Genomic DNA, 144,179 nt, shown 5'->3' with positions numbered 1-144,179 from the left:
CTAGATGCCCCAAATTTATCACAGTGGCTCACGCTGTATGATAAATCTTCAGACACTTTGGGATAACTTAATGGTTCTTGGTTGGCATATTTTTAGAAAATTTTAGCACAATATGGTAAATTTTAAGACACATTTATTTCCTCTCAAGCCACGCCCCGTTCCAAAAAGTCACACCCCTTTGCACAGTCACACCCCTTTGAATAAAGTCACACCACTTTGCACAAAGTCACACCCCTTCCCACTAAGCTACACCTCATTGTCCAGCGAGAAGCAAAAATTGTCTAAAATACAAAATAACTAAGGTCCAAGACATGTACGTGGTGCAAACTGTAGAATAGTGTACATGCACCAATGTTGATATTTTTCCGTATAAAATTGCTATTGGGATTTTTTTTATTAGTTAAAGCGGACCTGTCACCAGGTTTGAAAAGCCCAATGACATACATTACACTGAGATTGTTTGTGTAATATTTATCCAAATCCATTCAGCTATTCCAAAGATATAGGCCCTTTTAGTGTTGATACAGGTAAGGATATACTAACCAAGTGCAGGTGTAACCAAGTAACCAGGGGCGTAACTACCATAGAGGCAGCAGAGGCAGCTGCCACAGGGCCCGGGCCATTAGGGGGCCCGGTGACAGCCGTTACCACTGCGTTTTTTTTGTTTTTTTTTAATAGGCCATTACGGGCCCTATTCACTTGCCGATCCTGGCTGGGCCGGGATCGGTAAGTGACACCGCGGGCCACACCAATACTATCATTATACTCGGGGGTCTTTGCAGACCCCTGAGTATAATGATCGGCGGACCGGGAGAGGTAAGGGAACATAAAAAATACTGTTATCTCTCCACGATCCTGCCAGGCCTCCTTCCTGACGTCCTTTCTGACATCTCTGACGTCACATGAACCTGGCCTGCGTCCCGGGTCATGTGACGTCTGACGTCATCTCAGAAGGAAGGCAGCGGAGAAGACAGCGTAGGAGCCGGGGACAGAAAAGAAACAGTAATTTTTTATGTTTTTATTCCCCCGGGTCTCCGATTATTATACTCTGGGGTCTGAAAAGACCCCAGAGTATAATAATTGTTTATGGGTGTCCACTATGGGCTATAATACTGTATGCAGGGGACACTATTGGGGATGATACTGTGTGCAGGGGCCAGTAAGGGACAAAATACTGTGTGCAGGGGCCATTAAGGGACATAATACTGTGTGCAGGGGCCAGTAAGGGACATAATATTGTGTGCAGGGGCCACTATGGAGCATAATACTGTGTGCAGGGGCCAGTAAGGGACATAACACTGTGTGCAGGGGCCAGTAAGGGACATAATACTGTGTGCAGGGGCCACTATGGGGCATAATACTGTGTGCAGGGGCCAGTAAGGGACATAACACTGTGTGCAGGGGCCACTATAGGGGATAATACTGTGTGCAGGGGCCACTAAGGGACATAATAGAGAAACCACAGTATTATCCCCCAACCTAATTGCATTAACACTTAAAAGGCTTATATTTTTGGAACGGCTGAACAGATTTGGGTAAACAAAACACTGAAATACCCAGGGTAGTAGAACATATCAGAAGATCTATGTTATTGGACTTTTCAGACCTGCTAACATATCCTCAATAAAGAGCCTGCTTTTAGGCTACCGCTTTCCTGTGCTCAGTTTGGGCCTCTTGAAATAATAAAAGGGTTGCCGGACCAGCAATCTTTCTCTAGTAGATAGAAACAAGAGCTGTATCTGGTGCTGCTCTGGGTCCTGGCAGATTACAGGGCTCTCAACAGAGATAATGAATATTACAGTTCTTCTGCCATAAAGAGTTTACAGGTCTGCAAGTGTCTTAGGCTTCACCTAGTTACAGCCCCTGGCAATAAGTCTCTTAGGACTCATGCACACTACTAGAATATGGCATCATATGAATTTATACAAAAGCTTTTATGAAAAAAACAAAAAAAGTGCCCAGATGAATCTTCTCCCCTGGAGGTATTGCTTTAGGAAAATATCCCTGTATTATATGGCGGCATAAGAGTGCTTTTAACTCTATAGTTGGAAGACACAAGGTCTCTATGCGCTTCTGTACAACCTCTGTGCAAACACCTATTTCATATTCATCGGTCTGACATATGAGGAATCAAACTAATGTGCAAATCACCAATTTAGAGACTTTTACTAATTCATACATGTGTAGAAGCATTGTTGGATGTTGACAGGGTAGGGGAGTAATTTGCTATAACCGAAATGCCACTTTAATTTATTAAACATGATCACACCCAATATATAGAAGTGTCCACCCTTGAATTTCATGGAGGCAGGGGCATAACTATACTGGTTACATTGGTAGCCCTGGGCCCTCTGCCACATAAAATATACCACTGTTCTAAATGACACAAGGTACATAGATGCCCTGTTACAAATTTGCACTGGGACCCAGAAGCCTCAAGTTACGTCTCCAATTTCTATATAAAACAAATTCAATATAACATGATCTCATGTTATCAGACTGCAAATCACAACACAACCACTAGGTGGCCACACACATGCTGGATATACATTAGGTAATAGAATATGACACAATCATGTTTTTCTAAAAGCTGATCATCCTCCTCCATTTATATTGAGCTAAGTGGAAAGGTCAGGAAGGACACAGCTACAGTCTGAGGATCTTCCAAGGACAACCATTTTTGCAACGGTGGTGTCTTTTGCTGCAACGTGTACCCCCATATTAAACAAACATTTCCTTTGTGACAAAATGAACAGTTTTTCCTTTTAATCAGCCCAAAACACCATGAAATAAAGCATTACGGAGGGAAAGCTAAGTGCGAACATGCTCATTTTTCTCTCAGCAGTTAGCACAATTCAGTAGCTGCAGATGTAAAAGCCACACAAGTTTACTAAATATCACCTGAGGATATTTTAGCACTACCCATAACCCACCAACAAAGAAAAGACAAACGGCACGCCAACTGCTCCTTCTCCTCATTACACAGCTTGCTCACATTTCCCCCACTGGTTTGCGACGTCATCTGATTGGTAAAATAGACCAGAGCACGGGAGACCCGCAATTTCATTTTTTTCAGCCTCATAAATTCTCATGGCGTGTCCTGTTCTCCGCTGGATATTCCAGTCCAGGTTTTCCTTCTGTCGCTGGCAGCGTGATTAATTTATTTATTTTGTTTTATACACAATTCAGTAGCGAGCGATTAAAATAGAAAAGATTAAAAGATTAAAGAGAGCTGGAGAGAGTGGCCCTCTCTAATGTAGGAGCCGTCTGCTACCCTAGCCCTCCATGCACTTAGCATTTCCATTTCTGTTCTGTTCCTCCCACCTCATGTTACTCCATTTTAAACTATTTAATAATTTGTAATAGATTTTTTTTAGCATTTTTATATGTATATATGTATATGTGTTCCCCCTTTTTTACATATTTCCTTATAGTCCTGAATTGCAAGTTATCCAATTTATTTTTACACCCCATCTGATTTCTTGCAGGCTTCTCTTATTCCTTTATGTCTTGTGTCCTCCCTATCACCCTCCTCACATCTGGTCTGCTCCACTCCAGATAACCTATTCTCATTTGTGCAAGTGGGTCACAGCTCTGCCTGAACATTGCAGCCGTGATAACCCTTTCAATGTCCGGCAAGTGAATGCTACACCTCGAATGTATATTACTCGCTGCAAAACATAGATGTTCATAGTAATGCTTGGAGCGCAGTAGTGTCAAAATCTCTTAAAAATTGCAGCAGTAAGGTGAACTGCTAGCCATTGCTTGGAAATGCTGCAAAAGTCAAGGTTTAGTCATAAATATCTGAAAGATGCCGCTCACAGCACTGAAACCTGCATCTATATGGAACATGGGAGTCCCCTAACCTCCATCCCACCTGGTGAGTCACCATTGGTTGTTCCATGAAGATGGTGACTCACCAATTAGAGGGAGAATACCCTGCACCTTTGGTTAACTGTCCTTTCAATATGTGCCGCACCAGGTAGTACAGAAGACAGGAGACCCCCATTATGTAAAAGGTTGTGGGTTCCAAAGCTGGAAATAACCATAAATAGGATTGTCATTGAAAGACCTTGGGGGGCAAATTACCCTCACACTCAGTAGAATGACCCTCACATGTAGTATATTGGCCCTCTAATTTAGTAGAACAACCCTCACAGTGCCCAAAGATTTATTATGTTCCCCATTGTGCCCTGAAATGTAAAAAAAAAATGACCTGATAGTGCACTCACATATAATATATTGGTCCCTACAAATAATATAATGGCCACTGATGTGCGAGGAACAAGTGGAATCTGTTGTGATGTCAACACTTGGCGCCCAGAGCAAAGAGGAAGTGGAGAGCAGATCTCACCCCTCACTCTCTTGGGTGCATATAACTGCAATGGACATCTCTATCAGCAACATGGGACTCTCTGCCCTGGGAACTGGTGATGGTGGATTCATTAAACAAGCTCAAAGAGGGCATGGATGCCTTGCTTAAAGAGAACAATATTACGTGTTATGGACTCTAGATTTTAAGGACATGTTGATCCAGGGTTTTCATACTGACTGCCATATTGGAGTCGGGAAGGAATTTTTTCCCCAGAAATGGGGCAATTGGCATGAGCCACATGGTTTTTTTTTGCCTTCCCCTGGATCAACACTGTAGGGATTGTAGGGTTATAGGTTGGACTTGATGGACTGATGTCTTCATCCAACCTCATCTACTATGTAACTATATTGATGGATCTGCTCATTGTGTTTCTAAAGGAAGGATGACACCTGCAGCTGTTTTGGGGGTGTCCATCATGGGTGGGGAGGGATAGTGGCTCTTAGCTGTGGAGTATACCCTTGGGTTGTGAACCACTGATCTAGGACACATATCTTTATCTTGTAGAGTTGTATAAAGAAACTGATTTCCAGTCAGAACCTACACCAACAAAGTCACATAAATCTCACAGGCAATGGTGCTACCTTGTGTCATTTGGAATAATTCATTTCTATGGGTACACGATCATTCTCAAAAACATAATGCAGGATAGAATAAAAAATGACAAATATATATATATATATATATATATATATATATATATATATATATGATGTGCATTGCGGTATTCCTATCCTAATATCTGGTCACAAGAGATATTAGTCCAGAGACTAGACAAGTGAAAACTGTACAAAAAACTCCACCAATAACATAGTTAGGCTACGGCTTGTTAGCCATTGTGGAAACACAGCAGATAAAAATGCAAAGTAAAAACGATTTTATGTAATATTTGCTCTTCCGTATTGTTTATTAGTGAATCTAATTTTTTTTAACATCTTAAGTCTTTTTAATATCAGGGGGGGGTGTCCTGTGCTCCTATAATTACTATATCATACTGATGTCTTGTACCCCTCAGCTAGCTTTCATGCCACATAACCTTCTTGTTCTTGTACCTATGTACATTTTCCATTCCTCTGTGCAATGCTCCTGTATAACATGACTATCATATACTGTTCTAAGTCAGAATCTCGATTAGTAATTCCAGTAATTCATTGCCCTACTCTTGGCCAGTCTTCATATAACATGACTTAAGCAGCTATATGTTCCTCTAGGTGGCTGTAACATTGCTAATTATTATACTCTTGTGGCTCCGATTCTCTACAATATGGTTGTGTCCTAAAATCGCCACTGCTTAGTACACAGCATTAAAAAATTACTTTGTATCTGTGCATTGTACTATATAGTATATGGGATTAATTTTACTGTATAAAGCATTGTACTATACAGCATATGGGATTTATTTCACTGTATAGTAGATAGCATTGTACTATATAGTATATGGGATACATTTTACCATATAGTATATACAGTAGAATTGTACTATACAGTATATGGGATACATTTTACCGTATAGTGTATAGTATTGAACTATATAGCATATGGGATTCATTTTACCATACAATAACAAGCATTGTACTATACAATATATGGGATTTATTTTACCATATAGTGTGTAACATTGTACTATACAATATATGGGATTTATTTTCATATCTGTACCTCATGATTTCATATTGAAATATTAGTTATACTACCTAAAACATTACAAGTGTTGACAGATTAGAAACATGGTAAATACAGTAGTTACGATTTTTTCCAAAAACAGCACCACTCATAAGTTTACTCTGGTATTGTAACTGCTGAAAAATTGTGAAAAACCTGCTTCTTTTTTATTGCAGATTTTGCTGTGGTTTTCTGAGCCCATGCCAGGAGTATATTGAGAAAAAGGGAGAAGTATTAGCTTTCCCAATTTCTTTTTTAACTTTTTTTTTTTTTAAAGTAGCAAAATCTGCAACCCCCCCCCCCCCCACACACACAACTTTTTCACAACATGGAGCCTTAGCCTAAGCACGGTTTCTTAGAAATGCCTCTACAGTTTTTTTATGCAGATTTTTGAACCAAAGCTAAAAATGGAACCAGGAGGAAGAAGAAGAAGAAACTAAATCCTCCTTAACAAACACAATGACAATGATGAAGGAAACATTCTCCTCCATTCTGACAATTTGTTAGTCCATTGATCTGATCCTAGGTCAGTTCAGAAGAATGGACCAACAACGACAATGTTATTATGGTCTTAGAATGGAGGGAGAGAGAACCGTGACATCCTGCAGCAGTGTTATGTGGATCTATGATACTGTAGAAGCCGCAACATATCCTGCTATGTCAAGGATTTCAAACTCAACCAATTTGAAAAGGTAAGAAATGTTTAGGACCATTACATGATTTAGGGGTTTTGAAGCAATTCAAAAATAAAAAAAATCCATTTTAAAATAACCTACTAGACAGTCCTCAAATGATAAAGAGGGATATCCTGTTCAGGTCTATTAGTAAGAGTGGAGAATGACTTGCTATGAAGGATCCTGCCAAACATAGTTCTGGGCGCACAAATCTGTCTCAAAGATGCTAATACAGATCCTCACTGCCTGGTGTATAGTAGTAGTGCCATGTGTTCTCTAGTCTGCGGTATGTCAGTAGTTGTTAGCTACATCCACCCACACCGGGACAGCGGTGTGGGCTCAGATTCCATTACACAATCTTTTATTTCGCTGCACAGTTACACGCCATTGCTCAGTCTCTCTGGATCTGGTGAACCTTGTTACACATTTTGGCCTTGTATGGATCCGAGGCTTCTTTAAATAAGAGCTACCACCCACAACCACTCATGGTCTCTAGTCTATTCTCTTACTCAGGCCTACTGTTGAAGCATCTCATTGTAGGGAACCTGAAGATTGGGATTGTCACAATGGCTAAATAGTTCAAGCAAATCCTCCCAGCTCTCCTCCTGTACTGTGCAGAGCTGAGGGGGCCTGCTGTGTACCTGGTGGTGGTATTTTTCCTCTGGGTTACATTCTAATGGTTTCCATCCCTCAGGAATTTGATGGAGACTGGAGTGCCCATGATGGTGATGCTGTAATGAGACTCAGAAGAATTGAGGTTGCAGAAAAACACATCACCAGTAATGCAACCAACAGCTTCCAGTAATGGAGGTACAGTTCTTGTAGAATAGGACAATTGTGAGTATGGGGTGAGCTGGGAGATGACTTCTGTTTCCTCCTAAATATTTCCTTCTCTCTCACAGAATCTCTCACCTAATACCCAAGTGGGATTTACCAGGATGCCACATATGTCCTGTGTTCTGGGACCCCGGGACAACATTTTTGATTACAGGAAAGGCACTCTTTTCCACTCTCAATTTCTAGGTCTCTCTCTGTATTTGTTCTGACTCTTGCAGTGTGGCAATATTCTGATTTTCCAAATTATTCTGCACACTTCTTTCATTTAGAAAGCTATGTGACAAATCTTGGTCTCCTCCCACACTCCCGAGATATCTGGCAGGAACATACCAAAACTCTATATACCAGTCACCAGTCCAGTCCATTTAAGGAAGTAAGAGAGTAAACCCATATTGCTTGAAAACTATGTACAAAACAGTATAAGGAACAACATATATGCACTACAAGTATAGTTGTAACATTTTGCCGTGTCCGGTGGTGTATGTTCAATTGTGGCTTTCACTACTGATTCTGCATCACCTACAAGTTCAACTTACTATGGCATATGTACACACCCACCATGCTTTGGTGCCAAATATCCCTTATTGTATGTCATATCTGCAGCTACTCGCCTATAACTTTATGGTGCAACAACTATACATCCATGCTTTACAGTATATGTGTCAACATTTGGAAGGAGGTATTCAAGAGCTCTTCACTCACTGCACCATATACTCATTTATGAAACCACACCCTCTTTAGGGTCAGCTCACACCCCTTATTTATGTCGTGGGCATGCCTATATGTTGGCAACTTCCCTTGGGCAGTTTTGTGCTAGTCACAATCAAATAACAGTAAACCTGACAGATGTGAGGGCACAGTTACTGGCTGTGACATACATGAATCACATCTACCTTATTATGTTCTGCCCTAAAAAATAAATAAATATAGTGCATAAAATAATACTTAAAGGGGTTGTCCTATATCAAGGATCTTATCTATACTGGTAGCTTATGTAAATTGAAGACTTTTCCTAAATATATTGCTTTGGAAATGCTGCTTTGTTTGCCTGCTATGTGAACTTATTCCTCCCATTATTTACACAGCGTTACCATAACCACGGACCTAAGATAAGATAAGATAATCCTTTAATAGTCCCACATTGGGGAAATTTCAGCGTGTTACAGCAGCATAGTAATACAGATACAGGATAATACAGAGTAATATGTTACAGACGTAGACACACATAAGCTGAGGAGAGAAGATATACTAGGAGGCCATAGCAGCTAAGGAAAAACAGAAGAGAAAGAGGAAAAACCTCATGGTCATTGTTATAATTAGAGATGAGCGAACACTAAAATGTTCGAGGTTCGAAATTCGATTCGAACAGCCGCTCACTGTTCGAGTGTTCGAATGGGTTTCGAACCCCATTATAGTCTATGGGGAACATAAACTCGTTAAGGGGGAAACCCAAATTCGTGTCTGGAGGGTCACCAAGTCCACTATGACACCCCAGGAAATGATACCAACACCCTGGAATGACACTGGGACAGCAGCGGAAGCATGTCTGGGGGCATAAAAGTCACTTTATTTCATGGAAATCCCTGTCAGTTTGCGATTTTCGCAAGCTAACTTTTCCCCATAGAAATGCATTGGCCAGTGCTGATTGGCCAGAGTACGGAACTCGACCAATCAGCGCTGGCTCTGCTGGAGGAGGCGGAGTCTAAGATAGCTCCACACCAGTCTCCATTCAGGTCCGACCTTAGACTCCGCCTCCTCCGGCAGAGCCAGCGCTGATTGGCCGAAGGCTGGCCAATGCATTCCTATGCGAATGCAGACTTAGCAGTGCTGAGTCAGTTTTGCTCAACTACACATCTGATGCACACTCGGCACTGCTACATCAGATGTAGCAATCTGATGTAGCAGAGCCGAGGGTGCACTAGAACCCCTGTGCAAACTCAGTTCACGCTAATAGAATGCATTGGCCAGCGCTGATTGGCCAATGCATTCTATTAGCCCGATGAAGTAGAGCTGAATGTGTGTGCTAAGCACACACATTCAGCACTGCTTCATCAAGCCAATACAATGCATTAGCCAGTGCTGATTGGCCAGAGTACGGAATTCGGCCAATCAGCGCTGGCTCTGCTGGAGGAGGCGGAGTCTAAGATCGCTCCACACCAGTCTCCATTCAGGTCCGACCTTAGACTCCGCCTCCTCCGGCAGAGCCAGCGCTGATTGGCCGAAGGCTGGCCAATGCATTCCTATGCGAATGCAGACTTAGCAGTGCTGAGTCAGTTTTGCTCAACTACACATCTGATGCACACTCGGCACTGCTACATCAGATGTAGCAATCTGATGTAGCAGAGCCGAGGGTGCACTAGAACCCCTGTGCAAACTCAGTTCACGCTAATAGAATGCATTGGCCAGCGCTGATTGGCCAATGCATTCTATTAGCCCGATGAAGTAGAGCTGAATGTGTGTGCTAAGCACACACATTCAGCACTGCTTCATCAAGCCAATACAATGCATTAGCCAGTGCTGATTGGCCAGAGTACGGAATTCGGCCAATCAGCGCTGGCCAATGCATTCTATTAGCCCGATGAAGTAGAGCTGAATGTGTGTGCTAAGCACACACATTCAGCACTGCTTCATCAAGCCAATACAATGCATTAGCCAGTGCTGATTGGCCAGAGTACGGAATTCGGCCAATCAGCGCTGGCCAATGCATTCTATTAGCCCGATGAAGTAGAGCTGAATGTGTGTGCTAAGCACACACATTCAGCACTGCTTCATCAAGCCAATACAATGCATTAGCCAGTGCTGATTGGCCAGAGTACGGAATTCGGCCAATCAGCGCTGGCTCTGCCGGAGGAGGCGGAGTCTAAGGTCGGACCTGAATGGAGACTGGTGTGGAGCGATCTTAGACTCCGCCTCCTCCAGCAGAGCCAGCGCTGATTGGTCGAGTTCCGTACTCTGGCCAATCAGCGCTGGCCAATGCATTCTATTAGCCCGATGAAGTAGAGCTGAATGTGTGTGCTTAGCACACACATTCAGCTCTACTTCATCAGGCTAATAGAATACATTGGCCAATCAGCGCTGGCCAATGCATTCTATTAGCTTGATGAAGCAGAGTGTGCACAAGGGTTCAAGCGCACCCTCGGCTCTGATGTAGCAGAGCTGAGGGTGCACAAGGGTTCAAGTGCACCCTCGGCTCTCCTACATCAGAGCCGAGGGTGCGCTTGAACCCTTGTGCAGCCTCGGCTCTGCTACATCAGAGCCGAGGGTGCGCTTGAACCCTTGTGCACACTCTGCTTCATCAAGCTAATAGAATGCATTGGCCAGCACTGATTGGCCAGAGTACGGAATTCGGCCAATCAGCGCTGGCCAATGCATCCCTATGGGAAAAAGTTTATCTCACAAAAATCACAATTACACACCCGATAGAGCCCCAAAAAGTTATTTTTAATAACATTCCCCCCTAAATAAAGGTTATCCCTAGCTATCCCTGCCTGTACAGCTATCCCTGTCTCATAGTCACAAAGTTCACATTCTCATATGACCCGGATTTGAAATCCACTATTCGTCTAAAATGGAGGTCACCTGATTTCGGCAGCCAATGACTTTTTCCAATTTTTTTCAATGCCCCCAGTGTCGTAGTTCCTGTCCCACCTCCCCTGCGCTGTTATTGGTGCAAAAAAGGCGCCAGGGAAGGTGGGAGGGGAATCGAATTTTGGCGCACTTTACCACGTGGTGTTCGATTCGATTCGAACATGGCGAACACCCTGATATCCGATCGAACATGTGTTCGATAGAACACTGTTCGCTCATCTCTAGTTATAATCATTAGTTCTCTGTGCGGAGTGATCTTTGTTTGGTCTGATGTAGATTATACAGCCTGGTCGTGGTTGGAAGGAAGGACTTGCGATAGCTCCTTCTCACACTTGGGGTGAAGCAGACGGTCACTTACAGTGCTGCCAAGTCCCATCAGGGTCCCATACATGGGGTGGGATTTGTTCTCCCGCATGGAGGTCACCACGGACAGTATCCTTCTGTCACCCACCACCTGTACTGGGTCCAGGGGGCTCCCCAGGACAGACCTGGCCCTTCTGATCAGCCTGTCAAGTCTATTTCTGTCCCTGGTTGATATACTGCTTCCCCAGCAGGCCACACCGAAAAAGATGGCTGAGGCAACCACAGAGTTGAAGAAGGCCCTAAGAAGTGTCCCCCGGACTCCGAAGGCCCTCAGCCTCCTGAGCAGGTAGAGTCTGCTGTGGCCCTTTCTGTGCAGCGCCTCCAGGTGATCAGCCCAGTGTAGTTTATTGTTGAGGAGAACGCCCAGGTACTTATAGGTAAGATATGTGTGAGATATACCTGTGAGATATGATAAGTGATATGATAAGTGATGTCATTCACTGCTATGCTGGCAGGACAATTAGTTCAGCTAATTGCAGTTTTCTGATAACGCTGAGTCTGTTATCTCAACAGTATCAATGGATTCTTATTAAATAGGGAGTCAAAAACGGACAACCCCTTTAAAGACTGTAACTGGTATGTACATGCAATTTTACATGGTGGAGAAAAGTTGCACACTTTTATGATATAAATCCATTCTCTTGCTGTCATGGAAGTACGGTCACTGATTCTTCCAGGCTTCTTGTAAGTATTTTAATACTTATTGATATTAATACTTACTGATACTCAACAAAGGGCCTTGTGGGGATTTTAATACTTCCCAGCTGCTATCATCTTTTCTGGTCCCGTCATCATGATCTACTGGTATAGCTGTGCTGACAATGAATGCTGCTTGCTGTCATAAGCTTATGTGCTGCTCTGTTATTATACTGAAGCTTTAGTGCATTAGCATAGTAGAACATCAGTCTGTAGCGACAGGGCCTGAGCAGACAGTTGTTGGCTATAAATGTAGCATTACTGACAGCTCATACGTCTGACTTTATAGTCAAGTGCAGAATATTTATTTTGCATTATTGACCTAAAATTCTTGATTTTGAAGACCAAAGGTGTAAGTAGTTGCAGGGTTACTAAGAATGATACGTATTTACTAATGTTTCTTGTATAGTGGTAGATGTTTACGTAAAAGTGGGTACATATGGGCAGGGAGTCTTGCGAGTAGTTAGCTGGATCTAGATGAAAGTCAGTGAGATATGCTATAATTGCATAACCCACTTACATTACATAATAAAAAAAATACATAATCCTAAAAAGAATTAATTGGACAGAGATGTAAAACTGGCCCTTTATGCCCCTTTACTGTGTCCAATTAGTCATCCAGAATGGCTGCCGGATAGTGCAGATAAATCTTTTTTATGCGTCGTATATCTTACAGCAGTGGCAGCTAATAAGCCTGAAACAGCGATATGTATGTTAGAATTAATGGCTGTGTACTTATAGGCAATATTTGTGTTGTACACTAACACTTCTGGATCCATAGTTGGATACAGGGTTGTAGAGATACTTTATGATTTAATGATCATCTTTCCATATAATCGAACATGTGATTCTGGACTAAAATGTAATGCACTTTATTTAAAAATATTGCTGCTTTCTGCCTGAAAAACCTCTCTCAAGTTCCTGCCGCTACGAGTCTTCCTTCTCACTAATTTGCTGTTCACTCCCTGTTACTAAGGAGTTCCTTCTTGAAACCAGTATGGTCAAGACGATAACACAGTAGTGTGTAAGAGGGCCAGGGTCAGGTCTCTCTTCACAGTCTCTACATGTTTATTCACAGATTTCCCTGCCTTTACACTGCACAGAGATGAGTCTGCATCTTCTCTAGTAGGAAACTAATAGTAGAATGTACAGGAAAGATCAGAGCAGGACTGGAGAGTAAAATGACAAATAGAGAGTCTGACACTCTTGCCTCTGACATTTGCCTCTTAAAGGGGTTGTCCCATCACAAGGATCCTATCTATACTGCTTGTTAATGTGGATTTAAGACTTTTCCTAAATACAATGCTTCAGCAAAACTGCTTTGTTTGTCCACTATCTTACTTTATTCAATTCTTTGTGGCCACAGCCCTGACTTAGCTGCTCATGAGTGAAGTGATGTATCTGCTGCTCTCAGGGGGGAGGGAGGAGGGGCTAAGTGCACGGGAGCGAGCCTGTGTATCTAGCTATTCCTGTGTCTACACCACACATGTGACCTAGCTTCCTGCTATCAGATAGAGGAGAGGAGCTGCTTTCATTTCTTCTGTTCTCCCAGTTATCAGCCTAGCTAATTCAGTTGTGTTCATTATGGCAGAGACAGGCAGTCTCTGTATGTAACACAGAATGGAGTTGCTGCTGCCTGTACTTCATAGTCCGATATGGGTGGGCGGAGCTACACACTAATTTGGGGGGGCGGAGCTAAACGGCAGGTTGCATGTGAAACCCCGCCCACCAAATGATGCAAGAAACCAGGAAGAAAGAAGATTTTACAGCAGTAAAGACTTGTGAGTATGCGACGTGGGAATACCCCTTTAAGGCTAAGTCCCCATGCAGGAAATAGTAGTATTTTTCACAGAAAATTTCTACCTTTCTACCCCTATTATACCTATAAGAAAAATACCAGCATTTCTGTATTTATAATTGACATGTTGCGATTTTCAAACACACAAGCGTTGTTGAAAACACAGCTTTTCCACTGAGGAAATTTTTTCTGCGATGTGTGGATGAGATTAACCAGAATCCCATCTGCTTTTCATGTACTATAAGGCTCCGTTCCCACGGAGTAACACGCTGCTCATTCTGACACGTAAACACATGTCAGAGTGAGCGCTTCAAAACAGAATCCCATTGACTTCAATGGGTTCCATTTAACGCGTGTAACACATTGAAATCAATGGGTTAAAAAGCCTCCATTGATTTCAATATGTAGCGCGCGTAAGACGGAACCCATTGGTTTGAAGCGCACACTCTGACACGTGTTTACGTGTCAGAATGAGCAGCGTGTTACTCCGTGGGAATGGAGCCTAAGACACAGCCTTTTTTGCATTTCCGCTGCAGCCAATATGCTGCGTTTTCGCAACTTGGGACCCCAGGCTAACAGTATCCTGCTTACAGGCTGTGTACTAGAAAACATAGCAGCTGCTAAAGCCAATATGTGATAAAATAAAAAGGCTCCTAATATTGTACATCATCCTGTAATCATAAATCCTCCATGTTTTTCCTGAAATGGGATGGGAAGAAAATTGATATTCTGCAGATATAGAAATCTGCACTGCAAGTTAATGTTCACATGGAAGAAAATGAAGAGGAATTCCCTCTTCATTTTCTGAAGCCATAAATTCATATCTAATTCCGGTTTTGCTTTTTGCTGCTGATCAGTCCCAGATAAAATCTCAACCTCATGTACAAATGTGCTTAGAAAATCAAGCAATTTTGCAAGGTGTGCAGTTACCCCCAAACCAGATTTCAAACAGATTCCATGCACCTCATTTTAGTGCCAGCAATACAACTGCTGTGCTTGTGATCCTACAGAATCCATCATTGTAGAGCCTTATGGTGATGAAAACCTCTTCAATAGAATCACTTTAGCCACCTAAAACCAACCTTTGGTCTCAGCTCCTTATGAGGGAGTATTAAGGTAGATTCACACTTATGCTCAGTTTCTGTTCGGAGATTCTGTCGACCATTCTGTTTGAAAAAATGCGGCGAGAAAAGTACTGCAAGCAGGACTTTTTTCTCTGCAATTTCAGGTGGAAATCGGGCAGAAACCTGGCAGGTAACCACTTTTTAAGAGGATTATGCTTCCGTTTTTTGAGTCCCCAAGCAGACCCGAAGAACAGAAACGCAAGCGCAAGTGTGAAGTGAAGATTATGATGTTAATCTGTTTTCCCTTAGTCCCAACAGCAGCACAAAACTGGTGGTATTTATGCACCGGCAGTTGGCAAGACAGAATGGAATTTTTAATTGGCAAACAAATAGTTAAATATTAGCCCCTCCTCAATATAAGGAAGGAAGTACCAACCCTCCAACGTGTAATTATAAAGACAAATACATAATATATACGGAGGGAGCCTTGTGCTGCTGTTGGGACAAAGGAAAAATAGATTAACATCATAATCTACACTTTTCTTCTGTCCCATCAGCATCACAATACTGGGGATCTAGCAACAAGAACCCTAGGGAGGTCCCTCTTGAAGTATAAAGCTTAAAATGGAGTGAGGAAGGGAAAGTTATCCATAAATCTTGTTAACCTCACCATAGGAAAGGAAAAACCTTCCATAAAACAAAACAAAAAAATGGGAATTCACAGCCCAATAATATAATAAATCATGTTAATGATATCTCCGTAAGGTGCACGGAAAAGACCTCTTGGTTACAAGTCAGACACTGTAGAAAAATGCAAATCCAGAACCAAAAATTTATTTAAAAGTGCATAAAAATGAACTTTTAATAGTTATATTAATTTTTAAAAAATAAAGGTAAATAAACATACCGAAAAAAAGATCTGAGACATGGTGAAAACCAGCACATCAGAAAAAACACAAGAGAAAAAACAAGAGACACAAACAAATAACCGTCAAAAATCTGGCTTATGCGTTTCGAGGCATGAGCCTGCTTTCAAGGCATTCTATGATCATGCCTCAAAATTCGTAAGCCAGATTTTTGTTTTTGTCTCGTTTTTTGTCATGTGTGTTTTCTTATGTGTTGGTTTTCACCATGTCTCAGATGTTTTTTTCGGTATGTTTATTTACCTTGGGTTTTTAAAAATTAATATAACTATTAAAAGTTAAACTTTATGTGATTTTAAATCAATTTTTGCTGCTGGATTTGCATTTTTTGTAAGGAATATCCTTCCCTTCAACTGTCCCACCAACACAGGGCAGAAAAAACACATTGGGGGGTTGGTAATTCCTTCTTTATACTGAGTAGGGGTTAATATTTAACAATTTGTTTGTTAATTTAAAATTCCATTTTGTCCTACCTGCACACAGGGGCAGAAATACTCCCAGTATTGTACTGCTGGTGGGACAGAAGGGAACCTAGTGTTAGCCACTCTTCGTGCTGCTCTGTTGTACTCTATAAGGTGATATTATGGGATTATTCTGTATTACTTCTAGTGCACAATCACTTCTAATGGTACATGCCTCGTATGTCTGATATGGCACATGGTAGCACATGGTGTTGGGAGCTGTAATATGGCCATGTACATGATTCCTAAAACTGAGTAGCTCAGAGTAACCAACCTGCTAAAATAATTTCTAGATCTTTATGCAGAAATCAAAATGAAGCAGACTCCTCTAACATTTCATAAAACCATGTGTACACTTTAATAATTCCACCGGAATTTATCGGACAACCCCGACTCCATTTTCTCTGAAGCAAAGCAAAAGCAGCACTTCTGCAATAAGGACATCATATCAACCATCAACCATGGTAGTATTGTAATGATGTGTGGATGCTTTGTTGCCCCAGGACCTGGACAGCTTGCCATTATTGAAGGAACCATGAATTCTGCACTGTACCAGAAAATTCTTAAGGAAAATATCTGGCCATCTGTCCATAAACTGGAGATAAAGTGTAAGTGGGTTATGCATGCAGACAGTCATTCAAAGCACAAATATACATGAATATACAGCATGTGTGAACATCTGAATGGTTAAGAAAAAAGAATGTAGACATGTCAATCTCCCGACTGAAACTGTCCCAGTCTGTAAGCACGGCCAGGACATGAAAGGCATTGAATCCATGAAGTAAACCCAAAAAGGCACATGAAAACAAGTGTGAATATTCTAAAATAAACCTCTCAAAGGAGTTCATGGCCCCAAATGGATTTTCATAACAATGCTCTATCTACTAAATAGGTCATGAGTATGGGATCTGTGGGTTTCTGACATCGGCACTCCGCATAGCTCAGCTGTTCTGGTAGCCTCAAGGCCCTGGAAGCTGCTGCAGTGGATGGGGATCATGATCTGTTCAAGTAATATAGCTCCATTCTCCAGGGGCGGATACAGGGCCAGGCAAGCCCGGACCCAGCGCCGCACTTCTAATGGGGGCGGCAGCCCGGGCGATTTTTTTTTTCTTTTTTCTTTGAACCAACGCAGGAGAGCTGCCGCTCTCTGTGCGCTGGTTCAGACGTCTACGTATCAGTGTAGGCGGCGTTATGACGTCGCCTACGCTGATACGTAGACGTCTGACGAGCGAAGAGATTCGTGGAGGCAGCGGGAGCAGCAGCAGCGTGATCGGTAAGTATAATAACATTTTTTTTGTTTTATAATAGGCCGCTATGGTAGCGGCCTATTTACCAACCTCCCCGGACCTGATCACTGTCACCCCCACTTCCCCTTGTACTATAGGCCACGGAGGCCGGCAGTGAATAGGCCCGGGCCAGGCCGCGATCCCACTGCTGCTATTATTATACTGGGGGTCTTTTCAGACCCCCGAGTATAATAATTGGAGCCCCAGGGGAGGTGTGGGAACATAATGAACACTGTTACTTACCTCTCCGGGATCTGATGTTAATCCTAGCTGGCTTCAGGCCCATATGGTAATGCCCAGACATCACTTGGTCTGGTATATTACCATATAGGCCCAAAGCCTGTGCTAGCAGTACCATATAGGCCCGAAGCCTGCTAGGATTAAAGAGGACTTTTCATGAGTTTGGGCAAAGGCAGTTCTATATACCTCTTTAACATCGGATCCCGGAGAGGTGAGTAACAGTGTTTATTACGTTCTCTCATTTCCCCTGGGGCTCTGATTATTATATTCGGGGGTCTGAAAAGACCCCTGAGTATAATAATAGAACTTGAAGGGTCAACTGTGGCCCCTGTAACCTCTATTACGCCCCACAGCAGCTCCCCTGCAACCTTTATTATGCCCCACAGTCTATTGCGCCACTGTGGGGCATAATATGGGCTGCTGTGGGATATATATATATATATATATATATATATATATATATATATATATATATAGGGGTTAAGTGCGTGGAGAAGTGAGGAGTCAAAGATGTCTGTGTTTCAAACTTTACAGAGTCAAATCACAGCTGAAAGAAGTGGTCATGGCGGTCCAAAGGGAAGAGACGGGAAATGTGGGAAGACGTCTCCTTGAGTAATTCTGCATTACCCCCAGACCCCCTGGTAAGTAGGGCCCCGCCAAATTCAAATGTCCAGGGCCCCGCAAAGCCTGGATCCGCCACTGCCATTATCTGCATAACAATGGTTCTGGAAAACTGCAACACCAATCCTATTACTTAAATAAGTTACAAGTTGAAAAGTAGTCACCTTTTAACCCTCAGTCAGTGACCGAGAGTAACCTCTAAACCAACCAGTAACAGTTTACAGCTGGTTTCGATCACGTGTAGTCCCAGTTCCACAAAGTCATTGACTGCGAGTAACCTGGACCACATTGCACCATCCAATGACAGCTGTAAGCTGCCAATGACTGGTTTAGATAACATGGCCAGGGTTACTTGCAGTCACTAACATATTTTAAAAAGTAGGTCAACGACTCAAGAAACCCTGACTACATTAAGCTCGCCACGGACAGCTGGAATAATTGCAGTGCATCTTGGGGGATCTGTGCACCCCAAAGTGATTTGGGCAGAGCTTCTCAGATTCTCAACTTTTAGCTGTCATTGGCTGCCCTTTCTTTATTTTCAAAGACCTACTCTAAGTTATTGAAAAGAAATCTTTTCAGGCAATTGGAGCACAATTTTGTTCTAGGTTCACACCTGCATTCAGGTTTCCGTTCTTTGGGTCCACTTGGGGACCTGAAAAATGGAAACCCAATCCGCATAAAAAGTGCTTTCCCCTGGAAACCAACGGACCCCATGGGCTATAATGGGATTTGCCAGTTTCCACCCCGAAAAAAGCAGAGAGAAAAGTTCTGCTTGGAAATAGAACATGGGGGGAGTAAGTGTTGGAACCTTCCAGGAGAACTCATCTCAGGATGGGGTTTATCTGTGCTAAATTGTCATCTACAGACAATGAAATCTAGCTGAGACATCATCATTATACTATATTGCATTGAAGCCATTCATGTTTTTTAGAGGATGGAAGGAATAACTCTCAGACATTCCACCAATAGTTATTGAATGCCCCTTTTTAGGAAGATTTGTAGGTGGTTTCTGACCTTTCAACCTTTGTCTTGGGATCTTGAGTTCGTTTAGCCATATCTCACCATATGGTTGCCTTGTAAAACAGCATCCAATGGAACATGCAAGATTTTTTTCATTTTTTTCTGTAGGATTTATATATACAAAATCTGTATGCCACCATATGAAATCAGAGGTACAGATCCCGTAGCTGAAATACAAAACTGCTGAAAGCCGGGGACCTGTCACAGGCAGATAGCAGCAATGCACTAGTGACCAGACAATCAATGCGCATATAAACTGAGTAATCATGTAGCCATGGAATGGATCTACTTGCTTCCAATGTGAAACACCAATTGGCTAATTATAGGCATTTTAATAATGAATGCACAAGTTTAGATACCATTACACGTTGGGTATATTCACATGCAGCAGATTTGTTGTAGAATTTCTGCAACCATACAATTCTCTTCAATGGGGCCATGTGTTTGCCATAGAAATGCTGATGAATGGAATTGGTTTTTAGTCGTAGAAATTTCTGCCACCAATCTAATACTAAAAGTTAGTTAGACTCAAGAAGAATAAAATTAAAGCATACCTATATTTTCTGGTGACTTTTCAGAATAAGCTGAAGTGTGTATACAGGAATATTACTATATTGAGCTATTATATAATTTGCATTCTTTACTAATCACCGATATTCCCCTTTGCATGCTCTATGTCTATTTGTTAGTGGTCTTTCAGGTCAACTTCCTAAGAGGTGGACAAGTGACCATGATGTCCCCCAGACACTGCACACGGATAGAAGAGGAGATCCTACTCTCTTATGTCTTTTTCCCATATCTTTGGAAGCAGCGGCAGCATGAAGAACAGTATACAGCAGTGAAGCGATTTGTTATAGAGGGAATGACACAGTAAACACTTACTCGATGTCTGTCTCTACTGTATGGGTCTCTGCCTCTTTCTCTTTTCATCAGAGGAATAGGACAGGACGGCGCTCACAGGTCCAATAGATTTTATTAATAAGAAGAATTGTTCTTTTCATAGATTTCATAGGGCAGCAACTATAACTGGATACCTTAGTAAAGCCGAAATTCTGTCTTGTCTCTAACTCTCTTAAGGAGCAGTTTTCTCCATATGTGAAAACCCCGACTGGTTCTCTAAATCTCTTAAAGAGAACTTTTCAACACCACTGAAAAAGTTCAGCTCTTTGCATCATTTAATAGGCGCTGCTCCATTGACTCAGGCACAGATGAAATGCTTTCACTAATTCCCACCATCCAAAGCATTAAGTGCAGTTAATTTTGGTGCTTCATATGCTATATAGACTCTGTACTATAAGGGGAGCAGTATCAGGCATGAGCAGACAGGGGGTGTGATTTTGAGCTCTGTCACTGGCTGCCTCGGATTGGTTCTCTGAATCACACCTCCTTTCCTGCTCCTGCCTGACACCACCCTCCTAACAGTCCAGAGCCTAAAGGGGTATTCCTATCCCAAAGATCCTATCTATGCTGCTAGCTTATGTAGTTCATTCAAGAGATTTTCTAAATACCAAGCACCCGGCCTGGTATATGACCAGGTCACATGACATGATTCACTGTTATTTGCTGCTCTGCATCTGATTAACCAGGTCAGCTAATTACAGTTTGCTGATAAAGGCTCAGACAGTGTTTTCATCTCTCTATATAAATATAGAAATAACTCTGAGTTTACTGTAAGCTTATTGTCAGTGCTGGGAGCATGTACCCTGTGTAATGTAAAATGCATATACTGTGCATATTATTTGATCTGCATTATTGTAGATGTCTAGTAATCATAATAAATAATCTCTCATGGTAAAGACAATGTCTATATCTACTGAGGTACTTCATCGTGTCCTGTTCATCAAACAGTCAAAGACCTCCCACCAGCTTGCTGAAGCATACAGAAAGTGAGAAGAAGATACGGCAGACAAACTGGTGAGAAAGGGAGATGGAAAACCCCTTTAAATATCATCTCATGAACCAAAACTAACTGCAGTGAAACTGAGGTTTATGCCACGTGGGGCCCCGGCCTTAAACAGATTTTACCAGTGAATTCAAAGTGTTAGTCCGGATTCATATTTTATGGCCTATCCTTAGGATAGGTCGTAAATATCTGACTGATGGGAGGGCAGATAGGTAGCCCCCACTTGGCTCAGCTGTATTGAGGCTGCTTTGGATGGTCATGCTCCTAATAACACAGAACCAGCTGGCTAGCGGCATGTACAGCTGTCAGCCACCTAATGATCAAATACTTACAGAATATTATAAGGATAGGTCATTATTAATCCTTGCCAACCCCTTTAAGGCTGAGACCCCATGTTGCAGAAACACAGCTTTTTTGTTGCAGATTTTGTTGCGGTATTTCAGCCAAAGCCAAGAATGTCTACAAATAGGAATGGAAATATTTAGGAAGCTCTTATATTTCTACTTTTTGTTCAATGCTCTCCTGACTTTGGCTAAAAAAACCGCAAAAAAATCTGCAACAAAAAAGCTGCGTTTCCGCAACGTAGGGCCTTAGCTCAAGAGTAATTAATTAGTCCAGAGGCAGGGGAGAGGATGAGGTTTCTGATAATGGACAAGGAGGTATTTTCTCTCATAGAGATATTACAAGTTTACTTAAGCTGATGGAAGCCATGGTGGCTACGAGATGAGGAAAAGGATACTTACCTGTTCGCAGTCTATTTACAGTAAATGTGGTTGCGATTCTTTTGATGAATTGCTAGTGTATAATGAGACAAATTTCCTTTCGTTCATATCTTATTACAGTCCATAATATAACTGTAGGATTCTTAAAAATATGTTGTATTGTAGGAATGTTTTTAATGTGCTAGTATGTTATAATACTAACAGCTATGTCGGGACATTTGGTTTTACAGTAGTGTTTTTTACCCTTTTATTTAATGGCTCACATGACAATGGATTACAACAGTACATTACTTTATCCTTAATATCTAAATAGTGAATGATTAAATTTCTTTTTAATGAGTGACTTTTGCTGCAGTGCCTGGATTCATTCTGATGAATTCCATTATATTCATTATATTTAAAATTATTATAATAGTGCTATGTTGTGTATTGTGCTGTGAACAATGGGGGATGGGTTATACTGAGTCACTGCCTGGGTACTGTCAGCTTACCAGTTTTTCGTATTTTTTTCGCACACAAAGATCTAAAGGTGTTAGGCCCCTGCACACAGTATTATGTCCCATATTGGCCCCATGCATACAGTATTATGCCCCATATTGGCCCCTGCACACAATATTATGCCCCATATTGGCCCCTGCACACAATATTATGCCCCATAGTGGCCCCTGCACACAGTATTATGCCCCATAGTGGCCCCTGCACACAATATTATGCCCCATAGTGGCCCCTGCACACAGTATAAATGTCCCATATTGGCCCCTGAACACAATATTATGCCCCATAGTGGCCCATGCACACAGTATTATGCCCCATAGTGGCCCCTGCACACAGTATTATGCCACATACTGGCCCCTGCACACAGTATTATACCCCATAGTGGCCCCTGCACACAGTATTATGTCCCTTAGTGGCCCCTGCACACAGTATTATGCCCTACTGTGGACACTCATGAACAATGGCTTCAACCCACAATCACAGGATTCAAGAAGGCCCTGAAGACTCATCTATTCAGGAAGGCCTACACCCTCCAATAACACTACTGTCACCATACCATCATCTGAACAGTCTGCACCCTCACCTTCTTTTTTAATGGGAGTCCATGGCAGACAAGCAGGCATTTGCACACTATAACTCTGGGGCAAATGTTCAGCACACTTTAAAGGGGATGTCCCATTATAGACACTTATCCCCTCTCCACAGGGCAGGGGATAATTGTCCAAATTCTGGAGGCCCAACTGCTGCCTCCTAAAGTAGTAAGGAGAATGGAGGACCAAATCTGCCACTAAAACCTTGTTGTGAATGGGTAGCCAGTTTGCTTGCATCACTGGCCCTCCATTCACCTCTGTGGACCAACAAACACTACTGGAAATGACAGACCCAGTAGACCCATAGAAGGGAATTGTGTGCTGGGCACAGAAGCGTAGCAGTGCTCCACTCACAAGGAGGCTTAAGATTTTTGGTCCTATGGATAGTTGATAAGTGTCCTTAATAGCACAACCCCTTTAACATAGTATGACTAAACATAATTGTTACAGGTTGTATTAGGCAATGTGAGAGGTAGCTTTCCTTACTGCTGGTGACATGACTATGATGAATTGCTTCCCCCTAGAAGTTTCTCTCATATGTCCTCTTTATGCTTTTAGTATAATAGTTCTATAGGTCACATTGCAAGCAATACTGTATTTCTGCTCTGCGCTGCCCACAGCATAGAGTACAGGAGGGTCATCTCATACATCTGCTGTATCTTGTACCAAGGTCATATCTGTAGCACTGAGATTAGATTTGGTAGGCCTGAAACATCCATATTATAACTTGCTACAGTTAATATATAGGTCAAAGATTTTATACACACGAAATGTTCTCCTTGAGCGCTGTTCATGGGAACCACGGTTGTTTAAGAACATCAATCCCACAGCTGAGGTCCCTCATATTATAGGAAGTGAGCACATTCATAAAGTCTGAATATTACCAAAGCACTCACCAGAAAACCCATATCTCCCATTATAGGTACACAATATGGACAATAGGATTGGGACACATTTTAATGAGAGATGAGTGAATTTGATGAAATTCATTTTGGGTCTGATTTTGTCAAATTGTCCGTCAGATTCAATTTGATCTGAGTGCATCTGAACTGAATCAAAAGGGCTGCGATTGACCTGAAAAATTGTGAAGCACTCTGAGGTCTCCTAGGATCGTATCCAACCCCTTTCATGCCAATACAGCATTAGTAATCGCAAGTGACAACAATATATCTGCCGATTGATAAACTAATGTTACCCTATTGAAAAACACACTGCACTCTCAGATTTTTTATTTTATGAACATTTTTTATTTGAATTTTTTTTTTTAAAGAACATGACAAAACAAGGGAATATACAGATGCATTGAAAATGCAAGCCACTTTTAGAAATAAGTAAATGTAGGCCAATGAGCAATGGTAACAGTCCAAGGGGAGTCCTGCTCCTAACAGATTGCCCACAATGAAATGTAAATGCCTTCAACTAATATGGGGAAAAATAAAGTATTAAATGATGTAACAACAAAAAGGTAGTTCAGCAACAAAATACAAAAATAAATACCTGCCCGGCTAGGCTCTAACTAAACATAGAATAGGTTACCTTACCTAGAATAACAGAAATCAAAAGCCAGTAGAATAATTCAGGACACAGCTCCAAAAATATGACCACTCTGTTGGCTCTCCAGCCAAGCTCTGTCTACAGTGTTGCTGCTGGAGCTGGCTTCTTAAGCCTCTCTTGATGAGCAGACTCTATGCAGTCGAGTCACTGCCAGAACATCCCCAAAGTGTAGACTGGAGGGGGGGTGGAATGACAGGTCCCACTACCAACCTACCTGCCATTCCTAAAAATTCAGCCCAGTAACCGGAACTCTGAAATAACCCTCAGCAGACAATAGTTATCTTCTGAGAATGTTCTTTCTGGAGTTTTCTCATCTCACCCACATTAGTAGTCTTGGTGAGATGTACACCCCCTCCATTACCTCACCAGCCATCGGCTTACAGTAGATACGGCCAGGCTGGGATAGGCCTTATATCATTATCATATTAGCCATAGATGAGGTCAAAACTTACTGTTACGGTTCTGTCTATATATATAAATTATAATTTGACAGAACCTCTTGACTGCAGTAGTGGCTGCAGTCGAGGTCCACAAGCCCTAGGAGGGCGGCCGTCTGCCTAAGCAGAGCAGCAGTCTGTGTGGCTCTAGTGTGAACAGGGAGAAACACATGTTCACCAGTTAACTTCCCTGGGTGAATGTGTCCGCGCAGCTCCCAATGTGAACAGACTGCAATGAGGCTTCCACCAGTTCATTTCACTGGGCAAGTGTGTTTGTGCAGCTTCCAATGTGAAGTGGCTGCAATGAGGCTTACACCAGTTGACTTCACTGGGTAAATGTATTTGTGCAGCTTTAATGTGAACAGGCGGCAACAACGGTTCACCAGAACTTACTGGGGAACTGCACCTGAGTATAGGCTACAGCAAAGGCTGCCAAGGGTTAAATGTCACCCCTGGTCAGTAACAGGGCTCCACAACAGCTTTGGAGCTACCATATTACTGGACAGTTCAAACAGGCTATTCAGTTTCCTACCAGCAGTACCTAGGAATCCTAACTAGAATCCCTGAACTGACAACCTGCCTTTCACAGGAACCTAACCCTGACCTCCTGTCTCAAAGTAATAGTCAAAGTGTGAGCACCCGGCGGGCGTCGGCTCACACCATATAAAGACTAGTCCCCACCCACAGGGGTGGTGGCCATAACCTCACCGGACATGTTCAGTATGGGCCGAATGGGACTTAGCCCATAAAAGGCTGCAGAATCTGCACTTCAGGGCAGACCCTTTGAGTGAGAGGAGGTGCCTGGGTCTGTCCTGCTATACTGTGAGTCTGGTGAGACTGTATTGTGCTGTTTTGTTTACTTGTGTGGTTGTTAGGAAGCCCCAGGTACAGTTACTACTCTATTGTTTAGTTAGAGCTTGGACGAGCAAGGTTTTTGTTTCTCATTCTTTTGCCTGAAGTTAAGGCTGTATTTGATTTTGCTCCTTTTGTGTCTGAAGTAAAGGTTTATTTAGTTTTACAATTTTTTTTTTCTAAATAAACCTGTTTTGTTACAGTTTTGTGTCCCTGTCTCTGACTGGTTGAGTCCACACCATTACTGCTACCAAGCTACCTTCGCCACACTGAGTACTGAGGTGCAAAGTGCATAGAAGTTGCCAACACTCTGCTGACTCTTCTGACCTTCTCTGGCATTAACACAGCATAAGACATGTGCAATGAAGAGCTTCATGACATGAGTTTCCAAGGCTGAGATGTTGCATGCTAGCCTTCCATCACTATACACAATGCCAATTGTTAGACAGAGTTAAATCAGGCTTTGCTATCTGGCAATATGATGGATGAGTCTGGATTTCGGCGACTGCCAGGAGAAGGTTACCTGTCTGACAGCATTGTGCCAGCTGTAAAGTTTGCTGGAGAAGGGATAATGCTTTAGGGCTGATTTTCAGGAGTTGACCTAGGCCCTTTAGTTCCAGTGAAGAGAAATATTAATGATTCAGCATAGCAAGACATTTTGGAGAATCGTGTGCATCCAACTTTGTGTGAACAGTTCAGGCAAGGCCTTTTTCTTTTTCAATATCAATGTGCTCCAGTGCACAAAGCAAGGTCCATAAAGGCATGGCTGTGGGAGTTTGGTATGGAAATATATGACGGGTTCGCACACAGTCCTGACCTCATCCTTTCCACTCTACTACTCTAGTGAACTGTATACTTACAATCTCTTCCTATAGAGTGTTGATGTAGTTCCTGAATGTGTGCCTTTACTAGTATCTTCTGGTTCCAGAGCAATTGCTTTCAGAACCAGCATCAACACAGAGAAGTAAACAGGGTTGCAGGGAGGAGACTAGAGGAGACACACTCTGGGTGCTGTATCAACACTGTATAGGAAGAGAAGGTAACTATACATTTCACACCACCTTAGCTAACCATGCCCCCCATACTGGAATTCTTACTGTGAATAATTCTCCAGTCTGTCTCTCCTCCTCCCTGCGGTCTCTTTCTATTACCATCTACAATTCACTAGTATGACCTGGATAGTATGTAAGAATGGGGTAAAGGGAAGAACAATTACCTGTGGGGGTCACTAATATCTGTGTTGAGGGGGTTACTATTACTTGGTGGGAGACAAACCAGGGGGAGACAATGGCGACTTTGACAGCAACTCCCATTGCATGACCAAAGATCCCTGCGACTAACTCCTTCCCTTCTAATCACAAAAATATCAAGCAATGACTAGAAGTTGAAGTTGCAACATCCCCTAGGTTGCAATGTGACTCCATTCACTTACATTAGTGAAGGAGTTACCGAGTGACACAGCGATCTTTGGTTACGCAACAGGAGTTGCGACCAAAGTCGCACTGTAGACTTAGCCTTTAGAAACAGGGAAAGTGCTGATATAGGAAGTTGTAGGGTTGGGGGGGGGGGGGCAAGCTAAACTTGCAGGCCCATGAACATTTTGCTGCACCCCTGTACATAATACAAGAACAAGTACAATAGGCTACTTTATTGATCAACTGGATTGAAAGCGGACCCTGCCCACAAGGGTTTAAAAATCAATAAGGAAATGGGGAAGGAGAAAGTAGGTAAGGGTACAAACTGTTCCAATAATTACATGGTGATAGCAGGGTTATGTCAGGTTGTGGGCTTTCCTGAAAAGATGAGTCTTCAGGATGCTCTTGGAGACTGAATTTGGGGCACAGTCGTGTGTTTCGTGGTAGCAGTTTCCTGAATATGGGGTGGTTGTGTGAAGAATGAGTAACAGAGGTTAAAGAAGGAATTCTTCAGAGGATCTGAGGTTATGAGTCAGGAGATTGTAGGAGCTTAGGTCAGAGAAGTACGGATGGGACAGGTTGGGGATGGCCTTATAAACAGTTCAATGGTCAATGGGAAGCCAATGAAGGGATTAGTAAAGGGAGGAGGCCATTAAAAAATGGGGAGAGAAATGGATTACTCATCTAACCAATGGCATTATACAATGTGACATTTTTAAAAGTTGACATTTCCAACTGGGGACATAATTTAGGTCAACGATCAGAATATTACTCAATTGATGTACAATATTCATTTGCTTAATCCCTTAGATAACAGAGTATTTTACTTTTTCTAGAGCTGGCTGTGGGTAATATGGCATATTGCTTTCTTAATTCTCTGGATGTGCCCGGTATAACGTTCATGTCTCGCCGCTCTGGACCTGGCTTACCATTGCAGGATAATTCCTGTATTACACAATTTCTTTCTCTCTTTTATTCGACTCTCATTTAATTTTGATTGATTGATCTGCAGGTCACAGAGACATGTTGAGGAGGCCATAATCTCCCTGACACTTCTCATTACGTAAGAAGTGATTCAGACTATGGGAAGGAGGTCCCACATACTGCAGGATATGGAGACTCATCGGTCACTTAAGTGACAACCCCAGAAAAAAGAAACACCATATATAATAGATATTTTTTATGGCTGGTTCCTACTGAGGATATTCTTGGCCGTACTTCAGATGGGATTCTGTGGTATCTTCTCCTGGGGATGCTGAGATAACAGCACTGTCAAAGACACACAGGGCAGCTTATTATATCTGGAGATGTTCTAGCCCATAAATGATGTTCAGGACAGTCATTGGAGTGTGTCATCCGATATACTACCATTTACAATTGGTTACCTCTATAGACTGGATGATGCGATGATGTATAGAGATGGAATAGATCAGCACTAGCATCTGAACTACAAATGATTGCCTGGCGTACTGACCCTCACTACACATCACTGTGCATTGTGCTTGCTTGTCCCATTTGTAGTGGTTTTTTTCGTTACATGGTGTGTGTATAGTTTATGTCCATTATCTTTTCACCCTCCTGTAATTCTGCGTACCCCACCTCTCCTACCATACAGTGCACTGTACACACAATCTGGGCTGCCTCCAATTCCTCCTTTCTATGTTTTTCCTTCCTCCTTTCCTCTTTTTCATCATTTCTTTTTTCTCTCTAGCCTCTCTCTCGCTGCTTTCTTTGCACTCTCTGATTTGCAGGGTCTCTCCCTTCATCCTTATTTCCTTCTCTCTGGCTTTTCAATCAGGTCTGACCCACAGTAATCTCCTCTGTCGCTCTGTCCACTGGATGAGCCTGTTCATGATTTGCAAGGCTTCAGTCCCCACCACTTGGATTTTATGCTCTCTCTCTCTCTCTCCCTCTCCCTCGCTCAGTGTGCGCCTATCATCCATCATGCTCCTGTCTTTTATTTGCTAGATGTCTCTCATCTCTTATGCAGTATCTAATGCCTCATTCACGCTGCTTTTCTTTTTTTTACCCTGCTCCTTATAGATCTTTGCTTTTCTGAATTTGTGCAATACACTATTTCTCTTTCCATCCGTTCCGCTGCTCCTTCCATCCATCCTCTTTGCTCCATCCCTGTATTCTGTTTGCTGTATTCTTTTGCCTTTCTATCCTCCTCCTATTTTCGCTCCCCTCCCTTCTTCTCTCTCTCTCTCGCTTGCTGTGTGGGTGCCTATCTGTTGGAGTAAGACAGCTGGGGAGATCTGGAAAGATTTCTGTCTGGGTGCCTGTCTCTGGCGCCGCGAGGGACACAGCTCTGCTGGTGACACCGTATAGGGGGGAGCGTCAGTGACAAGAAGAGCAAGAAAAGTGACAGGGACACCGGTTGCTAAGCGGATGAGCAGATCCCTAATGCCATAGAGATGAGAACCAAGGACCGATAATACAGAGACACTGGTAAACTGCGTGAGTGATCACATAGATATTATTTATTTGTATATATGTATGTATGTATGTGTGTGGATGTGAGGAACCATATGTTTGCATGTCTGATATACAGCGGATCCTGTTCTGCTCAGGATATTTGCTGCATTTTACATATGCATTTCATCTATTAGCTGTGAGCATTTTGCAATGTGTCATACAGCAATGGTGCCTGTGTTTATTACCCAATGTACAAGAATAAAACCCATGTGGTAGAGCTGCAAACCTTAATGTCATGTGAGACACGTGAAGGTGCTGGTTTATGTGATCACTTTGGGTGTGTTCTGGTTTGGACAGGGTTCATCTATCTGGGATATGGCATGTGCAACTCATTATATGTGTCTGCTTGTGTTAATCCGTGCAGCTGACGGGATATGCAGATCTACTGTATCTACGCCAGTTATATGCCAGTGTGTGCAGATCCCTGTCTATGTAGGCATGTGTGCTGTAGTATCCATTCTGCCATATACTCGCCCATGCTGCTTTGTTTTTTATGATATTTGCAAATGATCATGTTTTAGGGCATCTGCTACCCTGTCTCAGTATATGAGTTCCTGGTATTGGAGTTTATGGTGGTTTACAGTATGTCAGCTGTTTATTGCTGTTCATGGACCTTTATGTGTCTGATTTGTATCCATCCCAGTCTAGTGTATATGCCTGTATATGTTTTACTGTGTCTAATACATGTATGTGCATGCCTTAGTTAAAACAATTGCAAATGTGTATTGGATTTACTACATGTTCTCTACCAGAATCTAGTCAATAATGGTTGCAGGTGTCCCAGCTAGGATCTAGATAGTTCATCTGTTCATTGGTGTCTGAGGATAGCCACCTTCTTACGACTTGGCTCCTGACCAGAGACTGTGCATTCCTTTAGTCATTGTTTTGATCCGGATAGCATCATTTCCATAGTGTGATAATGATTAGAAATTTTCCAACTCCCATGCATGTCCAGTCATGATGTGTTATTATGTGGGTAGCGCCAGCATTTTCCAGAGGGCTTTCCCATATAAGTTGAATGTGAATTTTAATCTTTCTTCTTAAATTCCTGCTTTCTGATTTCCTACATTTTTGGCCTTGTCGATGATGTTTTGTATGGCTGGCTTTTACGTGCACCTACCTGAGATGTATATTTGCTTCTTCTTATAGTAGTAGATCCAAAGTCTCAAAGGGGTTCTCAAGTTTCCATAAAATAGTCTCAGCTCACCACTAAAACTGCACTTGTTACTCCCATTGACAATACAGGTCTTAAATCTGGGTTTTACAGATGAGATGCAATTGTTTATATACCGTATGCACAACCATATAACAGTCTCTATGGAAACACTGTGTAGACAGCTTGTCCGTATACTGTATATGGACGTGCGCCACCCCAACTCTGGACTCATAGATTACCAAGGGATTTTATAAAGTGGCTGCATTAGATACATGTGATGCATTGAATCCAAGAACTTGAGGGTAAATACTTGTGTCCCCTATGAAATATTACTTCTGAACATCTTATAACAGTTTGTTGGGACATTCCTCTTAGAAATTTACAATTAAATTGACATGTGGGTGTTACCAGTTGGAAGTGTGTCCCTGCACACTGACACTGGCCATTCAGGGCAGACTGTGTAGGGACACACCCCTTTGAGAAGGTGACACCCAGTTGTCAATTTACTTATATATTTCTAAGAGTAATAACAGAGGAACGGCACAATTCAGAGTTATAAGAAAAGAGGCTATACAATGATATTGCTTAGGGAATACATTAATGAATTACCTTCATTTATCCAGTGGATTATTGATAACAGACCCAGGGGTACCAGTCTGGTTCCAATCACATGATCAGAACCAGCCCTTGACCACCAGTTCACTTTGATCCCCTTCTCTCATGATCTCTCAGGTAAGTACTTGTGCTGTGGGGGCTGGTTGACTATAATAAAGCCAACCCCCTTAGCTCATGTATAATAAGGAGTGGAGGGATGGGGCAGAGCGACCCAATGGTCAAGGGCTGGATCTGATCATGTGACCTGGGGATTGGAACTAGACTGGAACGTCAAGAATCTGCCAGATGAATTTAGGTAATATTAACTCCATGGGCAACCCTTTAACAAAATCACTGACTTGTCAGATATGATGACAAATCCTCAATCAGGGAATAAATTTGTCTGATATATTACACCCTATCTGCTACTGTACAGTGTATATCAGCATCATTGCTATACAGTGTATATGAGCATCATAATTTGCATTGAGTTACCCATGACAATATTAAAGGGTTTTAGGAACTATGGTATTGATGACACATCCGTATGATACAGTAGGTCAAAGGGTACGACCTTGACCTATCTTGCTGAAGTTTTTGGACACCTCCTGCTGCCTCTTCACTGCTAACAAAGCACAATGCGCCCACTCTATAGTGGTAGAGCTTGGTATTGCAGTTCAGCCCCATTCATTTGAAAGAGACTTACCTGCGAACAGGCCATGTGATCAGTGAATGTGACATGACAGGTTTGTGCGAGTGCAGCTCCAAACAGCTGTTGTCAGATGAGCGTGAACCCTGTTGATCTAGTTTTGATGACCTATTGTAAGGGTAGGCCCACAATATTATAGTCCTAGAAAGCCCCTTTATCATCTTGCATTGTAACTATATTGCTTCTGCTATGAGACCCATTACAAAGTAGGATACTGGCAACCCTATTACTTGGCAAATAGCGAGGAAAAATTGATGTTTATGGAATACAGTGTGATGTGCCAGGTTGATATTAATCTAATCACCGCTTTCTACTTTTGGGGGATGTTTGTCATGGAGCAAATCTCGTGTTGGAGATGATTTGTAAATGTTGGTTGGGGGCCAGAACGTCCAATCATATTCTTTCATTTAGGTTGTCTAATATTGAACTATTTTGTGGGTCCCCTGAGCTCAATATGAAGGTCTTATTATAGGGAGCTACAAGGCCAACATTGTTCACAGTTTTTATAGGGCTGCAGGGAAAATAAAGCTTAGCTAAACCCATGGTCATCCAGAATGGCTTAGCTAAACCCATGGTCATCCAGAATGTCCATTTTCAATGACACCTTCCAAAGTCTTGCATAAGATATTGGCTTAAATGATATAGTTAAATCTACAGGAGAAGAAACCCCTTTATTAGACCGAGTGCCCCAATAGAGAATATCACATTGAGCTGACGAAATGCTACATGGTGGCCTACTACTGAATCCAGCTTATTCTTTTGAATATTTTCCATTGCATTGGATTGTCTTGCTCTTGACTATTGTGTGGGAACTACGATGCAGCAAAAACTGTTGTAAGTTCCTATATTGGTATTTGCCCTGGACGCCCTTTCCTAAAACTGGCTATACACATAAGATAGGTGTCAGCTGAACACTTGTCTGTCCGGTATCTCACCTGGCATCCTATACACACATGTATACTTCATGTATGTGTCCTGAATAGGGAGAGGGGAGAAATCTTATGAGGGAGTTGACAGCTGGTGAAGAGTCAGGAGGTCTCCATGGTTGGCAGGTTAATACCAGGGATACAAGACCCAAGATATGATAAAAGGATAAGGATGACAAATTTTAAGACGTACCTGTCATTTCACTATGGTATGCAATAAAACCAATGCATACACCCTTTTACCCTACAGAATGATCCAAACGTTTGCATTTGCGCTTCCAACCAACCAATTAATTTTTGGGGGTGTATATCCTGTACATGCAGACCCCTCCTTTCCCTTACTTGCAACCATTCTCCCCCTATCCCGTATCCCCATCCCCTTTCTTATGTCATCGCAGACAGATAATATACTGTATACAAGTAAACAGACACCAGGAGGTCTGGAGGAGTCAGCGCTGGATTCCTGGAGGACAGGTGAGTAATCGTTTTTTGGTTATTTTAGGCCATTTGCAGGAACCTGTTTTATATCAAAGCTGTGATAGGGAAATCTGCAATGCAGAATGGAACATTGTAGTTGACTGCTGTAAGGAAACTTGACAGAAGCCATATGTTGCCGACCATCGGGTCAGCATAGTTATATTGCACATAGGTCAGTAAAGATGAAGGGCAAAAAGCTATAAATCAGTGCAAGGATTTTTATGCACAGTGCACAAGTAGGAGCAGAAGACAATGAGACTTGCATGCCAAGATCTCTGAAGACAAGCAGTGGTTTGAAAAAAGGAAAAGGTATTTTATGTGCTGGAATGAACAGGAGTGCTCTCAGGCAGCCAACGACCCATCCACTTCCTGCAATCTGTCTTGGTGTCTGTACTGCTGAGACGTATCTCTCTTCACAACAGGCAGTGGACAGCAAGTTTGAGGGTTAGGACACACGTAGTGGTTAGTACCTTGGAGTGATTTTTAGGCAGAAAATGTGACATTTGGTAAATAATTAGCATTTTTTTTTGTCCAAAATGAGGTTTGTTGAGGCGACAGTGACCATTCCTTGCAGATGGTGCATTATCTCATTTCACCAGAGAAGCTTATAGCAGGTGCCATTACTAATTCTGTAGCAGCTATTTTTACAACGTGAAATGTAGCGTACACACAATGTGAGAAAAACAATGCAGTCTGTAAGTTAATTATGTATCATAGTCGGCCAATCAATAGCTATATATACATTAATTAGATGAGTCGGTTCTGAAGAGCCTAAATAAATCAGTGTGTGGTGTCAGTAAGACAGTGTAACATGGACACGCATGAGTGCTTAGAATGGGCGATCAGTCATGTAAACCCTGCAAACACAACGTAACGTGGAAAAAATTAATAATGAACAAACTAACACAATATTCAGAGTCCATACCGGCAAGTGAAATGTTCAGGGTTTACCTAGTAATCCTAAGGAAGTGAGTAAAATAAAGGGAAAGTATTGGCGGAGCATTCAGCTTCGCACATTGTACGTCGTTCAGTCAATCACCCATTCAGCCGGAGTATCTCTCCCTTTACTATGACAGGACTTGGGTCAGGAGTGGGCCCTTTGCAGGCGTATGGAGACTTACAAAGCCATTTTCATTCCACTAGGGGATTATAGGGAATATGCAACTCCTGGGAAACAGATTTACAGGACTTTTCAGGCTTTGATAGACATTGGCTTTATGGTCTCTTTTCAATTCGTAATTATTTTTAGTAGCCTTTTCTATAGGAATTTTGGAAAAACCTTTGGTTTGTATGTTTATTTAAGACGGGTTTGTCATGTTTATTTAGGTCATAGTCCATGATAAGATCACAATGTGCTAAAGTCTTTGGGCACTTTAAGCTGTGGGCCCAGCAGGGAGCCTCGGGCCCTGCACAGCTGCCCAGAGAGTCCATATTATATTCCATATTGTTGTACTGTTGTGAGTCAGCTTGTGGGTCTTAAAAGAGTTTTATGGAAGTTTAATATTAGTATTTTTAGGATAGGTTTTTGACACGTGGCTTCCCCCTGATCAGCTGTTCTATGCTACCTCTGGAACTATATAGTGTACGGAACCAGACGCCAATGGTTCCATATATTATGCAGTGGCGAGGCTGTATTACTGCTACTGCACAGTGTACAGAGCCTTCTGCTTCCAGTTTCTTATGCTTCGTTCACATCAGCGTCTGCTATCCGTTCGTCGCCAAACCGGTTTTTGAACAAAATGGATTCTTTAAAAACCCGCACATAAACAGTTACCAAAACGTATACCCAAATCCGTCTTTTTAGACGGATTGGTAACTGGATACCTCAATAAAACGTGTACGTTTGTGTCCAATTGTGTCCGTTTTGCCTATCCGTTTTTTAATCCCTTTTTTCAGAATTTTTTCTGCGCATGTGCAGAGAAGAAGCTTCAGAAATAAAACAGATTGTAAAACGGACACACACTGGATTGCAATCCAGTGTGTGTATTTTTCATAGACCTCAATGTTATAAAAAATGGATTTGTTGCTGTCCATCTGGAATCTTTTTTATAGTATGGACACAAAAGTCCTGCATGTCCGACTTTGGTCTCCATCTAAAAAATCGCTGAGGCTGGGTTCACATCTGCACCCCGGCCTCCGTTATGCAGGTTTCCGTTACCTTCCCGAAACTGGACAAGAAACGGAAACCTGGAGTCAATTTTCCAACCCATTCATTTGAATGGGTTTGGAAACTGTCCGGCCGTGAGCGCCCGTGAGCGTTTTGTGCTCTCTGTGGCGAAACCATTGTTTTTAACCAAACACAAAGTCGTACATGCAGGACTTTGTGTCCGGTTAAAAAAACCCGGTTTCACCGTGGAGAGCACAAAATGCTCCCCGGCACTCACAGTCGGACACTGTCGGGTGATAGACGGAGATCGGGTGCAGATGTGAACGAGCCCTCACCTGCGGACTGCTTTTAAAACCCATTGAAGTGAATGGGTTTTAAAATGAACCGTCTGTAAACCGTTTTACTGAAATTAAAGCGGATTCACAGGTCAGGTAAAAGCGGATAGCAATCTTTGATGTGAACGAGCTCATACACTGTATAGTTCAAGTAGTGGAGGTAGCCAAGAACAGCTGATCAGTGGAGGTGCTGAATGTGGGACCCCCACTGGGCTGAAATTGATGAAAAGGATAGGTCATCAATATTGAATTTCCTGAAAACCCCTTTAATGGTTCAGTTTCAATATAGGAACCTCTATAGTTGAAATATATATCCATTGCAAATATTACGTAGTTAGGTTCTTAGACTACTATTTGCTGATTTGCAGTTTATTTTTAAGACGACCTTTCGCCTCTCCTGTTACCATTCTCCTTGTTATAGGGGTGTCTATACGAAATGGAACAATTGCGTAGTGTGAGAGTGGCCACACCCCCGACTGTTTCATAAATACTCAGGAGGAACAATAGGAGGAACTGGAAAATACAAAGCTATAATAAAGATGTTCCAGAATGGGTATTTTACAGAGAATACAATTATTTAGATGTGACAGATCCTCTTCAAAGAATTCTAATCTTTTTATGAACAAAGAAATCATTTGTTGAAATAAACCAAAGTGTTTTTCAATTTCTATAAATGCTAAAAACAAAAATTTGGATATTTTAATTTTGCTTGCCATGGCGCTCTCTCTCTCTCTCTCTCTCTCTCTCTCTCTCTCTCTCTCTCTCTCTCTCTCTCTCTATATATATATATATATATATATATATATATCAGCAATTCAGTGAAAAAAAGAGGACTTTATTAGCCCAAATGTGCCCATTCTTCACATGAGCACACATTTAGGCTCTTTGTTTTTCACTTAATTTCTATGTATTGACCAGTTTTCAGCTTTTTTAAACTTTGATTTATTGCTAATGAACCAGTGGGAGTTGCACCATTTTTGCTTGCGGTCTTTGTGCTGCTCTGCTTCCAATTTGTTTATATTTAGTCAAGGCCGTAAGTGTTGGCACCCCTGCAATATTTCCAGAAAATGAAGTATTTCTCCCAGAAAATTATTGCAATTACTCATGTTTTGTTATACAAATGTTTATTTCCTTTGCATGTTTTGGAACAAGACACAAACACAGAGAAAAACAAATTAGCAAATTGAATGTAATTTCCCACAAAACTCCAAAAATGGGCCAGACAATAATGTTGCCAACTTTTCATAATTTGTGGGTAAATAACTTTGTTCCAAGCAGGTGATTCTTGCTCAAATTCACCTGTGGCAAGTAACAGGTGTGGGCAATATAAAAATCATACCTGAAATCAGATAAAAGGAGAGAAGTTAACTCAGTCTTTGCATTGTGTATCCGTGTGTGCCACATAAGTATGGAGAACAGAAAGAGGAGAAGAGAATTGTTTGAGGACTTGAGAACCAAAATTGTGGAAAATTAACAATCTCGAGTTTACAAGTTCATCTCCAGAGGTCTTGATGTTCCTTTGTGCACAACATAATGAAAAAATTTACAACCCATGGCACATGGACGTGGACGGAAGAGAAAAACTGAAGAAAGGTTGCAACACAGGATTGCGGACAAGCAGCCCCAATCAGGTTCCAAAGAAATTCAAGCTGTCCTGCAGGCTCAGGGGGCATCAGTGTCAGCGCAAACTATCTCTCCACGTTTGAATGAAATGAAACACTATGGCAGGAGACCCAGAATACCCCGCTGCTGACACAGAGACATAACAAAGCTAGACTGCAGATTGTCAAAATGTATATGACTAAGCCAAAATCCTTCTGGGAAAACGTCTTGTGGACAGAGGAGAGCAAGATAGAGCTTTTTGGTAAAGCACATCACATCACATCACGAAAGGAGCCCAGTACCATCAGTCACATATGGTGGATGTTCAAAGATGATTTGGTGTAGTTTTGCTGCCTCTGGCACTAGGTGCCTTGACTGTGTGCAAGGTATCATGAAATCTGAAGATTACCAAAGGATTTTGGGTCTTAATGTAGAGCCCAGTGTCAGAAAGCTGGGTTTGCGTCTTAGGTCATGGGTCTTCCAGCAGGACAATGATCCCAGATATACTTCAAAAAGTACCCAGAAATGAATGAAACAAAATGCTGGAGAGCTCTGAAGTGGCCAGCAATGAGTCTGGATCTAAATCTTATTGAACGTCTGTTTAGAGATCTTAAAATTGCTATAAAGAGAAGAAACTCTGCAAAGATGAGAGACCTGGAGCAGTTTGCAAAAGAAGAGTGGTCCAAAATTCCAACTGAGAGGTGTAAGAAGCTTGGTGATAGGTAGCGATTGATTTCAGTTATTTTTTTCTAAAGGTTGTCCAACCAAATGATAAGTTGAGGGCAGCATTAATATTGTCTGACCCATTATGAGGAGTTTTGCATGAAATTATAACATTTTTGGCTTTTTTTTCTCTGTTTATTCATGTTGTCACAATACACACAAAAGAAATAAACGTGTAATTGCAATAATTTTCCAGGAGAAAGACTTAGGGTTAGTTCACATGTAAATAACGTGTGGCTTATTTTGGCATTGGAAAAAATAGCTTCCTAATTAGGAAGCTTTTTTAGGACCTTGCCAAGCTTTTTTTGGAGCTTTTTTTTGTAAAAACAGCTTAAGAAAAAGCCAGGCTGTTTTCCCCTCCTGTAAAGTGAATGGGCTGAAAAAACAGTGTTGTGTTTTTTTCCGCGCGTTTTTTTGCAAAAAAAAGTTGCTTATTTTTGCAAAAAAATGCGTGGAAAAAACACGCGGTTTTTGCCTCCCATTCACTTCTATTGCTTTCTTCATGCGGAAAACGCCCGAAGAAAGGTCATGTCGCCTCCTTTTCTCTGCTAGCAGTCTACATAGACTAACATTGTATGGAGGAGGATTATGACGTGGATTCCGCTGTCAAAATCCTCCTCCATGTCCCCGTGTGAGCTAGCCCTTAATTTTCTGGAAACATTTCAGGGGTGCTAACTAGAGATGAGCGAACACTAAAATGTTCGAGGTTCGAAATTCGATTCGAACAGCCGCTCACTGTTCGAGTGTTCGAATGGGTTTCGAACCCCATTATAGTCTATGGGGAACATAAACTCGTTAAGGGGGAAACCCAAATTTGTGTCTGGAGGGTCACCAAGTCCACTATGACACCCCAGGAAATGATACCAACACCCTGGAATGACACTGGGACAGCAGGGGAAGCATGTCTGGGGGCATAAAAGTCACTTTATTTCATGGAAATCCCTGTCAGTTTGCGATTTTCGCAAGCTAACTTTTCCCCATAGAAATGCATTGGCCAGTGCTGATTGGCCAGAGTACGGAACTCGACCAATCAGCGCTGGCTCTGCTGGAGGAGGCGGAGTCTAAGATCGCTCCACACCAGTCTCCATTCAGGTCCGACCTTAGACTCCGCCTCCTCCGGCAGAGCCAGCGCTGATTGGCCGAAGGCTGGCCAATGCATTCCTATGCGAATGCAGAGACTTAGCAGTGCTGAGCCAGTTTTGCTCAACTACACATCTGATGCACACTCGGCACTGCTACATCAGATGTAGCAATCTGATGTAGCAGAGCCGAGGGTGCACTAGAACCCCTGTGCAAACTCAGTTCACGCTAATAGAATGCATTGGCCAGCGCTGATTGGCCAATGCATTCTATTAGCCCGATGAAGTAGAGCTGAATGTGTGTGCTAAGCACACACATTCAGCACTGCTTCATCACGCCAATACAATGCATTAGCCAGTGCTAATTGGCCAGAGTACGGAATTCGGCCAATCAGCGCTGGCTCTGCTAGAGGAGGCGGAGTCTAAGATCGCTCCACACCAGTCTCCATTCAGGTCCGACCTTAGACTCCGCCTCCTCCAGCAGAGCCAGCGCTGATTGGCCGAATTCCGTACTCTGGCCAATTAGTGCTGGCCAATGCATTCTATTGGCGTGATGAAGCAGTGCTGAATGTGTGTGTTTAGCTCAACTACACCGGTGGAGTAGTTGAGCTAAGCACACAGATTCAGCTCTGCTTCAATCAGCGCTGGCCAATGCATTCTATTAGCTTGATGAAGCAGAGTGTGCACAAGGGTTCAAGCGCACCCTCGGCTCTGATGTAGCAGAGCCGAGGGTGCACAAGGGTTCAAGCGCACCCTCAGCTCTGATGTAGCAGAGCCGAGGCTGCACAAGGGTTCAAGCGCACCCTTGGCTCTGATGTAGCAGAGCCGAGGGTGCACAAGGGTTCAAGTGCACCCTCGGCTCTGATGTAGCAGAGCTGAGGCTGCACAAGGGTTCAAGCGCACCCTCGGCTCTGATGTAGCAGAGCCGAGGGTGCACAAGGGTTCAAGTGCACCCTCGGCTCTGCTACATCAGAGCCGAGGGTGCGCTTGAACCCTTGTGCAGCCTCGGCTCTGCTACATCAGAGCCGAGGGTGCGCTTGAACCCTTGTGCACACTCTGCTTCATCAAGCTAATAGAATGCATTGGCCAGCGCTGATTGAAGCAGAGCTGAATCTGTGTGCTTAGCTCAACTACTCCACCGGTGTAGTTGAGCTAAACACACACATTCAGCACTGCTTCATCACGCCAACAGAATGCATTGGCCAGCACTGATTGGCCAGAGTACGGAATTCGGCCAATCAGCGCTGGCTCTGCTGGAGGAGGCGGAGTCTAAGGTCGGACCTGAATGGAGACTGGTGTGGAGCGATCTTAGACTCCGCCTCCTCCAGCAGAGCCAGCGCTGATTGGCCGAATTCCGTACTCTGGCCAATCAGCACTGGCTAATGCATTGTATTGGCGTGATGAAGCAGTGCTGAATGTGTGTGTTTAGCACACACATTCAGCTCTACTTCATCGGGCTAATAGAATGCATTGGCCAATCAGCGCTGGCCAATGCATTCTATTAGCTTGATGAAGCAGAGTGTGCACAAGGGTTCAAGCGCACCCTCGGCTCTGATGTAGCAGAGCCGAGGGTGCACAAGGGTTCAAGCGCACCCTCGGCTCTGATGTAGCAGAGCCGAGGGTGCACAAGGGTTCAAGTGCACCCTCGGCTCTGCTACATCAGAGCCGAGGGTGCGCTTGAACCCTTGTGCACCCTCGGCTCTGCTACATCAGAGCCGAGGGTGCGCTTGAACCCTTGTGCACACTCTGCTTCATCAAGCTAATAGAATGCATTGGCCAGCGCTGATTGAAGCAGAGCTGAATCTGTGTGCTTAGCTCAACTACTCCACCGGGGTAGTTGAGCTAAACACACACATTCAGCACTGCTTCATCACGCCAATAGAATGCATTGGCCAGCACTGATTGGCCAGAGTACGGAATTCGGCCAATCAGCGCTGGCCAATGCATCCCTATGGGAAAAAGTTTATCTCACAAAAATCACAATTACACACCCGATAGAGCCCCAAAAAGTTATTTTTAATAACATTCCCCCCTAAATAAAGGTTATCCCTAGCTATCCCTGCCTGTACAGCTATCCCTGTCTCATAGTCACAAAGTTCACATTCTCATATGACCCGGATTTGAAATCCACTAGTCGTCTAAAATGGAGGTCACCTGATTTCGGCAGCCAATGACTTTTTCCAATTTTTTTCAATGCCCCCGGTGTCGTAGTTCCTGTCCCACCTCCCCTGCGCTGTTATTGGTGCAAAAAAGGCGCCAGGGAAGGTGGGAGGGGAATCGAATTTTGGCGCACTTTACCACGCGGTGTTCGATTTGATTCGAACATGGCGAACACCCTGATATCCGATCGAACATGTGTTCGATAGAACACTGTTCGCTCATCTCTAGTGCTAACATTTATGGCCATGACTATATATATATATATATATATATATATATATATATATATATATTCTGTCTGGTGAATGTCCATATGTACGGATCATTTTTCCTAAACTGTCAGTAGAAGGAGTTGCACGTCCCTTTCAGTAATACAGATTCAATATAGCCATAAAGCTCACAAAAAATTCTACATGCTTTTCTACAGTTCCCATTTAACCATACGTTCGCACTACCCTTAATTCATGTCTGTTGCTTTCTTCCACCATAGGAAAAGAGCAACGGATGTTAATGGTAGAATGCAGCCTGAACACCCTCCATCTGGTGTCCATCTGCATTCACTCTCATGCTAAAAAGCATAATGGAAGTTTTCTTCGATTCTGTTTTTTACTTTTCTGATGGAAATAAAAGTCCTGCATGTAGGACATTTTCTTTTACGTTACAAAACATGATGGAAAAAAGCTTTCGTAATGTTGTTCTGTCAATGGGCCTGAACACAGAAGGAGGAGGCTTTGTCTGAATCCATCATATTACCAGTGTTAATGTTCATTACTTTCATGTTATGATGGAGGAGAGCAACGGACATATACAATGGTAGTGTGAACTTTCCCTTACTCTGTAAATGTACATGCATTAAGCTCCTATTCTCCTTCTAGTGGTTGTTGTAGGCAGTTAGTAATTTTAACATTTGGCTCTATGGTTGTGTGAAGGGCACGGAGGATTTGGCACAGTTAACTTATAGTTTCAAAGTCTACTAAGGATACACTGCGACAAAAAAAGCATTAAATAATTGGCTTTTCTCAAGTGGAATTGGAAATTCATGCCCAATGTAAGTTTAATGATCCTGCTGCATCTTCTTGGATGTTCTACCAGTCATCTCACACAAATAGAGATAAAATTCAACCTTGCCCTACCCAAACATTTGTGTGATTTATCTTCCACAAGATGGAGGTACAGCTTTAGCAAAAGCTTACAGATGGTTTACCCTTTGTCAGCTAGTCTTTTTATAGGTATGACACAAAAACTACCTATAATTCCCCAGTTGCAGGATGCAGGTTCCAAAATGGTTGTCAGACTTGGCCTGAAGTTCATAAGTCTGGTCCTAGCTATGAGGCCCATATGGCACGTCACACTTTATAAACATTAAAGAGGTTGTTCAAGGCCCAATTAATAATGGATACTAATGATTGATCCACAGGCTTGGTCATTAGTATCAGATTGATGGGTCAGACACCCAGGTGCCATCAGCTGACTTGGCTGCCGGAAGCTGTACATGCGCTACAGTCTTGCTCCTATTGAAGTGAATGAGAGTAGAGTTGCAGTTACCCAAGGCCCAAGACATAATGGACGCTGATGATTGATCCCCAGGATTGGTCATCAGTATCAGATTGATGGGTCAGACACCCAGATGCATTCAGCTGACTTGGCTCCCGGAGGCTGTATATGAGGTACAGCCCTGCTCCTATTGAAGTGAATGAGAGCAGAGTTGCGGTTACCCAATTCCACCACTAGAGTGTATGGAGCCAGAAACTGTATACAGTCTAACAGTGTAACCGTGAAGCCATGGAACTCCATTTCTGCTTCCATTCACTTCAATAGGAGCAGATGCAGGTGCATGTTCCGGGTGCCTTCTTACCCCCATCGATCTGATCCTGATGACCTATCCTGAGGATAACTCACCATTATCTATTATGCCTGACTCTTAGACAATCCCTTTAAATGGCCACTCCAATAATTACAAGTTATCCCTTATCAATAGGTAAGGGAATAACTGTCTGACTGGTGCGGTCCATAAGCATAGGGTCCTATGTGTCCCCTGAGAATAAAGACCTGCAATTTGCATGTTCAGTTATGTAGAACTGTCAAAGATCGCCAAGTATAGTGCTCAGCTATCTCCAGCAGTCCTATAGGCCTGAAAGCAGTGGCAGTGCCGCGTGCAACCTGTTGATCCATTCATACAGGGCATATTGAACCCCTGTTCTTGTGATTTTGGGTGAGTACAACAGTGATCTGCCTACCAATTAGATAGTTAGCCTCTGTCCTATGGAGTATATATTACTAGAATGCTCCTTTAGGCTCGGGCCCAATATTGCAAAATTGCAGCATTTTGCTGCGGCGGTAACGCGGTGGCAAAAAAAAAGTGCGTTTTACAGTACCTGCATAGTGGATGGGATTCTGACTATAAAAAATCTGCAGTGGAAAAGCTGTCATTTAAAAACGCTTGTGTTTGTAAAAATCACAGCATGTCAATTATACCTACATATAGGTATAACAGGGGCAAAAACGCTACAGAAAATATGCAATTCGTTTCCACCGCGGTCTTTTCCGTAGCTTTGTTGCTGGGACTCGCTAATGGGGCCTTAGCCTTGATGTTAGAAGCTTTCACTATAACTGGACTTGAGGAGCTGTCGATAACCACTAGAAGGAATCCAGGGGACAATTTGGCTAATAACACCAGACTGCTTATAATATGGGCAAAGATTGATGCTAGAATTCATGGCATTAGCAGTACACAAGAGTACCGTTGGAGTATTACTAGAGACGAGTACCATAATTCATACAGAAACAAGCACTCAGAAATCCATATATATAAAAACATTCTGTTCCCGTTTGCCAGATCTTACGGGGAGCAATGATTCTGAACTCTAGTACTCGGGAACAAGTTGTGTTTTGAGGATTTTTTTTTTTTTTTTTGCGTAGGTCAGTACATTATGAATCGTCTCTGTTGTTCTCTATGGGGAATATCCTTAAATCTTCACTTGTTGGTGGTAGTCGAGTACTAAAGTTTTGGTCAAGGGTGTGGTGCAGGGTAGACAGTCCAGTCATGAGAACATCAACAATACAATTCTACAAAGACAAAAATTCCATGATTTGAATGAAAAATCAGTGTATCCAAATTGATGCAAGGCTTAAGCCTAAGGGTTGGTTCACACTAGCGCTTGTATTCCGTCCACAAGGAGTCCGCATGGAGACCCCCCCGGACGGAATACCAACACTAATGCAAGCGCTGTGCAGTTAAGCACACGGAGCCCATAGACAATAATGGGCTCCGTGTGCTTGCCACGCACTGCCCGCACAATTCATTCATGCGGGCAGTGCGTGGCAAGCACACGGAGCCCATTATTGTCTATGGGCTCCATGTGCTTTGCAAGCACATCGCTTGCAATTGCGATTGCATTCCATCCGGGGGGGTCTCCATGCGGACTCCTTGCGGAGGGAATACAAGCACTAGTGTGAACCAACCCTTAACCTGAACCTACATTAATATGGTCAATGGCAATTTTGGGATATAATGTTACTATTGGAAGTAAATTGGCAGAAATTCAGGTTCCAATTTTTGTTTTGTGAGCCTCTCTGCAGACCAGTGACAGACTACAGGTGCCAGTTTTCTGCTAATAGCTTTACCATATACATTAGCTGAATGCTAGTAGTATCTGCCAATTCCAGGGATACTGACCAACTATCTAATGTGTATGTGGGTGTATTGGCTCTCCCCGGAGGGCAACGTTCGGTTTAAAAAGGTTCAGTTATGTTAGATTTCATTATTTTTCAATGGAGATAACAAGACACCAGTGTACAACACCCTGCAGCGCCGTCACAGGAGAAAATAGGCATTACGTGCTGCCTCTTGAAATTAAAGGGATTCTCCAGGCTTAGAAAAACATGTCTGCTTTCTTTCAAAAACAGCACTACGCCTGTCCACAGGTTGTGTCTAGTATTACAGCTCACTTCAAAGGATAGGAGCTGCAATGCCGGACCTAATACATGGAGGCACTATTTTTAGAAGTAGGCAGCTAAATTTTTCAAATCCTGGACAATCCCTTTAATGGACTTTATACGACTTTCTTTTGAAACCTTTCAACAACCTGAAACTGCATTAAAAATGGATTATGTAAACCATTATGTAAACCCCATTAACACTATTTATTTCACACAGATACATGTGCATCAATAAGATATCATAGCTACATCCTTACCAATTTTGTAGTCCATGGAATTGGGATCTTTAAGTTCCACCTTCAGAACTGAACCCTGGCATGGTCCTTTTTGGGTCTTAATTTCCTGGGAGTGCTACCAAAAATGTTGCATTTGGGACACTTGATAACTACTGTATGTATCTCACTACCGCTTTAAGAATAGGGCCAATGGTGCACTTGCAAATGCAGGACTGTCCTGCTGTCCAGAGCAGCGAGTCCGGGCTGCCCCACCTCATCAGCAAGTCGCAGACAGTGATGACTTAGGAAGCCATCTGGTCCCTACTTCACTACAGTTTCCTGAGTGCAGGAGGCGTGATGTAGTGATGTCACTTACATTGTGCCTGTTGCTCCTTGAGGAACCAGATATAGGAGTGAACAGGGGAATGGGGAAAGGTGAGTATTGTAGTTTGTTTTTTTCTTTGATTATATACAGTGGGGGCAACCTGAGTGGGGGCACGACATGAAGCTGTGGGGTCAACCTGGGGGGGCATGAAACTGTGGGGGCCACCATGGGGCAGAGAGGACATGAAACTGTATGGGCAACCCTGGGGGAAGGGGAGAGGACATGAAACTGTGGGGGCAACCCTGGGCGGGGGAGGACATGAAACTGTGGGTTTAACCCTAGGCAGGGGAGGACATGAAACTGTAGGGGCAACCTGGGGGAGGGCTTAACACCAAGGAGCTGAGAGATATGAATCTGTGTGGGGAACCTGGAAGGGGTCATTATGAGGGTCATTATACGGTGTGAAAGCCACTAAGGGACGTTATACTATGTGGGGGCCATCAAGGGGGCATTATAATTTGTGCAGGTCAGGTATTTCTAGGTGGTGGTGATGGGGGGGCACTTAGGAAACTTTTGTTCAGGGCCCACCAGTGTGTTAAAACAGTCCTGATGTAACTATATAATAGTCATGGCATATTTTGCGCTCTTTAGTGAAAATTTATACAAATATTGATCAAGGGAGTTATAAGGAGGCTGACCAGTCATTGGTACATAAAAATTGCAACTTTTTCCCCCTTTTTTCCTGAATAGAGGTATAGCGAGAGGGGTGACATGAGCGGGGCCACTGGCTCCATCACATTTGTGATACTTTATGCAAGTTATACAATGCCTGCTCATAACCGACATAAACGTCAGTGCAGACGCGTGGCCCAGCCACATTTAATGTCGTCGTAAATGAGGCGCATCCTCCAACACTGAAGGGATTATCAAGACTGACGTACTAAACGTCAGTCTCGATAAATTCTCCCAAAGTGTATAAAAAGTATATAAAAAAAAAACATTGTGAGTCTAGCACAGATTAATAGTCATCAGAGAATAGTTATGAATCTTCGGGTCAGAAATATGCAATAAAAAGATAAAAGCTGTAATGAAGATATACGGTACAGTATGCGCTTGCTAAGCGATGCCATGCACGTTACTTGCTAACAAGGCGCATCTCCTTTAATGCATATCCCCAAGCGGGTGGAATATTCAAATCGGTTATTAAGTATTTCTGGCACCGTTCTCACTTAGTACATTGCCCCTCGAGTAAGGACAGCGAAGGCAGATAGCAGGCACAGAGAAGATATAGGCAGAGCTATCTCACATGGAGATAGTGATGCCCTGATGCTACTAGTATGGTGCGAACAGGCTCCAGGTCCCATTTAATTATACACAGCGCATGAACAGAGTCCCATAGCACATCATCCTTCTGGAAATGTATTAAAGGCTTAACCAATCAATTTTCTCCTACCGCATCTTAAAATAAGATCATTGCTTTTCTTAACCTACTGCTACTGCATTAAGGTCACTGCACATTAACAAAGTGACACTGCTACGAATTAACCGCTTGATATTTTCATCAATGTCATAGGCAGCCATTTACCCAAGAAGGTTGCTTATATAGCACATTAACACCAGATCTGCACTGTCCACTGCAATGGTCGTAATATTGCAGTTATCTCTTCATTTCCATCAGCAGATGAGGATATTTACCCGGCTGGATCTGGGGATGGATTGCACTTAGGCCCCAGTTATCACCCATGCGTTTTATTGCCTGCACATTAACTCATTGTCACACATCTGTATCATTCCCAGGGATTTGTTCTGAATCTGCAGCTGTGATTCTGCTTTAAGAGACTGCACATTAACACGAAGGCATTACAAGTCATTTCCAGTATATTTAATGGCTTTGATCTACGGCTGTAGTGCGGGATTAAATTTGCACAGTTGTATTACACAGCAGGTGCTGCACTCCGGGTCCTAGGACTGCATTAAGGTCCCTGTACATTAACTTTGCAGCACCGCATTAAGAACACTGCATAAACTCCTTATCACTGCTTGCATTGACAATAAGGAAGGTCAATTGAACTGGTTTCCATGCAACAAGTGCCACGCTACTCATGGATAGGAGATTTGGGGGTGTTTGCAGGGGTAGTGAATTTTCCTAGTTGCTATAGAAACATGATTATATGTGTACGTATTCCTCAGGGGCCTTCCTGTGATTTAACGTAAAATGTGAAAGTCTAATGTATTCGGACAATAACGTATTAGTTCTCATAATTCTTGTAGGAATAGAGTTAGAACATTTAAAGGGAACTTGTTGCATTAAAATTCCAATATTCGGGCGGTAAGTTATAGACAGCAGGAGCTGAGCAGATCGCTACATGTAGTTTTGTGGGTAATATATTGTCCATTTCTTAAGTTACTGATTCTGAGCTTAGAGGCCCAGGTCCTGCGCAGTGAATGTTAGCTCCTATGTCTATACTTAGCAGTCTAGTGGGCGCTTCTTCTCAGAGGCTGTTTTGATTAATAAAATAGCCTTTGAAAAGGCTATTCAGGTGCCGCTAATTGTTTTAGAAAAGACCCCCCCCCCTACCGTTTTTATGATTTACCGGTAATGAGTCCCTCCATGCACCTTGGGCGTTCCGTGCACCCCCCAGCGTTATACCTTCCTCATGCCCACCTCTGTTGCTTGTGCTGTATAAGTCCTCCTCCTCCTCCCTGTGAGTAGCCGCCTCCAGCGTCTGTATTCTCAGCGGTAGGGAATTGAAATCTCGGCATGCGCAGTAAGCGCATTTTCTTGTGGAACTTGAAGAAAATACAGTGGCTTGCAAAAGTATTCATACCTCTTGAACTTTTTCACGTTTTGTCACCTCACAATCACAAACTTAAATATATTTGATTGAGATTTTAAGCGATAACCAACACAAAGTAGCAGATAATTGTGTAGTGGAAGGGAATGATTCATGGTTTTCACAATTTTAATTAAAAAAATCTGAAAACTTTGACATGCAAAATTATTCATCCCCCTGTACTCTGATTCTCCTAAATAACATCCAGCACACACAATGGCCTTCAGAAGTCACTTAATTAGTTAATAGAGTCCATCTCTGTGTAATTTAGTCTCAGGATAAATACACCTGCTCTGTGAAGGCCTCAGTGGTTTGTCAGAAGACACTAGTGAACAAACAGCATCATGAAGACCAAGGAACTCACCAGACTGGTCATAGATAAAGTTGTGAGGAAGTTTATAGCAGGGTTAGGTTATAAAAACAAATCTTACCTGCTACTTTGTTTTGGTCAATCACTTAAAATCTCAATAAAATACATTTAAATTTGTGGTTGTAAGGTGACAAAATGTGAAAAAGATCAAGGGGTATGAATACTTTTACAAGCCACTGTATATGCACCTTCCACTTTAAGGCTAAGGCGTTATAGTGACTTTGGCCACAAATACAATTGTGTGATTTCAGACTGCCATGTCACTTGGCAAATTCTTTGCCAACCTTAGTGAAAGCAGTCACACTACAAAGCCAAGGCTGCTGCAACTTCTAGCTGTAAAAATAATACAGTGTTCAGTCTAAGTCGCATTCACCGCACCCTCAGAGTAACAATGTGCAACCAATCACTGATACTGGTGAAGGAATTGCTGGGTGGCACAGTGATTTTTGGTCACGTAACGGGAGCCGCACCTTAGCAGGAAGGGGTATCCCCATTTGAGAGACTTATGGCATATCTCTGAGCTGGAAACCTATCTTGCGGACATGCCATACATGTCCCACCCCTTTAAGAGCAATGGCTTGGCTACTGAAGTATCAATGTATCTGAAATAAAAAAAATAGATACATTTTATTATTTCTCTAAAAATGAAAGGTTCTATAACTGAAGCCAGTACTTAGAAAAGATAGAATCTATAAAGTTAATATAGATTAGGAGTCTAATGCTGAGAGTGCACAGATGTCACAGATGGAGATGAGAGAATCAATAAGGAAAAATGAATTCAGGTTCCCCATGCTTGAACAGTTTGTCCAATTTAATACCTTGAATTCCCAATTGAAAAGCCATTGATATAAAGCAATATGGGTAATTTCATTCAACTGTATCATAAGCTCTTACAAAACACAGAAAAGTGCGGGCAAGTATTACAAATGGTAACTGTTGCATGCTGACAAGTGAAAAGAATGTGGCTCGCCAAATCTTTCCTTTTCAGGTCGCACAATAAAAAGCGCAGATACATAGAAAGATAAATGGAAATATTTGCCATGCCAACAAAAGTATGTGTGCAGGCAAGCAAATCCATATGATCTATCTGTACATCCCATAACAATGCAATGGGAATTGATATAGCGCCAGCCTTAAAAGTGCGACTGTCATTTCCGAAAACTTCTGACATGTTATAGTGACATATCAAAATTTTAATTGGCCAGGTCCGTGAGCTGAGACTGCCATTGATCATCGAAAAAAAGGGCAGGTGAGTGCTGCTCCCCTTCAGTTGTGACCAACTTTGATCATCCGTCCTCAGGTACAAAGAAATACGTTGAACAGCTCATAGAAAACTTAAGTCTGAACACCGCTAACCTCATCTTTTTAAGTGGAGCCATTCAGGCGCAGCTGAAGAGGCACAGTCCTTAGCTAAGTGCTTCTACTGTACATCTGGTTCAATGACCATGGGGAGCTAAGAAACTGGACCACCACTGATCAAAGCTTCGGACATGTCACTTTGACTTATTAGAAGTTCTCTGAAATACTGGTTACGGTTTAACAGGGTTTGCATTCATAAAGTCACTATGCCCTTTGTAACGTTGGGTACTTTTTTTTCGGTTGGAGCGTATGTGTCCTGGAGTGACCAATTTTTCAAGACTTGTAAGATGAGATGTCTATATTATGTGTCTGCATTGTGGTCACCCGCTGGTTGTGCTGCTAATTGCCGACTGTCACAAGTGTTGCCTCATTGCATTCAATCGACTTCACAAAGATTGGTGTCAGGTTAATAAAACCTTTAAGGATGAGGTTTAGTTATCTAATCCCAAGGTATCTAATCCTAGTACCTTGTAGAGGTGATGTCTCTGTTGCTCAGCTTTGGAGCTCCATTTTCATGTATATCAACATTTTATTGACATGTAAAAGGAAGGGAAATGCTTTGCCTGTGAATCGAGAACAATGCCCAGACAAGCTAAGGCAACCCCATCACCCCAATGCACTTTTCCCTAATTTGCATATGACTAAATTACACAGAAATGGGTCTCCAAAGCTGAATGACAGAGGCATATTCAGAACTGTAGAATCATCTCTACAAAGCACTGGGATTAGGTTTAGAACCAATTTTCTGCTGACAGACTCCCTTTAATTTAGCAATATTTCTGGTCTTCAAGACTTGCAGCAGGGTGTGTTTCTGGAGAGTCTTGCACAGATTGGACAGTGTCATAATGTGTCGGACACACTCGATTAACAAGGGAATGGTAACGCCCCATTGTAGTTTAATTCCTACTTTTTCGAGCATGAATAAGACATTGGAGGCTTCTAAGAAAACAATCAGAAGATCAGAAGAATAGTTTTTCCAAGTGTTTACTAAAACCTGAATGTCAGAAGCGTTTGTAGGACTTCTCATGATACATTAATAGTACCGTAATTTATGATACGAGACAATATCTATGCAGATATGACAGGCTAGAATTTGATTGGTAAAAGATGGTAGGTGACACAACAGGCAATAAATGACAGCGGGTAGGTTGGCACTTTGTTTATTTAATCACTAAATGAGCCCTGTGGCACAAGTCTTAAAGCTAGAACCATTCAGATGGATGATAAATGCAATGATTACTGGAACACTTGTATAGAGGTTGTAGACCTGTAGCTATGCTCATAACAGTTATACTGTAGATATATACGGTATTATTTAGAGTAAACTATTCATTTTGGGCACTGATATGACTTCCATTGTATCTGTCAATAAGCAGAAGATAAAGATTTAGTTCAGACGTAGAAGAGGTCCTTATGTAAGGACAGTATTATAGGGACAGATCTGCACTCCTATTAGCCCAAATATTGTGACTGACTAATCGAATGGATCAGAGAACAGAATGGACCCTTACAAGTCTGTCTCCCTCTGCCTGTCTCACTTGTGTGACGACCAAAGCGAGAAAAACTCGTAAGGGTCCATTCGCAGGTAAGGAATTTGGTACAGATTTTGAGGTGCATTCCACCCCAAGTTCACAGCCAAATTCTGTCCTAAGTGTTCTGATCGAAGTTGGTGCAGATTTCTGTGAATGACCCTGCAACACAATACACTTGACTGATTAGCCCCATTCATCTGGCTTTCTGCCACAGGGAGTCAAAGGGCCAGAAAATAGAAAAGAATCTGTGGCAGAAATCCGTCTCTTCACTTTCCAAAGTGTAAATGGCCCCTTAATACTACAGTCTGCTATAGCACAATATTATAGCCAATTGGGCTAATAGAAGAGGGGATCTAGGGCTGTAATATATTGCCTTTACACAGGGGAAGATATTCATGTGACAAATCTTGTTTCAAATGCCTTTTCCCACAAAGAGCCACCTGCACCCATTACTTAAAAACCGGTATGTATCTTCATTTCTTTCAGTAGACTGTACATGTGCCTTTCCACTGAACTTAGGAACCAAATCATGGAAGTTCACTTGCAATCTTCATGATACTTATTGATGCCATAAAACTCAACATAAGAAGTGAAGGTGTATGCCATGACTTCCACCAATTCTCAGAATAAGTTAAAGGAGTATGCTCATCTCAGACATGCGTGAAATATCCACAGAATCTTGTACTCACACTTGACCGTATTGAACTCCTGTACAATTGCATAGACAGTCATCCATGAGCAGCTACTAATCCAGGCAGATCAGAAGGTTTGGGGAGTAAGAGGTGGGATTCATGCTTGTCTGACCTTTATGTTATTTCCTGAATTGCTGAGTTGGTAAGTTGTGGAAATTATACATTATTATAAAAATGATTTGCCTCATCCGCAATATTAGTGAAAGTTGGTAGAGTGTCTTCTCTATGGATCACTATTGCTGCCTTGGCTTTGGCCGTTGATCACCATTTTTAATTGGACAGAATTTGATAAATGGAATATCCCTTATTTTTTTCCTTCCTAGATGTACATTGGGCACTATTGTGTTGGTATCTTTAATTCCTGTACAAATATAATCTGTAGTTATCTCTAGAGTTACACATAGCCAGAGGTGGCATTCTATAAAGACATTATAACAGAGTTCGGGCACCAGGGGTGTATCTGCTAAGCAGTGGTATACAGAAACAGTAGCATTCACTATTAGAGTTACTTGGGGAAACAAGGTTATGAATGTGAGAAATTATTTTCCACGTGGGATTTAGTAGGTTATACAGTACGTTCATGTGGAGTGGATGAACTAATATATAAATGCAGCTTGAAGCTCTATATCGTTCTAGTATTATACTGTGGTAAAAGTCTGAGACAAGTTCTTACTTATGTTTTACTTCATCTGCTAAAGAGGTTTTCCCCAAAAAAAACAGCATTGATGAAAAATATATGATTGCTTTGGGTCCCTTCATTGTGAACCCCACTGATCACTAGAACAGGGGTCCCAAGTGCCCTGTTTCTCTTCCCCGTATGACCATGAAGTTTCAATGGAGCTGCAGTTGTTCATGTGTGTTGCTCCATTCAAATTGGGACCGATACACATAAGTACAATGACATGATATTTTCTTCTCTATTCAGCATTAAAGGAAACCTATGAGGTCCATATGGGACACTAAGCTACTCACTGGTCCTTGTGGACTGGGAGTTTAGTGTACTATATAGACCTGTCACATTACCATATGTACCCGCCGTAAAAATAACAACTTTATACTTACCTAGAGATGAGTCCAATGGGTCTATCAGACTGACCTCTGGCACCTGTGCAGTCCTTCAGTGAAGCTGGGGATGTACATCCCGGGTTCACTGCGCATGCGCCTGAGATCTAGGGCATGCACACTGAAGCCAAAGTGTACTCCTTAGGCTACACTCAAGAACTGAACCAGGAGTGCAGGAGCCTGGTAAGTATAAGTATGAATGACATTAAAAGAGGGGTATTTGGGACTCTAAACTCTCAGTCCATAAGGAGTTGTTTAGTGATATAGTGTCTCAAATCACCATGACAGGTTCTCTTTATAGTTAAATTCAGAATTGCTTGGCATAAGCACACAGTGCATGGTTGCTGATCAGACGAAAAAGTTAGATCTAAGTTGTTAAGTCATTATCCTGATGGAATGGAGCAAAACAAACTGGGGGTTTACTAATACTAAAAGTAAATCAATGCAAGCTTAGCCCATACAGTCTAAAAGAGAACGTGCGACCAGAAAATAACCAATGTTTGAATCAACTTTTATGTCAATTAGATTTTTAAGAATTTTTTGGTGAGAATTAAAAAAAATCCTAAAAATGTTGCAGCTTTGATTCCAACCACCAAGCTAAATAATATGCTGAAACTTCCTGTTTTCAGTTGGGGATTTCTTTGCAGAAGCCACCTCATTTATTCTCAGCTATCATGTGCTATATATATATAGATAACACACATAAACCACAAGTCACCATAGGTGATGGTCACAACATATCTACTCCCCTCTCGGATTGTGCCTAGAAAACTATGGAATAGACCTCAATAGGGTCTGTTCCACACCACTGTGCCTATGAGCCATGGTCATCTCAAGAAAACAGGAAGCCACAGATTATTTTAGGTTTGGTGGCAAGAGTTGGAATTCCAAGATTTTTAAATATACATGATAACTTGGAAAATTGATAACAACATAACCAAAAATTCTTACAATATATGTTTAATATAAAAAGCTGATTTAAACTGCCCCAGATTTATCACAGTGACTGATCCTTAATGACAAATCGGCCCTTTATTTAGACTGTCTTTTGACAAAATAATTAGCCAAAATGTTTGTCACTTTTAAGTCCCACCCATTTCTTGTAAGTAACTCCCATTTCCAATAAGCCACACCCCTTGCCCAGCAAGTCCATGAATTGTTAGAAAGTGTCTAAAAACTGTTAATAAATATGGTTTAAGACTAGGATTGAGCAATCGGGATCGGAAAAGATCGGATTCTGATCGACGATCGAGTAAATTTCACGATCGCGATCGGAATTCAGATCCCGATATTTTTAGGCGGGATTGAGGTCGGAGGTTATTTCCCACAATGCTTTGCTACTGGCCAAGCATTGTGGGAAGAGCTAATAATGTTAGCTAGGTGCCATAGGAATGAATGGATGCAGCCGGCACACAGCCTGTGTCGGCGTCCGGCTACTTAACCCCCTGCGTGCCGGCTGTGTTCATTCATTCTAATGGGAGACTAGCTAACATCTCTAGTAGCTAACACTTACCTGCACAGATCGCTGGTCTGGTCCCCGCTTTTCTTGCTCCTCTTCTCGCCTCACTGCCCCTGCCTCCCAGGTTAGTGTTACAGACCTAGGAAGAAGGCAGGGCTTGTGGCTTAGGAGAGTGTGGGCGGGTACAGAACGGGGGAGACGTGAGGAACGAGAACAGGGGGGACTAAATAGCCAGAGGATTTTTTTAAATCACTACACAGCATGGAGTCTAACAATTAAAGAGTTCAATTTTAAGACTCCATGCTGTGTAGTGAATAGGATCGTTTTTAAAATCCGATCTTCAATTATTAAAAAAATCCCATTGACTTGCATTGGGATCTGGTTCGAATGGAAAATGATCGGAAATCTCAAGGTCGGCTCAACCCTATTTGAGACATGTATGCCTTTTTTTGCCACACATTGTACCAGAATTCTTGTGCCTATTTCAGAAGTAACTCTGCTCTGCCACCTACAGTTAAAAAAACCCCATAAATTTAAGATTGGTACCAAAACTATAACTCAGTAAAGTGCAGTATTTATAATGTCAAAGCTAAGACTGTGTTCACACTTATGTTGGTGGATTGCCTTAGGTTTTCCATAATGTTCGATGGCAAGAATAGCCCAGCATAACTTAAAACCCCCCACATAAACATTGCCTAAAGTTGGGGTGTCCTCAAGTATTTGGGCGTAGGCATATGTGTTCCTCAGGAAAAGTTAGAGAGAATCCCTGAGAGAATTCCCATTGAAATTATTTATTATTTCAGACTCCCTAATGAATAATTTATTTGTGAATCTGTTATTTGCTACAGAGAAGCCTGAATATGGAAATATATCATATGTCAACATTAGCTGGAGCATTATAATTTGGTTTTATTACCTTGTTACCAGCAGTCTCAGTTAAGTGCATAAATATGATTATCAGTAATGATATCTACGATAGACGTTTTCTGCCTAACCTGAGTAATGTAATAATGAAAGCTGCCAAGTGCCAATTCTGCATCGGGCTAAAGCTCCGAGTAATCTAAAGGCGGCCATACACATTAGATAGAAGTAGGTTAATGGTAGAACAGTGATTGAACGAATGATGGTGTGGTGAACGATTGTTTCGCAGATGCGACCATGCACTGTAGTCCATATTGGCTGTTACAGTCTATCAGACTGACCTTATGGGCAAAAGATGAATGAAGGGCAAGAAATCTTCCTGAGAACGTTCTTTCAAGACAAGGTTGTTCATGAACAATAGACCATTTAGAAGAGTGAAAGATCTTTCAAACATGGCTGACTTCTTTCCAGATGATGATGTCATCGGTAGACTAAAATGTTTATTGTTAAATTCCATGCATCAAATATTTCATTTGATTGAGATCATCCACAACTTTAGCCTATTGGCTATGGAAAACTTGTTGCGACTGATACATTTGCTAAACCCCTTGTAACCAGTCATTCTCTGCACCCTTTTATACTACACCAAAATGCCAACAATTTGTCCTTCTCATATTTCTGACTTATGAAATGGTCATTTAACTGGATTTTCTCTGTAAGTAGTTGTCAAATATGACCTGTCATGGAGTTTCACTATTGAACGATGGGCTTTAACCTCATGGACCATTATTGAGTGCAAAAATAATCCTTGCTCTTGGCGAAGAAGTGGCAGTGATAACACACAAACATATATATATATATATATATATATATATATATAGTATTATGTGGGTTTGACTTCTTCATTTATAGGGCTGATGGTTACTGTCCTTAGGTAACAAATTAGTGACTCTATGTTCTTGAGAAGTTGTGTCTTTCCTTCAGAGACAGCCACCTATATCTCACTTACAGTTCAGCAGGAACAGTTGATGGTCACTTGGTCCTTTTGATCGTAAGTGGAATAAGTCACCATCAGAAGCTTAAGGACCTATTACCTAGTTGGATAATCAGGTATATTATTGGGAACAAGCGTTCCTTGGATCTCTTATTCCCAATAATTTCCTAATTGTGTTTTGCCGATGAGCCGATCACCAAGCCATAGAGCCCATATCATGTTTTCCCCATTTACAACACAAGCCTACATGTGTAACAGGGGGTCAAGAAGAATAACTGTCAGCTAAACCAGTTTTTGCCAACAGCTATTGAAAATGACTGGCCATATTAGGCTTTGTGATAATAAAAGTTCTTGCCTGTTAAACCATGCTTATTGGCTTTCTTTAAGCTGTTAAATCAACCTGCTTTATCTATTCCTTTGCTATGTCCGTATTTCACCTATTTTGGGTTCTTTTGCTTTATATGCAAAGTGTCACTCTTATTATGTTTCTGAATGTGAAGCATTCTTCTGCTGCTTTGATAATTCTGGGTTTTGAGCACTCATCTAGTACTTTTGTGTTACTCTATGTCAAGCATTCCTCTGGCACTCTAATGTGACAGCAGCATTTTCTACACTCGATATGAGGACTACTTTCATATGCCATTCTGACATAAGCTGTTCGGTCTAGGTTTACTGGTATTTCACCTACTGTATTGCAATGGAAAAAATAGTCAGAAGAGTAAATTTTCTCCTACCTGTTAGATTTGGCCACAAAGCCGCAAGGAGGTAAAACATCATGAGATACAAATGGAGCCATTAGATGTCCTAGGATGTTGGCCTAGCCATTGTGAAGTCATATTGTATAATTTATGTTATGCCCCTATGTATAAAACTGTCTTCCACCACCAGTTTACAGAGCACATTACAGTCATAGACAACGTAATTTTGTTTTGAGTGTCACTTCTGAAATCTTATGTAAATGAGGCAGTTGATGCACTGGGGGTCGGCTTTCAGATTCCAAAGCACTACAATCTGATGTCTGCGCCACCCCATGTAGTGCTAGTTGATCCTCCACTGTTATGACATCACCCATCTACTTGACTAGTACTGCCAGGGCTGAAGGACCGCCTCCATTGCACCAACTTCCACATAAGATTTCAGAGTTGTTTTTCTCCAGTTCTATAAAAGTGACATACATAACAAAAGTATGATGTTTATGACTGTAATGTGCTCTGTAATACTGTGATAAAAGCTGTATATGAAATGGTAGACTCCCTTTAATAATATGTTAAAAGTCCCCTTAAGGCCTCCTTGTGAATGGACACCATTGCGCTTGTGTGACTGGCACTCTGTTAAATTCCATGGGACTGCGGGCACTGCCAAAGATTACAGTTCCGGTAGCCACATAGATGTGAATGGAGCCATTGGTACTCCATTCACAAGGAGGCCTTAGGGTCCATTCAAACGAAGTTTTTGAGCGCTGATTTTAACGCTGAAACCGCGTCAGAATCCATGTGGAAAAATGCTTCCCCATAGAGTTGTAGGGGTTCCGCTCGCTTTATTTTTCCGCTTCCCAAAAAAAGATTCCTTCAGGCGGATTCTGCCTGAAAAAACCCAATGCAGTCAATGGGAGGTGGAAAATCCACGTTGCGGATTTGGGTGCGGAATTGGCAAAAACTGCTAATGGTTTTTTCAAGTTCCATACACTGTGCTGGAGGAAAAAAAAATTCTCCAAAAACCGTTTAAAAAAACACCGATACACCAATAACTGGTAACACCCACATGGGAAGTGTGCAAGGATACCCGAATAACTGGTAATACCCAGCTGGGAAGTGTGCAGGGATATACCAATAACTAGTAACACCCAAATGGGAAGTGTGCAAGGATACCCCAATAACTGGTAACACCCAGTAGGGGAGTGTGCAAGGATACACCAATAACTAGTAACACCCAAATGGGAAGTGTGCAGAGATATACCAATAACTGGTAACATTCAGCTAGGAAGTGTGCAAGGATACACCCAGTGGCGTAACTAGAAATGGCAGGGCCCCGTGGTGAACTTTTGGCCACCCCCCAAATTTCACAGTGTTATGCACCATAGTCGCCCCTGCACATAGTATTATGCCCCATAATGGCCCCTGCACACAGTATTATGCCCCACAGTGGCCCCTGCACACAGTATTATGTCCCATAGTGACCCCTGCACACAGTATTATGTCCCATAGTGGCCCATACACACACTATTATGCCACATTGTGGATACCCATGAACAATTATTATACTCTGGGGTCTTTTCCGACCCCAGAGTATAATAATCGAAGACTCAGAGTATAATAATCGAAGACGTCATGTGATGTCAGGGACGTCACACAACTAGGTCCGAAGCCTGTCTAGCGACCGGAAAGGTAAGTAACAATGTTTTTTATGTTCTCTTACCTCTCCCGGACCTCCGATCATTATACTTGGGGGTCTGAAAAGACCTCCAAGTATAATAATAGTATTTGTGGGGCCCGTGGTGTCACTTACCGATCCCAGCCGCTGCCAGGATCAGTAAGTAAATAGGGCCCATTACCAGCTGGAGTAACTCGGCCTATTAAGAAAAAACAGCAATAGCAGATGTCGCCGGACTCCTAATGTCCCGGGCCCTGTCGCACCCGCTACCCCTGCTACCCCGGTAGTTACGCCACTGGATACACCAGTAACTGGTAACATCCAGATGGAAAGTGTACAGGGTTACACCAATAACTGGTAACACCCAGCTGTCAATTTATTCATAAATTACTAGTAGGACTAACATAATGCAGAATTATATGATATATTATGGAAAATTCTAATATTATATTATTATATTAATATTATTAATATACAGTATGGGAAATACTAATATTATATTATATTATATTATATTATATTATATTATGGGAAATATACTTCTTTACACAATCTGCGTTAATAGACTTATGATGTGTAAAGAGTAATTGTCTAATAATATAATGTAATGTACTATGGTACTTGTAATGTAATGTTATTATTAGCAATGCTTCTCTTAGCCATGGCAGTGCTGAGTGTGACCTTTTTAAAAATGCTCCTTTATAACAAAGAAAGGCCTCGGCCTCCAGAAACAGCACATTAGACAAGGCATGGGGCCCATGTGAATTGGGAGCCAAGCTCAAGCCTCCTGTTGGGTTTTGTGGATCTGCATAATGCTCCCTATAATCACAGTAACATTATCAAACTGGTGAAACGGAAACAGCTTGAGGTTCAGACTGCTCTTCTCTTTTATGCTTCATTTACATGTTCAGGTTTTTCCATGCAGTTTTTAAAACCAGGACTGGATTGAAAAAAGAGGAGTAATATTCCTTGTCCATTATACTTTCTCTCCTATTGTGATTAGGACAGGGGACAACAAACTCCATAGAGTGACACAGTTATTATTGAGGATGAGCCTCCAGTAGGATGGCACTAACTGGTAGAGTGTGAAATAGCAGCATGGAAATGTGTTATTAGTGCATGGTCTAGTAATAAATACAGATGATATAACTAGAGATGAGCGAGTAGTGAAATATTCAATATTCGTAATTCGTTTTGAGTAGAACCTCAATATTTGACTATTCGACCGAATATTGAATCCCATAATAGTCTAAGGGGGAAAAATGCTCGTTTCAGGGGAAACCCAAATTCGACTCAGGAGGGTCACCAAGTCCACAATGACACCCCAGGAAATGATGCCAACACCCTGGAATGCAACTGGGACAGCAGGGGAAACATGTCTGGGGGCATCTAACACGCCCAAGTCCCAGTATTACCCCAACATCACAGCCTATCAACTAGACACTTTCCACACTTAATAGAACCTCTATGAAAGTGGAAAAATACTTGGAAACCTTCTTTCCTCTACAATAGTATGGACAGAAACCCAAATTTTAAGCTAAAGAAACATTGGCATGCACCCCTTTAAATCACGTTGCCCATGACAACCACAGATGGCATAGGCAATGGGAAATCCAAAAGCCCCCACCCTTAACTGTCATTGTTAATATGTGTGTAATGTGGTGAGACCTTCAAAAATTACTTTTGTGGCCCTTCACGTGAGCCCTTCCAAATTAAGTTACAGGCCCTTAAGCTGAGCCATACAAACATTTACTTTTCAAACCCCAAACTTAGCTTCAGGCCCTTGGGGTGAGTTGAGCCGTATACCAGCAGAGTATTAGGCCTTTAAAGTGAGTTTAGCCTTGGTGGAACGGTCATATAGTGCTTGTATCATCAAAAAAGTGAGTTGAGCCTTGAACCAGCAGAGTTTTAGGCCCTTTGGGTGAGTTGAGCCTTGCACCAGCAGTGGTTTAGTTTTTGGCCCTTGGGGTGATTTGAGCCTTTAACCAGCATTGTTTTTGGCCCTTGGGGTGAGTTGAGCCTTTAACCAACAGTGATTTTGGCCCTTAGGGTGAGTTGAGCCTTTAACCAGCAATGTTTTTGGCCCTTGGGGTGAGTTGAGCCTTTAACTAGCAATGTTTTTGGCCCTTGGGGTGAGTTGAGCCTTTAACCAACAGTGATTTTGGCCCTTGGGGTGAGTTGACCCTTTAAACAGCAGTGTTTTAGGCCCTTTGGGTGAATTGAGCCTTTAATCAGCAGACTTTTAGTTTTTGGCCCTTGGGGGTGAGCCAAAAACAATTATTTTTCAGGCCCTTGGGGTGAGGCCTAAAACATTATTTTTGAGGCCCTTGGGTTGAGCCCTAAAACATTATTTGTAAGGCCCTTGGGGTGAGCTTTAATGGGGTTATTCTAATTAGTTTTTAACAGTGGTGGTGGTGTTGTGAGCTGGCACAGAAACATGGAACTGTGTCTCGTCATTAGTACTGTTGATGGAACATGCTTGTTGCGGTTCCACAGCCACTACATCGCCAGGAGAGGCAGACTGTTGAGTTACTACATGCCTGGAGGTAATGGCTGACTGGTTGGTGCAAATGCCGCTGGAAGCAATTTCCACTCCCCCTTACTTGTCATGGTCCCCGTCCCTTTGTGATACCCTGATGCATTTTCAGATGTATACAGGTGATGACAGTATTAAGCTTTCTTCTCACCCCTATGGTAAAAGTATATAGTGTATACCACTTGTAATCAATTTGAGCCCTATTTTTGTGAGGTTTTGGCAGGTTGAGTGTATATACGGTTCAGTATATACACTCTTCCTGCAGTGTAGCTCTGAAAAGATCTTTTTGTTTTCAACTTTCCTGCCTAGCAGAAGCTAATCCCTATCTGACCCTCACTACGATGTCTCTCCCTATCTCACCAAACCACATCTGACACGAATATGGCTGCCACTATCCTTATAAATCCGAGGTCACCTGATTTAGCCAGCCAATGACTTTTTCCTATTTTTTTCTGATGCCTACGTTTTCCTGCTTCCTGTCCCACCTCCCCTGCACAGTTATTGGTGCAAAAAAAGCGCCAGCGAAGGTGGGAGGGGATACAAATTTTTACTGCATTTACCGAGTGGTATTTGATTGGAATTGAATACCTTGAATACCTTAATATTTGATCGAATATCTACTCGAGCGAACGGTATTCGCTCATCTCTAGATATAACAGTATTACTGTTTTGCCACTTATTGTCTGCTGATTTGTCCCGATTCCTATGTCAAATTCCTTGGTCAGTTCGGTATCTTAAGTTATCTCCCATTATGATTCCCATCTGGTTTTGGCTTCAGAAACTGCACACAAAAACTTTAACATATAAAGCACATTTAGGCTACCTATAAATCTTATTGTTGTCGAACATGACAAAGTACTTTGTAGTGCTTGGATGAGATATTTTTTGCCCTGATGTTGCCACCAGATGCATGTATGTGATAGTTGGCTGTCAGCAGATGTTAAAACCTATTTTTACATCTCATTTTTGACTTTCATGGTAAGTGTATTTTGGAATAACTCCTGACATATTCCTCTGGTGGAAGACTGCAACATATCCCACTGTATCCAACTCCATCCCGTTTTTGACAACTGAATCCTACAGATGCATTTAGTGTTGATATTCGGAGTTGACTAGTTTTAGAAGGAGTTGAGGTTGTAGCAAGCTGTAAGACTGACTGCCCAAGGTGTGATGGCAACAGCAACAAAGGGCTCTATTGTAATCTATGGGTACTTCAGAGTTCTATGTACGCCACTTCTTTAGAAACATAGTTTCAGATTTTATTCAACACCGTCTTGTTCTCTAATATTTGGCAATATCTTTAATTTAATATTTTGAACATTATTCTATATTTTGGCAATGTGATATTATATATCTTCTAGATTTTTTTGTCCTTCTCATTGGATATCATTGTGTCTGAAGGAATGTGAGGATCAGCTACTACATACCGTAGTTTTTTCTTTTTCACTTCAGTCTTCTCATTCATCCGCCTAAGACAATTTTCATATTGATCTCCGTCTGCAGTCATGTGTATCGTCTCTGGATCTGCTCCACCATGGTCTTTTTCTATTTAGCCTGTACGCTTGTAATCCCTACGTTCCTGGATTTAGTCCAGTCCACTGGTTACATGAACATATCTGTGATATCTCCTATTTAATCACAGCACTGCTCCCTGTTTTATATGTATATTAGAGAGAATTCCCATCCAGTAAAATATATGATATACGTTATATGTACATCAGAGTCATTCATTTATTAGCACCCATCTCTGGATATGTCATATTCCGTCTTCTATCCCTCATATCCTTTAATTGACATTTTCCCATGGCCTTTTCCTTTCCTAGCCATATTCCTATCGCTCTCTTTCTTTTCCTCATTAGGCACCCCCTCTCTGCTCCTTTTCCCCACTGGTACAAGGCAGTAGAATAGCGGGAAGCTGTCTTTCAGCATCACGTATAAAAATGACACATCTTTTCCCACTCCCTCCTTCGCATTCATACACAAGGACCCCCACCTCCCTTCTAGCAGTATAATCCACATTTCAATGTGGTGCAATGCTCTGCATGTCCCTCTGCATTGGAATTAACCCACAGCAACACGTTCTAATCACATTGCCACAACCCCTCCTCCTGCCGCGCTGCACACAGCTCTAATTAACAGCCTCGTTAGGAGATGGAGAAGCATTACCATATGAAAACACCATGCACTGTTTGTTTTAGTCTGTGTGGGTGCGAGGGAGGGAGTGTGCTTGTCTGAGGAGGGGGCGGCCATGTGTTTCGGGGAGACCCTTAACTTTTTCGGTGCCATATTGACCCCGCTATTGATTTCTTTGGCAGCATGTACATTTTTTTTAAGAAACGGAGGCAGAAAAGCAGGCATTGTGATGCGATGTCTTGTGTTGTCGTCCATTGTCTTACCCTTAATGGGTTTGCAATTTCTCTTTTAAATGGTTGAGTACAGTAGAGAATTTTCTCTCCTCCGCACGCCCCGCACATGTGTCTCCCTCCAGGTTTTGTCCCTATCGCTCTCATTCTTTCTCTATTTATATCAACATACTGCTGATTCTCTGCTTCTGCCGTTCTTAACACCTTCTTCCTCTCGCCACCACACACCTCAGCTGCTGTCACCGTTCTCTTTTATTTTGCAGCGCACTCATTCTTCTGCCTTATTCTTCTCTATGTTCCCTTCATGTTTCTACATCTTGTATTCCCAGAATCGCAGATTACCACTCCCTCTACACCTTCTCCCCACACCTCCAAGCGTCTCCCCCCCCACACACATCTGCCTCTTTTTGTTCCTTTCGCACTCTCCTCCTCCTCCACCCTCTCTTCTCTCACATTCCTTTATTCTCTCCTCCATCAAGTGTGCCACACTCTGTGGTTTATTCGCTCAAAGCATGGAAGCCTATTCTTTTTTGGAGGAAAGGCAGAATTTCTATACAAAAGGAACATATACCTACAAAAAGAATATATACATATGTTCTCATGGAAAGATAGGAATAGGAATTATTAGATGTTGCAGATTCAGTTTCAAGTTAAATCACTAGATATGTCTTTAGTCCTGTGCAGAGGCGGATTTACATCCCAGGAGGCCGTGGTGCTACCTTAAAGTGAATGTCCCCCCTGAAACACCATTCTTCTATTAATCTAACTAGGTTCTATGTCTGAATCCATTCATTTGCTAATATATCTTTGTAGAATCAGAACTTTATTTTTTCTGATACAGAGCTCCAAATCCCCTTCATAAGCCTTAGGATAGGTCATCAACTGAAGATGTGTTGGGGTCCGAAACCCAGGACCCAGGAAGATCAGAAGTGGGAGTGGCTTTAACTTTGCAGGTCATTTGATGTCGAGGTCATCAGTCATATGATCTGTTTGCAGTCCAATCCCATTCAAGTGAGTGGGCTGAGATATGATACTATCCAAATAGTCACTATATAAAGGTACAACACTGTTTGGTGACTGATGAAGAGGCTGTAGCACTCATGTGAACACCGAACCAGCTGATTGTTGGGGTCCATGGTGTTAACCCTACTGATCTTCAATTGATGATCTATTCTAAGCATGTAGTCATCAATTATTAAGCCTGGAAGATACGGTACTTCTTTTAAACTCCTTAGCTCCCACTAATGGTGGTCGCATGCAGCTAGAATGTTATAGCAGCCTAACTACAAGTCTAGAACTTGCTGCCCTGTCTCTCTTGAGCTGACTTCCCATCAACTATGGGATTTAGAATATTCTGACTTTACACTGGAAAATATATAATGTGAGTCAGGACTTTCATAACTAAAGTAGTCACTGTCCATGTCACAGAGATTCAACACATTCTACCTATAGGAATGACTAAGCATAAAAAATGCAATGTCATGGTGAGCCTTTACCCTCTCTACCTCTGAATAGCCACAGGCATAATGGAAGATGTAGACTGGAAGGTTGCACATGAAACGGAGACATTAATGGGCTCTATAGAATGTATACACAAGCATGTATATATTCAATAGATGCCTCTATTTTTACAGAGGACCTTTCATGTCCTCAGGCACAAGCGGGTTTATATACCGGTAGAAAGCCAACAGTGTGCTGAATTCTGCTTTCCCATTATGTGTCCCAGGGCTTGAGATATCGGTGCCGTTATAACAGCTCCGATCACTGCTTACTGTCAGATCTCTGCCCACTTAGTGATGATGATAAGCTGTGAGGAACGTTCCCCCATGACTGTACTTGTTCATAGACTAGTACTGAGGAACGTCCCCTCTGACAGTACAGGGCTATGGACGAGTACTGTCAGGAGGGGGACGTTCCTCACAGCCCAACTAGACTGTCAGAAATTCCCTTCTGACAGTGGGAAGAGATTGGTAATGGTACTGATATCTCTAGCCACGGGGCACATAATGGGAAAGCCAACAGTGCATTGAATTCAGCACACTATCGGCTCTCTAGCGGTACATAAAACCGTATGCACCCGAGGACGTGAAAGGTCCTCTTTAATGTATGTGTTATTCTATAGCCTTGTATGGAATATCCTAGTTTACTAGACCCTTCTATACTGTTTTCCTTGGTATACTATGAAATATTTTTTATTTTCTGGAGTGATTCCTTAAGTTTTAATCTATGTTAGCTCTAGGCATTAAAAGCTCTGCATCAAAACAACACTAAATTTTGGAGCCAAAATAACATTGTTGAAAGATGGACTCTTACTTTCATTGACATTTGCCTGATAAACCATAGTCTGCAGTATACTTACCTAAATTATGACCCCACAGCTGCGATCCTCTTGTGTTGTGTATATATTAGTTAGTCTCTCATTGCTTCCACTCTCCACTTTAATTTCCACTTTACTTTCCAATCATATATATATGTTATGCATCACAATCATACAGATAGAATATGCAAGTAAGTTTACTAGATGGAGCCTTAAAGGGATCTTTTACTAGGTGCCACAGTTCCTTTCTCATATGGGAATGTTTACATATCCTTTCCTGGAATTCTTAGTGGATATGGCCTTTAAATGGGTTTTCTGTGCTAAAAATATCCTAAGCACAGATCATTAATAACAGATTGCTAGAGGTCTGACACCCGGCACCCCCAGAGATCAGCAGTTCTCAGCAGCTAAAACACATAGGAGGGAACTGAAAATCACGTGAGCATAAGCAAATCAGCCCTTGATTGTTTATGAAGACTGGCATATGATATGCCAGTCTCAATAAACTTGCCCCATAGAATGCAGCAGACAGCTCTGTTCTCTGTATAGTGGTCAGTAGTGTTGAGCGAGTAGTATTCGATGGAATACCTCGCCGGCATAGATATACGTGTAATCGGCCGAACACCAAGGGGTTAAACGCATTGAATATTCGATGCGTTTAACCCCTTGGTGTTCGGCCGATTACACGCATTCCTATGCTGGCGAGGTATTCGATCGAATACTACTCGCTCGACACTAGTGGCCAGACCAAGTACTGCAGATCAGCTCCTATTCACCTGAATGAGAGCTATGCTGCAGTGACTCCATTCAGCCCATCATGTTACCAAAGAAGAGCAGCATACTGCAGCATTTTTGCAGAGGCTTTTAACAAAGGTGTGAACATAGCCTTAGGGAAATATCATCTATCACTTCCGCAGCTTGTCCTTCTATGGGTGCCGTCCTCCCACTCCCAACTCATTTCAATTTACATATGAATACACAATTTTCAGATATGTTTTCATTTATCTTTATTTTTTTCCATTTGCGGCTGCCCTTAGCTCAGGGTCATGCTGTGTTTATTGGTATATTATTATTATTATTATTATTATTATTATTTTTTTATATAGCACCATTAATTCCATGGTGCTTTACATTTGGGGGTATCTAACCTTGGTGCCATAGAAAATTACAACTCATCCATGGTTATATTGCAGCAAGTTCTACCAAACTCGGCTCTGCTATGCGTATAAATGGTGTCGTGTACTGTAACGATATTGTCACAATAATTAATCTGGAGTTGCTAAAGGATGTAAACCTTGTAAATCAGTGATTTGCATTTTGGTTAAACAATGTAGATGAGATTTTTTTGTAACATTAGCTCATATCTTATTTTTAGATAGAAAACTGTTTAGTCACGAAATAAAGAAGTTACTTGATATAAAGTTTGTTTCTATTGTGCATGATTTTATTCCGGTTGTCATGGTTATGCCCAGGAACATGTATATACTGTATGTTTGCATGTACTTGAGCTTCTAAGTGCGTCGGATGTAATAATAGTCACATAAAATACAAGACATTTATATTGTTATTACGCCTATAAAAGATTTCATTAAGAGAAACAATTACAGTAGTCGAAGGGCTTCCTCACTTTTCACTTTGCGTTCTATGTGGAGATGTTGATACTTAAAGGAAGAATATCCATTGCTTGAATTCAGAGAACGGGAAAACAATGTGCAATAGAAATAAGATTTATATAAAATGTCTGACATGTTTATCGAGAAACAAGCTGATATATCAAAGCTGGTGTCACCTTGTACTCCCTGTATGCGAGAGTCCGGGGCTTGGTGATATCTGTAGTTATATGATAATCCGCCAATAATCCAAACAGAGGGTACAATACAGGTCCTGGCGATACCCTATCTATAAAGCTTGTACACCCTGTATGCAAGAGTCCGGGGCTTTGTGATATCTGTAGCCATATGATAATCCACCAACAATCCAAACTGAGGGTATAACACGGGTACTGGCAATACCCTATCTATATACCTTGTATACCCTGTATGCGAGAGTCCAGGGCTTGGTGATATCTGTAGCCATATGATAATCCACCAACAATCCAAACTGAGGGTACAACAGGTCCTGGCAATACCCTATCTAAATACCTTGTATACCCTGTATGCGAGAGTCCAGAGCTTGGTGATATCTGTAGCCATATGATAATCCGCCAACAATCCCAACAGAGGGTACAACATGGGTACTGGCAATACCCTATCTATATACCTTGTACACCCTGTATGCGAGAGTCCGGGGCTTGGTGATATCTGTAGGCATATGATAATCCACCAACAATCCAAACTGAGGGTATAACACGGGTACTGGCAATACCCTATCTAAATACCTTGTACACCCTGTATGCGAGAGTCCCGGGCTTGGAGATATCTGTAGCTATATGATAATCTACCAACAATCCAAACAGAGGGTACAATACGGGTACTGGCAATACCCTAGCTATATACCTTGTTTGGGCTGAGTAGCCTATGGGTTTGGAGTATCAGTCATCCTAACCTCAAGCAATGTGCTGGATTTTTGCATGACCCCAGAACATGAGCAAGTTTTTATCCAGGGATTTTTGCTTTCAATATTTTATTAGATATATTATATCACGTAGAACCTTTTCTGATTTCCTCATTATGACCAAATCAAAAAAGTTTCCAAGAGGCCATAACCTTTCAGACTTTATTACCCAAGGAGTAACCACATCCCAATTCCAAGTAGTTCTTAGGAGGTACAAATTGCATTTTTTGTTTAGAGCCCTCCTGCAACTTTGTTCAACCCCGAGCCCAATCATTTACTTTGGGACTCCATTATTGTGGGACCGAATTGGTTGCCATGCTCATTTGGCCATGTGAGGAAAATGGCGACCGATATGCCAGTATACAGATCAGATGCTCAGTGACGGGACATTAAAGAGGTTTCCCAGGAACAGAACCAAATACAATTGGTAGACAATTAAAAATTTAATATTTCACAAATATAAATAATTATAATTTTGAAGAGTTTTCAAGATTTTCTCTAACCATCTTATTGGTGATGGTCTTTTGTCTTGATCACTTGGTCATGTATATCACCATAAATTCAGTAAATTTCTTGGACTTGGACAGGTTATCAAGCAGATGTTACCGGGAAAACTTTGGTCATGTAGAATTCCAACACATTTAGAGAAGTGTGGCTGATGCTAGGTTCACACCTGCATTGGATCTGCATTCTTCAGGTCTGCTTGGGCACCCAAAAATGGAAACACAATCCACTTACCCGCGGAAACCTGCAGATCACATAGACTATCATGTGGACTTCCTGCTTTCCGCCTGAAAAATTTCTCAAGCAGAATGGGGGACAGAATCTCTGAACAGTAATGGAGTGCAGATGTGAACCTAGCATGAGACTTAATGAAAATAATTGCATGGTTGACCAATCTGGACATGCACGTGTATGGGGATATTGGATGAAAAGTGGTAAGCTGAGTGTTATCAAAGGTATGTGGCTTAAGACTAGACTTGTGTTCTTGCCTAGTTATTGTTGGGGCAGGTAGGGGGTAATTTGATGGAAATGGACACTACTGAACATGGATGTAGGGTTAGCTGTATATGAATATTTCGGTGAATACAGTTACTTTGCAGCACTGGAGTAGAGAATAATATGGGTGAAGAATTACTTCACGACAAAAGAACCCGCATATTCCAGAGCAAATAGCATGATCTTGGAATATATCCACCTATAAAATATTCATCTTTATGACTTGAGTTTCGCTGCCCACATGAACATCTCTCTATGTGACTATATTGAGTGTTCTAGACAATACTTACAGAAAAACAGAAAATGTGCAGGAGCTTTATATGGACCTTATACATACAAACAGGCCTCTAAGACCCCTATTTCCATTTTAAACAAGACCCTATTATATACATTTCTTTTTTTTTTTTTTTCCAAATCTTATTTTATTAACATTTTTCAAATTTTACAGCAAATATAGCGGCAAGAAAAAAAGGAACAGTTTGTGAATGTACAAACATGTCGAGCATAGAGGATACTATACATTTCTTTATGATGTCATGAATTTATTTCCCCATGGACATTGTGTTCAGCTTCATATATGATGTTTCAATCTTTGGACACAAGCCCAGTAATATGTTATTTTATAGGATAATTGGTATATAGAGGCCAATTTATTAAATGTGGCATGTGCTAAACTAATCTTAATAATCGGCTATGCCAGAGTGAGCGGCGCCTTAATTGTCAAGAGGCTCCGACTTCTTAATAATTCTGATCTCAGTAGGTCCTCTGTGCCAGAATTAAAATCTACTCCAGACAGCAGGTGGTGTAGATTGTGGCCATAAGTTGCGCCAGTATTACGATGCAAGTTCTAGTAAATCTGTTCTTGATCCCAGTCATACTCAACCCAATTTTTTTAAAAAGTGTGGACCATGGTAGTAAATGGCATGTACCAAAAAATGTGACTCTTGCATGCCTTGTCCTATTAATATTATAAATGTGAAAGTTTGTGAGTTTGGATGTTTGTGGGTTTGTGTGTTTGGATGTTTGGATGTTTGTTCCTCAATCACGCAAAACCCGCTCAACCGATTTGGCTGAAAGTTTCCACAAACATAGTTAATACACCCGATTGCACAATAGGCTACTTTTCGTCACAATAGCGCACATACATTTGTGCCAGGACCCCCACAAAACCCAAACTCACACCACCATCTCTGCAATCTCACACACTTTGGACCATAGCAAGCCACAAAATTCATATTGCCCTCTACAGCCTAGCCCCTAACCCCACACAATCACATATACATATACTTTACCACTTTGCCCCTCCCCTTAACGATACTCCAGGAGGCTCTCTTTAACGCTCCGGAGCAGCCATGTTTGCCGACCCCCACCGCTCTGACAATCCGCGACACCGCCCACCCATGTCAATACCCCTAGGAAGTCTAATAAATGCAAAAAAAAAGTTAAAAAAAAAGTAAAAAACATATAAAAACAAATAAAAAGGATTAAAAATTCAAATCACCCCCCTTTCCCTAGAACACATATAAAAGTAGTTAAAAACTGTGAAACACATACATGTTAGGTATCCCCGCGTCCGAAATCGCCCACTCTACAAAGCTATACAAATATTTTTCCTGTTCAGTAAACGCCGTAGCGGGAAAAATGGTCAAAAGTGCCAAACCGCCGTTTTTTCACTCTTTTGATTCTGATAAAAATTTGAATAAAAAGTGATCAAAGCAATAACATTTCCCGAAAATGGTAGAACTAAAAAGTATACCCGGCCCCGCAAAAAAAGATGCCCTATGCATCCCCGTACATGGACGTATAAAAAAGTTACAGCTGTCGGAATATGACGACTTTTCAAAAAAAAATGTTTTAACACAGTTTTGGATTTTTTTAAGGGGTCAAAATGTAAATAAAACCATATAAATTTGGTATCCCCAGCATCGTAACGAAACACAGAATACAGGGGACATGTCATTTTGGTTGCACAGTGAACGCCGTAAAACCAAAGCCCCTAAGAAAGTCGCAGAAATGCATTTTTTGGTCAAATCCACCCCATTCAGAATTTTTTCCCTGCTTCCCAGTACATTATATAGAATAAATAATGGTGGCATCATGAAGAAAAATTTGTACCAAGAAAAATTAAGACCTCATATGACTCTGGGAGCGGATAAATAAAAAAGTTATGGGGTTTAGAAGGAGGGGAGTCAAAAATGAAAAACCAAAATCAAAAAATGCCATCGACGGGAAAGGGTTAACTTCAAATACTTCTGTCCCAAAGTCACTATGTAAAGTTTCTCACAACACCGTATAGCAACACAAAAGTCTCACGTATTCTCTGAATTAAAGCAACAACAAGATACAAAGTTACATTTCATATCCCATACCTTATACACAGTACAAAAACCTTACCCACGCCTGTATATACCCACTTCTACAATCACTGCAGACGAAGTCGCGGGTACCAGCTAGTATGCCATAAAACTGGCAAACAAGGTCCGATAAATCATCCCCATACTGTATAAATCAGATCTATTTAGCAGTACCTTGTATCACCCTGCTGTGAAACCTGCATTGTCGTGACTCCAAATAGCCCTCCAGCCTCTTGACAGAAGGTTAAGTATTAGTTGTCAACTCGAGAGATATAAAGAGTCACAGCTATTCTAACCGAACTAGACAGGGCTAACAAGCAGGTTTGGTGACAAGAGTCTGGTGGTATTGTATCTGTAATGGTATCTCACAGCACATCTGCCTATAGTTTTTTAAGGATACGATTTATTCACACAAGGCAGATTCATTGCCGAAATTCTGCAACTGCAAAAAAAAAAAAAAGTGGGAATTTGTTCCCTGCAGCATGTGTATGGATTTCTGCAAACCAGGAACATTGCATGAGTCTTAAAAGATTCCCAATTTGTATGTACAGAATTATTCATTTGCACCCCATCTTAATAATGTTCTTTCATCATGTCCCCTTTAGAGATAGTGCCCCAATAACGCTCCCAATAGTAATAACTAGAGATGAGCGAACAGTGTTCTATCGAACACATGTTCGATCGGATATCAGGGTGTTCGCCATGTTCGAATCGAATCGAACACCACGTGGTAAAGTGCGCCAAAATTCGATTCCCCTCCCACCTTCCCTGGCGCCTTTTTTGCACCAATAACAGCGCAGGGGAGGTGGGACAGGAACTACGACACCGGGGGCATTGAAAAAAATTGGAAAAAGTCATTGGCTGCCGAAAACAGGTGACCTCCATTTTAGACGAATAGTGGATTTCAAATCCGGGTCATATGAGAATGTGAACTTTGTGACTATGAGACAGGGATAGCTGTACAGGCAGGGATAGCTAGGGATAACCTTTATTTAGGGGGGAATGTTATTAAAAATAACTTTTTGGGGCTCTATCGGGTGTGTAATTGTGATTTTTGTGAGATAAACTTTTTCCCATAGGGATGCATTGGCCAGCGCTGATTGGCCGAATTCCGTACTCTGGCCAATCAGTGCTGGCCAATGCATTCTATTAGCTTGATGAAGCAGAGTGTGCACAAGGGTTCAAGCGCACCCTCGGCTCTGATGTAGCAGAGCCGAGGCTGCACAAGGGTTCAAGCGCACCCTCGGCTCTGATGTAGGAGAGCCGAGGGTGCACTTGAACCCTTGTGCACCCTCAGCTCTGCTACATCAGAGCCGAGGGTGCGCTTGAACCCTTGTGCACACTCTGCTTCATCAAGCTAATAGAATGCATTGGCCAGCGCTGATTGGCCAATGTATTCTATTAGCCTGATGAAGTAGAGCTGAATGTGTGTGCTAAGCACACACATTCAGCTCTACTTCATCGGGCTAATAGAATGCATTGGCCAGCGCTGATTGGCCAGAGTACGGAATTCGGCCAATCAGCGCTGGCTCTGCTGGAGGAGGCGGAGTCTAAGATCGCTCCACACCAGTCTCCATTCAGGTCCGACCTTAGACTCCGCCTCCTCCAGCAGAGCCAGCGCTGATTGGCCGAATTCCGTACTCTGGCCAATCAGCACTGGCTAATGCATTGTATTGGCGTGATGAAGCAGTGCTGAATGTGTGTGCTTAGCACACACATTCAGCTCTACTTCATCGGGCTAATAGAATGCATTGGCCAGCGCTGATTGGCCGAATTCCGTACTCTGGCCAATCAGCACTGGCTAATGCATTGTATTGGCGTGATGAAGCAGTGCTGAATGTGTGTGCTTAGCACACACATTCAGCTCTACTTCATCGGGCTAATAGAATGCATTGGCCAATCAGCGCTGGCCAATGCATTCTATTAGCGTGAACTGAGTTTGCACAGGGGTTCTAGTGCACCCTCGGCTCTGCTACATCAGATTGCTACATCTGATGTAGCAGTGCCGAGTGTGCATCAGATGTGTAGTTGAGCAAAACTGACTCAGCACTGCTAAGTCTGCATTCGCATAGGAATGCATTGGCCAGCCTTCGGCCAATCAGCGCTGGCTCTGCCGGAGGAGGCGGAGTCTAAGGTCGGACCTGAATGGAGACTGGTGTGGAGCGATCTTAGACTCCGCCTCCTCCAGCAGAGCCAGCGCTGATTGGTCGAGTTCCGTACTCTGGCCAATCAGCACTGGCCAATGCATTTCTATGGGGAAAAGTTAGCTTGCGAAAATCGCAAACTGACAGGGATTTCCATGAAATAAAGTGACTTTTATGCCCCCAGACATGCTTCCCCTGCTGTCCCAGTGTCATTCCAGGGTGTTGGTATCATTTCCTGGGGTGTCATAGTGGACTTGGTGACCCTCCAGACACGAATTTGGGTTTCCCCCTTAACGAGTTTATGTTCCCCATAGACTATAATGGGGTTCGAAACCCATTCGAACACTCGAACAGTGAGCGGCTGTTCGAATCGAATTTCGAACCTCGAATATTTTAGTGTTCGCTCATCTCTAGTAATAACATTTAGAAATGGTGCCGCCATAGTGCATCTTATAGCAATAATTCCCCCTGGCATGCCCCCACTGGTAATACCTCTCCTATAGTTTCTGAAACAGTAATAATGCTCCACAGCAGTAGTGTCCCATATAGCGTCTCCAATAGAAAGGACTCGGGGATTCGGGGTTTGGGAAGTCCGCATCATTCCATGCAGAGACTGTGCGGAAAGCACACGGACCCCATATGGGGTCCGTGTGATTTCACCGTACACTGCTTGCCAATGCGTTCGGTAATCCGGATGCGGACTCTCCTGAATGGATTACCAACACAGATGTGCACGAGGTCTAACAAATTTACTATTGTGGTTGCGACTAGACATTGGCATAAATTTGGCACATCTTGGTTTTTCATGCTGTAAATTGGTGCATCTTCGCACACCTAGTTTTGGCTAGTTTTCTTCTCATAAAAAGGTGCGTGGGTTGAATGCACCAAGATGTACCAGAAAAGTGCCAATATTATGTATCAAAATTCATGTTCAAAACAAGCCAACTAAGGGGGTATGCATTTAGACTAGACAGGCTAAAGATACGCCAAGTCTATCCTCCATCCTCAGTCACTGTGATAAATCTGGCACATTTTCAGTCTCAGTTTTCTCTGTCTATCAGTAAATCTGGGCCACTGTATCCAAAAAGGCAAACAATGATTTCCTAGAGGATTAGATAAAAACAACATCTACAACAGGCTCATAGAAGGTTAGAGCGCTAGGAAACCTAGGATGACCTGAATAACAGTGCGATTGTGGGTTTATGACAGGTGGGAAAAAGACTTGTTCTTAAAAGGACATTCATTTATCAGATTAAAGGTATTGTCCGGCTGGTAATTATTGGATTTATTTCTATTTATTTTTGTAAAGTACAGAGTGCCATAAAAAAGACAAACTAGTTTACGCTAGGTTCACGCCTGTATTCGGGTTTCTGTTCGGGGGGACCCTCCAAACAGAAGCCTAATCTGCTTTAAAAAAGTGGTTAACAAAAGAAACGGAAAGAAAATGCTACCAATAATCATAAAATTTATTATTTATTAATTACAAAAGACAAGGGACAACATATTAAAAAGTGACAGGACATATTCTACCAACAGGTAGGTATGAGGGCAGGTTCAGTAAGTAAAGGGTGTGTATACATCAAACAATGGGTTAAATGCTCCAATGCATCTGAAAAAGTTTGGCAAAGTAAAAAATAATTAGATAATCTCTAACATATGTCATAAAGTGACAAATTCATGGCTAGTGCAAAAAGGGACAATCCAATTTGTATAGAATATGTCAGATATCAGATGTATCCACAGTCATATCTATATACTCATAGCTGGCTAGTCCAGTCAGCAAGGGTGGAATAGTCACAAAGCAAATGCATATGGTCAATCAAAACACCAGTAAGGGATAGACTGCATGGAGCAGGAAACATAATAGCTGAAAAGTTTTTCTACATACCCATAGATACAGCATGCATGTATACTGACCAGCCCACACACCAGGCCCCTACGCACGTTTCGGCTATAAAGCCTTCTTCCGGGTGTCAATTATTGATCTTTTATACCCTTTCCTCATGCTTGTGTATTTATTATTTAAAAAAGTGGTTACCCATGGAAACACGCAAACCCCATAGACTATAATGGGGTACGCCAGGTTTCTGCCCAGTTTCCACCCAAAAAAGATGAAAAATGTGGAGAGAAAAGTGCTTTTCTCTCCGCATTTTTCAAGTGGAATGGAAGGCGGAATCCCCCATCGGAGAGCAATCGCAGGTGTGAGCCTAGCCTTACCAATTCTGTGCCTTTCCCATTCCAATACTTCCAAGTTCCCTCACCAGTCTCTACTTCCTTCAGCACTGAGGACATTACTACACAACAGTCACCCATCCCAGCACTGCAACACTGGAGTCTTGGGTTCAAATCCTGCCAGAGACAACATCTGCAAGGAGTTTGTATGTTCTCCCTGTGTTTGCGTGGATTTCCATCCCATACTCCAAAGACATACTGATAGGGAAAATTGTACATTGTAAGCTCTATATTGGGCTTACAATCTACATTAAAAAAAAAAAAAAAAATACCGCTCAGACAATCCCCTATAAATGCTTTCTGACCACTGGCAGACTTCTATACATTCAGGCCCCAACTATCTATCTGGAATGTACAGGTACATCCTTGCAGAAATGGAAGATACGCAATATCGGACAGCGACGGAAGCTCAGTAACAGCTGGACTCCCCATAGAGAAGGCAGAGAGTTTATTACCATCCTGCCTTCCCATTCGCCCTATACATGCCATGATGCAGCTTCATAAAAATGAAATAGAAAACTATCTAAAACAATATTTCAGTAGTACTTTGTGCCATGAAAAACAAAAACATCTGCTGCTCCTTGTTGCGAGCGGGGATGAGGCCAAATTGACATTCTATTACATATCTTTTTCATTAATCATATGATGCACATATTAAAAATGCTAAATATTTCTCTTACCCTGGAACTGAGATTGCTGGGATTAGGTCTAGATACAGTCCTAAAACCACATTGTATAGTCTTATGCCATATACTCTTATTAACAATTCCTTCCTTAGTAGAGATGAGTGAACCTCTGAAGATTCCTTTCATTTCAGGTTCAGACGAGTCGACCTTCGGGTTCTTTCTGCTCTAAGCATGTTCGGATAGAGCTGGAACACGTCATGTGACCACTGAGGCCCAATCACAGGCCTCAGCGGTGATCCAGGGGCGCATGACATCATCCAGGAGGTTAGAAGAGGCCAGAAGAAGTCCAAGGTAGAGCGCCAAAAGCCGTGAGGAGGCCCAGAAGAGGTGAGGGAAGGTAAGGATAACTATTTGCTATTTTTTTTACACCTCCCCTGGCCTCCACCTAATTACAGAGACCCCATGGCATGAAAATGTAGCTTCCAGTTCACAGATAAATTCTCAAAACATGAAACTTTTGGAAAATTCGGGTTGAATCTGGTTCGCTCATCTCTCTTCCTTTCCAAAAAATTGGAAACCAACATTCCAACAATAGATAACATGATACAAAAACTCCATAAAAGCTTTCACTTTGAATTTCCTTTTTCAAATAACACACAAAATCATCCAAAATTTCTAGAAGAGAACTTCTCTCCCCTTCTAAACCGATGATGATATATACCGTTTTATTTATTTTTATCCCTATCCCTGTAATGTTTGTTGTCCTTTACTATATTTGTAAATATTCTGAATTTACCCATATCCTTGAATGGGTCTTAGAGTTACCCCTCCCAGTTTCCGCATATTCATACAAACTACCATTATTTTATTTCCCATAAGAAACAAAGATCAGACATGTTGAAATCCAGCATGCCCAATCCTTCTTTCTGAAACCTGATCTTTAGGAAGAGTCGGAGCGTCGAGTTCAGCCAATTTTCAGTTAATTTGTATGGTTTTCTTGAATATCTTTGTGTCTAAAGGGTAAAGTAACCTTGTCATTGTGATGTTACACTACAAGGAGCTTGACATAAGATGGAAAAATTACACTAAAGCACATATAGAGATGCCTGGTGAGAAAAGAAGGTGACATTTATAAAGACTTGGAATGAATAGGGGGCCCTGAATCAGATATAATTTAATCATGAGCCATTCTCTCATTGCAAAGCTGTTTTCCCAGTTTTGCTATGGAGATTTATTATAGTTGCAGGTGTTGACTTGCTGCAGTTTTATAGAACCAGAGCCTCCAGAAATATGAGTCACCATACCACACATTATTTGCTAAAGATGTGTTCTCCTAGAAGCTAATGCGCTACGAAAATGGGGAAACGGACATTGTTTCTTCAAGGTTTCTTCCTTCATACATACAGTCGTAGTAGAGCTGAATTTGTCTTTTTTCCTCCTCCTCGATACGGCTTTGTGATTTTATCCATAGAACATTCTTCTGAATCAAAGTATACAATATGGACGTGTTGTTCTTCTACATCCTTTTTTATTTATAGCTCTGTCCCTCTTTCTTCAGCTATTTGTCTCCCCCTCCCACCCTTCTTCTCCATCATTTTTCCTATGTTTTCTATACTCGTTCTGTATTTCTCTGCCTCGTTCTCACTGCTGGGCACCTCGTGCCTTCTCTCTGGTGGATGTACAATGTTAGAGGCAGCAGCTGGCACTGCGAGATAACAGGCTAATTAAAGCGCCATTGTGTGAGCAAACTTAAGGGGAGAAAGAGAGCGTAAAGAAACGCCATACTGTGCCACACTGTGCCACCGCAACTACTTAGCCCTATTGGGGCCAACTGCTCATTCCTAAAACATTCCCACACTTTAACGTCAAAGCACATGTCTGACCGCCAATGAAAGAGAGAAGAGTTGTGTAATTCTTCTGAAGAGGTTGCAGTTTAATATTCAGAACACAGGTGAAATAGTAAATCGGACGTCAGTGCTGTCAATGTGTATTCCACTGAATGTTACCAGCTGAGCATTTTTTGCAAGATTTCATTTATGCAGGATGTTGGGCTAAAAATAGTTTGCAGTTCCATTTAGGCATGCCTGAAAACCGTATGCATCAGAACAATCGGAGCAGTAAGATGGCATGCTATAATTATTAAATATAACACAGATAATGCAATTTTATTACTCAGACTGGTTTTCTACTCCTCTTCAGATCTAGCGTCTGCAGTAGGACTTCTCTCAAGCTGCTCCTATATTATGGAACCCTCTTTTTTGGTCAGGTTTACTATGCCACTTGTCCTTATTTATTTATTATGCTTACTTATATAGCGCCATCATATTCCGCAGCGCTTTACAGATATTGTCAGTCACTGTCCCATATAGGGCTCACAATCTACATTCTACATCAGTATGTCTTTGGTGTGTGGGAGGAAACCCACGCAAACATGGTGAGAACATACAAACTCCTTGCAGATGTTGCCCTGGGCAGGATTTGAACCCAGGACTCCAGCGCTGCTAACCACTGAGCCACCATGCTGTCCTTGGCTCTTCCCTTCCTCATATCTACTCCGTCTGTCTATCTCTTGCCCCTACTCTCATCTCATTTTCTTGCTTCTCTCTAGAACTATCTTTTTAAGCAATTTGTTCAAAATTACATATCCACATCCGAAAAGAAATAATGTGAAAATAATAGGAAAATCGAATGTGGCAAATTTTGTTAAATTGTATCACGCTGCTAAAACAAAGTACCGTAGGAGGAAAATACTCAAATGTGTACACACCATAGAGTAAGCGTATATGGATAATATAGAGCACATTAAGAGAGCACCCAGTCCAGGCTGGTCTTGTGACATTAGCTATTAGGTGGCAAGAACCTGTATGGGGGATTGGTCTAAGGCAGGGGTCCTCAAACTGCGGCCCGAGGGCCACATGCGGCCCGCCAAGCACTTCTGTCTGGCCCCGCCGACAACGCCGGTAGGCGTGCATTTATAATGAAGCTTCTGGGGAGCTCAGACCAGGCCATGGAGCACACTTCACTTTATCTATTGGAGGGCACCACTCCGATGTCTGTGCGACCTGCTCTGCCTCCGGCCCACTGTTTAAAAGTTTGAGGACCCCTGGTCTAAGGGTTATAAAAATGGGATGAAGAGGGAAACAAACACCACACTCTTTTGCCTTGTGTGATAAAACATGGCACCATAATGGGGAAGTTTGTTATGGGATCTGTGTTCTTTTTGAGCAAACATGTTTGAGGAAGGCAACCCAAGGTGTCCAAATTCTTCAAAAGATGACTCGGTGTTGTCTAAAGTTCACTCCATTTTATTTTGACCTCATGATCCAAATATATTCATTCTCAATTAGTTAGATTTTCAAGATTTCGTCAGAATTATATGAACTACAAGAAAATTAAAGAAATAAATTTGGCTACGCACCTTCCAACAATGTTGGCATAAACCACCAATTTTAGCCTCAGCAGTGGATCATCTAATGTCTATAAAGTTGACTTGGCTCTATTGAAACGGCAGAAGTTAGGTGAAAGAAGGATCAGATATGATGGATATGAGCTTGCCTAATCTTTATGTTTTCAAGGCATCACCTGCCTGAATTCCCACTGAGAACACATGCATGAGTATGGTATGTCGGTAGGAGTAGAGTAGCTGTCGGCTCTATGAGTGTGTGGCTGACTGATGTAAGATGTTTGGAGAAGATTTAATTAACATATGGGTATTAAGGGAAATTAAAGGGATTTCTCTCAACAACAATACTTAACCTTTGGTTAGAGGATGGGGGGAAGTGTCTGATTTTGAGAACAGGGACTCCCAAGTTTCCTGTGTAAGTGCAGTGGCAATACGCATGTGATTACCAATCCATTAACTTCTATGGGACTGGTAGAGTGTTATAGTTATCTCCATTAGTCTCACAGAAGTGAATGGAGCAGTGATCACACATACACACTACCACTTCACACAAAGGACTTCGGGACTCATTCCAGTGACCACTGGTCAGACCCCCAGGAATCAGACACTTATCCCCTATCCTGTGGTTAGAATTGTTAGCGGAAAAATCCTTTCGACATAGGTAACTAAATAAATTGACAATCTGGAGATTGACAATCATGTAACATTGTGCCAGCCCCAATGGAGGCTTTGAATGCCATTTGCTAGCATTTAGATATTTTTTTTTCTAAAAGGCTTATTATAATCCAGATTACAGAATAGTACAGTAAAATAAATGAGACTTATGGGAAGCACATGTATGGCTTACTCAGAATTAAATATAGGTTAAATGAATAGAAAAGGTTATTGAGGGCAGGGATCCCATATAGCGGTAGAGGTGACACAGGGTACGACGAAATGTGAGAGAGCACTTCACAGAAACAGAAGTATCTAAATAGAGAATGTGTGTTAGGGAATTGCTAAGAGAGCAATTCCCCGGTAGCTGTTGGACCCTGGGATGGGACACAAGAGACAATGAGCCCTAAGCTGAAGCCCCCAACTGACCCTTCCTATTGCCAGGCCCTATCCTACGTAATAGGCGGCAACCACGAAGACAGTCCCTTCCTGGATATGTGAGACACAAAACGCAGACAAGACGGACAACAACAAAGAGAGGTCAGCTAGTCAAGGGTCAGTAACAGTCGAGCGATGCAGTGCCAAATTGGAGTCCAAAGAATAGTCAGTGAGGAAAGCCAAAGGTCAAGGATAAGAATGCAAGCAAAAATAGTGACCGCAAGGAGCAAGTACGCACAAAGCAATAGCAAGCACTGGTGTGAATGAGAGCCAAGATAAAATAGGGGAGGAAGAACCCGCCCCTGGAGTTGACAGGAAAGCAGGCTATCAATCACAGGCAAGACAAAATTAACCACTTAATGGACAGAGGCAACAAGGGCAGGAGACAGGTGTGGTGCAAATACAATCACAGAACTAGAGCCGAGTTCACACCAAACTACACACCGCTACACACCGAGCAGAGGGTGGTGCAGTGACCCGAACAGGCAGAGATGTTACAATGTGTATTGTTCGTTGACATCTCACGTTCCATTTGCATTAGTCATTATAGATGCTAAGAGAGTACATTAATAATCTGTTATAGATGCATTGGCAGCAACTGGAAGAATAAAAGTCTGTGGGGGGTCTCAGTATAAACATTTTTACCTATTGTACTCAAATGGCCCAACTGTGTAAGTTCGACAGAATTAGTACAACCACGTGAGAGCCATTATGGCTTAGGGGTTCAACATTGTGGACAGTTCTCAGTCTAAAAAACCATTAAAAATGTACAACAGATAATAATGGTAAGTGACGACCGTGAAAGCCCTGCAATTACAACTGATTTCAGTAGAAACATGGCAGTACATAAACGGGCCTATGAAAATCAGTGCTGGTGACTAAAGACATCAATAGAGGTCCAGGACACACAACAATCCACTGATATGACTGGCATGTGAAATATATTATCTTGCAGGGTTATCCAGGATTAGAAAACATGACCGCTTTATTATTTTCAGGAAGCGACATTACATTCGTTGCTCACATGACCATGCTACTTTGATGTCAAATCCTAAGGAGAAGAAAGCAGCCATGTTCGGTAATCTTGGATAGCCCCTTTAATATTGACATTTTTTAAAATTATTTTTTAGTATTTTGAAGAAAGCAATGCTGAAAATATGACCTGTCTCCAAGTTTATGCTGAGTATAGTATCTGCTGCAGCGGGGATTATATTGATCAGAGGGAGAAAGCTGTCAATCAGCAGCAGGAGAAGGTGGAGAGAAGACCGCATATTTTTTTCAATGGGAATTCACACATCAAGTATTTGCCTATAGGAAATTCAATGTGCATTTTTGCTCTAGGATCTGTAGCAGAAATCATAGAACACAGGGATTACTGTTACAGTTGTGCATGAAGATTAACCCCATTGTTAATAAATGGGGCTAATCTACATCTTTTCTGTGCAGAATTGGCAAAAATGATGGGCATTGGACCCCACTGTATCTGAGGCTACCCATCACACATCTCATGACAGAAAGCCAGAGAATGCAAAAAATAGATGCAAAAGCACCAAAGAATGTTTGAATGTTCTTTTATTGCTGCAAAAATCAGACAATTGTGGTAATGCATTTTCCAAACTGAGGAAGGAGCATACTGCCCTGAAACGTGTTACCACAATTGTCTGATTTTCACAACAATAAAAGAACATTCAATCGTTCTTTGGTGCTTTTGCATTTTTTCTGATGTGGCAATCTGCTCCTATTGGAAATCCTGGGGTTTTTTAAAGGAGGAAGGAACTACTTCCAACTCTGCAGCACCCCATAGAGACGTGTATGAAAGGCCTGTTAGTAATGTGTCTATTACACTACAACAAAAGGTATATATCCACCCGCAAGGGAATGTGTACTCTTCACTTTTTTTTTTGCCTCTCAATACATTTAAGGTTCCACACAAGGAGCGCCCGTTTTGTAATTTTTTCTTTATCAGCTGTGCTACCTACTGTCTAAGGGTCAGATCACACGGAATCCAGCTCAAAATCTGCTGCCAAAACCAGCTCCCATTGATTTTAGCTAGTCAGTAGCGGAAAAAAGAAGCGAGATGACCCTGTATCAGGCACCGTTCGCCATTCATTTGGGCCTAATTCAGAGCAGAATGCTACCATGGCATGCCTGTGCACTGAATCAGCATCCCGTTGCAGCTAACCGTGCATAATGTTCACAGGCGGAATGCAAATTCCGCTGTGTGAACATACCCTAACACTGAGTGCACTGAACAGAATCTCAGAGAGCACCTTCAACTGGAAAGACCCAGATGTTAATTTATTAATACATTTTCAGGAGGAATTAAAGAGGAACAGCACAATGTAGAATTCTCTAGAATTGATATTTTTACTAACATAGACACGTCAGTAATGTTATATTCCCTGTAACAGGTGCCTTGACACCGTCCTAACATATACTGTATATGACTAGACACATTGTCATTAAATGCATTGTAGTGGCGTGTCTACCAGTTAGTGAACTCTCACCAATAGTTACACTACCCAAAGGTAGCATCTGAGAGTCTTTTTATTGGTTAACATGGAAAGCATTTTTATGTTCTCTTGTGACAAGGACTGATGTGAGAGATCTCTCTACAATCCTCGGGAATATGCTTAGTTTATATAACCAAAAGGTAAAAACATTACAGTAGGCCAGATTTGGCACAGAAACATAAGCACCACCTGGGGCATTTGTTGGGTTGAGTCCTGCCCTTTTGATAGGTATGCCACCAGGACTTGGTGTGTGTATGAATGCTGAAAGCTAAGAAACAGAACCATTTCTTGTGTGATAACAGGAGTCAAGTGTTGTGTACTGATCTGTTAAATAAAAAAACTTTAAAACCATAGCAACTAGTCAGCCGTCACACTGAAATTTTTCTACTGCAGGTGGAAAACAATGAAACCAATGAATCTGATCCTTAATCTAAATAGTGTTTGTAATTAATAGAGATGAGCGAACAGTGTTCTATCGAACTCATGTTCGATCGGATATTAGGCTGTTCGGCATGTTCGAATCGAATCGAACACCGCGTGGTAAAGTGCGCCATTACTCGATTCCCCTCCCACCTTCCCTGGCGCCTTTTTTGCTCCAATAACAGCGCAGGGTAGGTGGGACAGGAACTACGACACCGGTGACGTTGAAAAAAGTAGGCAAAACCCATTGGCTGCCGAAAACATGTGACCTCTAATTTAAAAGAACAGCGCCGCCCAGCTTCGCGTCATTCTGAGCTTGCAATTCACCGAGGACGGAGGTTTCCGTCCAGCTAGCTAGGGCTTAGATTCTGGGTAGGCAGGGACAGGCTAGGATAGGAAGGAGAAGACAACCAACAGCTCTTGTAAGAGCTAAATTCCAGGGAGAAGCTTGTCAGTGTAACGTGGCACTGACGGGCTCAATCGCCGCAACCCAGCTTTCCCAGGATCCTGAATGGAATACACTGTCAGTGTATTCCCGTATACCCGATATATACCCCGATACCCGTTCCAACGGTGTGCCCCCCCCACCTTCACCCCAGAAATACCCTGCAAGTCCCCTAGCAATAGAATTGGGGCTATATACACCCACAATTTTTACTACTGGTATACAGTGCCATTGTCTGACTGGGAATTCAAAGAATATATTGGGAATACAAATACCCTCATTTCTTGCTACTGCCATATAGTGCCAGTTTCTGACTGGTAATTCAAAGAATATATTGGGGTTACGTGCACCCACAATTTTTACTACTGGTATACAGTGCCATTGTCTGACTGGGAATTCAAAGAGTATATTGGGAATACAAATACCCTCATTTCTTGCTACTGCCATATAGTGCCAGTTTCTGACTGGGAATTCAAAGAATATATTGGGGTTACGTGCACCCACAATTTTTACTACTGGTATACAGTGCCATTGTCTGACTGGGAATTCAAAGAATATATTGGGGTTATAAATACCCTCATTTCTTGCTACTGCCATATAGTGCCAGTTTCTGACTGGTAATTCAAAGAATATATTGGGGTTACGTGCACCCACAATTTTTACTACTGGTATACAGTGCCATTGTCTGACTGGGAATTCAAAGAATATATTGGGAATACAAATACCCTCATTTCTTGCTACTGCCATATAGTGCCAGTTTCTGACTGGGAATTCAAAGAATATATTGGGGTTACGTGCACCCACAATTTTTACTACTGGTATACAGTGCCATTGTCTGACTGGGAATTCAAAGAATATATTGGGGTTATAAATACCCTCATTTCTTGCTACTGCCATATAGTGCCAGTTTCTGACTGGTAATTCAAAGAATATATTGGGGTTACGTGCACCCACAATTTTTACTACTGGTATACAGTGCCATTGTCTGACTGGGAATTCAAAGAGTATATTGGGAATACAAATACCCTCATTTCTTGCTACTGCCATATAGTGCCAGTTTCTGACTGGGAATTCAAAGAATATATTGGGGTTACGTGCACCCACAATTTTTACTACTGGTATACAGTGCCATTGTCTGACTGGGAATTCAAAGAATATATTGGGGTTATAAATACCCTCATTTCTTGCTACTGCCATATAGTGCCAGTTTCTGACTGGTAATTCAAAGAATATATTGGGGTTACGTGCACCCACAATTTTTACTACTGGTATACAGTGCCATTGTCTGACTGGGAATTCAAAGAGTATATTGGGAATACAAATACCCTCATTTCTTGCTACTGCCATATAGTGCCAGTTTCTGACTGGTAATTCAAAGAATATATTGGGGTTACGTGCACCCACAATTTTTACTACTGGTATACAGTGCCATTGTCTGACTGGGAATTCAAAGAATATATTGGGGTTATAAATACCCTCATTTCTTGCTACTGCCATATAGTGCCAGTTTCTGACTGGTAATTCAAAGAATATATTGGGGTTACGTGCACCCACAATTTTTACTACTGGTATACAGTGCCATTGTCTGACTGGGAATTCAAAGAGTATATTGGGAATACAAATACCCTCATTTCTTGCTACTGCCATATAGTGCCAGTGTCTGACTGGGAATTCAAAGAATATATTGGGGTTACGTGCACCCACAATTTTTACTACTGGTATACAGTGCCATTGTCTGACTGGGAATTCAAAGAATATATTGGGGTTATAAATACCCTCATTTCTTGCTACTGCCATATAGTGCCAGTTTCTGACTGGTAATTCAAAGAATATATTGGGGTTACGTGCACCCACAATTTTTACTACTGGTATACAGTGCCATTGTCTGACTGGGAATTCAAAGAGTATATTGGGAATACAAATACCCTCATTTCTTGCTACTGCCATATAGTGCCAGTTTCTGACTGGTAATTCAAAGAATATATTGGGGTTACGTGCACCCACAATTTTTACTACTGGTATACAGTGCCATTGTCTGACTGGGAATTCAAAGAATATATTGGGGTTATAAATACCCTCATTTCTTGCTACTGCCATATAGTGCCAGTTTCTGACTGGTAATTCAAAGAATATATTGGGGTTACGTGCACCCACAATTTTTACTACTGGTATACAGTGCCATTGTCTGACTGGGAATTCAAAGAGTATATTGGGAATACAAATACCCTCATTTCTTGCTACTGCCATATAGTGCCAGTGTCTGACTGGGAATTCAAAGAATATATTGGGGTTACGTGCACCCACAATTTTTACTACTGGTATACAGTGCCATTGTCTGACTGGGAATTCAAAGAGTATATTGGGAATACAAATACCCTCATTTCTTGCTACTGCCATATAGTGCCAGTGTCTGACTGGGAATTCAAAGAATATATTGGGGTTACATGCACCCACAATTTTTACTACTGGTATACAGTGCCAATTTCTAACTAGGAATTCAAAATGCGCAAGGCTCCCGGAAAGGGACGTGGACGAGGCCGTGGGCGAGGTCGGGGGAATGGTTCTGGGGAGCAAGGTAGCAGTGAAGCCACAGGGCGTCCCGTGCCTACTCCTGTGGGGCAGCAAGCATTGCGCCACTCCACAGTGCCAGGGTTGCTTGCCACATTAACTAAACTGCAGGGTACAAACCTTAGTAGGCCCGAGAACCAGGAACAGGTCTTGCAATGGCTGTCAGAGAACGCTTACAGCACATTGTCCAGCAGCCAGTCAGACTCTGCCTCCTCTCCTCCTATTACCCAACAGTCTTGTCTTCCTTCCTCCCAAAATTCCGAAGCTTTACAGAACAATAACCCAAACTGTCCCTGCTCCCCAGAGCTGTTCTCCGCTCCTTTCATTGTCCCTCAACCTGCCTCTCCACGTCACGATTCCACGAACCTAACAGAGGAGCATCTGTGTCCAGATGCTCAAACACTAGAGTCTCCTCCATCTCCGTTCGATTTGGTGGTGGATGACCAGCAACCCACCCTCATCGACGATGATGTGACGCAGTTGCCGTCAGGGCATCCAGTTGACTGGCGCATTGTGCGGGAGGAGGAGATGAGACAGGAGTTGGAAGAGGAAGTGGTGGATGATGAGGACACTGACCCGACCTGGACAGGGGGGATGTCAAGCGGGGAAAGTAGTGTGGATGTTGAGGCAGGTGCAGCACCAAAAAGGGTAGCTAGAGGCAGAGGCAGAGGTCAGCAGCTTAGGCGAAGCCAGGCCACACCCGGAATCTCCCAAGATGTTCCAGTTCGTACCCAGCCCCGAAAAACTCCCACCTCGAGGGCACGTTTCTCGAAGGTGTGGAGTTTTTTCAAGGAATGCGCCGAGGACAGATATAGTGTTGTCTGCACAATTTGCCTCTCGAAATTGATTAGGGGCTCTGAGAAGAGCAACCTGTCCACCACTTCAATGCGCCGTCATTTGGAATCCAAGCACTGGAATCAGTGGCAGGCAGCAACGGCAGGACAAAGGCCGCCTGCCGTTCACGCCACTGCCACTGCCTCTGCCTCTGCCTCTGCCACTGCCACTGCTGACTGTGCTGGCGATGCACTCCAGAGGACGAGCCAGGACACCACTTCATCTGCCTCCGCCACTTTGTTGACTTCTACCTCATCCTCCCCTGGTCCTGTCTTATCTCCTTCTCCTGCACCATCAAAGGCACCATCAGGCGTTTCTTTACAACAACCCACCATCTCTCAGACATTGGAGCGGCGGCAGAAATACACTGCTAACCACCCACACGCGCAAGCCTTGAACGCCAACATCGCTAAACTGCTGGCCCAGGAGATGTTGGCGTTCCGGCTTGTTGAAACTCCCGCCTTCCTGGACCTGATGGCAACTGCGGCACCTCGCTATGCCGTCCCTAGCCGTCACTACTTCTCCCGGTGTGCCGTCCCCGCCTTGCACCAGCACGTGTCACTCAACATCAGGCGGGCCCTTAGTTCCGCGCTTTGCACAAAGGTCCACTTGACCACCGACGCGTGGACAAGTGCATGCGGACAGGGACGCTACATTTCACTGACGGCACACTGGGTGAATGTAGTTGAGGCTGGGACTGCTTCCCAAACTGGCCCGGTGTACCTCGTCTCCCCGCCTAACATTCCTGGCAGGGACACGAGAAGAACACCCCCCTCCTCCTCCTCCTCTACCGCCTCCTCCTCCGCCACCGCCTCCTCCTCCGCCACCGCCTCCTCCTCCGCTGTTAGATTGACCCCAGCTACGAGTTGGAAACGTTGCAGCACTGGCGTTGGTAGACGTCAGCAGGCTGTGCTGAAGCTGATCAGCTTGGGGGACAGACAGCACACTGCCTCCGAGGTGAGGGATGCCCTCCTCGATGAGACGGCAATATGGTTTGAGCCGCTGCACCTGGGCCCAGGCATGGTCGTTTGTGATAACGGCCGGAACCTGGTAGCAGCTCTGGAGCTTGCCGGACTCCAACATGTTCCATGCCTGGCCCACGTCTTCAACCTAGTGGTGCAACGTTTCCTAAAGAGCTACCCCAATGTTCCAGAGCTACTGGTGAAAGTGCGGCGCATGTGCGCCCACTTTCGCAAGTCGACAGTAGCCGCTGCTAGCTTAAAATCTCTCCAGCAACGCCTGCATGTGCCACAACACCGGCTTTTGTGCGACGTCCCCACACGCTGGAACTCAACGTTTCAGATGTTGAATAGAGTGGTTGAGCAGCAGAGACCTTTGATGGAATACCAGCTACAAAACCCTAGGGTGCCACAAAGTCAGCTGCCTCAGTTTCACATCCATGAGTGGCCATGGATGAGAGACCTTTGTGACATCCTACGGGTCTTTGAGGAGTCCACAAGGAGGGTGAGCTCTGAGGATGCGATGGTGAGCCTTACAATCCCGCTCTTGTGTGTTCTGAGAGAATCCCTGATTGACATCAGGGATAACTCAGATCACACAGAGGAGTTAGGGATAGCATCCGATCCGTCACAGCTGGAGAGTAGGTCCACACATCTGTCCGCTTCACTGCGTTTAATGGAGGAGGAGGAAGAGGAGGAGGAGGAAGAAGAGTTGTCCGATGATGTGATGGTGATACAGGAGGCTTCCGGGCAACTTCGAATCGTCCCATTGTTGCAGCGCGGATGGGTAGACATGGAGGATGAGGAGGAAATGGAGATTGAACTTTCCGGTGGGGCCAGAGGAGTCATGCCAACTAACACTGTGGCAGACATGGCTGAGTTCATGTTGGGGTGCTTTACAACCGACAAGCGTATTGTCAAAATCATGGAGGACAACCAGTACTGGATCTTTGCTATCCTTGACCCCCGGTATAAAAACAACATCTCGTCTTTTATTCCGGTAGAGGGGAGGGCCAATCGCATCAATGCTTGCCACAGGCAATTGGTGCAGAATATGATGGAGATGTTTCCAGCATGTTGCGGGAATACCTTTCCGACCACAGCCCTGTCCTCTCCGACCCCTCTGCGCCCTACACGTATTGGGTGTCGAAGTTGGACCTGTGGCTTGAACTTGCCCTATATGCCTTGGAGGTGCTGTCCTGTCCTGCCGCCAGCGTCCTATCTGAGAGGGTGTTCAGTGCAGCCGGTGGCATCATCACTGACAAGCGCACCCGTCTGTCAGCTGAGAGTGCCGACCGGCTCACTTTGATAAAAATGAACCACCACTGGATAGAGCCTTCATTTTTGTGCCCACCTGTGTAAAGCACCCCAACATGAAACTCCATGTCTGTACTCAACCTCTCCAATTCCTCCGCATCCTCATACTCATCCACCATAAGCGTTGCACAATTCTGCTAATACTAGGCTCCCTCCAACATGATTTCCCCCAACTCTGCTGGTTAGAGGCTCCCTCCACCCTGATTTCCACCAACTCTGCTGTTTAGAGGCTCCCTCCACCCTGCTTTCCCACAACTCTGCTGGTTAGAGGCTCCTTCCACCATGAATTTGCCCAAACTGGGCTGTTTAGAGGCTCCCTCCACCATGAATTGGTCCAAACTGGGCTGGTTAGAGGCTCCCTCCACCATGAATTGGTCCAAACTGGGGTGGTTAGAGGCTCCCTCCACCATTAATTGGTCCAAACTGGGCTGGTTAGAGGCTCCCTCCACCATGAATTGGTCCAAACTGGGCTGGTTAGAGGCTCCCTCCACCATGAATTGGTCCAAACTGGGGTGGTTAGAGGCTCCCTCCACCATTAATTGGTCCAAACTGGGCTGGTTAGAGGCTCCCTCCACCATTAATTGGTCCAAACTGGGCTGGTTAGAGGCTCCCTCCACCATGAATTTGCCCAAACTGGGCTGTTTAGAGGCTCCCTCCACCATTAATTGGTCCAAACTGGGCTGGTTAGAGGCTCCCTCCACAATTAATTGGTCCAAACTGGGCTAATTAGAGGCTCCCTCCACCATGAATTGGTCCAAACTGGGTTTTTTAGAGGCTCCCTCCACCATGAATTTGCCCAAACTGGGCTGTTTAGAGGCTCCCTCCACCATGAATTGGTCCAAACTGGGCTGGTTAGAGGCTCCCTCCACCATGAATTTCCCAAAACTTGGCTGTTTAGAGGCTCCCTCCACCATTAATTGGTCCAAACTGGGCTGGTTAGAGGCTCCCTCCACCATGAATTGGTCCAAACTGGGGTTTTTAGAGGCTCCCTCCACCATGAATTGGTCCAAACTTGGCTGTTTAGAGGCTCCCTCCACCATGAATTGGTCCAAACTGGGCTGGTTAGAGGCTCCCTCCACCATGAATTGGTCCAAACTGGGTTTTTTAGAGGCTCCCTCCACCATGAATTTGCCCAAACTGGGCTGTTTAGAGGCTCCCTCCACCATGAATTGGTCCAAACTGGGTTTTTTAGAGGCTCCCTCCACCATGAATTGGTCCAAACTGGGCTGGTTAGAGGCTCCCTCCACCATGAATTGGTCCAAACTGGGGTGGTTAGAGGCTCCCTCCACCATTAATTGGTCCAAACTGGGCTGGTTAGAGGCTCCCTCCACCATTAATTGGTCCAAACTGGGCTGGTTAGAGGCTCCCTCCACCATGAATTTGCCCAAACTGGGCTGTTTAGAGGCTCCCTCCACCATTAATTGGTCCAAACTGGGCTGGTTAGAGGCTCCCTCCACAATTAATTGGTCCAAACTGGGCTAATTAGAGGCTCCCTCCACCATGAATTGGTCCAAACTGGGTTTTTTAGAGGCTCCCTCCACCATGAATTTGCCCAAACTGGGCTGTTTAGAGGCTCCCTCCACCATGAATTGGTCCAAACTGGGCTGGTTAGAGGCTCCCTCCACCATGAATTTCCCAAAACTTGGCTGTTTAGAGGCTCCCTCCACCATTAATTGGTCCAAACTGGGCTGGTTAGAGGCTCCCTCCACCATGAATTGGTCCAAACTGGGCTGGTTAGAGGCTCCCTCCACCATTAATTGGTCCAAACTGGGCTGGTTAGAGGCTCCCTCCACCATGAATTTGCCCAAACTGGGCTGGTTAGAGGCTCCCTCCACCATGAATTGGTCCAAACTGGGTTTTTTAGAGGCTCCCTCCACCATGAATTTGCCCAAACTGGGCTGGTTAGAGGCTCCCTCCACCATGAATTGGTCCAAACTGGGCTGGTTAGAGGCTCCCTCCACCATGAATTTGCCCAAACTGGGCTGTTTAGAGGCTCCCTCCACCATTAATTGGTCCAAACTGGGCTGGTTAGAGGCTCCCTCCACCATGAATTTGCCCAAACTGGGCTGTTTAGAGGCTCCCTCCACCATGAATTGGTCCAAACTGGGTTTTTTAGAGGCTCCCTCCACCATGAATTGGTCCAAACTGGGCTGGTTAGAGGCTCCCTCCACCATGAATTTCCCAAAACTTGGCTGTTTAGAGGCTCCCTCCACCATGAATTGGTCCAAACTGGGCTGGTTAGAGGCTCCCTCCACCATGAATTTCCCAAAACTTGGCTGTTTAGAGGCTCCCTCCACCATGAATTGGTCCAAACTGGGCTGGTTAGAGGCTCCCTCCACCATTAATTGGTCCAAACTGGGCTGGTTAGAGGCTCCCTCCACCATGAATTGGTCCAAACTGGGTTTTTTAGAGGCTCCCTCCACCATGAATTTGCCCAAACTGGGCTGTTTAGAGGCTCCCTCCACCATGAATTGGTTCAAACTGGGCTGGTTAGAGGCTCCCTCCACCATTAATTGGTCCAAACTGGGCTGGTTAGAGGCTCCCTCCACCATTAATTGGTCCAAACTGGGCTGGTTAGAGGCTCCCTCCACCATGAATTTGCCCAAACTGGGCTGGTTAGAGGCTCCCTCCACCATGAATTGGTCCAAACTGGGTTTTTTAGAGGCTCCCTCCACCATGAATTTGCCCAAACTGGGCTGGTTAGAGGCTCCCTCCACCATGAATTGGTCCAAACTGGGGTTTTTAGAGGCTCCCTCCACCATGAATTTGCCCAAACTGGGGTGTTTAGAGGCTCCCTCCACCATGAATTTGCCCAAACTCTGCTGGTTAGAGGCTCAATCCACCCTGATTTTCAAAACAAATGTTGGTGCCAACCTCAACTTACTACAAGGGCCAAATTCACTGCTGGTGACAAGCTCTCCTCACTGCAAGTGCCAAATACACATGTTTCAAGGTGTTTTCCTACTGTCAGAGAGGTGGTATTGAGTGTGTAAAGTGTGTAGTTGTTAGGCTGTGATGTTGGGGTAATAGAGGGTCTTTGGTGTGTTAGATGCCCCCAGACATGCTTCCCCTGCTGTCCCAGTGTCATTCCAGAGGTGTTGGCATCATTTCCTGGGGTGTCATAGTGGACTTGGTGACCCTCCAGACACGGATTTGGGTTTCCCCCTTAACGAGTATCTGTTCCCCATAGACTATAATGGGGTTCGAAACCCGTTCGAACACACGAACATTGAGCGGCTGTTCGAATCGAATTTCGAACCTCGAACATTTTAGTGTTCGCTCATCTCTAGTAATTAACCCTCATTGCGTGCAAATATGTTGGTGCGGGGGAGGGGGAGGCATGTTGCAATTACCAATCCTACAATACTGTTTTAATTATTTCAGATATTAATCAATGCTGGGGTCACTGCCCAGTTTTTGGCATTTTGGACATTTTGTGTCCATTTTTCTTCGCCGTATTAATGGTTCTTAATTCTTTCCAGTGTCATTTATACCTCGGCGGCAGATTAGAAGCTAAATATAGTTAGTCAAATTTTGACTTTCTCATTATCTTCTACATAATAGTGTATGATGATATGATCCTGACTTGCTCATTCATGCTTATAATTAGTGATGTGTGTAATTGGGGTAAACAGACAAATAGGAGATAAGTGTCCATGTGGGAAAGTAAAATGAGGGTTCTAATCTCGGTAATTGCATGCCTTGGGTTTTATCACTTGTTTAACAAGCTTGGAAAAAAACCTCTAAGAAGCTAAGAAGTTATGGTATTTGCCTTATTAGTGATCAATTTTTAATCTTCTTGCATAGAAATTCAGGATAGGATGTGCTAAAGCGGTATTATTGTTATCTATACCTGCAGGATAGGGGGTAACCGCTGGGACTCCAATCATGAGAATAGGGGTCCCTTGTACCCACAAATAAGCAGAGTGGAAGCTCACACATGTGCAACAGGTCTATTCAGTTTTGTGGGGGCGCTATACTTGGCTATCTTGAGCAGTCTCTTAGTGAATGAATAGAGCAATGTGCGTATGCTTGGCCTGCCACTTCACTGAGATGTGAGATATGCATATGCTCAAGCTGTTACTCCATTCAGATGGGGGAATATGAACCCACCATGATTGTGAGGTAATCCCTATATGGATTGTGGGTCATTTGAAATAACCCCTATATCTGAAACCAGCATATCCACCGAGCTCCTCATAAAGATAGGTTAGTGTCACAAGAACCCAGCATATCCACCGAGCTCCTCAGATAGATAGGTTAGTGTCACCAGAACCCAGCATATCCACCTAGCTCCTCAGATAGATACGTTAGTTTCACCAGAACCCAGCATATCACCCCTGCCCTGCAGATAGATAGGTTAGTGTCACCAGAACCCAGCATATCCACCTAGCTCCTCAGATAGATACGTTAGTGTCACCAGAACCCAGCATATCACCCCTGCCCTGCAGATAGATAGGTTAGTGTCACCAGAACCAACATATCACCCCTGCCCTGCAGATAGATAGGTTAGTGTCACCAGAACCCAGCATATCACCCCAGCCCGGCAGATAGATAGGTTAGTGTTACCAGAACCAGCATATCAACCATATAACCCCACAAAGAGATAGGTTAGGGTCACCTGAATTAAACAGTATTTTCCCCATGTGAATTGCTGCCTCTATTGCAGAGATTTCTCCTTTTTTTTATCGATATACAAATGAACTATTTAGAGCATTGGAGGTGTTGTCATTCCTCCAAAGAGGTAAGCGATAACAGTTTCATTGCTCTAAAGAGCTGGTTTGCCTATTGATAAAAAAGGCAATATCTTTGAAATGGAGACACCAATTCACAGAAAGAAAGAGCTGATTCCAGTCACACTTAACCTATCTATCTGAAGGATTGGGTTGATATGCTCGGTTCTGGTGACAGACTCACTTTAAAAAACTTTTTTAGGTTGTGAATTGCAATGACCTGGATGGTAGGCAAACATGAAAAGAAACAGATATCCTGTACAGTGTTTGTGATCTGCTGACCGCCCAAGATTTTAGAGAAATGATGTCTTTAAAAGTGTTCAAAATTTTCCATATTATACTGCCATATAATCTTGATCATTTTACAAATAATACTGCCATAAAGTGCCTTCATCATTTCCCATAGTTTCCAACGCAATCCAGGGCAAACATAATATTGCCATATATTGTCCTAATTTTACTCATACTATGACCCCTTACTGAAATGAATGTGATCTGTTTTGAGCGCTCACATTCTGACACGTGTATACGTGCCAGAATGTGAGCGCATTAACATCGTGTGAACTGTTCCTAATCCTGTGTCATTGGTTGTGGATTGAAATTAAAATACAATTACACAGGAGCTTACGCCGACACATTGAAGCAAAACCCCACTATGAGAATGAACATGAAAATGGCAGCATGTACAGTAACTGCTGTAAATTAAGGATCCCTTTTTATTAGCGGAGACCCCCAATAATAAAATGATCATAGTCACTATATGACTTATATTCAGTAGTTTTGACAGTTTTCCCCTCTTCATGCTTTACCTGTAGTTTTCATTCCTAGATCCCATACACTGCACACAGTGAGTACAGGAGAATCTACTCTACAACTGCAGTTCTCTAAAAAACAGCCCCAGGACCATGCGAGCCATATATAGAGTAGTATTGACCTGGGATGATGTCGGTAAAGCACTTTCATTGTGGTAGATAGCTCTTAAAGGGGTGTTCACACTATCATTGGTGTCCGCTCAGCAATGTCCGTGACTATTGTCTGTACAAGATTTTAGCAATGGACACTCGCTGGTCCGTATGCAATTTCCAATCCATTCAGTGGGATTTTATCTTGTGTCCTTTAGTGTCCGTTTACAACCATGTCTGTTTTTTTAAGCGGACAAAAAAATCCTACATGCAGGACTTTTCTGTCCGTTTGAAAAAACGGATAGTAAGTGTTCGGGGTTTTTTTGTTTGGTTTTTTTAACATTGAGGTCTATGGGCAACGGTCATGTAACTGATTTGTGTCCGTTATGATAGGTGTCCGTTTTTTTTTGTTTTTTTTTTAAACGGACACCTTCTGAGCGGACACCAATGGTAGTATGAACCCTACCTTAGTCTACGCCTGAACTCCCTGCTCACTTCAAAATCCACCCTGCTCATAGTCTTCTATAGAGACGTGTAAGCTGAGCCATGTGACGTGTAGTCCATCTTAAAATGATATAACAGGAATCTTCAGAATGAAAGTCATTTTAGCAGAGGGAGGGGAACAGAAAAATGCAAAGATTTTATAATTGTCTGTACCATTAATTTATGCAAAGTTTGTTGAAACAGCAGTGTCTGCTTAGGCTTTATAGCTCTCTGTAGTGCACTCTTCATGTATGAATTAATTTCCTTCTTTAGTTATCACATGACAAATGGCAGACACATGTTATTGTTTGTATAATGAAGTTGTACAATTCCCCAATATACTTTCTGTAGCAATTCCTCAAAGTTTTCTAGATCTTTGCTTGTTGTTAGTCATACTGTTACTTCTAGTAGATAAAAATCAGTCCATCTGTGATATACAGTCCATGGTCATGTGATATACAGTCCATGGTCATGAGATATACAGTCCATGGTCATGAGATATACAGTCCATGGTCATGTGATATACAGTCCATGGTCATGTGATATACAGTCCATGGTCATGTGATATACAGTTCATGGTCATGTGATATACAGTCAGTGGTCATGTGATATACAGTCCATGGTCATGTGATATACAGTCCATGGTCATGTGATATACAGTTCATGGTCATGTGATATACAGTCAGTGGTCATGTGATATACAGTCCATGGTCATGTGATATACAGACCATGGTCATGTGATGGGCACACAGGTGCACAGCTCGTTACCTGGCAGACGTCTGATTACTGTGCTGTGACTGTAACGAACTGTGCACCTGTGTGTCCATCACATGACATGGACTGTATATCACATGACCATGGACTATATATCACATGACCATGGACTATATCACATGACCATGGACTATATCACATGACCATAAATTGTCCATTGTACCATTAGAAATTGATATGGGAAGTATATTGGAAAATTGTTTCATTTTCCATTATACAAACAATAACATTTGGACAATCCCTTTAAGTTATAAGCAAAATGTTGTGTTAATCCTTAGGGATGGGACAAATAAACAGAATGACATATGTGTGATATGAAATCCTTTCTAACATTGGGAATCTCAGGTATTATTTGCCTTTGTTTTACGTTTTATCTGCACATATTGCTTCGGTAAGTCACATACTGTTATAAAGCATTGTGTGATAACTTAGAAAAGATGACGTCACTGCAAAGTAGAAAAGAACTGGGCTCTTAGTGCTGTAGAGTGTGACCTAATCTGTGTTCACTTTTTAGTAATATGCTTTGTAAAAAATGTGACAAAGCTGTAAGAAATTGGAATCGGAAGTGATGTTTCGAAGGAGTTTTACATTCTTGGTTGCTGAAGTAACCAACATGGTATCCAATGGATACCTGCTGCATAGGTAACATAATGGAGATTATAGAAACACTTCCACATCACTGCTATAGTCCATGGTGCACAAGGTATATCCAGGGGAGGATTCTCTTACTTTACATCCTGGGGAAGATTTAGGAAAACTGTTTTAATTGTCCAAAGCAACCAATCACAGAAAATCTATTATGGCTCAATCTATGCAGTATGGTAGATAGATAGATACATAGATCAATAAATAATAGATTCTGGAGATAGATACTGTGGATAGGTAGATAAATAAATAAATAGGTAGATAATAGATTCTGTAGATGGATAGATGATTGATTGATAGATAGATAGATAGATAGATAGATAGATAGATAGATAGATAATAGATTCTGTAGATGGATAAATAGATAGATATAGATTCTGTAGATGGACAGATAGACAGAGAGATAGATAGATAGATAGATAGATAGATAGATAGATAGATAGATAGATAATAGATTCTTTAGATAGATAGATAGATAGATAGATAGATAGATAGATAATAGATTCTTTAGATAGATAGATAGATAGATAGATAGATAGATAGATAGATAATAGATTCTTTAGATAGATAGATAGATAGATAGATAGATAGATAGATAATAGATTCTTTAGATAGATAGATAGATAGATAGATAATAGATTCTTTAGATAGATAGATAGATAGATAGATAGATAGATAGATAATAGATTCAAGATAGATAGATAGATAGATAGATAGATAGATAGATAGATAGAAAAATAGATTAGAGAAAATTATTTGGAAACACCAATCTATGTAATATTATAGATCGACATAGAGATAGACAGATGAAAATATAGGAGATAGTTACTGGAGATGGATAAATTAGATAGACAGACCGATTTAGACAAAGTATTTGGCACTACCAGCCAGTGTAGCATTTTATTGTGTACACTATAACTAATGGGATAAGGAATTATCAGGGGATGGGATTCTACAAGGAGCTGTTTTGCTGAAGTTCTGAAAATGACAGTGCAAGTTAGTGGAAACATTTAATAGCGAATATAATGGGACTAAGCCTTTTTGTGAGTTCAAAGAAAATAAAATAATGGTTTATCTAAGAACGGATTTATTAAAGTGGAAAAGAAATGTTATAGTGAGGAATTATGGACACGATTGTAGAATGAGCCACTGTGGTGTATGAAGGACAGGGTAATTGAAAAGTTATCATGACTAGAGATGAGCGAACAGTGTTCTATCGAACACATGTTCGATCGGATATCAGGGTGTTCGCCATGTTCGAATCGAATCGAACACCACGTGGTAAAGTGCGCCAAAATTCGATTCCCCTCCCACCTTCCCTGGCGCCTTTTTTGCACCAATAACAGCGCAGGGGAGGTGGGACAGGAACTACGACACTGGGGGCATTGAAAAAAATTGGAAAAAGTCATTGGCTGCCGAAATCAGGTGACCTCCATTTTAGACGAATAGTGGATTTCAAATCCGGGTCATATGAGAATGTGAACTTTGTGACTATGAGACAGGGATAGCTGTACAGGCAGGGATAGCTAGGGATAACCTTTATTTAGGGGGGAATGTTATTAAAAATAACTTTTTGGGGCTCTATCGGGTGTGTAATTGTGATTTTTGTGAGATAAACTTTTTCCCATAGGGATGCATTGGCCAGCGCTGATTGGCCGAATTCCGTACTCTGGCCAATCAGTGCTGGCCAATGCATTCTATTAGCTTGATGAAGCAGAGTGTGCACAAGGGTTCAAGCGCACCCTCGGCTCTGATGTAGGAGAGCCGAGGGTGCACTTGAACCCTTGTGCACCCTCAGCTCTGCTACATCAGAGCCGAGGGTGCGCTTGAACCCTTGTGCACACTCTGCTTCATCAAGCTAATAGAATGCATTGGCCAGCGCTGATTGGCCAATGTATTCTATTAGCCTGATGAAGTAGAGCTGAATGTGTGTGCTAAGCACACACATTCAGCTCTACTTCATCGGGCTAATAGAATGCATTGGCCAGCGCTGATTGGCCAGAGTACGGAACTCGACCAATCAGCGCTGGCTCTGCTGGAGGAGGCGGAGTCTAAGATCGCTCCACACCAGTCTCCATTCAGGTCCGACCTTAGACTCCGCCTCCTCCGGCAGAGCCAGCGCTGATTGGCCGAAGGCTGGCCAATGCATTCCTATGCGAATGCAGAGACTTAGCAGTGCTGAGTCAGTTTTGCTCAACTACACATCTGATGCACACTCGGCACTGCTACATCAGATGTAGCAATCTGATGTAGCAGAGCCGAGGGTGCACTAGAACCCCTGTGCAAACTCAGTTCACGCTAATAGAATGCATTGGCCAGCGCTGATTGGCCAATGCATTCTATTAGCCCGATGAAGTAGAGCTGAATGTGTGTGCTAAGCACACACATTCAGCACTGCTTCATCACGCCAATACAATGCATTAGCCAGTGCTGATTGGCCAGAGTACGGAATTCGGCCAATCAGCGCTGGCTCTGCTGGAGGAGGCGGAGTCTAAGATCGCTCCACACCAGTCTCCATTCAGGTCCGACCTTAGACTCCGCCTCCTCCAGCAGAGCCAGCGCTGATTGGCCGAATTCCGTACTCTGGCCAATCAGCACTGGCTAATGCATTGTATTGGCTTGATGAAGCAGTGCTGAATGTGTGTGCTTAGCACACACATTCAGCTCTACTTCATCGGGCTAATAGAATGCATTGGCCAGCGCTGATTGGCCGAATTCCGTACTCTGGCCAATCAGCACTGGCTAATGCATTGTATTGGCTTGATGAAGCAGTGCTGAATGTGTGTGCTTAGCACACACATTCAGCTCTACTTCATCGGGCTAATAGAATGCATTGGCCAATCAGCGCTGGCCAATGCATTCTATTAGCGTGAACTGAGTTTGCACAGGGGTTCTAGTGCACCCTCGGCTCTGCTACATCAGATTGCTACATCTGATGTAGCAGTGCCGAGTGTGCATCAGATGTGTAGTTGAGCAAAACTGACTCAGCACTGCTAAGTCTGCATTCGCATAGGAATGCATTGGCCAGCCTTCGGCCAATCAGCGCTGGCTCTGCCGGAGGAGGCGGAGTCTAAGGTCGGACCTGAATGGAGACTGGTGTGGAGCTATCTTAGACTCCGCCTCCTCCAGCAGAGCCAGCGCTGATTGGTCGAGTTCCGTACTCTGGCCAATCAGCACTGGCCAATGCATTTCTATGGGGAAAAGTTAGCTTGCGAAAATCGCAAACTGACAGGGATTTCCATGAAATAAAGTGACTTTTATGCCCCCAGACATGCTTCCCCTGCTGTCCCAGTGTCATTCCAGGGTGTTGGTATCATTTCCTGGGGTGTCATAGTGGACTTGGTGACCCTCCAGACACGAATTTGGGTTTCCCCCTTAACGAGTTTATGTTCCCCATAGACTATAATGGGGTTCGAAACCCATTCGAACACTCGAACAGTGAGCGGCTGTTCGAATCGAATTTCGAACCTCGAACATTTTAGTGTTCGCTCATCTCTAATCATGACCACTTAAGGAAGATTTGATAGGGGCTCCTTATGGGAAAAGATATAGGAAGATTTATTAGGATCCATTATTTTAGTATCAGATAAGGCATGATTCCATTCAGGAAGAAGAGCAGAGGGTATGAGAATGGCTATTACATCAGTACAGGGAAATTGTATGCGTATATCTTTCTTTGATGATCTGTAACTGTAGTGGTAGACGCTATGATTCACAATAATAAACCAAATACGTCTTTTTTTTAAATGTAAAATATAACGTACATTTTACAGGTCACTAAAATTCTGCACTGCTCTCGTCGCACAATAGCACGTCTATGCATTGGGGGAATTTATCATGGCCAACATAACGAAATTATGGCATCAAAAAGTAGCAACATAGGTTTTTGAAACTTTTTTATTATATTTGTGGATTTTGCAAACTGTCACATTTTTAAAACATTGAGTCCACTTTTGTAAAGTGGTGGGGAGAGGTAGCATGGGTAACCTGATGGGCTGACATAAACACATTTGCTGAATCCGGTGTCTCAAGGGGTGGTATCAGGGGTGTAACTAGCAAAGACTAGGCCAAAAGCAAACTTTTGACTTGTGACTCCCCCGCCCATGGCATAGCACCTCTTTACCCCTTTTCCTGGCCTCCACACACAGTATAATTCCCCATTTACACACACTATAATATCCCAAAGTGAACTCTCCACACAGTTTAATGTCCCAAAACAGCCCCTGCACACAGTATAATATCCCATAGTGACCCCTACACACAGTGTACTGTGACATAGTGGCCCCTGCACACAGTATAATATCCCATAGTGGCCCCTACACACAGTATACTGTGGCATAGTGGACCCTCCACACAGTATAATGTCATATAGTGGCCTCTGCGCACAGTATAATGTCACATAGCGGCCCCTCCACATAGTATTATGTCTCACCGTGGCCCCTACGATGTTTGTTGCAAATATTGCAAAAATTTTGGGTTAGGCAGAATCTAAAATTTTTGGGGTACATAACCCATGAACTATTATTACACTTTGGGGCATAATGATTGGAAGTACTCACCTCTCCTGAACTCCAGTGATACTTGCTGTTTTTGGCTATCTTCAATAATATCACAGATATGGGTTACGCCGGTGTCATTATGCGTTGCAACGCCAGCCTGAAACATGTGACATCTGTGACGTCCCTACAGAGGCTAAAGACAGCATGTGAGAGTCTCTCATAGGCCCCAAATCCTTAGGCTCTGGTACACGCCACTGCACTTGAGCCTCAATGGTGCCTCTATTGGACTACCTAAATGTATGATGTTACTTAGGATAGAGTACAATGTAATGTGACTGGTGTCAGATTCCCTTCAGCTACTGCAGTATGTACTCAAAGTAGTGTTTCTCCGTAATATGAACAGAGCCTTAAACAGCATATCCTTACCAACCAGTCAGTGTGAAATGAGTCTTCAGCCCACAGCTGGATTGGCACCATGCTGACAGCGGAAAGGTAAAAAGCAGGCCATGTCATTCCCCTTGTAAGCCTGTATTAATTATAAGATTTTTCTAAAAATACATTTCTGCAGAGAACCTCTTTAATTAGGGGAGCCATGAATAATGAATATTAGTTCACTAACTTTACAGTAACAAGTTCACACCGAGTCCGGAGAGATTACTTTATTACTCCTTCAAAAAGTCTACACATAATTTTTTTTTCAGAGTGAAGTCTGCACAGATGGCAGGTCTGGTGATCTTGAGTCATGTAAGAACTTTAGCATGAAGTGAGGTTGTTCTACCATGAATGATCTTCCTTAAAATGTATCTGTGACTAGGACACATGGGGCAGCTAGTAGGTGTCATCTAGGGACCTACAATCTAGAATGCACTGTATATAAATACTGAAGGTTGTGCCGCACCTCCCATGAGGCGACCTGAAGCGAGCGCTTCAGGCGGCGCTATGCCAGGGCCTCAGGGAGAGCGGCATTTTTGCTAATCTAAGCCAGTCCAGGACAAGCTGTCCTGGACTGGCTTAGCACGGAGCGGTGGTTTGGGGAGGCCACTGGAGCAGCGCTGCTCCAGCAGCCTCCCCTCATGCTCAGGCAGAGAGCAGGCAGTCTCCGGGCCTGCTCTCTGCTGGCGAACGGCGCTAAGCTCCGCCCCTCTGCTAAGCCCCGCCCCTCCGCTAAGCCACGCCCCCGCCCCCTCCCGGCGGCGGGGGGGGGGGGCGGCTTTCTGCACTTCGCCTCGGGCGGCGAAAGGGGCAGGTTCACCCTGAATCACTAGTGGCCAAAAGACCCTACAATTACAGAAGATTCTTAGAAGTCGGCACCTACAGAGGTTTTCTTCTTTACCTTGCCTCTTACATTACTAGATGTTTGGTATGGGTCGACCAGCTTTTGAAAAAAAATATGATTTTGTGATACTCTGTCACATATATCCTGGGTATATCACAATTTTTTATTGAATTTATTTCATGGAAAAATTGTGTTAAGGTAAAAGTGGACATTGAGATCTGTAATGTTTTATTCACATGCCTATTGAGGGACCCGTGAAAAGGGCCCCATATATATTTGCCTAGATCGATCACATAGACTGTCTGACTAAGGTCACGCAGTACAAAAGGCCCTACATATGAGCACTATTAGTGCTTTCAAATTCCCTATTGACAACCCCTTTAATAACTCCACCTAATGTCTAACACACTTTAATGCCCCCTACAGGATACTGCCCAGTATATAATGGCACAATCATTGGTCCTTCATGCAGTGGCCTGCATACTGTATGGGAAACCAGTGACAGGGCTGCTGTATAGGGGCGAACTTCCGTATGATGGATCAGTGAAGAGTCCTTCAGTGGGTGCACATGATGTCCCAACAGTGCTCCAAGTGTAGGAAGGAGTGGGACTGGGCAGTAGAAAAGAAAGTACTGACACTTACCTCATATGCCAAGCCGTTTTTAAGCCATAATCTAATGTGGTGTGTGGCCTACAAGTTGAAGCCTGTGGCTTTCTGCTTTACCAGTAGCAGAAACAGGTCTGGGCGCTACTTTGCGCTACTTCTCCACCCCTGCGCTATTCACATACCAAACCTGCTCTTGACCACAGCAACCTCCTCTGCTTTCCTTTCACCTTTTATAGGGCCCTGTGTGTGAAACATCACGTTCCTACGTGTATTAACACTTTTCTCTTTAGCATTTCTGCTTTCTTCCCCAGGCCTTTCAAGAGACATACTTTTTTTCTTTTTTTAAAATTTTTTCTTTTATCAGCATAGCTATGTGAGGGCTTGATTTTTTTGCAGGGTAAATTGTACTTCCTAATGGTGCCATTCATTATTTTATGAAAATAAAAAAATCTGTATAAAAATGTATAAGGGGGTGAAACTGAAATACAATTGAAGCTCACTATTTTCTTGTGGTTTTTATTTTTACAGCACCCATGTTGCATTTTATCTTTATTCAGTGAGTCATTACAGTCATGGTCACACTACATTTTTATTTTTTTGCTATGTTTTAATACAAAATAATACAATATTTTTATGTACCGGGATGTCTGACATTTTCCATTACATTTTTTGGGAAGTTGAAGGGACAAAAAATGGCATTTTGGGAATTTTAATTTTTATCCGAATTATGGCCTTCATTGTATGAGATAAAAAATAATATATTTTAATAATACAGGCAATTTTGCGCATAGGTATACCTAGTGTGTTTATATTTATTTATTTCCATATGGGATCTAGGGTTGACTTTACATCTTTTTTTTTTAGCCCTCCTCAGGGGGCTTGAACCGCTGATCTTTAGACCACAGACTTCAATAGTACTGTAGTAAAGTCTATGGTGAAATAATCCTCTACTTTACCCATCTCCTATAACCATCTACAGTACTCAGCAGGTCATGTGTTTCAATCACAACTGACGCTGGGTTCACACCAGCGTTCGGCACTCCGTTCTCAGTTTTCCGTCTTCTGTCATACCGAGTCCGGCCGTGAGCGCCGGTGAGCGTTTTATGCTCTCCGCGGCAAATCTTTTTTTTTTAAACCGGACACAGAGTACTGCATATCCGAATCTGTGTCCGGTTTTAAAAAAAAATGGTTTCGCCACGGAGAGCATAAAACGCTCACGGCCGGACACTTTTCAAATTCATTCAAATGAATGAGTTTGAAAAGATGCCAGCAGGTTTCCGTCTCCTGCCCTGTTTTATGCAGGAAACAGAAACCTGCAGAATGGAGACCGGGCGCAGATGTGAAAGAGCCCTAAGCCACACATCTGTAAGGCTGGGTAAACGTCTGCACCAGGGGTCTTTCCAGTAAAGATATTCATGGGTTAAAAAGTCCTGTAACCCCGACTTTTGTGTCCAACAATTTCAGTTAAAAAGTGATATCTGATAGACCTCTTATTATCGATGTGTCCACTCCAATGGACCAGAAGGACTGACACTCGCGTAGCTGCTATCTTTCTAGAAGCATATCTCCTTGTACTTCTTCCCTTTGCATGTATGTACCAATTTTTATTTTTTTGAATGTAGATTGTGAGCCCCACATAGAACTCACAATGGACATTTTTTTTGGAATGGAAATCCAATGGGATGGAAATCCATGCAAACCCAGGAAGAACATACAAACTCCTTGCAGATGGTTTTTTGCCCTTGGCAGGATTTGAACACCAGGACCCCAGCACTGCAAGGCTAACCACTGAGCCACCGTGTGACCCCTTATATACCACTTTCTCTGCACCTTAGCTACTCCAACCTACAGTACAGTATCCATTTCCAAACCCCATACCCACCATAGCACCACCTCCACATAATGTGATCAATGTTGCTGGTGACTTTTAACAGTGAGCCTGTTCCTTGTTTCAGTGATCACTGAAATTCCCATTTCAAGCCACATTTGCTGCATGTAAGTTAATGTAGGCTTAAATGCTTACATGCCCATTGTCTCACATGCCGCAAAACCAACTCTGTAATGGAAAACTTAAAACCCTGAAACGGAGAATTTGAGCAGATTTTCTTAAATCTGTTGGCAATGTTATGTGGCATTTTAGCACTTGTTTGGCTCATTACCTACATACTAAAAATTGAAGTTTGATCCCTGTATATAACACTATTAATAGCATCAATTGTACAAAGGATTTCACACTTCTCAATAAAGTATATGCACTAGTGTTTTATATACACAAGTGGTACAGAGCAAACGGTCTTCACATCATAGTCGAGTGCAGTCCACACCTTATAATACTACTAATAGTATCAGTCAACTGGGTCTTTAGAGTTGTTAACAGATGCATTATATGGACGTAAGATAAGGCCTCCACCACCTTGTAGACATGGACCTTGGACCAATTCGGTACACATTCACTGCTAGGCAGAGCATGCAAGTGTATAGGGGAGTCTGGTAAAATAGCTGTCAGCCAAACACAACTATCTCATGTGTATCACCAGCTTAAAAAAATCACTGACTTAAAGGGATTTTCCATTTCAGATGCTTATCCCCTATGCATATTATAGGGGATAAGTGTCAGATCGCTGGCAACCCCCAACAATCAAGAGAATGAATATCTGAGCCCCCTGTGAATGAGGCACCATCGTGCTAGCCTATGGCTTATGTGTAGTTCTATGGGCTTTCAGATATCCCAGAAACGGGAAAAGGGAAACAAATGCTGGTAGCAAAACAACACTGGCACTTCATTCACAGGGAGAATACAGGGGGACTTTTAGCTCCCTGTTCTCCTGATCTCTGAGGGTCCCAACATTAGGATTGCCAGGGACCTGACACTTGTCTTCTACGCAGAGGATGGTAGATAAATGTCTCCAATGTCAAAACCACTTTAACTTCAGTAGAGATCCTAGTGCGACCATCTGTTCTATATGTGGTTGCCATACTGGGTCAACTGGAGCTCATGTTCCAAATGTGCGATGGGATCAACTCCTAATGTTTTGCTCTTGTACTGTATCTCCACCAATATTAATCCAGCTCTTATTATATGAACTACTGTAAGAATTATCCTAGTTGAATAGTAAAGCATTGAAATCTTGATTTTTATATTGTATATAAATCCTATAATGTCATATGGCTGACTATGATGTAACGTGTTGGTCTCTGGTACAGAAGAGGCCTCAATACCAACAACCAAAATGAGACCTCCTGGTATTAGTTTGTATTACTGCTCTGAGTTCATGGGAGTAGGGCATGGAGAACATGGCACTTCTTTGCACCACTATCTTATATAGGCAGGGCCAGCAATGGGGGAAGGGGTGGACTGCCCAGTACCCTATCCCCAAAGGGGCCCCCAGGATCCAGAGCATCACGCTTTGGGACATTATATGGGCGACTATTATAATGTGGTCTCTCTTATTTATAAGAGTGAAACTTTATAAGGAGGGTATTGTTAAAGGAGCTATTTATATGGGGGACTATTATTTATAAGAGGGAAATAATTTATAAGTTATATTCATAACTAATGAGGGGGTACAAAGTTGGTTATTTGAATTGTTTGTGGGCATAAGAGGGGGTGGTTGTTACTGTTTTGGAAGCAGAAAGGGGAAGTTATTAAAGGGGCTTCCACTGGAAATATGATGGCATTGTTGGTATATCAGCATTTGTGGCCCCGCTTTTAATTTTTCTCATGTCCACAGTTTGTCTAAAATCGGTCCTGTATGTAGGACAAAAACTCAGTGTCACTCTTTTGTGAACTATTATCCTCTCTCTTGCTTGCTAACATGGTGCTTGAGAGGATAAGGAGCCATATACCAGGAGATAGTGTCACCTTAAGCTAGGACTTCTTAACATCAGAGATGTTTTTTTGGTATGTTTCATAGTGTATGTTTCATAGAGGCAGAGCATGCTATGGAGCCCTTGGATAGGTTATGGTTGGTTCCATATCCTATCCATATCTTAAGAACCAACATAAGACTCTCCTACCAAGAGAAACTGAATTGGAGGCAAATAAAGAGCTGAAGAAATGGCCCAAGATCATGGGAATAGGGTATTGGGGAAAAACACCAGACTCTCCTCTTCTGGGTGATAAAACATGGCACCATAAATGGAGGCCTAGTTTGATCTTTGCTATGGTGCCTGTGCTCTTTTGTTTATGTCGCTCTCTTTGAGATAAGCTTTGAGGAAGAATGTTAAACTGATATATGGGTCAGTAAGACGATTTGGCTGCTGCAGGAGGAATCTAGGTGAAGAACCCTATTGAGATGTTATACTATAGCAAAGAAATCATTTTCAAGCTGCCAGGTATTGGAGATTATTTAGGCAGCCTTAAAAGTGAGTGGTTTCTAAAATGGAGCAAAGTCAATGATCTTAATATATACTTATTTCATCTATATTGATATACTGATCCAAACCTGCCTTTCGCAAGTAATGGGTTAAGGGAAAGCTCTCACCTGTCAGTACAAATCTCAAACCCATTAGTTTCAGGACATCTTTTCAGGGATGTTGGGGGTTAAAACATAAATTTCTAACAGAGCCCACTTAGCACAGTAATATCATGCTCTGCTGCTTCTCAGCTGGGACTTACGCACAGCCGCCTCTCGCTTTCTATCTCATGTCAGATGTGATCTGTAAGAGAAAGGGTGGTGTGATACTCTGCAGTCCAATAATGGTGCTGTCCTGAGAAGATCATTGAATGGGATATTAATGGTGTGAAGCTCTGCAGCTCCAACAAATACCATAATACTATTAGTCCGATGCTCTACAGGTTTTTTGCAAGTGGGCTGCCATTGGCATGGTGATATGCAGTCTACAGGTTCTCGCCTTTCATTATCGGCAGCCTGAAAACCTCTGTAAATCACATTGCAGAATTCCAGGAACTCTGTCCAATAGCCCGAGGCTCAAACAATTAACTGGAAATAATAAAGTAGTGTGCAAAGGATAGGACTGCCAACAAATATACCATGACACTCACACACAGCCACACATATACTGTAAGGGTTTCTTATGTTTCTACTAAAAGGTAGCAGATTTCTAAAACAGGTAAAATTATACAAGTGTTATTTCTATAAACCAGTAAAGGGAACTCATTTGGTGAAGGCATTCGCTATGTTAATGAATATCTATGTGGGATTCTTCCCTTTCCAAGACATCAGAGCCTTTGACATTGTAACGCAAAGGGTCTGAGATTAGGGAAACGTAACACCAGCTTGTACATTAGAACAATAAAGCTGTACAAAAAAGGAGTCATGTTAGAATTTGGTCTCAACATAATCCGTCAGGAGGGAATCAGTAAAGTCCTACACATGTGAGATAGTTGGCCAGTTCCACCAAAGAAGACGGGCCAACTTTTCTCTTAGGTCTTTCAATAGTGCACATATGGTTAACAAGATCTCTTTGTAGTAATTTTCTCTTCTTCTTAGATGAAAGACCCATTTCTGAATCTGGCACCACCAACACTTCAGATCTCAGAAGTAAGCAATGATTTACCAACCACAGGAAAGAATTAAAAGAATTTTACTAGACATTTCGATATTGGAAATCTTTGAAGATAATCAATATACAGTGAAGGAAATAACTATTTGACCCCTTGCTGATGTTGTAAGTTTGCCCACTGACAAAGACACGAACAGTCTATAATTTTAAGGGCAGGTTAATTTTAACAGTGAGAGATAGAATATCAAAAATAAAATCCAGAAAATCACATGGTATAAATGTTATAAATGTATTTGCACTTTGCATAGCGAAATAAGGATTTGATCCCTCTGGCGTAATACTTTGTGGGAAAACCCTTGTTGAAGCGCAGCGCACTGCAGTCAGACGTTTTTGTAGTTGATGATGAGGTTTAGTGTTGAGAGAATAGTATTTGTCGAATATCTCGCCGGCATAGGAATGTGTGTAAGCAGCCAAACACCAAGGGGTTAAACACTTCGGAGATTTGATGCATTTAATGCCTTGGTGTTCAGCCGATTACATGCCTTCCTATGCCGGCGAGGTATTCAACGAATACTATTCGCTCAACACTAATGAGGTTTGCGCACATGTCAGGAAGAATTTTGGTCCATTCCTCATTGCAGATCATCTCTAAATCATTAAAATTGTGAGGCTGTCGCTTGGCAACTCGGAGCTTCAGCTCCCTCCATAAGCTTTCTATGGGATTAAGGTCTGGAGACTGGCTTGGCCACTACATGGTCTTCATAGGCTTCTTTTTGATCCACTTCTTTGTTGCCTTGGCTGTATGTTTTGGGTCATTGTCCTGCTGGAAGACCCAGCTATGACCCATTTTTAATGTCCTGGCAGAGAGAAGGAGGTTTTCACTCAGGATTTTACGGTACACGGCTCCATCCATTCTCCCATTGATGCGGTGAAGTAGTCCTGTGCCCTTAGCTGATAAACACCCGCAAAAAATAATGTTTCCACCTCATGCTTGACAGTGGGGACGGTGTTCTTTGTGTCATAGGCAGCATTTCTCTTTCTCCAAACACGGTGAGTTGAGTTAATGCCATCTGACGACAGCAATTACTCTCAGAATCATACAGATTGGTCAGATGACACAAAAATTGAGCTCTTTGGCATTAACTCAACTCCCCATCTTGGAGAACTAAATTCGGATTGTCTGTGGCTGTAGGCTGCTCCAATCCTTATGTCTCTTTGTATAGTCCCGGACAGACTGGATGATGTTGAGATCAGGGCTTTGTTGGGGCCACCTCATCACTTCTAGGACTTCTCCTCCAAAGGGAGGTCATACCAAATATTGATGTAGCTTAGATTTTTCTATGGCAACATGTTTTCCACACCTCTCTAAAACTTTTGCACAGTACTGTATACCTTGAGTGTTCATATGAATATGTACTTCTTGACTATATCAGCAGTGCTGTCTTACTGGGTCGTGATGTTCAGTGCCATCATTTGCAGGCAGAAATCTATGTTAAATGGAAATGTGGTCCCATCTGATCCTAAAGAGTGTACTGGATGTGAGAACAGCTCTGCCTGGGATTTTCCTTATAATATGCACTTCGGTAATTACGTTCACTGACAGATGCTTGTCCTTTTAAATGAAGCCAGAACCACAGACTAAATCAGGATCTCATAAGCCTCTCCCGTCTCTGCACTAACCCGGACTCGGCTCCTCAGCAATTATTACATGCTAAAATCAATAACTTTTAGTTTAATTAGTGTGTGGCGTGCGAATCACACAGGATATTATTTACTGAACACAAATGGACTCAAGCCATAAAAGACTAGTTATTTCTTACCAGAATCCTGGAAATATAGACATAGTAGATTAAAGAGCATTGACCGGGATGTCAGGGGGCTGCTATACGGTGCTGCAGTTCACATCCTGGTGTAAATAGTGGTCAACCCCATTTTGATAGATATTCTGGATAACATTATGGACCTGATTTACTATGGTTATGACTAGACACTGGCGTAAACATTGCACGTTTGGCACAATCTTTACAGCAATGTGGTGTATTTCTTGTGTACATGTACTGCAGATGCCAATTTATTAAGACTGCACTAAACTAGTTCTCTGGTGTAGGTAATGTGAAATTTATCAGGGTGCGAGACTCTTCCCCCTTTTCACGTGCCCTACACGTGCTAGCATAGCAGAAATAGGGAACAAGTTTGAATATTTGGGGCAGAAACTGGTGTGCAAGGCAAATTAAATCAGACCCAAAGTTTTTGAGTCATTTTTGTTTTTTGGGGTTTTTTGTATTTTTTCTATAGGAAAACACCTGAAGGGTGTTACACGCGTAATACTGTACATTGAAAGCAAAGGGAAAAAAGCCTCCCATTGATTTCAATGGGGAGCGCACATATGCCGGCTCCCATTCAGGTCAATGGGAGCTGCTTTTTACGCACTCATTTTGAACGTGTTTTTACGATCAGAATGAGCGCAGTATTGCATCGTGTGAAGGCTCCCGAAAAGCACACAAGATCTACACCATACTGCATTTAAAAAGTACCACGAAGATTGAAGTAAGCGACCAGCCGAGACAATGATACACATGCAGTAAGAGACATAGAGGGGAGCCTCGGTTTTGAGGAAATCTGTAGCTAGAACTTCAGGGATATTATGGCTTACACTGGATAAAGGATAACTAACTATGGCTGGCACCTGGGACTATGTTGTGCCCGCTACTATGCAGGCATCACATGTTGGCTTACAGGACATGAGGGCCGCACCTGAAGGTGTCCATATACATTAAACTGAAGTTGATGAAAATAGATGAGATGAAACATAACAAGTTTTCATGGGGTAAGTTTTAACAACAAATGACAAAATATCCATCCCATAGTTGGATGAAAAGTCTTTGCTTACCATCCACGAATGGTCTTTCCTTTAAGGATCGTTCCCTGAGAAAATACCTTTGCCCTATGTCACTGCACTTGTATGGCCAACTAGAATATTTGTAGAGGCCATTATGGACTAAAATGTGTATGGCTGCATCTGCCAAATGATGATCTACCAGATGATTGTTGTCTGTTCAGCCAACCATTTAGCTCTGTCTCATGTTTGGTCACCATTGGACTACAGAACCTTGTTTTGTTGGGTCAGGCTGATGTTCCCCTTAAAAAAGAGGTTCCACAGAAGTTGGGGTGTCTATTATACAGAATTAGCTCTAACTTGACTGTGTGCAGAATGAAGCTTTCTACAGTGTGATATCCTGTCTCAGAAGCAACAAAGGTCTATTGAAAACCCATTGAAAGAGTTGAGTTAACAGTGTTGTTAACTGGTTATGAGTCATGTTAACCTTTGCTACATCAGCACATGATCATGGATGCCAAAAATAGCTAAGGAGTTCCTTGACCTGTTTCAGTTACCATTTCGTGCAAACATGTAAATTTCGTTCATTTGGTTATCTATCTGGTTCTCATGTATTTTTTTGTTAGTCAATCCCATTCGTCTTTCTACAGCCTTAGCATAGAAAGTACATGACGTCTATAGCGGCAAGTATAGAACAATATCCAGTAGTTTCAGTCTTAACACAGACTTATCAAGCTAGATAACGTCCGTATCCAGGCTTCAATGATTAAAATCAGTGGTGATTTGACTACATCCTGTCTGCTGCTTACCGGATACCTGGACTGGGATGGTGGGATGGTGTGCACCAGCTTTATGCTACTACTTTGATCAGGCCTGCCGTCCTTTCCATATAATACAGTATATCTACTATTCAAGTGTAGCTGACCTAATAAGAGTACTCTGTGCTAGGTGCAGAAGACTCCCCAAATACAGCTTGCTATGCTAGAAATCGAGAGCCCCCTAGTCCTATAACTTCACCGATTACATAACTAGTATTCTGAGTCCAGATCTATAGCATTTTCTATCATTTTCTAGATTTCTAGCATTTTCTAGATCTATAGCAAATCTCCATTGCCTATGGTCGGGGGCGACAAATGATTTTGAGCAAAGTTGGATTTCTACACATCTATGTGTCCCTTTTAGAGTCATCGTTATGTGCTAACATGGCCACAGGTTTACACTAGCGTTCCACTTAAAAATAGGTTACCCGTGGAAACCCACTGACCCCATAGATTATGATGGGGTCTGCCAGGTTTCCAGCCAAAAAGTTCAGAGAGAAATGTCCATTCCATTTTTCAAGCAGAATGGAGGACGAAATCCCAGAATGGAGACTGGGTGCTAGTGTGAACCTATCCTTAAAGAAGCAAGATGAAGTATATAGTATATACTATGGAGAGTTATTTGAGCTGACAATGTATGCTGTACATACTGTAGAGATATAATCTGAGTAATCTGGAGGCTGCATTGAGCTGACAGCTGACGTGGGCTGATCTTGCCACTTGGCGTAGGTTGTGACTGACCAGATCTCCATAGACAGTATTATGTAGAGATCACATCCTGATAAGCTGCAAATAGAAGAACATAATAATATGATGGAAAATCTCTTTGGCTAAAATGAGTACAAATCACCTCAACTAGTAACCGTAAGGGAAAAACCAGGGGATACATTTGCCAAAAATAAATACAGTATATAAAGGGTGGGGGATTCCTTTTCACTCCTACTTATAAATACTGGATTTTATGAATTTTATTAATACAATATATGATAAAACTAAAATTTCTGATCCCTATACATAAGGTTCTGAACTGAACATGCATTATTTGTAGCTTTATCTTAAAATTGTGTAATTTTTTATATTTTTTTTTTTTGTACCTGCCCTAGTCTAGACGTCCCAGTTTTATAAAGTATTGTCCCTATCGTGCCAGTATTTTAGATTGTGTTATCCGAATGCTAAACTGCTATTTGCTTTCCTGTTAACCTGCAGCCATAGGGGTATTTTATTTGGCCTCGATCCTTTGCTGCCGTGAAATTACAACACTATATAAATGACCATACACTCTCCAATTTTGTCCTATAACATACAAAGAATCCATACTTCATTGCATTAAACCAGAACTGCACTATTCCACCATAGACATAACCCTCCTATGTCAATATATTCCAAACCATGAGAACACGCTGTCCCTGGTTCGCAGTATGATAGTACCATCATGTCAATAGGGGAGATGAGTTGCCGGTGAGAGCTTTGTATCATGTGAAGAGGATCGGAAGCTTTCCACCACGCTAACCCTGCCCCCACCTCCCTTTGCTTCCAAACAGCTTTCTCATATTGATACTGCTGTACAAGCGAACATCTGTGAAGGTTTTTTTTTGCCTCTTATTTAAGGCAGATCCAAGCAATGCCTACCCAAGCAGCCATCTATGCAGCCACTAAATTGCTGTTGTTTGTTTTAAGTATATGGCAATTAGGGAATGATAGTTTCTCTTACCCAGCAAATAATAGCCTCATACATCAATACAACAGGCGATGTAGCTTCTGCATGTAGCAATGACCTATATTTATTTTCTCTATGACTATGTCAGATGGAAAAACAACGTATCTTAAATTCATTTGGGAATATTTTCCACTATAAATTGTGGGAGAAGAGAGAATATCTGACAAACGCCATCTTTTTTTGTAATGTTTATTTATGCCCAGATAGTGGGCCTTTGATGGTGGGAGTTGAGTTGATTTTGTGCTGGTTCTTGTCTACATTCATTTCCATCAACCTCTTCAATCCTCATTCTTTCACTCTTCCTCTCTTTATCTTTCAACCCACTGGCTTTGATTGCTGTTATATCTCCATCTAATCTCCTCCGACTCCCCCTTCCTTGTATCGTGAGGATCATTTACATATTTATCACCTACTTCCACTTGCCTAAGTCCCTCATTTTTTCTCACTCTTGCATGGTATCTTTTCTTTTATTCATTATCTAGAATCTGTTTTGTCACTTTTAGTTCCATGGATGACACTATGTCTTTCTTTCCTCTCTATATCCATCTCTTCTCTGCCTCTAAGCATCTGCCTTTCTTTCCCTCTCTCCCTCCCGTTTCTTCCTATGCTGACGTAGTCTTGTCTCTCGTTTTTTTCAGATTCTGGTGGCAGCTGGAGACGGACAGACACAGAGACGGATTCATCTCTTACAATCTACATCCCAGGGCACAGAGGCGGCTGGCACATACATACACATTCTCTGTCTTCTGTCTCCAATCATTCTTTCTGTCCATTCTCAGTTACCAAGGCTTGATAGAAGATGTGAAGACACAAATGAGTAACTGTTGCTAGCGAGGAGCAACCTATTTGATCAGATTGTTTTATTTCAGAGAGGTTTGCTCTCATATCCTGTACTGTAGAAAATGATGCACAGAATTTTCAGGACTGTGGAGCAAAGACTTCTCTCGTTTTAGGCACAAATCTCCAGATTTGGACATCATCCCTTGCCTCGGCCCTTCATTCTTGATATGGCCATCATGTCATGCTGGTGGGTTTTTGTGACAATAACTTTTTGTTTCTCGTATTTCCCACCAGGAGCACATAGTGATTGCTGGTTGATTGAAGGGGACAAGGGTTATGTCTGGTTGGCCATATGTAGTCAGAACCAACCACCTTATGAAACTATTCCTCAGCATATCAACAGTACAGTCCATGATCTCAGGCTTAATGAAAACAAGTTAAAGATAATTGGTTATGCTTCCCTATCACGCTTTGGAAATCTAACAGATTTGAACCTAACCAAGAATGAGATCTCCTACATTGAAGATGGAGCCTTCCTTGGTCAATCCAATCTACAGATTCTTCAGCTCGGTTATAACAAGCTAACCAATTTGTCTGAGGGAATGCTTAGGGGTATGCCCCGGTTACAATTTCTCTTTGTTCAGCATAACCTGATTGAAGTGGTGACCCCAGGAGCTTTCTCTGAGTGCTTGAGCCTTATAAGTATTGACCTATCCTCTAATCGACTCCAAAGGTTGGATGCGTCTACCTTTGTCGGTCTTCCAGCACTGATGGCATGTGAACTGGCTGGAAATCCCTTTCATTGTGGTTGTGAGCTATATGGCTTTCTTGATTGGCTTGTCATGTTTAACAATTTTACTCGAAATTATGATCGCTTACAATGTGAAAGTCCTCGAGAGTTTGCTGGTTACCCACTCTTAAGCCCCAGACCTCACCACAGCCGAAATGCTATAACAGTTCTTCAAGCTCGATGCAAAAATGGAGGAATATTTTCTGTACCACGTGAAAGGCCAACTCCTTTCATACCAGATTCCTTACATGAGCCGGATGAAAACTCTGGCTATAGCCCTGGGGACGTTCTGTATCCTGAGCCAACTCCTCCCTCTACCACTGACTCTTCTGTTATGCCCACCATTGAAATTCATCATGTAACTGGAAGTTCAGCGACTCTGATTGTCACTATCCCGTATCCTTATAAAAAGATGTATATTTTGGTACAGTATAATAACAGTTTTGTATATGAAGTAACAACTTTGAAGCACAAGAAGGAATATATAACCTTAGATAAGTTGAAGGCTCATGTCAATTACACGTTCTGTGTGGCTTCCATTCGCAACTCAAAACGTTACAACCATACCTGCCTCTTTGTATTTACTCGTTCCAAGGATAAGGAAGAATTTTCTCCTAACACTTCCACCACTACACACTATATTATGACAATATTGGGCTGCCTCTTTGGCATGGTTATCATACTGGGCGTTGTGTATTATTGCTTAAGGAAAAAGAGAATGCAAGAAGAGAAGAAAAAATCGCTCAATGTTAAAAAGACTATACTTGAAATGCGGTATGGTTCAGATGTTGACCCATGTCTAGGAGCTCATTCATCACAAAAGATGTCAGAGCATCCCATCCCTATATCTCGCATTTCCTCACTGCCGACTTCAGTTTCTGGCCTTGGAAGTGGAGACAAAGGCATTTCCAAACCTATGAATTCTCAAATGGGAACACCTAAAGGTCCAAAGGGAACAAACTACATGGAAGTAAGAAGTGGTGATGGATTAGAGAGAAGTCAAAGAGGGATTTCAGGAGGGGATGAAGATGAAGAAGACTTTCGGGAACTAGACAATGGCGAAGGCTCCGCATCTGAGATATCAACAATTGCCAAGGAGGTAGATAAAGTGAACCAAATTATCAATAACTGTATTGATGCCCTTAAACTAGATACGGCTTCTTTTTTAGGCGGGGGGGACCCGGAGCTGGGCTACGATTGCCAGTCAATCCCCGCCAGTTCTTCGGGTCATCTGGAACGGTTGAGCTTCCTCTCTCCTCCATACAAAGAGGGTGTTCATCCACTTCAGCGGCAGCTGAGTGCAGACGCTGCCACAGTTGCGAAGAAGCGTTGCAGCATTTCGTCTAGTGGTTCCATTAAAAGTGCCAGAGTATTTAGCTTGGATGTACCTGATCAGCCTCTAAAGTGTGACTCCAAGTATATTGAGAAGAGCAGCCCTATGAATAGCCCTTTGGATCGCCTTCCACTAGTATCTTCGTCTGGAGTCCACCACTTAGACGTCAAGCCTTCCTATCACTGTAGTGAACACCGTCACTCCTTCCCTGCTCTGTATTATGAGGAAAGCGCGGATACATTAAGCCAGAGAGTCAGCTTTCTCAAGCCACTTTCCCGCTCTAAGAGAGACTCTAGCTACTCCCAACTGTCACCGAGACACCATTTCTCTGGATACTCCTCCAGTCCAGAGTACTCCACTGAAAACACCCACAAGATTTGGGAGCGCTTCCGTCCTTATAAAAAACACACCCGGGAAGAAGTCTACATAGCAGCAGGACATGCCTTGCGCAAAAAGGTCCAATTTGCTAAAGGGGAGGACTTGCACGATATCTTGGATTACTGGAAGGGAGTGTCTGCTCAACAGAAACTGTAAATGACACCATTCAAGGTGCTTAGAGCCGGCTAAGGCTGTGGACTTGTCTCTGCTGAGAATTGTGGTGCTGAAGCACTACAGTTTGCAATTAAAGTTTACATTGGAGGTGGGGATGTACCCTCATGGAGGGGAGACAAAGAGTTTTGAGAGTTCTGCACAGGGAATTTTCTGGCACAGACCTCCTCCCTTTTCAACACTTCCCCCCCACGTCTCCACAACACTGTATTGGTGACTTTCTTTCCATTTGCATATTTTTGTATTTTTGTTGCTCAATATTTTCTTTAATTTTTTTTTCTTTTTTACCATTTTGTTACAAAAATGATATGTATTGCTATAATGTTGCAAGCTGATGTCATGTACTATCCCACTCAGAAAATGCCAGTCCTCTAATAATTTTAGATAATATTCTTCTTCTCCGGTTTCTTCAGTACTTTTGATAGCAATGAGTTATGACATAAAGCTGGCATTAAAGCAGTAATCTAAGGTTATGGTGAATTTTCTTTCCAGACCCCCGGAGAATAGTCTGTCCTGCTTACACTAATGAAATAGTGACCTTAAATGAAACTTGTCATCGTAAACTAAAAATAGCTCCTCCAATGTATCTTTCGATGCTCCGTAACGTGCAGGTATGTTGACCATGATTACTGGAGAAGTTTGAGTCAGCATAATACATTCCATTATACGTGATTCTAATACGGCCTGAAAAACTCCCCTGCTTTCTAAAACTTCATATCGAGCATGAATTAATTGTTGGTCTTTGTGTATAAATAGTTTGGTTTGGAATTGGCAATTTTCTAGTGACGCTGTTTTATTGTGTCTGTGTGAGGACATATGACATTACCCATTCTTTTATACCCGATTTCTCAATCTGCTTAGCTAGCCAAAGGCAAGGTGCTAAATGTCCTTGACTCGTCTTACCCTTTTATAGACAGGTTGTAACATTCTAATGTGCACAAAAATAAATCCAAATAGGGGGCCACACGGTGGCTCAGTGGTTAGCACTGCAGCCTTGCAGCGCTTGAGTCCTGGTGTTCAAATCCCGCCAAGGGCAAAAAAACATCTGCAAGGAGTTTGTATGTTCTCCCCGGGTTTGCATGGATTTCCATACCATATTCCAAAGACATACTGATAGGGAAAAATGTGCATTGTGAGCTCTATGTGGGGCTCACAATCTACATTTTAAAAAAAAAAAAATCCAAATAATTTTCAACCTGAGGTTGCGAGATAACAAAAAATTAACAAGAACTCATTCCACTCTAGCGTTTCATGATTATTTATATGTATGCACCTATTCACTTAATTTACATATTTTAAAGAGAACCTTTTACCAGTTTCAATAAAGCCAACTGTTTACATTCTTCAATAGGTGCTGCTCCACTGATTCCTGTCTGGTTGGAGCAATCCAGTTCCTGAGCAATCCGTAGTACTATTAATTCCAATATGCTGGAGTAAGGTGGGTGATTCCAGACAGTCTGCTCCAGCCTAGGACCGCCACCTGACAATATAAAGCTTAATTAGCATACTGGGTAAGGAACAAGCAACACTGGTTACTCAGGAATGGTGGGGGCTAGAAAAAAAACTCCAGCTGTGCCAAAATCACTGGAGCAGCGCTTATTGAAGGATGCAGGGTTGGTGCAGTTGGTGAAAAGACGATCTAGCTCTTCTGAAATGTCTCTTTTACCAAATACATCTATTATTCATGAAATAACTATAGAGAATTTTTTCCTAAAACTCTGTGTTGTGCTATTACTTTTATAAGAAATGTATGGGTGTTACCAGTTGGGTGTGTGGGCCTAGAACGTCAGATGCTATTCAATCAGTACTTACAGTATCAGAGTGTGCAAGGCCACACCCCTTTGACAAGGGTACTGGTAACACCCACTTGTCTATTTATTAAATATATTCCAAAACGAATAACAGAGGAATGACACAATACTGAGTTTTTAAAAAAAGATGCCTCAGGAAGAATATATTCACATGCTGTAACACAAAAATCCCAGTAGTTCCTCCTCTAACATCCCAACACTGTGAAAAATACTGTACATAAGTAATTTTATATGTATCTCAGGATATTGGCCATTCCCCCACTTCTTACATATATGGTTGTAAGACAACTGGCTGAGGAAGGAGTCGTCCTGTGCTACAATAGATGTGTCTGTATTAGGAGAACATAACCCACATCTCATTGCTAAACCTCTCCATCTAGTGTATACCATGTTCATTGAAATCCATAAAAAAATGGATGCCGTTAGTTTTTTTGGTTCCCACAATATTCATATTATGATACAAGAGAACACATTATATAATTCCATCATGGTTCACACTTAGTGAAGGGTCAAATAAGTTGTAACAGCAACTTTAGTCTTTCCGGAGTAAACTTTTTGTATTCTGTGAATTCTCTAGTCTTCAAGGGTTTGACCTCAACTGCATCCCACATTACCTAAGGTATAAACTATTGTCCCTGCGTTTCCATGATATCAGCTTGCAACGTCACTTTCTGTAGTTTATCAGTGCATGGTTTTAACTTTGTCACTTCTACATTGCCCTGTGTTTCTTGACATTTTAGAAGCTAACGGCCATAATGGCGTTTTTAGGTTAATTTTTTTATGTTAAAGAGTACAAAATGCTCACATATATTGGAGGCAGCCATTTTGTGGCTAAATCAAAGTACTAATTCACACGGATCAAATAATACAAGGTATCTCGGTCATTTCTGTACACTGATATTCTCAAGAATACCTTTCGTCCGTCAAAATGGGTGCTTGTATTGTGAGTAAGCTGCAGGTATCATTTAAAGGTTTACTGCTGTGATTTCAGAGACATGATCTGTTTTGGCTTTTTATTTTCTGTTTCAATTTTTGGGTGGAATTGGGGGTTTGGGAGGGTATGGGGGAAAAAAAGGGATGGAGGGGAATGTAAACAAGACTTTCGGCCAATGATTTATAAGAGAGGAGATGGGAACTGTATTTTTTGCATGCATTAGTGTAAAAAAAAATGACAAAAAGAACAAAAAACACATAAAATGAAGACGTAAAGAAACCTAAAAGCACTCGGCACATTTCACTTTTAAATGAAATCCAGTAGGGACGGAGTTGTCCGGCCTGCTGAGGATTGACTGGTATCTGGTGGGACCTAGAACTCAGAAAAAGTTGCAATGCGGCTCACCATGTCTAAACATTCTTCAATAGAAAAAGATATAATATATAGAAGAGTCCAAACTTATTTTTTGTAACAAATCTATCCATAGTATTCATTAGTTTGAGGTCTTCCCATTATTCACCTGGGCATATATGTAGTAATGGTCATGATTTCCGAAGAGAAACATATAACAGGTCTCGATAGGTTTGCCATAGGCTTCATACTCATCATGTCAACTCTGGTAAGAACAGTTCCTTGACATTCAAGACAATGGGTTTGATAACGTGATACAATATGAAGCATAGGTTTGTTCAGCAGATTGTTGGCCCTTCATCTTCTGCTTTTTCCAAAATGCAGTCTGACAAGTAAGTGAAATGAATGGCAACTGAAAAGGAAACATAATACGACTAGGTAAAAAGTCTCTCTGAAAATAAGCCGCTACATAGACGTAGAAGGTGTGAATATAAAAACATGTATATTACATAATAAACAATATAGCAAGGCGAAAGAAGAACTGTTCAGAGACATTACATTTGGTGGACTCTAGTGAAGCCATTGGTCAAGCTCAGTTTCTACAATTGGACATAAGGTAAGTTTGATGTGATCAAAATTGGACTCTACTACAGAAGGTTTAGTACAAGGTGAACTGACCCGACACTGACGTATATGTATGGATCACTAATGTCCCAAGAGATGAGTCTATGAAGAGGCCTCCACGCTCTTGTCATTCAGTCAGTGTATTGTCCCGCCTTAAAATATTGGTATTAATTGTCTTTTATATTCCTCTGAGGTGGTTGAGATAACGTCTGATCCACTACTTATGATGAGGCACATGTTTCCATTTCTATCTGTACTTTCTTTGGTTGTCAAGTCACGTATTGTCCAGTGCACAACAAAATTCTGACAAACGCGTTTGTGATCATCACATCACAGGATGACGTCTAATAATAGAGGGAATTAAAGGTATGGAGGCCTTAAGGGGTTAATTTATTAGATTGAGGGCATATATAGGGAAAGCTTTCCAGATCCCATAACATGGAGTCCATTCCTCTTCTCGGCATAGAATATATAGCTTACGTATAGCACAACTGTGGCTAAAAAACAAGTCTAAAGTAAAGTAAACCAACCAACATATAAAGAAGAGAAACGTGTCTAGCAAGTTGCGTCAAGTCTACCACATAACTGGAGCCACTGTAATAAATCTACCCCCAAAATTGTCCAGCGTTATCATATTATAAGGGTACAAGACAATTCACATGGTGTTTTACTACTATATTATTTTTTGAGGCAACCAGTAAAACCTATATATATATATATATATATATATATATATATATATATATATATATATATTTATATATATATATATATATATTTAATAGATATTCATTATATATATATATATATATATATATATATATATATGTATATCATATTTAATAATTTTAATTTCAGTATTTTATACATTAACGACATAACCGTTACAAAACAAGGCCAGAACCATTGTTAAATATAAGACATGCCATACAATTGCTTGCTATAAGTAGACATGTTTGCTAATTGGACACCCATAACCTTAGGCAAAGCCTTAAGGTTACATCTGTCCAGCGAGCAGGGCAGCGGTATCATAGCGTACCACTGACCTTTCCTATGTAAAATTGGTATAAGGGGGAACTGGAGGCAAGTGAGTAATGAATGGATATCCCAGCTCTAATTAGATGCCCGGTAGCCACATCCATTCCTGTGACATCCATTCATTACTCATATAAGTAGCAACACCAGGACTATTAAGAATTAATGATAAAACATTGTCGTTGTGTGATTATTATAATGCTGCCGTTTATCCGAATAACCCGGTAGGCTGAGACTTAATGGTGTTCCTTCATAGGATAAAGTGTCCTTTTATAAATGAGGGTGTGAAGCAATTAATAAAATTACAATCAGGCCTTTCTCGCAGATCAACACTCATTAACATGGTCACGTAGATTATAGAATCATGTGTATTGTTGTTTGTAGTATGAGCTCTTTGGATCTCATTGGAGCTGAGCTGCAATACCAGATACAACCTCGTAGAGAGGTGTGGTGCTGTTTTTGAAGGCAGATATATTTTTCTAGTATCTTTTATTGGAGCAACTTTTATGATTACACAAAGAGTGAGGAATTTTCTACATGGTGATGACAACCAAAGACAGATCCTATAGCTCCTGAGCCAAAATATGAAATTTGTAACGGTATTTACCACACATGACATGTGAAGGGTCTATGAGCTCCCTAAGCTTAAGTGTGACTAATACCATTGCATTGTCCATTGCTAAGCTATTGACATAGTGTAACCGGTACCAAAAGTTTTCCATATTGAACCATTGAAAGTGAAAGACTTGGTGACTGACCATCAGTTTACAGGGGGGAACGCATTCACACACACAGAATTGTGAGCTACCTTCCCAATCCCTCCTGCTCATATTTCCTTATTGGGTGCCTTCTGGTCTCTATTTCCTAGTCTAATTTCAATGCAGGAAATTTTAGGAAATTCTTACTCATTTAGTGACTGACCTCAGCAATTTCATTGCCCCACCTGAGTGTCAAAACTGAATTGGGAAGAAGAGACCAGCAGAGACCCAAATATTGGAATGGGAACATTGCGGTATTATTGAGGTGAACCTAAGACTTTAAAGATATGACCATAAAACACAATCCTGTAACCAGCTGCACCTACCACCTACTAGCGACTTGTATTCTCCAAAATACGGGCCAAACTGTGAAGCCACTCTTTATTAAAGTGAATGAAAGTTACGGAAACCTTGGAGTATTGTCTCTTGTTGGTTTCTTTACCTTGGACGCACATCTGTAGTTTCCATTCCTGCCCAAAGAGAAATATTATACATGTCAGGGAACCCTGTTTGTAATATAGCTATAGTAGGTTAGGTGGTGCAATCTGGTGCGCGCGGAAAAAAATTAAGATTAAAGGAAGATTGTGGTTTGAGTTCTTCATGATATTCCAAGTCTTTGCTTCCGTTCATCCAATAGAAACCATCAATGTCCACTCCTGTTCTTGTGCTATAAGTCTGTCTTGGTCGCGTCCTTATATGAGATGGCCTTCTTAAAGAAGTAATCATAAAGCCTTTGACTGGAAATCTGGTCTGGAAAAAGGGATAGTCCTTTGGAGAAATTGTTATATCGTACATTCATAATAAAGTATGAAATGCCTTGAACAGTGAATCCCATTCGATTTGCCATTACTAGGTTTCTGATATTGTTTCAGGATCTTTACCAAAAAACTTTCAAGAAAAAGTTCTCTCCTTCTGTGACCCAGCAGATACCAGCAATCGTGTCCCCTATCTTATGAGGACAACGAGGAATATAAAAATCCTCCAGTTTGTTGTCTTTCCAAATTTTGGTTTACTGATATACAATTGTTCCTAAAACGGGCAAGAAAAAGGATCAGTGGATGGAAAAAAATTCTATTTCTATATTTGCAATAAATTTCTTATGAAAACCTGGGATAACTGTGTGATTTTTTTAAAAAATGTTGGTAATAGAACGTTTTGACAGTTTTTTATGATGCAGTGTTAAAAATGTGAAAATCAAAAACACTGATATCCGTATAAAGGTATAATTTATCACTCCCGAGCCCCCAATGCATAATCTATGACACGACCATATAGGAACATCTGCCATGTATAATATCTTCTTACGTATCAGAGTTCCAATGCAATTGCTATTGACCCCTTGAGTTGTTTTTTTGTACTGGGGTATTGTAGAAGATAAACACAATAAAGGGTACCAATTTGAGATGGATGAATTGGTTCATACCAAGCCGGATTCGACAGGAATATTCCAAATCGATTTCTTAGGAAACCGAACAAATGGAGATTTATCTTGGATGAACTAAGTGGTCACCGCTTTATTCTCTAGGGTCTCTTCAGATCCCAGAGTATGAAAGATGGAGGCCTGGAGGAGGTAAAAAAAAAATACAATTTACACCCAAATAAGTAACAGAAAGTGAGTATGAATGTTTTTGTTTTTTTTTAAATTCTGTTTTACACCTCCCTTTTACACCTATTATATCTGGTTTCTGAACAACCCCAAAGTATAATAATGTCACTTTTCACTTTGACATAAATTCATCTGTGTTTGCTTTAGGGTATGTTCACACGGCAGAAAATGGATTCTGCATGTGAATATTCTGTCACAACTAGCCACCCGGTATGCTGATGCACTGCACCGGCATCCCATCGCGGCAATCTGCTCTGTATTAGGCCTGAATGAATGGGACTAATTGGGAGGGAGTTTCGCACTGCGGTCAGCTGCGGAATCCGTGGCAAGATAGGGCATGTCAATTCTCTTTTCCGCTATTAGTTAGCATAAAAAAGAAGCAAGTTGCTCCCATTGAAGTCAATGGAAGCGGTTTTTGGCAGTGGATTTTGAGGAGGATTCTGTGTCAAAATCTTCTGCCAAAAAACTTAGTGTGAACAGCCCCTTAGAGTGCTAGAAATTGTATAGATAGGTTCCTAGGAGCCCTAAGAGTATCTACACTGTGTTTTAAGCCAATTTAAGGTATGGTTCAAGTCAAGAACTTGAGCCACCAAACCTGAACACAAAACGAATCATTAGGCTAAGTTCACGCAGAGTTTTTTTGGTCAGGATTTTGAGGCCGTACTCGCCTCAAAATCCTGGCCAAAAAGACCGCTCCCATTGAAATCAATGGGAGCTGCTCAGTTCTTTTTTCCAGGAGCCGTTTCTTCTGGCTCCCGGGAAAGATGAAGTGAGTTGCTCATTCTTCAGGCTGTTTTGCCTCGTGATTCGGCCTGAAGACACACCCTCCTCCAGACTAAGCCCATTCATTGGACCTTATCAGAAGCGGAGTGTGCAGCTGGATGCCAGGGCAGTGCACTGGCTTTCAGTCGCGGCTCCCCGCCGCCCCAGGTTCCGGACCAAAAAACTCCGTCTGAACTTACCCTTAGAGGTTTGTCCATCTCTAGTACAAAACTTTTGACTTGTCATAGACTTTCAATGGATCCATACACACTCAATCCATTCACCAAAGAGAGCTGAACAAAACAAATGAAAAACAAAAGGGCTCAGCGCCCCTCTGAGCATTCTTTCTCTTGGCTTTAGCAACTGGCTGGCATCTCAGCACCTCCACAACCACCAAGCAAAACTTCTCATACACTACTATGTCAAAAGTTTTGTGATATAACGGGTACCATTTAAGACCATTAAGACATACAGACAACTATCACAGAAATTTTTTTTTAGTTTTTTTAGTTTTTTTTTTTTTTAGTATTTGCTAAAACAGAAATACAGACTATAGGTCTTCCTAGGGCAATCCAACCCTTCCTAGAATTTTTTGATCTAGGTCTTCTACTGCACTGAGGACAACCATAGTGAGAATCTTACGTACATTGTCCCCTTACAGGAGACTGACCATGATTCTTTACAACAACAGCATATGATAAGTGGGTGCCTAAGAAAGAACCAAACCTATCTAACAGCGAGTCATTGGGGACCATTTCTGAGCAATCCATGAACAGTCTGGAGCTATCAGCTTATATAGTCTCTTTATGAATGGTCAGCATTGTGGAGTCCATCTTTCAGTTAGATCCATATATGAATTAAGCCTAGTAACTTCTGACATTATATGGACATCCAGCTTGGGATCCTTTTTGTAATTCCAGTCATACCCAAGATTACAAGATTAAAATAGCAGTCTGTGGTATAAGAATTTAACATACACAAGTTGAAGTTTTTAAAAAAAGTTACATTTTTTTATAAAATAAAATAAAAATTTAATTCACCACCTCCCTTCCTTAAAAACACATAGAAAAAGTAAATGCCCAAACCAATGTTTTTTTCACCATTTCACCTTCCAAAAATTTTAAATAAAAAAGTGATCGAAACAGGCAGTGGATGGCAACACTGGAGTCCTAGGTTCCAATCCTACCAAGGACAACCTCTTTCAAGGAGTTTGTGTGTTCTCGCCATGTTCGTCTCCAAAGACATACGGATAGGGAAAAAAATACAGAAATAGTTCCAATAAGTGTCTTGCATTCTGCCAGTGAAGGGCTCATAATGGCCATAAGTCAGTGGAAAAAATCTGCGGCACTGAACTGGATGCAATGATGTTGCTTTATTTCTAAATAAATATGCAAAATCCAGGCAAGCGAATGAGGACACAAGTGAACCAGTCTATAGAAAGTAATCCCTAGACTTTTCGGTCATCTGGAACTTTTCCAATATGTTTCCCATAGATAAATGAGCATACAATTATAGAGACGTCTGGATCATATCTGAAATTGACTATTATGAGTAATAAGAGATGTCTCTTTATTATAGTCAAATTTAGATATGATCCGTGAAGCAGACATCCGTATTGTGTCTTCATTTATCCATGGGGAACCTATTGAGATAGGCCAAGATGATGTCTTGGGATTACTTTCTGTGGACTGCTTCACTTTCGTCTTCATTCACCTGTCTGGATTCTGTGAATCTTGAAATAAAACTATATAATGGCATCCAACCGAGTGCTGAGGATCATTTCTATATAGCAAGAAAAACTCGGTCTCGTCTTTACTCAGCTCTGTGAAGTGAAATTTAAAAAAATGATGGTGATGCAAACAAATTTAGTTTCTTTGAAAGTTTTACATTATTTAAAATATCCTTTCAGAACTTTGGGGACGTTCTTATCCTGAAGATTGCTAATGAGTTTTAATAAACTCTCTAACTGGAGCTGTTATGGTTTATGACAACGATAGAGAGGTATAGCAAAGGTGAACAATTTTCTTCATACATTCAGACTACCAGAAAACAGTCCTTGCCATAAGTCTTATACACACTACACAAGTTTTCCTGCAAGATTGGAAAATATGGCGACATTAAACCTTTGACGGATGACATTTGAATTTTGGGGCATGCACAGGTAAGTCATCTGAAATTATATGGTGAATGGTGTCCATAGCTGGTACCCACACAAGTGGCTTATCGTCCATGTTCACCATGAAATTTGTAACCATTTTTAAGGACCACATTGACAGCTATCCTATGATCCCTCACTGTTCAGAGAGAATCACTACTACAATATACGGCGGTATTGGGGGTATCAGCCTTTGGGGAACTTTGCAGTTTTAATTTAAGATGACACTTGGGCATTATCGATTCAAGGGGGTAGTTCATCAATAAAAGATCAGTGGGGTCTGGGATATCTGGTCAGCTGTGTCACTATTTACATTTCATACTATTGTTTTATTGCAGTCATGCAATGTAATTTCAGCCTAGTCTCAGTCATTTCTATGGGACAAGGTTGTAATGACTTTGTATGGCTTGTATAAAGTAGACAACATGGATGTCACAACATTACATGAGCGTTGCAGCCCCTGCATATAGCGTAACAGTTCCCACTCCCAGGTGTCGGACCCCAATGATCTTTTATTTCTTTTATTATATTCCTGAGGATAAATCAGCAATAAATAAAAACTAGACAACCCCTTTAATTAAGGGGTATTACTAATAAGGGGGCACACTAGGGGATTGTTAAATAAGGAGCACGCAGGGATATTATTAATAAGGGGGCACACAAGGGCATTGTTAATTTAATGATGTCCACTTGGGGTTATTATTGATTTACAAGGTAGTTTACATTATAATTGGGGGTAGCAGCAGGATGAAAACTTAGTTTAGGAGAGGTCAATGTGGGCCAGGTGTCTGGAAAAGTGAAGAACCAAACTTTACAAAGACATGTCACGGCTGGAAGAAATGGTCATGGCAGTCCAGATGGAAGAGATGTGAAATGTGGACTATTACAGGGTATGGGGGCACTCGTCCACATTAGGGAGAGTGTTTGCCTACATAGGCAGTACGGAGACTTACAAGTCATTCCTTCTCCGCTAGGGATTATGGGTAAAAAATATGCAAATCTAATCTCCTGGATGGAATTAGGAGAACAGAGTGCACTCTGTACACCACCCTATAGAGGGCAGCATCCTTAACATCATGAACGACTCAGTTATAAAGTCTTTTAATCATAATGTGGATTTAATTGCTAAATCAGTATTTCTGTCCCAAAAGGAACAGATTCCCAACTATGGACAGCGCTGTTTCGGCCTATTGGGCCATCCTCAGCATAGCGCAGGGATACTGATTTAGCAGAGTGAGAGACTATAGACCAGGGTATGGGGGCACTGGACTATTACAGTCAGAGACATCACCTGCAAGTCACTAAAGGTTTCCTCTACTGTATTCTCTTAAATGGTGCTCAAAGCCTTGTGTAGGGCCTGTATCTACCACTATTTGGTCACTCTATAGTGATAATATTGGGATACCTGGGGTAGGGGGCGCTGAACCCCTTTACTTTTGAAACCAGTCATTGGTGTCAACGTAGAGGTGATTCCTATCCAACGACACTGAAGGAATAGGTGAGCATGACTTTTTTATTTTTACATCTACCACAGTTGCCTCTGAATTTCCTAAAATTCTTGGACAACCCATTTAACTGCCTAACTAATAAATCATAAGCACTGTGCCACATTCAGTGTTTACCCTGGTGAATGTCCCAACTACAGGGACTAGTCATATAACAGAACTATACTTTCCCTATACTCCATAGTTTCTATTGTCCTGTGTGGACAATGAGAGAAATATAACTAAACTTTTCAATAGGAGATTTGTTTATTGGCAAGGCAATTTTCACGAGCCGCTCATCTGTAGTAACAATAATAACAATAATGTATTGGGCATTGGACCTGTTATATTATAACCAGGGAATATCTAGTGCCTACTAATATTATTACACTGCCCCTTACTGCAGATATCTTGGTATCTATTTCCTAGATCTTTAGCGGTAGTGTATTACAACAAAAAGGAAAGAAAATGTGAAATTCTAAGACTTCTGCCACTTTTCTCCTAAATGACAACTTCATTCCCTCCAGACAACATCTACAGTAGGCTATCTTGTTGTCATCTTTGAGATGGGTGACCAGATAGTTAGCAATGGGGTCTAGAGGAACCCTCCAAATCATACCAAAGTTTCATAATGTAGGAAACTGTTGGCCACCGCTGTTCTACTCCTCAATTTACTGAGTGAACTCCAGCGGCAGGTCATTTTACCCGGCAGATCTCGTAGGAAGTAGCACAACTTCTACTAGCCAGAGCTAACTTGCAATTTAATTGACTATTATGGGAGATGGGATCTGGAGATCTAAGGCAAGGTACATATGTAAGGAATAATAAGGGCCATGTCACTTACAGCAAATTCCCACATTTCACTGTAACTAAGCTTGATGGTATTCATTTTTTTAGTAGATTCCTCTTCCAACCTGTATATATTTCCAGCCTTCAACGACTCCCCTGTGATAAACCTTCAGGTACTATGATAGCTTTTAGACTGTGTGCATCACAAGCTCTCTTTGGGTTAATAAGAAGAATAGCTCTCCATGAATCCCTATTTTTCTCATCAAAATGATGGACATCATGACAGAACCCATCATACCACATAAAAAGCAAATAGGGTCCACTGGGCACCATAGGTATCCGCTGAATGATGTCGCTACAGTGTGGATTTTCATTAAAATCAGAAAATACAATATAACTGTGAACGTAGCTTTAAATTCCATAAAATTTAGGTCTGAAACACAATAGTAATAGTTTAAAGCGTAACTAAACTTTCAGACAACTTTACGTTTTCTGGTAGTATTTGTGTCATTAATGGATTTTGTAAAATACTGTATTAAACATGTTTGGCTCCTTTCAGTGAAATCCTTTCCCTTGCTTCTATATTCAGAGCTGTCCCTGCTTCACATTGTGCATGGATTGTGTGAAATGAAGACGATGGGGGAAGAGTCGCTTCAAAGGGTCATATCTCCGGCAATACAAAATGTCGAAACTTGCATTTGGTGTCATATGAAAGAGGAGATTTCAGTCAGTCTTAGCGTGTAATCTTTTATTCAGAGTCTCAAAATCTTTTAGTTCCATATGCCATGTTAGATTTTCTAAGGGTTATCCTCTAAGGGGGCTAAACCACAAAAAAAAGTGACAACGATATTGCTAGATCCAATGCTTTGGGGTTAAGCCCCATAACATCACACCATATTAATAGTGTTATTCTTTGTCAGCTGCTAGGGATATGGTTGCCAAGTTTTCACAATGACATGACATCCTAGGATTCCTGCCCCCAACACACTATAATGCTCCCCATGACCTCATACAATATAATGGTTCCCATTGGACTCTACAAAGTATGATGATCTCCTATGTCCTCACACAGTTTAATGGTCTTCAGTGGCCCCACATACTGTAATGTGCAACTGTGGCCCCCACACAGTATAATGTTCCTCAGTGGGGTGTACACATATTATTATGCTCACAAGTGGGTCTCACATGGTATAATGGTCCCCAATAGCCTTAACTATGTAATGCTCCTCAGTGGCCCACACCCTATACTGGACCTTAGCAGCCCCCACACAAAATAATACTCCCTAGTAGCCCTCACACACAGTATGGTGTTTTCCAGTGGCCCTAACACATTATTATTAGTCCCCAATACCTCCCTCTTCATGATTATAGTCCTCAGTGGTTCCCACACAGCATAATGATCCACAGTGACTAATACAAATTATAATGCTCTCCAGTGGTCCACACATAGCATAATGGTTCCCAGCAACCTACACACAGTTATAATGTTTGCTAGTGACCCACATACACAGTGTAATGATCCCCAGCAGTACACACATAGTATAATGGTCCCCAGTGGCATCAAACAGTATAATAGTCCCCCTTAGCCCCACACAGTGTAATGCACCCCAGTGGTCCCCACACAGTATGATCCCCAGTGGATTCAATCAGTCTAATGCTGCTCGATTGTCCCACACAGTATAATACCCCCCCCCCCAATTTTCTTAACAGTAGTACCTATACCAGTTAATGATTCCCAAATGCCTCACAAAATCTCATGATCCCTATTAGCTCCCACACAGTATAATGGTTCCCAGTGGACCCACAAAGTATAATGCTCTCTGGGATCCTCCAGACTCATCAGTATGCAGTGCAATGACTTCCATGGCAGCAATGAATACTAATGAACTGGACACTGCAGTCACTTGTATTGTTACTTGAGTACTGAAAGTGAGGTTTTGTATGATTTGCTAGACTAAACCATGTGTATGTTTTATATAGGAAGTATTTATATGGGAAGTATTTCATTACATATATACCGGCATGAAGACAGTGTGTATGCTTGAGAGAGCATCCTTGTTGTCAATTTGCCAATTTGTGTTCTTTATATGACTATCTACATGAATATTTTATTATCTCATCAGAAGATATATGATGCATGCATGCAAAAGTCAGTGACCAACTCACCACATGGCCCCACAGTTGTTTTTGCATCACCCATCCTGACATTTCCCAAGGGTGGCTACTGCAGGGAAAATGTAATATTACATGGTAGCCATTCAAAAGAATAGCCATCGGTGTCATACATGGACAGTACATGGGCAGCTTCAGACACTAAGCTACTACTATAGAATTAAACTCCATTAATCTTACATTTTCATATCATAAGGGGTTTATGATAGTAATGTATTCATGCCTATTCTTAGGATAGCCTACCAATTTGAGATCAGTGTGGTGGTACAATGTTATGCATGTCCGCTGATCGGCTGCTTGAAAGGTCTTCAGAGCTGCGGTCATTATTTACACTGCTTTTTATTATTTACATTGTTACATTACATACATTGTTTTACATTATTTACACTGTTCTGAAACATCTACATGCGATAGCCAAAAAACTGAGGAAAAGACAGCGGAGGAAACACGTCGAGTTTTTTTCCGAAGCATTTTTCAAAAGTCCGCCATGACTAAACCGCCATGTCTTTTCAAAAGTCTGCAAAGTCTGCCTCCAACATAGGAAACGTCAGCATTTACATAAGTATAATCGACATGCCGTGTGTTTGCAACACGGGCCCCTAGACCTTAAGGCTAAGGCCCCACATAGTGGGAAAAACTGCCATGGCAAGAAATTTTTTTGCACTTTTCACAGAAAGTCCACAAAGGTTTCCTCTGCAGACTTTCTGCTTCCATTATAGGTATGGGGAAACCGCCATTGTTTCTGTTGCTGTAATTGACATGCTACGATTTCCAAAACCACAACAGTTTTGGAAATCTCAGCAATTCCATTGTGTGTAATTTTCTGCAATGTGTGGATGGGATTTGTTAGGCATTGGCAAAAATGGTAGCATTTCCTCAGCGTTTACTCCTTGTGGGGCCCCGACCTAAAGGGAGTTTCCCAGGAACAAAACCATATTTAAATTTGGAGATAACTGAAGTTGAAGTTAAAAATTTGCAAATAAAAGTCATTAAAAATTTTGCAGAATTTTGCAAAGAAGGCAAGTTTTCTCTAACCATCTTAGCAGTGACAATGTTTTGTCTTGATTGGTTGACATTGAATATAACCATGAGCAGGAACCTACCAGCCATGATTTCCTTATTGTGGTCAAGTCATCTCCTCATCCAAGTAGTTTCCCTACCATACCATTCATGGTCGTGTGCTTTGATAAGTGGTCAAGACAAAAAATTGTTAGCACTATGATGGTTGTGGAAAACTTTGGGAAACTTTTGTCTACAAATTTGAAATTGGTTATGTTCCCCTTGGCTTTGTAAGGACATCTTTAAGGAGGTTCCAAACCATCTCTTTGATTCCCCAGGATTAGCTTGGGGTTAGAGATGAGCGAACACTGTTCGGATCAGCCGATACGAACAGCACGCACCCATAGAAATGAATGGAGGCACCTGTGACGCTGACTTTGCTGGCGGCCGGTGTCACAGGTGCTTCCATTCATTTCTATGGGTGCGTGCTGTTCGGATCGGCTGATCCGAATAGTGTTCGCTCATCTCTACTTGGGGTGAGTTACTTTTGTAGAAAGCCACATGAAACATGTCAGAGAAGCCAAGAAAGCTCTCACAATTCAGCAGCTGCAGAGAGTCTCACCAAGAGCTTCATCTTCAGCTCAGATATGTCTACAAATGGGAAAATCCTAAATAGGTCACTAAAAGTTATTACAGTTCCAAATGGCAGTGCTTAGCTTTTCGCAGTTTGTCATCTGTACATGTTTCCTCAAAAACTGCTGACTACTGGAATTTTTCCTATGTATTAAGTCAATAATTTACACCACAGATTGGCCACTGCCATCTGTCTTCATGTAATGTCCCTTGCTCCCTGCATGTCCTTTCATAACTACTTTCATACGCCGTGTGGTCTCTCGGCTAAGCGAGTCATTAGAGGTCATAACACATCTTTACCGAACAGCTGTGCCATAGCGTAATAATACACAATCTTCCAGATTTTCTCTGCAGAAAAAGAGACCTTTGTCACACAGGGCAAGAGAGTCCATTGCTGAATATGTGTACCAATTCTGTGGAATGGGACAAACAAGTGACATTATGTAACCTTAGTGCCATCTGTCCTTTCCCCTCGGTGCCACCCCATGACTGAAAGGCAAATTTAGCAATGTGTGTCGGTCAACTGCAAAAGATACAAATCTGGGTATTGTGGGGGGGCAGTGGTACAATGGGATTTATGGATGATGTAGCTATTTACTAATAGATTGCAGTTATTAATATGAAGATAAATGATTCCAGGAGGTTGGAATATTATATTTCTGCTGTGTCACTCCTTGCCCCCATACCCAGGCACATAGATCAGCGTTGTCGCTATCTAATGTGTCATTTCTCTCTATTGCTTCTTGCATAGATTTTCTCTTCTCCCTCCCAGCTCTGCACAGTTTGCAGCTGACATGCAGCTGTGTGGTTGCTTCTGGCTGGGAGGCATTAATGACGGGTGCCGCTGCCATCCTCTGTGCAAAGATCAGATCGTGCCATTAATAGCCCCCCCAGGGCCACTAGCTCACTTGCTACTATAGCCAGTCTGAGTGCCAGAGACTTGTCACAGGGCTTGGATGAGAAGCAGCAGCAGCCCCCCTACTCAGATTTATCTATTTGTATCTTGGTTTGCAAACATTATCTGTTCATCTGTACCTCTTATATATCTAATCAATCCCCCACGCATTTCCATTCTTCTTGCAGCCTTTTATTAGCAGTAAACACCGCTACAGGTTGTTTAGCTCCCCCTTCTCCTTCCTCTTTCCTGACTTATAATGTTCCCACTGACAGATTTGCCCCTGCGCTCCCCTGATGTGCTGAGCGCTTTTAATGATACTCTGTGGAATCACAGGGGGTAATAGGATTAGGTGGAAAATCCAGTTTCCCTGTGGATGAGAAGAAAACTGCGAGAGAGGCAAGAGAAAGGAGGCGGTGAGGGAGGGAATGTGCTCAGAGAGCAGTGGAGACAGGGAGAGCAGGTAGAGGAGAGAGAGCAGCATATGAAGGAGAGTGCTGAATCGGTGGTAGAGGGATTGGTGTGTGGGCTTACGGGAAACTCAATGCCAATGTAAAAGAAAAGAAAACTAAGCAGCACTTAAGGTAGCTCTCAGAAGCCAATATAACAGGGCCAATGGGTACCCTACATTTTGGTCTTCTACCAGTACTTATAGTATTAAAGAGGGCCCATCACTAGGTATGAAAAAGTCAATGACATACATCATCTGATCGGGGCTGTCATTCTGAGCATTTTGATGTTTTGTTTATCTAAATCTATTCAGCAGTTCCAAAGATATAAGCCTTTTATAGGTTGGGTATACTAGCCAAGTGGGCGGTAACACTGTGGTTTCTTTGGGGGGGGGGGTCTCTGTGTGCTGAATGTCATACAATGTTACTGCCCATTCAGCTAGTAGAACCTAATCTGAATCGAGAATAGAAGGGCTTATATCGTCGAAATAGCTGAATAGATGAATATACTCAGGGTGACAGCGCGATCAGATGATGTAAGTCATAGAGCTTTTCAGACCTGATAACAGGTCCACTTTAGACTGAACCAAATATACATTTTGAACAGATCACACGCTCCAACTCACCAACATGAATTACAATTGACCTATGAGCCTAGACAGATATCTCTAGCTTGGCCACTGCTAGACTTGTGTCCTCTAGTACCCAACTGAGAATTCAATCCTATCTTTCCCCCTTCTCTTTCTAGATATAACCACCCTCTTCTAGGTATAACATAGCCCATTATTTAGTAACTAGCTTCGATCCGCGACTTTGTCTGCGTGGAGTTCAGAATTAGGTCCAGGGAGAAATGAAAATGTGTGAGTAGTAAAAAAATTCGCCTGCTGCGACATTTTGGCAGCTCTTAAGATGACCTGTCCCTGAACTTATTCCTCATGCTGTGCCTGTGATTTTTACGGCATCTCAGCAGCTCGCTGGGACGCCATATAATTAGCGTGTTGTTGGCGTCAATGATCCGCCTGGTCCGGTGTTTTGGCTGCTCTAAGAGCCGCTTGACGCCTAGCTTGCTCAATCCTCCACAGCTCTGCTTGAGGAGGAGTCTGTTGATTTCTGAGTACCTTCATAGCTCTCACATTTTGAGAACTTTGTGACAAATTAGATTTTTGCTTTCCTGGCATGTTTAAAATGGGGAAACTGCCAATTTAGATTAAAGGAGTTTTCCCATATCAGTGTGTCAGCACGCTGCCTAGAGTGTCTCCCCACTCCTCCCTCTGGCTGAACAGGACACAGAACACTTAAGCAGATCAGATAATATGCAGATGCTTGTACAGAATGGACTAACATACAGTGTTATGGATAACACACAGTGTTATCTGTGTGTTTACATAGAGAAATAACACTCCAGACTTTATCAGCAAACTGCAATTAGCTGAATTGTCCTGCAGTTTAACATAGTATATCAACATAAATTCATAATAGTCGTGAAGTCATGTCATTTACCGAGATAAAAAGTAGCCTATGTGTTAATCAAGGTTACAAACTATCTATGTGCCAAATTTAATCCAAATCTGTTCAACCGTTTTTGCGTGATTAAGTAACAAACATCCAAACCCACAAACATCCAAACTTTCACATTTATAATATTAGTAGGATATAGGGAATAAGGGAAATCATGAGGCTACTCAATGTCCAGAACATACTTGCCAACTAGAGATGGGAAAATCACTCAAGGTTTGTTTTGGGTTTGGGTTTAGTGGCTCAGGTCACCATTTTGTTACGGGATGAACAACACCTTAAATTGGCTTAAAACACAATGTAGCTACTTGTAGGCCTCCTAGGAACCTATCTATCCAGTTTTTAGTTCTGGAAGATAACCACAGCCAAAGTTATGATCTCTTCAGACTCCATAGTAATTGGTGGAGGCACAGGGGAGGTGTAAAAAACAACAAAAAAAAACATTTATACTCACCTTCTGTAGGCCTCCTTGCAGCGATAGTTGCTTCCCTGGTGACATGTAGCATTCCTCTGTGATATCATCTGCCCAGGAGTCACTGCTAAGGATGCGATTTGGCCACCAGCGGTCACATGGGCATGCCAAGCATCATGACGTCATTCACAGGCCTCAGTACTGAAACTGGATTGGCGACGTCACAGAAGAGCGCCAGATGTAATCAGGAGAGCGCCGGTTGCTGCAAAGAGGGACAAAGAAGTAGAAGAAGATGGGTATAAATGTTTTTTTTTGTTTGTTTTTTTTACCCTTCCCTTGGACCTCTACTTATTATACTCTGGGGTCTTCCTTCCACAGAGTATCATGAAGAGTATAATGAAGAGGTCACCAGAGACGAAGCTCTATTTGTTCAGTTTTGTAAAGACAAAAAATAACAATTTGGAATATTTGAGTCAAACCTGGTCCGATACAAGCCGATTTGCCCGTCCCTGCTTATAACCTACAGTGGTAACAAGTTTAACTAGAACATAAGAAATGCTTGCAGAGAAAAGAGAAAGGGGAGTAAGAAAAGCAGTGTCCTGAGACCTAAAGCCTTGATCGTTGCATCCTTGGGTTATAACTGGAGGCAGTAGGACAAGCCATGGATATTTGATTTATCCAGAGCGACCACACTTTATCAAGGTATGTCGGAGATTCATTTCGAATAGTCATATTCTATTCCAATAACATAATTCTATGCACACAATTAATAACTGCTGAAATGAAAGACTTGCCGACCTCCAACTAGATGCTATATGAGTCTTATCAGACATCAATATATATTGCAGTGGCTATACAGACAGACACAGGTGAGAGAATATATTCAGCTCAATGCTAACACAATGGCTCTGGCTATAGTCTGAGATGACATTGAAGTCTTTTTAATTGGTATGTTCATTTGGGAGATTACAGCTTTTAAGAAAAAGACTAGACAGCTTGGTGAATCTCTACAGGCTACAGCCAAGGAGATGGAAGACTACTATATATGTTAGAATTCCCCAGAAATCCAACAGAGCTGGGAAGAAGCTGAAAGACACCTAGAGCCCCATGTCCTGAAACAGGCCAAAAAGAAAGGTTTAAAATAACAATATAAGGGCTTATTCACACGACCGTGTTCAGTGTAAATGGGACTTCATGCAAACAGATAAAGTGTTAATATTATGTATATACTGAACTGACAGCTTTATGAGTCAGATCAGTGCATTAGAGTTTCAGCCGAACAGGCATTCTCTGTATCATAACCCCCTATAATGCAGTGAGTTCCATTCACACAGTTGGGATAGGCCCGAGATATCCAGCCCTTATATGGACCATCTTTCCTAGACAGTATACAGTATACACCCTCAGGAGGAAGTGGAAATCCTTGGGTGATGGTTGGCCAGGATGGCTTAGGCCTTAGGGGACTGCCATATATACTGTACATCTACTGACAGCTGATATTTTAAGGGTGCTTAGAACATTTTATTTGCAAGGGGTCTCTGTTTGTCTAACTTATATTAAAGGGGTTGTCCCATCACAAGGATCCTATCTATACTGCTTGTTAATGTGGATGTAAGACTTTTCCTAAATACATTGCTTCAGCAAAACTGCTTTGTTTGTCCACTATCTTACTTTGTTCAATTCATTGTTGACACAGCCCTTGATTTATCTGGTCAAAAGTCAAGTGATGTAGCTGCCTGCTATCAGGGGGGAGGGAGGAGGAGCTAAGTGCACGGGAGCGAGCCTTTGTTTCTAGCTATTCCTGTGTCTACACCACGTGACCTAGCTTCCTGCTCTCAGATAGAGGAGAGGAGCTGCTTTCATTTCTGAACCCGTCTTCTGTTCTCCCAGTTATCAGGCTAGCTAACTCAATTGTGTTCATTATGGCAGAGACAGGCAGTCTCTGTATGTAACACAGAATGGAGTTGCTCCTGCCTGTAACTCATAGAGCAATATTGTGCATATAGTGTTTAAGGACCTTTGATGACATCACAGGCCCTTCAGCCGCCCCATAGGATCACGCTATGTGGTGGGCGGAGCTACACGCTAATTCGGGGCGGAGCTAAATGACAGGTTGCATGTGAAACTCCGCCTACCAAATGATGCAAGAAACCAGGAAGAAAGAAGATTTTACAGCAGTGAAGACTGGTGAGTATGCGACGTGGGAATACCCCTTTAAACCTCTTCTTTCACTAGCTCATTTTTACCAAGTCTCAAACCCAGTGCCTGCTATATGGTAAGCAGTAGCATCGAGCCACAGGCTGCACTGTTATCAATGGATTATTTTCTAACTTGAAACTTTAGTAGCATTCTTGTACAGTCATAATGTACGGATACTGTATGTCTCTATATATTGTATCTGTGCTGCTAGTACATTATAGGTGGACAAATGGCCAGAAATATCAACTAAAATACTCTTGAGTGTCTGGTTTATACTTGCTTTTGTTGTGTCCCTTGAATGTGACCATAGTTTATATTGTTGTTGATAGTGAGCCATATAAAATAGTTAAATCTCATTAGAGAAAGAAGTGTCTCGTCTGAGCTCTCTCCGCTGTACTCCCAAGCCTTGTGTATTGAACTTTGCTATTCATGTCTGCATTGCTTGCACTCGCTATTCCCCTGCATGTATGTACTGTTCTATTTCTATAAGTACATTCTCTCCATCTTGTTTCCTTTCTCCCTCTTGCGTCTTGTTTGATGTCTGCCTAACAGGCATTTAATTAAAGGCCCACAGATCAATGCGTTTCCCTGTATACTTCCTGCCTCTGCTCATCTCTCACACAAGTGTATTGACATCTATATTAAGCCATGTGTGCACGTGGATTTCGCTGCGTTTACCATTTACTACAACAAATCTATTTGGCTAATGAGCAAGTTAATATAACAACATTTTCAAAAGAAAGCATAATTTTCCGATTCCACCAATAGAACAATCTAAACACTGTCTCCGTGCTTTATGTGCCGTGTGAACACTTACGTGTAGAGAGGTATGCAAACCCGCATCCCCACCCAGTCAATTCTAGTCAGGTGAACTTGGTTTTTGTGGGACTATTATAGCTTTATGTAACTGTAGATATCAGTTAGTATATAAGTCATATCACCCTCCACCATAATACCTCCACCACTATGTTGACCTTATTGATCATGTGTATACAATGTTATGATTTTAGACATATCTGTATATACATATATATATATATATATATATATATATATATATATATATATATATATATTGGCTAAGGTAACTTGGTAGCAGCAATGGTGCGGAGTCAGAGATACGATGTCTAGTGAAAACAGGTTAATTTGGAAAAAAAAAAAAGAACTTTCACGTCAGGCACAGAATATTCAAAAATAAAATACAGCCTTAAATTCAGGCAAAGCAGCAAACAAAACCCTGCTCGTTTCAGCTCTAACTATACATTTGGTAACCACACAAACAAAACAAAGTAGCACAGTACAGTCTCACCAGACTCTCAGTGTCAGTACAGATGCTGGCGCCTCCTCTCACTCCCACGATCTGCCCTGTAGTGCAGGCTCATGCAGTCTTTTATGGCCCAGTAACAAGCCTGGGCCCTATACCTGGGGCTGAGGCCAACTAAAGACCCGCCCTGGACCACACATATGTCAAAAACCTGGGGCTGATATACAGGGACTCCAGCACTCTGCCTGTCAACTTCTTACAATATATATATATATATATACTGTATACAGTATATATACATACTGTACATATATTTTTTATTTCTTTTTCTCCATTCTTCCTTTCTTCCATACTTTTGGAAGTTCATCATTTTCATATATTTTTTATTTTTGACACTTTATTTTTTATATTGTATATCCAATGAAAAACTATGAAAAAAGCTTAATCCTGTAATTCTCATCTCACTACGATGCTTGTTTCTACCCTGTAGTAATGCAGGAGATTCTACCTCTTCTGCCAGGGGACATCTCCAAATCCCTGCCTAAGCTCAGTAAACACTCAAAAGAAATAAACATATAGGAAAACCTCTTGTCTCCGTATTTCTTATTGCAGAAAACAAGTGTTTACACCTGTATCCTGCCTGGGGCCACAGGATCTAGGAAACAGAGTAGGAGGCAGGGTACTCCTCTGGGGCAGATTAGAAATGTGGATGACTTTTGGGACTCTGGGTGATCTGATGTTGCTTTAGGGCTGTTTCCTCCCTTCTCAAAGTGAGCTGGTATGATGTAAAGACACAATCCATTGTGTTTCTTGTGTGTGTCTTCCAGTGTAGGACTCTCTGGACTGTACATTGTACGCGTAGCCTCTCTCTTTCTTGGCTATAAGCCTGTTCTCCTTCCATCCTGCAGGACACCCTTCCCTATACAATGCATGTAATTTAAGCATGTACAATTTTTTTTTTGTCTGTATCTCCTTCTCCAGACTGAAGAGACACACAGAATGAAGACGTGCTGGGATCTGTAGCCCACTGATGCCTACAGTTGTAAGCTGTAGCTTTGCATGAGCAGCAGCTCCCTCTGCACACAATGGTCCCTTTCCAGTACTTGTCCAGTACTTTGTGGAGCTTTTCTTCCTAATGTTCACTTGTTGTGCTCCGACCCCTTTTCTTCTAATTAACCAACAGGAAATTATTATTATTGTCTGCCATGTGACAGATATAGTGAAGCTACGTGGCGGAATACAGCCACCATTTCTACAAGCCTTCTAGCTGACATTACTTCTCGTACCCCAGTATTACACTCCTACACAACTTCAGTCAGTGCCAATGCTGCTGTAATCACAGGTCTTTATTAACTAATAACTTCTCTCCACAGATACACAAACAGCTTGTAATTCTGTGTTTGCCAACTGAAAAGCAGTACACTGTCCATCTGAAATTGAATTAAGCTACTTCTACATAACATCCTCTTTTTAAGTTTATTAAACACAGAATTACCAGAAGAACTCTAAAAATTCTTAT

General features: G+C 42.1%; 1 protein-coding gene across 4 annotated transcripts; it reads left to right on the top strand.

Annotated features, from left to right (window-relative positions):
• Positions 1 to 29,516: 29,516 nt before the first annotated feature.
• On the top strand, positions 29,517 to 120,763 carry ELFN2 (extracellular leucine rich repeat and fibronectin type III domain containing 2). Of its 4 annotated transcripts, none has more exons than XM_075286812.1 (3): positions 29,517 to 30,024; positions 78,247 to 78,452; positions 117,000 to 120,763. In XM_075286812.1, exon 3 carries the CDS (start codon positions 117,369 to 117,371, stop codon positions 119,796 to 119,798), a length of 2,430 nt encoding a protein of 809 aa, XP_075142913.1. In that variant the 5' UTR covers positions 29,517 to 30,024; positions 78,247 to 78,452; positions 117,000 to 117,368; the 3' UTR covers positions 119,799 to 120,763. The 4 variants fall into 4 exon arrangements, with proteins under 4 accessions (XP_075142913.1, XP_075142914.1, XP_075142911.1 ...); XM_075286813.1 differs by having other exon boundaries at positions 29,517 to 30,033; XM_075286810.1 differs by lacking the exon at positions 78,247 to 78,452.
• The last annotated feature ends 23,416 nt before the right edge of the window (positions 120,764 to 144,179 follow it).

This window comes from Leptodactylus fuscus, chromosome 9 (assembly GCF_031893055.1).
Source record: "Leptodactylus fuscus isolate aLepFus1 chromosome 9, aLepFus1.hap2, whole genome shotgun sequence".
Lineage (NCBI taxonomy): Eukaryota > Metazoa > Chordata > Amphibia > Anura > Leptodactylidae > Leptodactylus > Leptodactylus fuscus.
Note: the sequence above shows the minus strand (reverse complement) of the source record. Positions and strands in the feature narration are given on the sequence as shown.

Coding starts and splice junctions, on each gene's coding strand:
- ELFN2 (XM_075286810.1), top strand. CDS start 117,369: ATGGCCATCATGTCATGCTGGTGGGTTTTTGTGACAATAACTTTTTGT.